We start from the raw sequence: 144179 nt of genomic DNA on the forward strand, positions 1-144179 counted from the left end.
TCATACTTTATTTGACATATGGAGATGAAATTTGAGGTGTACAGGTATTGCATGATAACATATTTTTCTTCTATCCACTCACAAGTTTAAATTTCAGAGAGCTATATTTTCTCTACATTCAGCAGAGAAGGTGATTGCATTATCAGGCAACCTTCCAACATCACCCCACTACTCTGACCTGGATAAACAAGTAAAATTCAGCTCAAAGCTTGCCTTCAGATCTCAGGTTCTCAGAGAATCTGGGCTCTTTCAGACTCATTAGTGCAATAACTGTAGAGTTGTCTAAACCACCACCACCTCCTTTTTGAAACAACCTAAGAATATCTATCTTAGTTAAGTACACTGGGCACTTTCATCAGAATAATCTCTTTCCCAGATTCAAAACAATTAAAACTACAGACTCCAAAGATTTCTTCTAATTTCTCTGACTTGAATGTATAGCACATATTTTTTGTATAATGGCCTTAGTTTATTAGAAATCGCTTTGTGTAATTATTTAACTCTATCTTTTATATATAACTAGTATTGCCAAATAATGTGCCTCTGGTACAAGAAACACATCATATAAACCATGTATAGCAATCATAGTCCTTAAGAGTCTGTCAGAATGTGTTCAATAAGCACTTGCTATGAAATGAAAGGATTTGAAAATCAGACTGATTCTTAAAGATTTGATGAGATGACAGTTTCATAAACTAAGTAAAAATATAAAGAGATGCAGTTTTAACTAAAGTGATTCTCTTTTGAGAAGACCCTAAATAACTGACATGTATCTTATATATTTTGAACTAAGTAAACTTTTGCCAAGTATAGTACCTTAATTTTTAAGATTTTTTGCCATATCATGAATAATTGTACCTGAGATAAGCCACATGGATTGTTCAAGCCTGACGACATTTTTTCACACAAAAAATAAAATTTTCAGTGCCCTTGCCAGGGTCAGGTAGAAATTAAAATATGTCTATAATTGATGAAAACTGTTATTTTTATATACGAAACAATGTGCTTTTTTAACTTTACTTAATTTTAACTGTCACTGCATAGGTTATGATATTTTTTATCTAAATTATAGATCAAGTGATTTTTTTGGCCACCCCATAGGAAAAACATAAGAGTCTAAACTATGTGAGTGTGAGCTGCAGAGACCCTAACCTAGTGTAAGACATTTTATATACTCACATTTTTCTTGGAATTTTCCCATAAAGGATATTTTGTGGGGTTCATCTATGTAATAGATAATGATCTTTAACATCTTCAGGACAAGCCAAAGTGTTTTTCCAAGGACGTGGACTTGGCACTTATCCAACTCTGTATTCACATATACTAGCACACAAACCTGCTGAGCCTTTTATTTACCCTGTAAACCTGACAGATGTGATCCCAGTGAGGTTCCACCATATTATACAGCTGAGTGGAACCCATATGTTATTGAAAAAAGAAAACAAAGAAAAGAAAATTAATTCAGTTGTCAGTGTAAATAATTGGGGTTATGTTGCTACCCTTCCTAGTCTGCCGGAAGTTAATCATTTTCTTAATTATTCATAAAAAGAGAGAATTGGCCTTAAATCCACCAATATATTTTTTGCATTATGTTTGCCCCTATGGCTCTTTACATTCCATTCAGATGGAGTGATGAAGCTACATATTGTTGTCTTAATTGTACAACCTGAAGAGTGTGCCAGATTTAGAGACAAATAATGGACAGACCTAGAATTCAAGCAAAAGTAGAGAAGTATTGAAATCTCTAACAATATGTTTGCTTCCCTTTGTCAGAAAACACGACTGGAAGGGAAGAAAATTCTGAGGATTGCATTTTTTTCAATTACATACCCACTGACTGAAAAAATGACAAAGTTTAGCTTGATTTGTCACCAAGTCTGCCTTTGTTCTGAGAATCTATACCAAAATGAGATAATATTTGTGACCTTGATTTATAAATTGTATAGGCTATTTTTATTTTATTAAGCACTATTTTTATTATGACCCGTAAAGCACTATTTTTATTATGACCTCTTCTTCCTCTTTGATGGATAAATGGTACTGCAACAAGAATAGATTCACTAGTAAACAACTTATAGGTAATTTATTTTGTAAAGTTTATTTGAATATGAGGAATTTTTATCCATAGCAAATCAGTCTACCATCTTCCACAAGTTTTATAAAAATAGAGTTGGAATTATAACACAGAATGCTATAAAAAAGTAGATAGGTTACAAATAGAAATGTAAATGAAGGGCTAAAATTTTGTAGTGGGAAAATGTCTACCTGGCTCTTTTAAATCTGACTTTTTTTTTCTTGACTGCATTGTTTGCCAAAGCATTTTTCCATGTTTCATTTGAAAAATGAAATATCATTCTTTAATATGTGGTAAGTGAAATTTCTAAGGAGGTGAAAGTTGCAGGATTGTGATTTATTTTAAGAGATAGTATTATAAAGCTTAAATCAAGTGTCATTAATATAGTTATTATTTCTAAACATCTAGTATAGCTATGTGTATTTGTGCACATATATTAGGAATAAACAATGTCAGTGTGTGTGTGTGTATATATATATAGATATATATATAAGCACTTATATATGCATATAAACTCATATATACATGCACACACACATATATATACATGAAAAGAAAGTGAAAGTGTAGTCGCTCAGTCGTATCTGAGCCCGTCAGGCTCCTCTGTCCATGGAATTCTCTAAGCAAGAATACTGGAGTGGATTGCCATTCCCTTCTCTAGAGCTCTTCCCAACCCAGGTATCGAACCCAGGTCTCCCACACTGCAGACATAATTCTTTATTGTCTGAGCCACCAGGGAAGCCAATATATATATACATACACATATATAATATGTGTGTATATCTCACACAACACAAATATTTATATATAGATATCTGTTAAACAAGCTTACAGTCAAGTGTTTAAAACTGTTTACTGAGTTGAATTGCTAGTTTAATAAAAGAATAAAAAATGTAACCAAACTATTGCAAAAGATTTATAATAATGATTTTAATAATATAGAATTCACCAAATAGAATTCAATCTTACAAAAGAGTTACCACTTGGCCCATTTTGAAAATAGAAACATTAACATTTTTCCAACAAGATACTATTTAATTGCACCCACCATATTAAAATTCAGGTGATCTGCTTCTTTGAGTTGTTGTAGCAACCTAACAAAGTTTCAATTGATTATGACCAAGCTAATTAATAAGATGAATTAAACATATCATCCTCAAATGTGGTCAGCTTAGAATCCATAAGTAGACATGGCCTCTATCTAGATATTAAGGATCAAATGACTGCATGCTTTCTACAAACAAGAATCAAAGAATTCCAGGTAGTGGAATGTGATATGCCATATAGTCCAGTTATCCATCAGTGCCTGAATTCTTGCTAATAAATTATTTTTATATGATTTTCTAGCATGTGAAAAAATAACCACTGTCTCTCAAGGAAACTGACTTCACTGTAAACACCATTTGATTTTAGGAACAGAAGTTTTAAATAGGCAAAGTTTATCTCTAAATTCTGTCCACCGGTCATCTTTGCATATCTTTAACAACATACATTAATAAAGATCATTTTTACATAAAATTAACTATTGTTTTTTCAGTATCAATGCACAATTGAATTTAATTAGGAGAGTTACTTACAGTTGATTGGACCAGATGTACTGTAAACTTGCTTGAACTTAGACCATTTAAAATCTCAAATTTCTCACATGACGACTGATCCATATTGTTTAGGGAAAAGCTGTTGACTGCACAGTGGCTAATGACTAAATAATAAAAAGTATCTTTCTCCTTTCTAGTGTTAAACGTGTGAAATGTACAAGCACAGTGCATACTAAATGAAAACAACTCTTTTGAATCTTAGAGTTGGGGTTTTGTTTTTGTTTTTTAATCCTTGGGATCCAGGGATGAGTCTGCAACTTTTTAATGAAAAAAATAAGGGCAGAATGCATTGACACAACTAGAATTTCTCTATCTCTGATCCTGACCGTGCTTGTCAGGAAATATGCCACTGTCCTTAGGATGAGTTCTCTTTCAAACAAACAGAATCCCAGAAGACCCATGCCTTAACTAGAACAGAGAACATCAGCTTAAAATAAAGTTGATACCTTGTATAAGTATACATGGACTTCCTTGTTGGCTCAGACACTAGAGTCTCCTGCAGTGCAGGAGACCCGGGTTTGATCCCTGGGTTGGGAAGATCCCCTGGAGAAGGAGATGGCTACTTACTCCAGTATTCTTGTCTGGAGAATTCCATGGTCAGAGGAACCTGGCAAGCTACAGTCCAGGGTTTGCGAACAGTCAGACATGACTGAGCAACTAACACTTTTATTTCATAGGTACACTAATACAAACACACACACATACCACATATCAACTAGGATGAGTATGAATCAAGATCCCTGTGGAATGCCAGTAAAACTTCCCTCTGTCCATGCATATATAGTACTTGATAACAACAACAAATATACATCCCAACCATGCCATAAATTGGCTTGGAATATACAACCTGCTTATGTTGCTTTTCTTGGCTTGTTCATCTACCTGGGAACAATATTTTTGGATTATTTACACATTTTTCTCCCTGAAACAGACCAAATAACCTATAAATTTTCCACTCTTGGAATGTTTGAAATAACTCACCAAGATCTATTTTGAATACTTTTTGAATATTAATTCTTTAAAACTTTTAAATTAAATCAAATTTATCAAAGATTATAAGGTTTTTAAAATTGTTCTGCCTCTACTGAGGTTAATAATGGCTTTTTAAAATATCCTCCCTTTTGGGAAAAAGTGTTCCTTTTTATTAGCAGGTGACTTTATAAAAATGTATTTCTTTTTATCTTTATTAAATAACATATATCTGAATTTATTGTAAAAGTCAAATGCAAAGCTTTTTCCTTTAATATAAAATATAGCTAATTGACTGTGATAATAATAGAATAATATTACTTCTCTAATCTCACTAAATGATTAATTTATAAATTCAAATTCTATGGTCATTTTTTCACTAACTTTTATATTAATCAATTACTTTTGTATCATTAATTAATTGGTTTTGTATTAATTAATTGATTTTGAAGTTATTAATTGATTTTGTTTTGCATGTTTTCTGCTGATAATCGTTATGTATGTTTCTCTGAGGTTCAAATTAAACAATAGTCTTCTAATCATGATTTCCAGCATCTTTTCATTCTTTGGGGACAACTGTGAATATGTCATTAGGAATGATTTTTAGTAATCCCCTAAGCATGCCACTGAAGTGCCATTTCAATTTTTCCTGTCACGTTTCCTTCCAAGTCAAATTTCCCAAACTGAGGAACTCTAGTCCTTTACAATCTCCCTTGAAAAACAATGCAAGGAAAACATATTTGGGAAATGCAACATACTTCATTTCCTTGTTGGACTGTTGTATTGCTGATCCTGTTTGTGATGCCAGTTGTCTCACTGTTCACACTGTTCTCACTGTTCGCTGAACCCAGGGTAGGCAAGGGTCGAGCTAAGAGGCTGGAAGAAGATGCAAGGAGCCTTAGGAACTGCAAACATGTTTATTCTCTCCTGGCTGGCACAGTGGCCAAAACACAACCTCTCTCCCAGCTGATGCAACAGCTATAGCAGCAGCCATAAGAAAACCATAACGTAGCCACAATATAACCTCATATAACATAACCTTGATGCCACCCCAATGTAGCCCCAATGCAGCAGCAGCCAGGACCTTTCAGGTGAAGCTGATATTTACAGAACAAAAGTAGCCGGTGGCCAAGTGAGTACCTCCCGGCGTGCATGCACAGGGCTATAAGTGATCTCAGCTGTTATATGACTGTGCATAGTCATTGTTCACAGATCATGGGGCAAGAAGGCATGAGAATGTGGGGTGAGAAAGCCTGACTGGCACCATCTAGTTAATTTTCCCACTAGGGTCATAATGAATATTTAAAGTGTTGTGACCTTCTGAGTTTAAACTATTCAAAATCACCCAGATTTTCCTAAATGTTTTTCATTTTTAATTTCCCCAACCCACTGATATTTTTCTTCTTAAAATTAAAATTACTGACTTTTGTGGTTCCTTGGAACATGTTTTGGGAATTCCTGATATTCATCATTGTTTTTAGATTTGCCATCAAAAGTAATTTACACTTAAATCAGTTTTTAAAATGCCTACAATGGGATAAACTATGCCTTAGGAGTCTATTAACTCTAACTTCCTATAAATCTACTCAAGAAGCAGTGAAAAATGGCATGAGTGTTGTAACGCATTATAATATTTATACCATGGACCTGGCGGCAACTTGGTAGCAGAATGAAATAGTCAGGACTATCAGCATGGACGGTTTGCACTACCATCAAGTAACTAGAAAACTAGGGACTATTGTTGAAGATCCAAAACTGGAAAAGAGAGTAATCAAAATATATATTTGGTAAACAAATGATAACTTCAGCTTATCATTTTGCATCAGAAGGGACAAATAGGACTGAGAAAGGTAAACAAGTGAACAATTTCCCAGGATGGATGTTACCTAGAGATTGGTGTATGGTTTGAGTTCAGTGGTTATGTTACCAAACTCAAGACCAGATGCTCATTGCTCAAAAATCAGTACACAAGAGCCAAACATTGGTCTAAAAAAGAAAAGTGGTGGGGGGCGGGGGGAGTTAATATAATCAGAAAAGATGGTAATCTGGGAAGGAGGCTGGCTTGTGTTCCAGAAACCAACTCACAGGTTTTTACTATTATAACTGACTAGAGAGATACACCAGTTGTAATTTACTTTAAAGCATTTACATTTTAACAGATTATTACATAAATTATTTTATATAATAACTAAGACAAATTAAATTTCATTTACGTTATCTTGTTTTCACAATCATAACATAAGGAAACTTGAGTAATACAATAGCCATATTGTTACTTATTTTCTATACACTATACCAAATAGAGACTACTCTGAATTTTATTTTTATTTTCCAGTTCCTCTACTCATATTTTAGCTCTTTGTAATTACAGGTAGATTAGGTTTTCATCTGTGATACATTCTAGATATATTTTCTCCATAATTATCTTTTGCTTTTTGTCTATATTTACTGTCTTCTTTTGTAACTGTGTGAAATTTTATCAAATTAATAATCTTTCACATTTTGTATCTGGATTTTGAATCCTAATTTTAAAAGGTTTTTCCATTACTAGGTTGTAGATTACTTAATTTTTCTAGTACTTGTATGTCTTCACTTCTTACATTAGATATCTTATTCATTGGAGTTTATTCTTATGTGAGGTATGAATCTAGTTTCATCTTCTTCCACATGGCTCTCTGACTACCTAATATTTCACATGTTAAAAATCCATATTTTCTCCATATTTCCCAGTAATTTGAAATGCTACTTTTATCATATATGAAGATGACACCACCATTATGGCAGAAAGTGAGGAGGAACTAAAGAGCTTCTTGATGAAGGTGAAAGAGGAGGATGAAAAGCTGACTTAAAATTCAACATTAAAAAAGCTAAGATCATGGCATCTGATCCCATAACTTCATAGCAAATAAATGGAGAAACAATGGAAATAGTAGCAGACTTTATTTTGGGGGGCTCCAAAATCACTGCAGATGGTGACTGCAGCAAGCCATGATGTTAAAAGACGCTTATTCCTTGGAAGAAAAGCTAAGACAAACCTAGAGAGCCTTGGAAGAAAAGCCATACCAAAACTAGAGAGTATATTAAAAAGCAGAGACATTACTTTGCCTACAAAGGTCCATAGAGTCAAAGCTAGGGTTTTTCCAGTAGTCATGTATGGAGTGAGATTTGGACCATAAAGAAGGCTGAGCATTGAAGAATTGATGCTTTTGAAATGTGGTGTTGGAGAGGACTCGAGAGTCCCTTGGACTGCAAGGAGATCAAACCAGTCAATCCTAAAGGAAATCAATCCTGAATATTCATTGGAGGGATTGATGCTAAGGCTGAATCGCCAATAATTTGGCCACCCGATGAGAAGAACTGACTCAATGGAAAAGACCCTGATGCTGGGAAAGATTGAAGGCAGGAGAAGGGGACGACAGACAGGAGAAGGGGATGACAGAGGATGAGATGGTTGGATGGCATCACCGACTTGATGGACATGAGTTTGAGCAAGTTCTGGGAGCTGGTGATGGAGAGGGAAGCCTGGCATGCTGCAGTCTATGGGGTCACAAAGGGGCAGACACGACTAAGCAATTGAATAACAACATATCTATTAATGCTTCAGTTCAGTTCAGTCGCTCAGTCGTGTCCTACTCTTTGTGACCCCATGAATTGCAGCACGCCAGGCCTCCCTGTCCATCATCAACTCCTGGAGTTCACTCAGACTCATGTCCATCAAGTCAGTGATGCCATCCAGGCAAATTTGGCCTTGGGATGCAGAATGAAGCAGGGCAAAGACTAATAGAGTTTTGCCAAGAAAATGCACTGGTCATAGCAAACACCCTCTTCCAACAACACAAGAGAAGACTCTATACATGGACATCACCAGATGGTCAACACCGAAATCAGATTGATTATATTCTTTGCAGCCAAAGATGGAGAAGCTCTATACAGTCAACAAAAACAAGACCAGGAGCTGACTGTGGCTCAGATCATGAACTCCTTATTACCAAATTCCGACTTAAATTGAAGAAAGTAGGGAAAACCGCTAGACTATTCAGCTGTGACCTAAATCAAATCCTTTATGATTATACAGTGGAAGTGAGAAATAGATTTAAGGGCCTAGATCTGATAGATAGAGTGCCTGATGATCTATGGAATGAGGTTCATAACACTGTACAGGAAACAGGGATCAAGACCATCCCCATGGAAAAGAAATGCAAAAAAGCAAAATGGCTGTCTGGGGAGGCCTTACAAATAGCTGTGAAAATAAGACAAGTGAAAAGCAAAGGAGAAAAGGAAAGATATAAGCATCTGAATGCAGAGTTCCAAAAAATAGCAAGAAGAGATAAGAAAGCCTTTCTCAGGGAGCAATGCAAAGAAGTAGAGGAAAAGAACAGAATGGGAAAGACTAGAGATCTCTTCAAGAAAATTAGAGATACCAAGGGAACATTTCATGTAAAGATGGGCTCGATAAAGGACAGAAATGGTATGAACCTAACAGAAGCAGAAGATATTAAGAAGAGGTGGCAGGAATACACAGAAGAACTGTACAAAAAAGATCTTCATGACCCAGATAATCATGATGGTGTGATCACTCACCTAGAGCCAGATAGCCTGGAATGTGAAGTCAAGTGGGCCTTAGAAAGCATCACTATGAACAAAGCTAGTGGAGGTGATGGAATTCCAGTAGAGCTATTTCAAATCCTGAAAGATGATGCTGTGAAAGTGTTTCACTCAATATGCCAGCAAATTTGGAAAACTCAGCAGTGGCCACAGGACTGGAAAAGGTCAGTTTTCATTCCAATCGCAAAGAAAGGCAATGCCAAAGAATGCTCAAACTACCGCACAATTGCACTCATCTCACATGCTAGTAAAGTAATGCTCAAAATTCTCTAAGCCAGGCTTCAGCAATTAAATCTTAGATTTACTTTTTTCTCAAATCAATATTAAACTTTTCTTACTAAGTAATTTTTTATATAATATTTATAATAATTTTTAATGTCTTACAATTTTTATAGTCTCAGACATAAAGGAAATTAATCAGTTATACATGTGCACACACATATATGTACATATATATGTATATTCCTACTCATTTTTAGATTCTTTTTCTATATATGCCATTAAGGAGTATTGACCAGCATTCCCTATGCTGTATAGTAGGTCCTTACTAGTTATCTATTTTATATTTAGTGTGTATATGTCAATCCCAATCCCCCAATTTATCCCTCTTCTCAATCCCCTGATAACCATAAATTTGTTTTCTATGTCTGTAACTCTATGCTTTGTAGACAAGTTCATTTGTATTTTTTTTGTAGATTCCACATATAAGTGTTATCATATGTTATATATGTTTCTCATTGACTTCTTTCAGTTTGAAAATCTCTAAGTCCATACGTATTGCTACATATAGCATTATTTTGTTCTTTTTTTATGGCTGAATAATAGCCTATATATGTATAGAATATATATATGAATATATATATATATCTCAAGCCTAAGCTTGCTAGATGGTGTTAGTGGTAAAGAATCTGCCTGCCAATGCAGGAGATGCAAGAGATGCAGGTTCGATCCCTGAGTTGAGAAGATTTCCTGAAGTAGAAAATGGCACCCCACTCCAGTATCCTTGCCTGGAAAATTCCATGGACAGAGAAACCTGACAGGCTACAGTCCATGGGGTCACAAATAATTGGACACAACTGAGTGACTGAGCACTTGTGTGTGTGTGTGTGTGTGTATATATATATATATATATATGATATATATATATCATATCTACTTTATCCATTCCTCTGATCATGGGAATTTAGGCTGCTTCTATGCCCTGGCTATCATAAACAGTGCTGCAATGAACATTGGGGTGCATGCATGTTTTTGAATTATGAGTTTTCCCAAATATATGCTTAGTGGGATTGCTGAATCATATGTAAATAGCTATATTTTAGTTTTTTAAGGAACTTCCATACTGTTCTCCATGGTGGCTGTACCCATTTGTATTCCCACCAACAGTGTAGGAGGTAAAACAAACAAGAATTTAAAGTGATTTTTCAAATGCTGCTATTACAAATTGAGCTTACTCTTACAATATTCTAACTAGATCTTATTCATATATAAAGATTATTGACTTTTGTCTGATTATTTTATATTCTGCCACATTATAAGAAATGCTATAGTTTGTGGTAATATTATCATGGATTCCCTAAGGCAAGGGTTAGTAAACATTTTCTGAAAGAGTCAGATAATAAATACTTTAAGCCTCCTTGGCTGTAACTTTCCTGTCACAACTATTTAACTCTATTGTTGTTGTACAAAAGCAGCTATAGGCAGTATGGAAATGAATGAACATGGTTGTGCTCCAATAAAACTTTATATACAAAAACTGCATCTTGCAAACCAGAACGTCAGGCTGTAAGCCATAATTTGCAATCCTGCCCTAGACTGCCAATAAAAGATGGCCATCTGGAAAAAAAAGTCTGTTTTTTGTCCAATGGCTACAAATCTGGGAGTTTTTGACTGGCTGAATTCATTATGTTTAATCTTCTGTCTCAGTTCAGTTCAGTCGCTCAGTCATGTCTGACTATTTGCGACCTCATGAACCACAGCATGCCAGGCCTCCCTGTCCATCACCAACTGCCAGAGTCTACCCAAACCCATGTCCATCTATTTGTCATGAAGTGATGGGACCGGATGCCATGATCTTAGTTTTCTAAGCTCTAAATCTTAATCTTAAATAAACTTAAAGTAATCTCAAGTAAATCTAATTTACTAGGTTAATAGACCCAAATTGAAAATTCATGATTATCTCTGTAGATGCTGAAAGGGTCTTTTATAAAATTTAATATATATCTCCAAGGAGGGGGGCAAAACCACTTAAAAAATTAGCACTGATGTATACTTACTTTTCATAGTGAAAAATAATGTGTGCCTCAATCCTAAAGCCAGTATTTTATTTATTGGAGGAGCACCAGAGGCATTCCTACTAGAGATACAAAAGGTAAAGATGTCCAGTATCTCCAATTGTATGGACATCTTTACCTTTTGTATCTCTAGTAGGAATGCCTCCGGTGCATTGGAGGTGTTATTCATGGCAAATAGATGGGGAAATAGTGGAAACAGTGGCTGACTTTTATTTTTGGGGGCTCCAAAATCACTGCAGATGGTGAATGCAGCCATGAAATTAAAAGATGCTTGCTCCTTGGAAGAAAAACTATGACCAACCTAGACATCATCTTAAAAAGCAGAGACATTACTTTGTCAACAAATGTCCGTCTGGTCAAGGCTATGGTTTTTCCAGTAGTCTTGTATGGATGTGAGAGTTGGACTATAAAGAAAGCTGAGTGCCAAAGAATTTATTCTTTTGAACTGTGGTGTTGGAGAAGACTCTTGAGAGTCCCTTGGACTGCAAGGAGATCCGACCAGTTCATCCTAAAGGAAATCAGTCCTGAATATTCATTGGAAGAACTGATGCTGAAACTGAAGCTCTAATACTTTGGCCACCTGATGCGAAGAACTGACTCACTGGAAAAGACACTGATTTGGGGAAAGCTTGAAGGCAAGCAGAGAAGGGGACAAAAGGGGATGAGATGGTTGGATGACATCACTGACTTGATGGCCATGTGTTTGAGAAGCTCTGAGAGTTGGTGATGGACAGGGAAGCCTGGCGTGCTGCAGTCCCTGCGGTTACAAAAAGTTGGACATGAGTGAATGACTGAACAACTGAACTGAACTGAACCTAGTAAATTATAATCAAAAGATTTATGAATGTTAAATTCACAATAAAGCCTTTTACCATGTGGATCACAACAAAATGTGGAAAATTCTTAAAGAGATGGGATTACCAGACCACTTTGCCTGCCTCCTGAGAAATCTGTATTTTGGTCAAAAGCCACAGTTAGAATCAGACATGAAATCATGGACTGGTTCAAAATTGGGAAAGAAATACATCAAGGCTGTATATTCTTACACTACTTATTTTACTTGTATGCAGAGTACATTATGTGAAATGCATGGCTGGATGAATCACAAGCTGGAATCAAATGCTGGGAGAAATATCAATAAACTTAGATGTGCAGATGACACCACCCTAACGGCAGAAAACAAACAGAACTAAAAAACTGTTGATGACAGTGAAAGAGAAGAGTGAAGAAGCTTGGCTTAAAACTCAACATTCAGAAACTAAGATTATGGCATCTGGTCCCATCGCTTCATGGTAAAAAGATCAGGAAAAACTGGAAATAGTGACAGACTTTATTTTCTTGGCTCCAAATCACTGTGGATGGTGACTGCAGCCATGTAATTAAAAGATGCTTCCTCCTTGGGAAGAAAGCTATGACATACCTAGACAGCACATTAAAAAGCAGAGACATCACTTTGCAGACAGAAGTCTATATAGCTGGAGCCACGGTTTTTCCAGTAGTTACGTACAGATATGAGCAACAAAGAATTGATGCTTTTGAACTGTGGTGTTGGAGAAGACTCTTAAGAGTCCCTTGGACTGCAAGGAGATCAAACCAATCAATCCTAAGTAGATCAACTCTGAACATGCATTGGAAGACTAATGCAGAATATGAAGCTCCAATGGTTCGGCTACCTGACGCAAAGTGCTGACTCAATGGAAAAGACTCTGATGCTGGGAAAGATTGAGGGCATGAGAAGGGGGCAACAGAGGATGAGACGGTTGGATGACATCACCAACTCAAAGGACATGAATCTGAGCAAACTCCAGGAAATAGTGAAAGACAGGAAAGTCTGGCATGCTGCAGTCCACGGGGTTGCAAAGGGTTGGACAGGACTGGGCAACTTAACAACAATGAATGTTAAACCAATTTTACATTCTTAGGATAAATCTTACCTAGCCATGATGCATTATATTTAATATATGAAAAGATATTTGCTAATATTTTATTTAGGAATTTTGCATAAATATGCTTGTGAAAATGGTTATTTTATGTCAGTGTGCAGACTCTTCCTAACCCTCTTTTTTTGGCATATGAATCAGAGCTGGCTCTGCTTATTTATTGCAATAGTTCTAAAAAATTCAACTTTGCATCATTATCTTTCTGTCAGTTATATATTAAGTATGGATTATGGTCAGTTGTGTTTACTATTGTTGATATGTATGATTTTTGAAAAGCATAGTTGGCTACTATTGTCCTATGGAAACATTGCTGCTGCTAAGTCGCTTCAGTCGTGTCCGGCTCTGTGCAACCCCATAGACGGCAGCCCACCAGGCTTCCCTGTCCCTGGGATTCTCCAGGCAAGAACACTGGAGTGGGTTGCCATTTCCTTCTCCAGTGCATGACAGTAAAAAGTGAAAGTGAAGTCGCTCAGTCGTGTCTGACTCTTAGTGACCCCATGGACTGAAGCCTACCAGGCTCCTCCATCCATGGATTTCCCAGGCAAGAGTACTGGAGTGGGGTGCCACTGCTTTCTCCGATGGAAAACTTACATTCTTTATTATTGTATATACAGTTATTTACACATATATACATTTTTTCTCTATTTTGTTCAGATATTTGTTTTGTCAAGGCATAAATTTTCAATGTGCACTAACATATCGAAAAATATTAACTGAGTCTAAGGAAATATGGTCATGAACAGTCTAAAGAAAATGTATTTAACATTGACAAGACCCTATATTCACCTTTGGCTGCTGAAAAAACTTTTGATGATTACATAAATCATATTTAACCATGATGTTAGAAATTGTCTAGTACAATATTAAGATGGTCAGGAAATATCTTCTGTTCTCACTTCACTTCTGAAGTTTTAGCTCAAATCCATTGGAAATTTTAATTTGAAGGAGTAATAATCTATAAACTAAAAACACGAATCTGAAATCATGAGACCTGGATTCTAGTAACCTCTCAGGGCTAGACAGCTAGCTGTGTAGCCTTCACAATCATGAACCTTAGCTTCATCAGTTTAGTTCAGTTGCTCAGTGGTGTCTGACTCTTTGTGACTCCATAGACTGCAGGACGCCAGGCTTCCCTGTCCATCACCAACTCCCGGAGTTTACTCAAATTCGTGTCCATTGAGTCGGTGAAGCCATCCAACCATTTCATACTCTGTCATCCCCTTCTCCTCCCACCTTGTCTTTCTCAGAATCAGGGTCTTTTCTAAGGAGTCAGTTCTTCTCATTAGGTGGCCAAAATATTGGAGTTTCAACTTCAACATCAGTCCTTCCAATGACTATTCAGGATTGATTTCCTTTAGGATGGACTGGTTGGATCTTCTGGCTATCCAAGGGACTCTCAAGAGTCTTCTCCATCACTACAGTTCAAAAGCATCAATTCTTCGGCACTCAGCTTTCTTTATAGTCCAACTCTCACATCCATACATGACCACTGGAAAAACCATAGCCTTGACTAGACGGACCTTAGTTGGCAAAGTAATGTCTCTGCTTTTGAATATGCTATCTAGGTTGGTCATAACTTTCCTTCTAAGGAGTAAGTGTCTTTTAATTTCATGGCTGCAGTCACCATCTGCAGTGATTTTGGAGCCCCAAAAAATAAAGTCTCACTTTTTCCAGTGTTTCCCCATCTATTTGTCATGAAGTGATGGGACCAGATGCCATGATCTTTGTTTTCTGAATGTTGAATTTTAAGCCAACTTTTTCACTCTCCTCTTTCTCTTTCATCAAGAAGCTCTTTAGTTCTTCTTTGCCTTCTGCCATAAGGGTGGTGTCATCTGCATATCTAAGGTTATTGAAATTTATGCCAGCAATCTTGATTCCAGTTTGTGCTTCATCCAGCCTAGCATTTCTTATGATGTAGTCTGCATATAACTTAAATAAGCAGGGTGACAATATACAGCCTTGATGCACTCCTTTCCCCATTTGGAAACAGTCTGTCGTTCCATATCCAGTTCTAACTGTTGCTTCCTGACCTGCATACAGATTTCTCAACAGGCAGGTCAAGTGACTTTATCAACATAAAGTTATTGGGTTAGAGTGGTTAGATGATGAAATCCAGCTCTAAAACTCTGAGTTTTTATCTTGCTTTTGGTAGTGTGTGTGCTGCAGTTACTAATTTGCATTGATTCTGGATAGGACATTCATAATCAAGTGACCTCAGATATTTTTGCTCTTGATGGAATGATTGGGTGCATATATGCTATGTTGCTTCAGTTGTATATGAAGTGACTTTGCCACACTATAGACTGTAGCCCGCCAGGCTCCTCTGTCCATTGGATTCTCCAGGTAAGAATACTGGAGTGGGTTGCCATTTCCTTCTCCAGGGGATCTTCCTGGCCCAGGAATCAAACCTGTACCTCTTATGTCTCCTGCATTGGCAGGAAGGTTCTTTACCACTGGGAAGCACCACATGGGAAGCCCCAGTAGAATGACTGACTTCAACAAATAGCCCTGAAGTCATTCAGCCAAGAATAGGCCACAGAACAGAATGCTCTGAGGTGAACCTGTGGACATGGATCATCACTTACAAGTTCTTGTTTACTGTCTTTTGCAATCATTCTCTCTATCTCAATCTCCTCAATCTCTATCTCAATCTCCTCCTCTCTACTTTCTGTTTCTCTCTCCTCTCTTTCCCCCATTTTATTTGTCTCCTTTCCTCCCCTACACGAAAGAAACACAAAGAAAGATTTAAAAAAAAAAACAAGAATAATTTTTCTCCTATGTAATTTAAACAGCCACTCAAAATATGGTGGGGCTACTACTCAGGATTATCAGTTATCTTGACCTTCCATTTGCTTCAATATCCAGTTTCCTATATTCATTTGCTTGTGTCCTCAGACCTTTGAAATCAAATTATTTTTATGTATCTGTTGTAAATTTTCTAGCCTATCTTCAAATCTTCATTTCTTAAATTCATAAATCAGATATTAAAATTAATAATCTTTAAGAATAATAAAAATATCAAAAGAAGTGACAGTTGATTTTTTACTTTAGTAACATTGAAAATGCAAGACCTATTTCAAGCAAAGATTCTTCCTACTTCTTTTCTATTAATATGACTTTCTCATTTCTTTTTTTAAAGACTATACACAAAAACCAGTATTTTTAGTCCATATAGAAATATTTATTTTTCTCAAAGTCTATATCTAGTTTCTCAGTCTAAGCTGCATCATGCTAAGTAGCTTGCGGTTGAAGTATGTTCAGGACTAAAATCTTAGTTTATAAACAGATAACTAAAATGATGATTAAGGTAAAATTATTCATTTTATATCAATTGCACAGTTAATATAACCAAAGCAAAGATCAAATGTTCCACTTCTCCATGAAATGAGAAATAGTCTATTTATTTTAAATTCAATTTTTCATAGAAGTTTTTGTTTTTGTGTGATATTGACATTCTAATTCAGAGTTAAAGTAGAAGTATTATTTTGGAATATTTAAGTACATATGTTTCCTTAAGAAAAAAAATATTGTTGAAACTAGGTTCCTGGCATGCCTTAACTGAAAAATTTAGATTCACATTCTTTGTCTTAAAACAGAGAAAGCAGGATGGTCAGAATAACTATGCTCCATTTTTAAACTATAAACTTGATTTAATCGGCATATCATTAAAAAAGTTTGGACATGACAACTAGGTGTCTGATGCAAAAAAGTAAACGTTATTTTTCTAGAGTAACAAAAAATAAGTATTTGGCAAAATAAATATTACTATATTACTAAAAATAAAATATAAGAGGCAAGGAAAGCAGTGGTCCAGACTAAAATTTAGAAAAAGAATTAGACTATTAGATAATTAAAATGAACTTTGAAAGTTGAATAGAAAATGAAATTAAGATGATAATTTTTGTTTATGAGAATAATTATGAAGCATCTGCCATCTCAACAACCAGAATACCTTTCTTAACTTCCTTACTTGAAGTAAGCTATAGTTTAGTCTAAATATATTTTTATTTATAATGAAAGATATACATTAAAAAATAAATATATCTATCCATAAAGGATAATTGTAAAGCTTTAGAATATAATCATTTAGATGTGTGTGTGTGCAAGGACAAAAAGCATGTTATCTTTAAGTATTATACATTACAAAGTAAAGTATATATGCATATGTAAGCTCCAGGGTTATAATTTGCATTTCATTATTATTCCAAAAATATATTTGCAGCTAAATGCATATTCTTTAAAATCATATGTATACATACATATAAATTATATCTTTTTTCTTGTATATTGTTTATATACACCCATACAATAGAAGACATTAAGAATATATATGTGTGTGTGTATTTACACACACACATATATAGCTTATGGCTCAAACTGTATATAATTTTAATGGCTTTTAATAAACAACTCTAGGTTCAACTCCAAATAGACTGTTATTTTAACCATTGATAAGGAGAATATTAGAGCTTCCACTTGATAACTTAGGCATTTTTTCTTAATCTTGACAATTTGATAGCCAAAATGTTAAAGTAGTACATCATTGTTTTATATCATATTCCACTGCCCACTGGATAAATTATTTTATTTTTTCATGTTTTGTCTCAACTATTTTTTGACTTTTAATCATGAAATATTTTCTAATTTTATCTTATTGTATTTTATTTTGGAATGTGTATATACACACACATATATATGTATACATACACAAATATAGTCTGTGTATATATGCTGTATATATATTTATGACATATGTGTAAGTATATATAAATATAAATTAAGAGTATTAATTGTTGTAATTCTTTGTCACTCTTGCTGTTTTGAGTGATGGTACTGTTGGTCATATATTAACATCTATCATGTTTTTTTATTATTATTGCTGTTACTGTGAGCCTTAGAAATTCCCCTGTACACAAACAAGATTTATTAAATTAAATGTGGCAAGTTTTTAATATTTTGTACATTTACTTTCACTTTATACTTTGATATTTTAGCATGTGGATTATTTCCTTTCTCATTTAATGAGCTAAGCAGTTAATTCAAACTCATTTTTATATCATTTATATTTTATGAAAAAGTATTTGCTTACCTGTATCTCTTTCTTCAACTTATATTTCATGTAATAAATCTGTCTATACATTCTGATAATACCACTCAGTTTTAAAAGTAAGTAACTATGATGCAATAATAATGCAATGCAAGTCTTCTTTAAGTATAACTTTGAGGTATTCTGAAATATACATTTAGACTTGCAGACAAATTTGAATGAATATATTAGGCCAAAAAATTATAATTTTTGTAGTTTAATAAAAGGATTTTCTTTTTCTTTTTTTTTCTTCTTCACCTTTCAGGAATGAGATAGTTTTAATTGTACAGATCCTACACATATAGTGCTAACATTACCAGGTATTTAATACTTTTCTTTGTCAATCTTTTTTTATATACTTCATTTTCTAAATGATTATCTTTAGTATCTAGGAAAATTATGTTTCTGTTCTTATTTTTGTAACCAGACATTTTTTACAAACATGCTTATTAAATCTATTGGCTTTTCAGATTTTCCTGTGGTTTTCCCAGGTAGTAAACTATATCAGCTTGAAATTAAAGATATGTCTCTATTTTTCCTTCATATTAACTCATATTATCTCACCTTTGGCTTTATTGCATGAGACAGAGCAAAGTACCATAAAAGTGCTTGATCATGGGAGTCATTACTTATTCTTAACCTGAAAGGGAACTCCTCAAAGCAGAGGTGTTTAACCTGAGTTCCATGGACTTTCAAGCTAATCCACATATCACCAGATATCATATAATAGTGTATGTATGTGCAAGCTTAAGGGTGTTTAATTATCACTAATGGTGAAGTCTCAAGTGTTTGGATTTAAATAGTTAAGACTATTGCTCATTATTAAATATAATATTGTTTTTTATTTGAGATAAGTATCCTATGTCACATTAAGAGAAATATATTGTAATTTTTTATTTCCTAATACTTTTTCTTCTTAATTTTCTTAGCTTTGCTTTGATTTTATATTCTGAATATTCACTTTTCTCAAATACCTTTAGGTTTAACCTTTTAATAAAATTTATTGAACACTTTTTAAGTTTAGAAATGGCTCTACTGGTTACATTGTATTATTCTGTTGGGCTTTCCCGGTGGCTCAGAAGTAGAGAATCCACCTGCCATTGCAGGTGATATGCATTCAATCCGTGGATCAGGGATATCCCATGGAGAAGGAAATTCCAACCCAGTCTAGTATTCTTGCCTGGGAAATCCCATGGACAGAGGAGCCTGGTGGGCTATAGTTCATGGAATCACAAAGAGTTCAGCACAACTTAGTGACTAAGCTACATCAACTCTTCATTTAGCTTTTTGGAAGGTGCCACTTTTGTTGCTAGCTTTTCCAAATAAATTGAAAGATTTCTGTCTTAGGGTCTGGTAAAGTTTATATACAAAATTATCATTTATTAGTTGAAAGTTCACATGTAATTTAAATTCCCAAAGACTCATGATATTTTCTAGACTTATTTTATTTTTTATTTTTTTTGGTCAAAGCTCCCTTCCTGTTTATCAGTCAGCTCAAATCCTCCATGTCTTTTGTTGTTATTGATTCAGTTAACAGTTATTAAGCACAGAGTGATAAGTAAGGGGAATACACATACTATTAAGATGCTGTTGCTGCATTTTAGTGTTTATAGTCTGATAGAGTAGGATCTTATCTTGCAAGTCAACACTGAATATCCTTTTACATTTGTTTACTTCTTTGTAAAAATAAGCATTTGAGAAAGTTTGGAAGTTGGAGTGACTTTTTTAAAAAATATAAATAAAATATGGGGATTGTGGAAAAGTTGTAGAATACAGAAACTTATATAGAGAGAAATCAAATAATCATCCTAATATTCGGAGAAACCACTAGTAACATTTTCATGTATTTATTTCCAGTTTTTTTAATCTGTGCTTATATTTTATGATCATACCACACATACATTGTGCATACTGCAATTCTGCTTACCATTATAGTGCAAGCATTTTTCTTTGCTATTAAAAATGTTTTTAAGGCATAGTAACTATGTGAAATTGCATCCTGTGTAAGCTCAGTAATTTTCTTGAAAGTGCCCTTGGATATTTAAGTTGCTTACATTTTTTCACTTTAACAAACATCTTTATTTACACATGTTTATCCACCTTTTATATTACTTCTTTAAAACAGATTATAAGCAATAGAATTACTGGGTTAAATGTTTCAGCATTTAAAAAGCTTTCAGTATAGGGAGTGGGGGCAGGAGGAGAAGGGGACGACCAAGGATGAGATGGCTGGATGGCATCACGGACTCGATGGACATGAGTCTGAGTGAACTCCGGGAGTTGGTGATGGACAGGGAGGCCTGGCGTGCTGCGATTCATGGGGTCGCAAAGAGTCAGACACGACTGAGCGACTGAACTGAACTGAACTGAACTGAACTGATACTTTCCCCCATGTTGGAGGGTTTTTTTTGTGGTGCTATTTTAATTGGATATGAGATTGTAATCTTACATTGCATACAATTTTACATTCTACTTCTTTGGCTTAACAGAAACATCATTATGTATGAATCAATTAATAGGCATATAGTAATCTTTAGATATAATCATAGTTTACTTAAACATTTGTCCATCATTGGAATTTAGTTTTATCCCAAATTCCAGCATTATACATATGTAATTTTGTATGAAAGTAGTTATCATAGTAATTATGATTTGGCTTTTGACAGTTGACTTAGGATTCCCTAACTTCTAACTTGCTCCTTGACTTGGGCAACTTACTCTTTCTTTAAGCTACTTTTTAATTCTCTTCATGGGATTGTTGTGCAAACTCAATGAAATAATATAACAGAGTATAGCCCAGTGCCTGTTATAAAACCAAGTGCTCAACATAAATAAGATTCAAAGGCATTTTTTTAAAGTCACACTTGACTTGCTTAGTCTAAATTAGGTACCAACAAAACATCTAAATTTTGATTACAGTAGGATCAATATAAAAGACTTTTTAGCTCAAACTCTAAATCTAAAGACTCACACTCAAGTTCTGAATCTCTAAAGAGATCTCTGAAGTGCTCAACTTTAGCTCTCCCAGCTCATTGACACTGAGATGCCTGGTGAAGTAATTTTCAGGGACTGGGACTGCTCCAAACTCCCCAATTCCTGAGGAAAGGATTCATGAGAAAAAGTGGGATGGGAGGAAGAGAGGAGTACAGTGAGACAGTTTTGACTTTTTTTGTTGCTAATAGGATCTTCTCTTGTCGACTTTTCACTACCCCAATCATCCATACTCTGTGAGTACCTTTTTGGTTGAGTTTATGTGTATCTGGCTCTCAAACTACAGCTTAGTTTGAGTACAAAAATTCTCTTTCAAATTTAACACCACCATTCCCCCCTTTTAGATAAATGTGTAGGGTTGCTACTAAAACAAGCCTTCCAGAGCTAGGTCTTCTTGTAATCTTGGGGTATAGGAGTGTGGTAGTAACCTGCCAGGAGAAAGTTCTCCTGGGCCTGAAGAAGAGCTTAAGAGCTGTAAAAGTGCTGAAGATGAAGGATAGCACTCCAATACCAATTAATGTATCTTTTGGTCAACAAAAAGTTATGCCCTAGACTTATTACCACATGGTGGAGACGCAACATAAAGAGGTCCCAGATTCTCATTTTGATACTCACAATCTAGGTTGAACATCATAGTACAAAATGCTTAGGCACAGAGTCGAAGCAGAGCATCAAGGGCTAAGTGTGACTGAGCACACACACACACATTTCATACTAGGAATTTATTTTTGAATCAAGTTCTAATTATTTTGGATAATGGTTACTGGGGAGAAAAATAATCTTATTTTTTTCCCTAAAAGTTAACACAAGTAGAATTTAAAATACACTCTTTACCAAGACTTAACTAAAACAATAACATTAATATAAATTCAGTATCTTTGGCTACATAAAAAGAAAGAAACATAAAGTAAAAGAGGAAGTAATAAAACATTTAAAAGAACAAAGCAAAATTTTACCTCAAAAAAGTTACATTCTGAGATAATAGTAATAATACCAGACATAAATTATCAAATTCATGTTCATCGAGTCAGTGATGCTATGTAACCATCTCATCCTCTGTTGCCCTCTTCTCCTTTTGCCTTCAATCTTTCCCAGAATCAAGGTCTTTTCCAATGAGTTGGATCTTCACATCAGGTGACCAAAGTATTAGAGCTTCAGCATCAGTCCTTCCAATGAATATTCAGGGTTGATTTACTTTGGGATTGACTGGTTTGATCTCCTTATTGTCCAAGGGACTCTCGAGACTTTTCTCCAGCACCATAATTTGAAGCCATCAATTCTTCACTTCTCTGTCTTCTTTATGGTCCAACTCGTACATACATATGAATAGTAAACTATCTGAAATGTTAAACTTTGGAAAATGTTCATTTGTGCTCTCACACTTGATTGCTAGTTAGGCTTTACTGAATTTTCGTTTCAAACTGATGCTTTTAAGGATGATTAAAATGTTCCTCTGGCTTCATAGACATTTGTGAAAAATCGAATCCCAATTGAGTTCTCAATTCACTTATTAGCAGGCTGTGGAATTGCTGTTGTATTAATTGTGGTCACGGGAAAAAATGAATTTGGTATTCTTGCTTGGAAAAGTCCATGGAGAGGAGCCTCACTGGCTACAGTTCATAGGGTCACAAAGAGTTGGACATAACTTAGCAACTGAGCACACACACACTAAGAATACTAAACAATATGCATTTATAAAGCGCTTCTCGTTTAGTTTATTAACAATCGTTCATAAAAGTAGAATAGTCATTAATTTCTGAAAACATACATTCAAGCAAAAAAAAAAACCTTAGAAATTAAAGGAATAAATGCTTTAAAATGTATAAACTCTTCCTTATTGAAATTGCACAAAATTAGGGATATTTTAACTAATGAAATATTTTTCAATCAAGTTTTTTCAGACTACTAACTTAAATGGATGGAAATAAATGAATTAAATCAAAAATTTTGCCAAAGAATCAGGGTAGACAGAATCTACTCAAAATAAAATTTACCTGTACTTTTAAAAAAAATGTTAAATGTTAAAGTTAAAATTCTCCAAGCCAGGCTTCAGCAATACGTGAACCGTGAACTTCCTGATGTTCAAGCTGGTTTTAGAAAAGGCAGAGGAACCAGAGATCAAATTGCCAACATCCACTGGATCATGGAAAAAGGAAGAGATTTCCAGGAGAATATCTATTTCTGCTTTATTGACTATGCCAAAGCCTTTGAATGTGTGGATCACAATAAACTGTGGAAAATTCTGCAGCAGATAGGAATACCAGACCACCTGACCTGCCTCTCGAGAAACCTGTATGCAGGTCAGGAAGCAATAGTTAGAAATGGACATGGAACAACAGACTGGTTCCAAATAGGAGGAGTACATCAAGGCTGTATATTGTCACCCTGCTTATTTACCTTATATGCAGAGTACATCATGAGAAATGCTGGACTGGAAGAAGCACAGCTGGAATCAAGATTGCCAGGAGAAATATCAATAACTTCATACATGCAGATGATACCATCCTTATGGCAGAAAGTGAAGAAGAACTAAAGAGCTTCTTGATGAGAGTGAAAGAGGAAAGTGAAAAAGTTGACTTAAACCTCAACATTCAGAAAACTAAGATCATGGTATCCAGTCCCATCACTTCATGGGAAATAGATGGGGAAACAGTGTCAGACTTTATTTTTCTGGGCTCCAAAATCACTGCAGATGTTGATTGCAGCCATGAAATTAAAAGACATTTACTTCTTGGAAGAGAAGTTATGACCATCCTGAAAGTGAAGTTGCTCAGTCGTGTCTGGCTCTTTGCGACCCCATGGACTGTAGCCTACCAGTCTCCTCTGTCCATGGGATTTTCCAGGCAATAGTACTGGAGTGGGTTGCCATTTCCTTCTCCAGGGGATCTTCCCAACCCAGGGATCAAACCTGGGTCTCCCACATTGTAGACAGACGCTTTACCATCTGAGCCATCAGGACCATCCTAGACAGCATATTAAAAAGGAAAGACATTACTTTGTCAACAAAGGTCCATCTAGTAAAGGCTATGGTTTTTCCAGTGATCATGTATGGATGTGAGAGTTGGACAGTGAAGAAAGCTCAGCGCCAAAGAATTGATGCTTTTGAACTGTGGTGTTGGAGAAGACTCCTGAGAGTCCCTTGGACTGCAAGGAGATCCAACCAGTCCATCCTAAAGGAGATCAGTCCTGGATGTTCATTGGAAGGACTGATGTTGAAGCTGCAACTCCAATACTTTGGCCACCTGATGCGAAGAGCTGACTCATTTGAAAAGACCCTGATGCTGGGAAAGATTGAGAGCAGGAGGAGAAGGGGACGACAGAGGATGAGCTGATTGGATGGCATCATGGACTCAACGGACATGGGTTTGGGTGGACTCTGGGAGTTTTTGATGGATGTGGAGGCCTGGCATGCTGCAGTTGATGGGGTCGCAAAGAGTCGGACACGACTGTGCGACTGAACTGAGCTGAAAAGTTGTAAGACCTTCTCTACTTTTCAAAGCCTCTGATACATTCTAGATGAAAATTCCAAAAATTATAAAATCATTTAAGTTTAAAATATAAGCATACCTTGAAGATATTGCAGATTAACATCTGGACCATGGTAATAAAACAAATACTTCAATAAAGCAAGTCAGAGTAACTTTTTTATTTCTCAATGCATATATTAATAAAAGTTACATTACACTATGGTCAGTTATCATGCAGGAATCCCTTAGAAGAAATGGAGTAGCCAACATGGTCAACAAAAGAGTCCTAAATGCAGTACTTGGATGCAATCTCAAAAACGACAGAATGATCTCTGTTTGTTTCCAAGGCAAACCATTCAATATCACAGTAATCCAAGTCTATGCCCCAACCATAACGTTGAAGAAGCTAAAGTTGAATGGTTCTATGAAGACCTACAAGACCTTTTAGAAATAAGACCCAAAAAAGATGTCCTTTTCATTATAGGGGACTGGAATGCAAAAGTAGGAAGTCAATAAACACATGGAGTAACAGGAAAATTTGGCCTTGGAGTACAAAATGAAGAAGGGCAAAGGTTAACAGAGTTTTGCCAAGAGAATGCACTGGTCATAGCAAACACCCTCTTCCAAAAACACAAGAGAAGACTCTACACATGGACATCACCAGATGGTCAAAACCAAAATCAGATTGATTATTCTTTATATCCAAAGATGGAGAAGCTCTATACAGTCAGCAAAAACAAGACCAGGAGCTGACTGTGGCTCAGATCATGAGCTCCTTATTGCCAAATTCAGACTTAAATTGAAGAAAGTAGGGAAAACCATTAGACTGTTCAGGTATGACCAAAATCAAATCCCTTATGATTATACAGTGGAAGTGAGAAATAGATTTAAGGGACTAGATCTGATAGGCAGAGTACCTGATGAACTATGGATGGAGGTTCATGACATTGTACAGGAGACAGGGATTAAGACCATCCTCATGGAAAAGAAATGAAATAAAGCAAAATGGCTGTCTGGGGATGCCTTACAAATAGCTGTGAAAAGAAGAAAGTCAAAATTACTCCTTGATCCATGAGCTGCAGAAGGGATATTGTGTTAGCAGTCATGGAAAAAACTTGATGTCATTGCTCATCTCCATCAGAACTCTAAAATAACCAACTGCATTGTCAATAAAATATAGCAACTTGAAAGAAAAAAAAATTGCAGGATATAATTCTCTGCTTTTGAATCCTGATTAACTTTCTGTAATGTGATTTTTGTTCAAGCTCTGGGATTAAGGTTCTTCTTGTTTTTTCTGTCTGCCCTCCAGTGGATGAGGCTAAGAGGTTTGTTTTTTGATGGGAGAGGTGGGGTAGGGAAAACTAGGTCTTGCTCTCATGAGCAGGGCCTTGCTCTCTAAAACTTTAATCCAATTATATGCTCCCTCCCTGTAGGTTGTTTGCCTGAGGCAACCCAGCCCTGGGGTTTACAGGCTTTCAGTTCAGTTCAGTTCAGTTCAATTCAGTCACTCAGTTGTGTATGACTCTTTGTGACCCCATGAATTGTAGCAAGCCAGTCCTCCCTGTCCATCACTAACTCCTGGAGTTCATTCAAACCCATGTCCATCGAGTCGGTGATGCCATCCAGCCATCTCATCCTCTGTCGTCCCCCTTCTCCTCATGCCCCCAATCCCTCCCAGCATCAGAGTCTTTTCCAATGAGCCAACTCTTCGCATGAGGTGGCCAAAATACTGGAGTTTCAGCTTTAGCATCAGTCCTTCCAATGAACACCCAAGACTGATCTCCTTCAGAATGGACTGGTTGGATCTCCCTGCAGTCCAAGGGACTCTCAAGAGTCTTCTCCAACATCACAGTTCAAAAGCATCAATTCTTCAGTGCTCAGCTTTCTTCACAGTCCAACTCTCAGATCCATACATGACCATTGGAAAAACCATAGACTTGACGGACCTTTGTTGGCAAAGTAATGTCTCTGCTTTTCAATATGCTATCTAGGTTGGTCATAACTTTTCTTCCAAGGAGTAAGTGTCTTTTAATTTCATGGCTGCAATCATCATCTGCAGTGATTTTGGAGCCCCAAAATATAAAGTCTGACACTGTTTCCACTGTTTCCCCATTTATTTCCCATGAAATAATGGGACCAGATGCCATGATCTTAGTTTTCTGAATGTTGAGCTTCAAGCCAACTTATAGGATTTATGGTAGGGTTAATGGCAACATCCAAGAGGTCTCCTCCCAGGGAGACCTTCCTGGACTGCTGCTGCCAGTGCCTCCATCCCTGTGGTGAGCCCCTGCTGATCCACACCTGCACAGCAGACCTTCCAACTCTAGGAGGTAATTTTGGTTCAGTCTCCTGTTGGGTCATTGCTCCTTTCCTCTGGGTCTTGATGAGCACAATTTTGTTTGTGCCCCCCAAGCTGGAGTCTCCATTTCCCCCAATTCTACAGAAGTACCGTAATCAAATCCTGCTTTCATTCAAGGTAAGATTCCCTGGAGATTTCCCATCCCTTTGTCAGATCCCCAAGATGGGAAGGCTGACAGGTTCAGAATCTTCACAACAGTGGGAGAACTTTTTGGTATTACTGTTCTCCAGTTTGTGGATCACACCCCTGGTGAGTGTGGGATTTGATTTTATCCCATACCCACTATCATAATTACACCCTTCCTACTGTCTCACTATAGCTCCTTCTTTTTCTTTGAACTTGAGGTGTTTTTTTTTTTATGGTTTCTGGTGTCCTCCTGTCAATAGTTGTTGAACAGTTAGTTGCAATTTTGATGTCCTCACAGGAGGAGATGAGCATGTTGTCCTTCGATTCTTCCATCTTAACCCAGAAATCAATCATGAGTATTCTTCATAGTATCTAAAATGGTGAATCCTTTCCAGAAGCTTTTCAATTTACTTTGCCCAGATCCATGAGATTAATCACTATCTATGGAAGCTATAGCCATATGAAAGATATTCTTAAATAATAAGACTTGAAAGTCAAAATTACTCCTTGATCCATGAGCTACAGAATGGATATAGCATTAGCAGGCATGGAAGAAACTTGATGTCATTGCTCATCTCCATCAGAACTCTAAAATAACCAAGTGCATTGTCAATAAAATATAGCATCTTGTAAGAAAAAAAAAATTTCTTTGAGCAGTAGGTCTTGACAATGGGTTTAAAATATTCAGTAAGCCATATTGTAAACAACTGTGCTACCGTGCAAGCTTTTTTGTTCCACTGATACAGCATGGCTAGAGTAGCTTTAGCAGAATTCTAAAGGGCCCTAGGATTTTCAGAATGGTAAATGAGTAATTGGCTTCAATTCAAAACCACCAGCAACCTTAGCCCCCTAACAAGAGACTGAGCCCTTCTTTGAAGCTTTGAAGTCAGACATTGACTTCCCTCTAGCTATGGAAGTCCTCTTCTTCCAATAGAAGTCTCATTTGCCAACAGGGAAATCTGTTGTTTATCTTAGCCACCTTCATCAATTATCTTAGCAAGGTTTTTTGGATGGATAACATGCTGCAACTCCTACATTAGCACTTGCCTCTTCACCTTGCAATTTTATGTTATGGAAACAGCTCCTTTTCTTAAACCTCATGAATCTACCTCTGTTAGCTTCAGATTTGTCTTCTTCAGCTTCTTTGTCTCTCTCAGCTTCCATAAAATTGAAAAGAGTGGAAACTTGCTCTGGATTACATTTTGGCTTAATGGAAGGTTGTGGCTAGTTTAGTCTCCTACCCCAACTCCTAAAATGTTCTCCATATCAGCAAAAACGCTGCTTTCCTTTCTTATCACTCATATGTTCACTAGAGTAGCACTTCTAAGTTTCTTTAAGAACTTTTCCTTTACATTCACAGCTTGGCTAACTGGCTCAACAGGCCTAGCTTTTGACCTATCTTGGCTTTCAACATGCCTTAGTCACTTAAGCTTAATCACCTCTAACTTCTGATTTAAAGAGAGAGACAAAAGACTTTCCTTTCACTTGAACACTAAGAAGCCATTGTGGGAATATTAGTTGGTGTATTTTCAAGATTTTTTTTTTTTAATCTCAGGGAATAGAGAAACCCAAGGAGAGTGAGAGAGAATGGCTGGTCAATGGAGCAATCAGAACACATTTATTGATTTTTTGCTGTCTTATATGAGTGTGATTTGTGGTACACTGAAACAATTGCAATAGAACCATCTAAGATCACTGATCACAGATGACCATAACAAATAAAATAATCATAACAAATTTGAAACATTACAAGAATCACAAAAATGTGACAACAACAAAATAAGCAAATGTTGTTGGAAAATTGGTGCCGATAGACTGACACAGAGTTACCACAAATCTTTAATTTATAAAAGATTGTGTGGTTGTGTACACAACAGATTTTTATTTATCTACTTTATACATTAACTCTGGCTGAATTATTTTTCAGCTTATAAACTAATAGAGGTTGAGTACAACCTCACAGCCTCTACAAAGTGAAAAAAAGTGAACTGCAATAAAATAAAGTATGCCTGTAGCTTCTTTGGGACTTCCCTGATGGCTCAGATGGTACAGTGTCTGTCTACAATGTGGGAGACCCAGGTTCAATCCCTGGGTTGGGGAGATCCCCTGGAGAAGGAAATGGCAATCCACTCCAGTACAAACTATAAAGGCTGTTTAAATTTGGAAAACTAGAGATGAGAAACCTTTATTTTAACCAATCTATTGACATAGTCCTCATTAAACCATCATCTCCTTCCTAATGCATGTCATATAAACTTATGTCCATTACTGTTTTATTTTTAGATTAAAATTATTATTGAGATATACTGACATATCATATTAATACTGATTTCAACTGTACAACATAATGATCTGACCTATGTGTATAATAAAAATAATTCAGCCAGAGTTAACGTATAAAGTAGATGAATAAAAGACCATACACTATTTTTAGAGTCACAATAAGAATTAATATACAAAAATGGACTGGATATATCAAATTTTCATGATATATTAGTTGTCTCTTTTTATTTATTTATTTTACATTACAATATTGTATTGGTTTTGCACATGTAGTTGTCTCTTTTGAAGGAGGAAGATAGAATGGCAGGAATGAAGAACAGGAAAGAGCATAAAAATGATGTTCAATTTTGTGTATAAGAATTTGTTAACAAAAATGTTCTGAGGCAAATATGAAATATGAGGCATTATATGTTACTTTTGAGCCCAGATGGTGCTAGTGGTAAAAAGGTAGATCTCCCTTGTGGAGGGCATGGCAGTCCATTCCACTATTCTTGCCTAGAGAATGCCATGGACAGAGGAGCATGAAGGGATACAGCTCATAGGGTTGCAAAGAGCTGGACACAACTAAAGTGACTTAACAAGTACACACACATATAGATACTAATTATATTATCTTTTGTACTTTTTAAAATATGTGTGTCTAAGGATAATGGATTCCTGGGTTGGGAAGATCCCCTGGAGAAGGAAATGGCAACCCACTCCAGTATTCTTGCCTAGAAAATCTCATGGACACAGGAGCCTGGCAGGTTACAGTCTATGGGGTCACAATACTCAAAAAAACTGAGCAACTAAGCACACACACAGCACAAGGATAATGGAAATTATAAATTTTTCTTATACTGTTATGCCTAATAGAGTTTTTAAATATAAATTTATTTATTTTAATTGGAAGTTAATTACAATATTGTATTGGTTTTGCCATACATTGACATGAATCCGCCACGGGTGTACATTTGTTCCCCATCCTGAACCGCCCTCCCTCTTCCCTCCCCATCCCATCCCTCTGGGTCATCCAATTCTGTTGTTCAGTTGCTAAGTCATGTCGGACTCTTTGCAACCCCATGGACTGTAGCACACTAGGTTTCCCTCTTCCTCACTGTTTCTGAGAGTTTGCTCAGAGTCATGTTTATTGAGTTGGTGATGCTATCTAACCACCTTTCAGTAAAAAAATAATAATAATTCATTTCAGTACATTCCCCAGGCCTTTAAACTAGCAAAAATTATCTAACAATTTTTAATCTTAATGCAATGATGCAATGTTTTTAGATAGTTTTATGTCTCTGGTAGTTAGAAGCCCAGCACTAACATCGAGTACTTCATTAGCTTTTACAAGTGTTTTTTTGAGTTGAAACATTTTAAAAGAACAACTTTTTAAAATAAGGTGTAGGTATGTCAAAAATCAATCCAAATCATACTCATTTCTCAAAAGAATACCTCCCTTTTGTTCTAAAATCTTTACATATACTATGTTCTTCACTGTTTGTATATATAATTCTTATCTCTAAGGAAAACACCAATTAGACTTGATAGAGAGTAGATTCCTTGGGGACTACTAGAGAAAAGCTCATTAAATTTAATTATGGTGAAGATGGCAACAAGTTAAAAGGTGGGGATTTTGTTTGTTTGCTTTTTTTTTTTAACTCTAAACAGTATTCCCAGTTAGTAAACTCTCTTACTCAAAATGTTTTCCCATGTTAGCACTACTCTAAAGAAATATACATTTTAAACCACACACTATGACAAAATCCATTCAAGATGGCAGAGTAGACGGACATGTGCTCATCTTCTCCTGTGAGAACTTCAAAACTACAACTTGCTGCTGAACAACCATCTACTGGAAAATGTCGAATCCCACCAGAAAAACAGACCCCACATCCAAGGGCAAAGGAGAATCCCCAGCAAGACAGGGCAAGGAGGGGCAAAATCGCGTTTAGAATCAAACTCCTTACCTTCCAGAGATGCTCAAAGGGCTCAAACAAACCTTATGTGCACCAGGACCCAGAGACCCCACAAAGACTGAGCCAGAACTGTGTTTGAGTGTCTCCTGCAAAGTTATGGTCAGCAATGGCCTGCCACAGGGGTAGGGGCTCTGGGTACAGCAGACTGGAGTATGGCATAAGCCCTCTTGGAAGAGGTCACCATTAACTCCATCACAGAGCCACCAGAAATTACACAAGACTGGGGAAACAGACTCTTGGAGGGCACAAACAGAAACTTGTGAGAAGTTAAGTGGGCCTTAGGAAGCATCACTACAAACAAAGCTAGTGGAAGTGATGGAATTCCAGTTGAGCTACTTCAAATCCTAAAAAATGATGCTGTGAAAGTGCTGCACTCAATATGCCAGAAAATTTGGAAAACTCAGCAGTGGCCACAGGAATGGAAAAGGTCAGTTTTAATTCCAGTACCTAAGAAAGACAATGCCAAAGAATGCTCAAAGTATCTCACAATTGCACTTATCTCACACACTAGCAAAGTGATGCTCAAAATTCTCCAAGCCAGGCTTCAACAGTATGTGAACTGTAAACTTCCAGATGTTCAAGTTGGATTTAGAAAATGCAGAGGAACCCAAGATCAATTTGCCACCGTTGCTGGATCATTGAAAAAAGCAAGAATTCCAGAAAAACATCTACTTCTGCTTTATTGACTATGCCAAAGCCTTTGACTGTGTGGATCACAACAAACTGTGGAAAATTCTTCAAGAGATGGGAATACCAGTCCCCTGACCTGCCTCCCGAGAAATCTTTATGCAGCTCAGGAAGCAATAGTTGGAACTGGACACGGAGCAAGAGATTGATTCCAAATCGGGAAAGGAGTATGTCAAGGCTGTATATTATTACCCTTCTTATTTAACTTATATGCAGAGTATATCATGAGAAATGCTGGACTGCATGGAGCACAAGCTGGAATCAAGGCTGCCAGGAGAAATACTAATAACCTGATACACAGATGACACTGCCCTTATGGCAGAAAGTGAAGAAGAACTAAAAAGCCTTTTGATAAAAATGAAAGAGGAGAGTGAAGAAGTTGGCTTAAAACTCGATGTTCAGAAAACTAACATCATGGCATCCGGTCCCATCACTTCATGGGAAATAGATGGGGAAACACTGGAAACAGTGACAGACTTTTGGGGGGCTTCAAAATCACTGCAGATGGTGACTGCAGCCATGAAATTAAAAGATGCTTACTCCTTGGAAGGAAAGTTATGACAAACTTAGCATATTAAAAAGCAGAGACATTACTTTGTCAACAAAGGTCTATCTCATAAAAGCTACGGTTTTTCCAATAGTCATGTATGGATGTGAGAGTAGATCTATAAAGAAAGCTGAGCACTGAAGAATTGATGCTTTTGAACTGTGGTGTTGGAGAAGACTCCTGAGAGTCCCTTGGACTGCAAGGAGATCCAACCAGTCCATCCTAAAGGAGATCAGTCCTGAATTGGAAGGACTGGTGTTGAAGCTGAAATTCCAATACTTTGGCCACCTGATGCAAAGTGCTGACTCATTTGAAAAGACCTTGATGCTGGGAAGGATTGAAGGCAGGAGGAAGAGGGGACGACAAAGAATGAGATGGTTGGATGGCATCACTGACTCAATGGACATGTGTTTGTGTAAACTCTGGGAGCTGGTGATGGACAGTGAAGCCTGGCGTGCTGCTTTCCATGGGGTTGCAGAGTCGGACATGACTAAGCGAGAACTGAGAGCATCTAAAATTTATACTATAGTCTACTGTTAATGAGTAACTAGTTTAGCAATCTACATAGTTTTACCACATCATCTAGTTAAGGATATCTCAACGAATTGAATGTATTGAATTAATAATTTTCTGTTTCTGCCATAATTATCTCTGCCCCCTGGTATTATTTCCACGTACTGAAATGGCAAGAAGTGTGACTTTCTTCTAACTAGTAGAATACAGCAGTTGATGGGCTATTACACATGGTTGTAACTATTGCTTTGGTAACTAAAAGCCTGCTACTGTTTCATGAGCTGTACTATGAAGAGATCTGGGTTGTAAGGAAATGAATGCTACCTCTGACATCCAGCAAGGAATTCAGTCTATATTCACACAGTGTACAAGGATTTAACCCATTCAGTAGTTATGTATGTAAGCTCTCAAGAAAACTCTTCCCTAGTCAAATCTACGGATCAATCCTCAACACCTTGATTGAAGCCTTGTGAGAGACTCTGAAGCAGAGGACCCAACCAAGCTATTTCTGACCAACAGAAATGGGGAGTCAGAAAATGTTTGCCTTCAGCTGCTAATTTTGAGATAATCTGTTAAGCAACACTAGATAACTAATACAATTTACTTTTGAGCAAAATAGCAAGGTACTGATCCAATGTTTAAAGGCGATAAGTATTGTCTACAATCAAGAGAAAATAGCTGCAATATACAAACATTTAAGTTTTTTCTCTACTTTGGAGTAGGTTAAAAACAGACTCACAAAACTCCATTAAAATTACCATAAACAGTTACATAATTGTGAATCAATAAAAGTAATAAAAATGCAATTATTAATATAAGTAAACTACAGTTACCTTCCAGAATGTCTTTGCACACAACAAATTGTTCTCTGAATGTCACTCTACTTGCTTATAGATCCCCTTATTGAAGTGCTCAGTGTCACCTCCAGGAAGCCACCTCTGATCTCCAGGGTCCATGTATGGTCTTGGTTTCATTTGCCCTCTCTGAGAACTTACTGTTCACTTACACAGCACTTAAAATATTCTACTGATAGTATCTTGTCCCTCTAATATGCACTTCTAAGTGAGTGAAACTTCCTGAAGGCATGTATAATATCTTTTACCTATCTAATATATATAAACATTTATGACAGACAAGATGCTCAAAAATCTGTTTTTGAAGATTATGTTGCTGATGTTGCCAATAGAAATAATTTATGTCTCTTCTATTTCATAGCGTAGTGAAAGTCGCTTAGTCGTGCGACTCTGCAACCCCAAGGACTGTAGTCCATGGAATTCTCTAGGCCAGAATACTGGTTGTGAGTAGCCGTTCCCTTCTCCCAGGGATCTTCCCAACCCAGGGATCAAACCCTGGTCTCCCACATTACAAGTGGATTCTTTACCAGCTGAGCCACAAGAAGGAAAAAATTCAAGTAACAAAAGTTTTCAAGACATAAGGAAACCCATGTGCATCATAGTAGAAAATTAGATAATTTGTTTAGTATTTTCAGACCTAGACACTCCTAGACACTGGTACCTTTCCCATCATCTAGCCAGTCACCTATGTGTATGCAGTGTAGTTGTAAAACCAGCTCTGAAAAAAAAAAAATAGCTAGTTTCTCTGAGCAATTATTGATTTTTCCTCTGACATTAGTCTAACACTTTACCCCATCTTTAAATTCTATGATAGCTTTGTGTAAGACACAAAGCTGGCATGTGTGAGACAAACATGTACTACTGGGTGGCATTTTACTATGTGACCTTATTTTTAATTATCAGGTATATGCTGTTTGAAGTCGCATATATTAATAGGTGAAGCATGGAAAACAAGTTGATAGATTGATATCTTAGTCCTGATACTAATGTATTTAAACACAAGTGAACTCATAAACAGTGTACAGAATAAATTTAAGTATTGATTACTTCCTTTGAAGGTCACTCCCCTCTAATCACTTGAATCTCTTGCAAATTTACAAGGTTAATTTTTCCTAATTTAATAGCAAATCATGCTTGTTATAAACAAAATTTAATTAAAAAAATTAAAATCTAGAAAAAGTTATAAATACAAGCCAAAAATCTACCTCCCACAGAGAATCATTGTTAGTATGCTGGAGTACTTTACAGAAAATTCAAATCATGCTGTAGAGGAAAATGTTTATTTCTTTGGACATTGGCAAATAATTTTTCTTCTGTATGGAACATTCTTCCAAACATTCTTTGTCTGCTGAAATTCTGTTTATCCTTATTGTTTCATCCTAGACAACCCTTGAGGAAGTCCTGACAAGTCAAATTTGACTTTGACCCAACAAACTTTGCTCACCAAATTTTTATTCTGTTCTTTTAGTACCTTTTTCTTTTATCTCAATATGTACACACACAATATCACATTTAAATTGTTTGAGTCATTGTTTAACTCTATAGCTAGGTAATAATCCTCATGAGGGTAAGAACAATGCTTTATATACAATTGTACTCCCCAAATAGGTGTATATCAAAATAGTAATAAACATTACATAAATGAATAGCTGGACAAATAAATGGCCAGACTTAATACATAAATTCTGAGTATATTTGATAATGATCAAATATTGAGAACAATATTTTGAATAGCTATGTAATATTCTATCATGGGCCAATATCTACTGAGAAATTCTTTTTCGTTATTGACCATTGATGTCATTTTAATGTTATGATATTTTAGATAGCAATTCAGTGGTTGATTTTGTAATGTAATCTTAATCTCTGTTTCTGATGATTTCTATATTCCTATAGAATATATTCCTACAAGTAGAATGTATTTAACCTCTTGATACTACTGCCAGATTATTTTTTTAACAAGATTAATGACTAGTAATGTTAACAGTAGGTATGACCCCATGGACTATAGCCCCCCAGGTTCCTCTGTCCATGGAATTCTACAAACAAGTATACTAGAGTGGGTAGCCATTCTCTTCTCCAGAGTATCTTCCTAACCCAGGGACTGAACCCTGGTCTCCTGCATTGCAGGCAGATTCTCTACCACCAGAAAAGACCTTATTTCTTACTATTCAATTATTTTATAGATGACAGCCTTGGGTCTCATTTATAGTTATATGATGAAGGTTAAATATTATGTTTATAGATTTGTCATTTATCTGTTATAATAATTTATATCTATTCATTATAATTATTTCTATTTTACATTTATAGATTGTTTGCCAATATCCTTGTTTCATTACTGAAGTGGCATTTTCTTTGTGGAGTTTTTTTCATGTCTATATATTCTGCTACACAATGTTGGAAACTAGAAGCTTCTGCATGACCCAAGTAGCATACAGGCTAAAATAAACATAAGTTCATAGTTCATTTCATCACATCCTCAATGGAAACTATTTTTCCAAATGCAGTAATACTTTTTGAGACAGTGTATGGTGAGAGTATGGGCTTCCCAACTAGCACTGAAGGTAAAAACCCTGCCTGCCAATGCAAGAAACATAAGAGAAACAGTTTCAATCCCAGAATCTGGAAGATCCCCTGGAGAGGGCATGGCAATCCACTCCAGTATTCTTGCCTGGAGAATCCCATGGAAGGAGGAGACTGACGGGCTAGAGTCCATAGTGTTGCAAAGAATAATGCATAGCTGGAGTGACTTAGCAAGAATGCACACACACCGTGGGAGCATAGGCAATTACTGTCGGCAAAATCTTACTTTCCCTGAATTGTGTCGTACGCATGTGTGCTAAGTTGCTTCAGTTGTGTCCGTTGTGTCCCAGTGACAGCACGCCAGGTTTTCCTGTCGATCACCGAATCCCAGGGCTCACTCAAACTCAAGTCCATCGAGTCGGTGATGCCACCCAGCCATCTCAGCCTCTGTCATCCCCTTCTCCTCCCACCTTCAATCTTTCCCAGCATCAGGATCTTTTCAAATGAGTCAGTTCTTCGCATCAGGTGGCCAAAGAATTGGAGTTTCAGCTTCAGCACCAGTACTTCCAATGAATATTCAGGACTGATTTCCCGTAGGATTGACTGGTTGGATCTCCTTGAGGTCCGAGGGTTTTTCAAGAGTTTTCTCCAACACCACAGTTCAAAAGCATCAGTTCTTCGGCACTCAGCTTTCTTTACGGTCCAACTCTCACAACTGTACATGATTATTGGAAAAACCATAGCTTTGACTAGACAGACCTTTGTTGGCAAAGTAATATGCTCTATTAACCACTATATAAGGTTAGTCAAATCCTCAACTCCACTAATGCTCAGTTTCATCATCTATACTATTAAGATATTGGACTAGATATCTCTTTCTTGCTAATATTTTATTACTGTGCATCTCATGCAATAATTTTAACTCTTAAGGCAAATTTGACAGAAGGGCTTTTTAAACGCTTAAGTGGAAGTTTACTTTTTTCTACATTTGTTACGCTACATTGTTGAAACAATCTTCGTACATTGTTGAAACAATCTTCCTTCTCTCCAGTATAGAATGTGCTCAGTCGCTTCAGTCATGTCTGACTCTTTGCAACCTATGGACTGTAGCCCGCTGGGATCCTCTGTCCATGGGATTCTCCAGGCAAGAATACCTAAGTGGATTGCCATGCCCTCCTCCAGGGGATCTTCCTGACCCAGGAATTGAATCCATATCCCTGGCATCTCCTGCATTGCAGGCAGATTCTTTACCCACTGAGCCACCTGGGAATCCCTGTATAGAATATGCCATTTTAAAATATGAGTAACCAAGCTGATGTTGTGTTGATTTTTTTTTTCAAAGATTTTGTAATCTACATTGTACTGTGCTGTAACCTAATTGTGTAGGCTGTAAGGTGTAGAATTCTGTACACATAATCAGGAGCTGTGTCCCTGGATTCATTCAGAGAACAGAGATTAGTACAAAGTTAAGATGATTAAGTTGTGTATTATTAGGGATCAGCTGAGTAACAACATTTCCATGAAGTTTGACATGTGCACAAATGGAGAAAAACAAAAGATCTAAAAAGATAGAAAAGGAGTTGACCAGTATTCTATTTAGCACTAGAAACAAAGATACTGGACAAAGTTGACTCACTACTGTATACCTGTACTTGCTATCTAACCATTCCTAATATATATTTTTTTTCCCAAAGAAAATATTTTACACTAAAAATTTCAGTTTTTCTTTCAGGAAATATTAGGGATGGAGCTTAAGGTGTTCTGACTATACTCATGCAACCGTTATTCAACAATGTACTGTCCTGCAGAAATCGGTGAGAGATGCCAGAGAGGGTTACAATATCACTTATTGTAAGATACAGCACACAACCCCTTTGAAAAGAGCTTATCAGGCTACTCAGCAGCTTTGCTGACCCAAATGTAAACTATGTATTCTTCCTGGAGAAGGCAGTAAAAGGCATTGGTATGCAAAAATGCTGAGCAAACAGTGAACACTGGAGGACTTCAGTAAGATACAATGTCATATGTCATTCTGGTAAGAAATAAAAAGGATAGTAGCTACTGGTGAGCTTTAAAGATCCCAGGATACTTCTCCCAGGATGGAACTGTTTAATCTATGTGCTCTGGCAATATTCCAGTTTGGGTAATTATCTTCTGTCTCCCTAAATCTTTTTTCTTTTTTTCATTTACATTGAAAATCTCCCACTTTCTGTCCCAAATAGATTAGACAATCATTCACTTCTAAAGGGATTTTATAAGAAAGCAAATGTAAATTTATCTGTAAAATGCCAAATAATGTGCACACTTAAAATACTACTGCCTTTATCATTGCTATTATTAATTTATAGGTTGTTATCTGCTAGAATATTTTGTTGTCCTTGGGTATTATTTTAGTTTGTAGCTTTCTTTCAGATTATCTTATAATCATATAATAAAAACTTCAATTATATTTCCTAGGTTAAATAAATTCATTTTGCCTTTCATTATATTGTATTTTGATTTTAATAGCAAAGTTTACTTATATCACACATAATAACCATGTTTTTAAGCATATCTTTAGTTGGAAGACATTTTTTTTAAGTTCCCCTCAAAGATCTGAATCTTTTTTTAAAAAAATCAATCATCTAGCCTTTTTCATCTCCCATTCATTCTTCAAATCAGAAGAAATCAGTCTCAGAAAAAGCCAAACCATACCCTGTGACATTTCAGAGCTTTGCTAGTCTGCATTTATAAGGTTAGGAAAAGCCTAATATAAAAAATAATACATGAAACTGGGGGCTATCCTGTTATACAATTGGAAAGGCAAAGAGAAGGCTCAGTCTCTTCACCTTGCTAGCTAAATGTGCCTTTGTAACCTTAAAGTTTTATTACTGTTAAAAATACAAAAACCCAGAGGGGTCAAATAAAACTGTAAATAATTGCACATATGTAGGATTAAGTAAATTCCTTATCTTTTCCTGAAAGCAATTTTGATAGGGTGGCCAGGGAAACTATAATGAAAATTGGGATACTTGGGAGTAGGATGAGACAAAGGATGATTTAGTGGGGGCAAAAGAAAAAAAAAAAAAAAAAGATCAAAGATCTACTTCATCCTCTTTCAACTGGGTCTGACTCAGTTTAATTTTTTATGCTTCTTTTTATTTAAGTGACTGAGCTCCCTGCTATATAATGCCTATTGCAAATTCACTGGATATTTTTTATTATGTTCCTAATGATATTTCTGCATAGAATAAGACAATATAAAAATACCTTGAACTTTCTTAAGTTGAGTGAGGGCTATACCAGGTTTTTTTATTCTGCTAAAGACTTTCTCTAACATAATCTTAAAATAGCCCTTTGAAATTGCTGACAGATCCGTGGGAGTTTAATGCATGTATTTGAGAGGAAAAATTAACCATGTACAGTGTACAAAAAACATTCTGATTGAAAGGTGCTATATAAATGAGAGATATTTCTTCATATTCTGTTCACACCAGAAAACATTTTTTGAAAACTGACCGTGGTATGTCTATAGATAGAAGATACTGAAATTTTAATAAATGTGATTCAGATTCATGTAGGACTACGGACTGGATCTTAAATCTGATTCCTCCTTGAGCTATTAAATTAATCAATCAAATAATATATAATGATATCAGAAAAAAATTTAGCTTTGTTCTGAGATTTTTTAGGTGAGACTCTGCTTCTTAAAACTTACTGTAGATTGACTGAGTTCAGCTGAAAAAAATACCTAATTCCATCAGATGGCTTTTCCCTGACTTAGACTGTAATACTCACATTGAAGTGAAGTCACTCAGTCGTGTCCGACTCTTTGCGACCCCATGGACTGTAGCCTCCCAGGATTCTCCGTACATGGGATTTTCCAGGCAAGAGTACTGGAGTGGGTTGCCATTTCCTTCTCCAGGGGATCTTCCCAACCCATGGATCAAACCCTGGTCTACAGCACTGCAGGCAGACGTGTTACCCTCTGAGCCACCAGGGAAGCTGATACTCACGTTAGCTCAATGTAAAACAGAACATCTACATAAACCATGAAATAGCCCCACACCTGAAACTGATTCAGTAGGATGGATTTTTTGTTCTTGTTAACTTGGCAGTAAGATTTAATGCTGTTCATGGGGTTCTCAAGGCAAGAATACTGAAGTAGTTTGCCATTCCCTTCTCCAGTGGACCACTTCAGTATTCTTGCCTTGAGAACCCCGTGAACACCATGAAAAAGCAAAAAGATACAACACTGAAAGATGAATTCTCCAGGTCGGTAGGTGCCCAATATGCTATTGAAGATCAGTGGAGAAATAACTCCAGAAAGAATGAAAAGAGGGAGTAAAAGCAAAAACAACACCCAGTTGTGGATGTGACTGGTGATGGAAGTAAGTCTGATGCTATAAAGAGCAATATTGCATAGGAATCTGGAATGTTGGATCCATGAATCAAGGTAAATTGGAAGTGGTCAAACAAGTGATGGCAAGAGTGAACAGTGACATTTTAGGAATCTGTGAACTTAAATGGACTGGAATGGATGAATTTAATTCAGATGATCGTTATATCTACTACTGTGGGCAAGAATTCCTTAGAATAAATGGAGTAGCCATCATAGTCAACAAAAGAGTCTGAAATGCAATACTTGGATGCAATCTCAAAAATGACAGAATCATTTCTGCTCATTTCTGAGGCAAACCATTCAATATCACAGTAATCCAAGTCTATGCCCCAACCAGTAATGCTGAAGAAGCTGAAGTTGAATAGTTCTATGAAGACCTACAAGACTTTCTAGAACTAACACCCCAAAAAAGATGTCCTTTTCATTATAGGGGACTGGAATGCAAAGGTAGGAAGTCAATAGATATATGGAGTAACAGGTAAATTTGGCCTTGGAGTACAAAATGAAGCAGGATTAAAGGTTAACAGAGTTTTGCCAAGAGAATGCACTGGTCATAGCAAATATCCTCTTCCAACAAAACAAGAGAAGACTTTATGCATGGGCATCACAAGATGATCAATACCAAAATCAGATTGATTATATTCTTTGCAGCCAAAGACGGGGAAGCTCTATACAGTCAGCAAAAACAAGACCTGGAGCATACCGTGGCTCAGATCATGAACTCCTTATTGCCCAATTCAGACTTAAATTGAAGAAAGTAGGGAAAACCACTAGACCATTCAGGTATGACCTAAATCAAATCACTTATGATTATACAGTGAAAGTGACAAGTAGATTCAAGGGATTAGATCTGATAGACAGAGTACCTGAAGAAATATGGATGGAGGTTCATGGCCTTGTATAGGAGGTAGTGATCAAGACCATCCATCCCAAGAAAAAGAAGTGAGAAAGGCAAAATGGTTGTCTAAGGAGGCCTTACAAATAGCTGTGAAAAGAAGAGAAGCAAAAGGCAAAGAAGAAAAGGAAAGATATACACGTTTGAATGCAGAGTTCCAAAGAGTAGAAGGAGAGATAAGAAAGCCTTCCTCAGTGATCAATGCAAAGAAGTAGAGGAAAACAATTGAATGGGAAAGCCTAGAGATCTCTTCAAGAAAATTAGAGATACCAAGGGAACATTTCATGCAAAGAAGGGTTCAATAAAGGACAGAAATGTTAAAGACCTTAACAGAAGCAGAAGATATTAAGAAAAGGTGGCAAAAATACATGGAAGAACTATACAAAAAAGATCTTCATGAGCCAGATAATCATAATGCTGTGATCACTCACCTAGAGCCAGACATCCTGGAATGTGAAGTCAAGTGGGCCTTAGGAAACATCACTTTGAACAAAGCTAGTGGAGGTGATAGAATCCATGCTGAGCTATTTTAAATCCTAAAAGATGATGCTGTGAAAGTTCTGCACTCAATATGCCAGCAAATCTAGCAAACTCAGCAGTGGCCACTGGACTAGAAAAGAACATATTTCATTCTGATCCCAAAGAAAGACAATGTCAAAGAATGCTCAACCTACCACACAATTGCACTCATCTCACATGCTAGCAAAGTGATGCTCAGAATTCTCCAAGCCAGGCTTCAACAGTACGTGAAACATGAACTTTCAGATGTTCAAGCTGGTTTTAGAAAAGGCAGAGGAACCAGAGATCAAATTGCCAACATTGTTGGATCATTGAAAAAGCAAGAGACTTCCAGAAAAGCATCTACTTCTGCTTTATTGACTATGCCAAAGATTTGACTGTGTGGATCACAATAAACTGTGGACAATTCTTCAAGAGAGAGGAATACCAGACCCCCTGACCTGCCCCCCAAGAAATCTGTATGCAGGTTAGGAAGCAACAGTTAGAACTGGACATGGAACAATAGACTGGTTCCAAATCGTGAAAGGAATACACCAAGGCTGTATATTGTCACCCTTCTTATTTAACTTATATGCAGATACAATGCAAAATGCTGGACTGGATGAAGCCCCTAGCTGGAATCAAGATTGCCAGGAGAAATATCCATAACCTCAGATTGGCAGAAAGTCAAAAAGAACTAAAGAACATCTTGATGAAAGTGAAAGAGTAGAGTGAAAAGGTTGGCTTAAAGCTCAACATTCAGAAAACTAAGATCATGGTATTTGGTCCCATCACTTCATGGCAAATAGATGGAGAAACAATGAAAACAGTGACAGACTTTATTTGAGGGGGCTCCAAAATCATTGCAGATTGTGACTCCAGCCATGAAATTAAAAGATGTTTCTCCTTGGAAGAAAAGTTATGACCAGCCTAGACAGCTTATTAAAAAGCAGAGACATTACTTTGCCATCAAAGTCTGTCTAGTCAAGGCTATGGTTTTTCCAATGGTCATGTATGGATGTGAGAGTTGGACTATAAAGAAAGCTGAGCACCAAAGAATTCATGCTTTTGAACTGTGGTGTTGGAGAAGACTATTAAGAGTCCCTTGGACAACAAAGAGTCCAACCAGTCCATCCTAAGGAAAATCAGTCCTGAATATTCATTAGAAGGACTGATACAGAAGCTGAAACTCCAACACTTTGGCCACCTGATGTGAAGAACTGACTCATTTGAAAAGACCCTGATGCTGGAAAAGATTGAACGCAGGAGGAGCAAGGGATGACAAAGGATGAGACAGTTGGATGGCATCACCAACTCAATGGACATGAGTTGGAGTAAACTCTGGGAGTTGGTGATGGATAGGAAGGCCTGGCATGCTGCAGTCCATGGGGTGACAAAGAGTCAGATACAACTGAGCGATTGAACTGAACTGAACTGAACTGAAGAATTAATAAGAGGTTCTCATGAAGCTAATCTCTATAAAATTCCTAGGGCTATAAGCAAATAAAACTTCAATCCTATGTATCTTGGGACTTTGATGGTATTTCTATTACAAATTAGAATGAGAAGAAACATATATATGTGTGTGTGTGTGTGTGTGTGTGTGTGTGTACATGGGTGTGTTTTAGAAGGTACATGTCTTATAGAAAATATATTCTATTCCAGACAACATATGTCCCATAGTGCCACATTTTATTAATCAATAAGAGCAATCTATTTCAAAAGGTTAAAAAATGTTAAAGCCAGTGATTACATATTGAAGTGGTGTTATAACAGAGGGAATATGAGCAGTGATGGAAGTACATTGTGCTTTTAGGATCTCTGTAGCAGCAGTTGCACACTAAGATATTGGCAGATACCTCCTCAACTGAAAAAAAAAAAAATCTCTAAAGGTTTTATAATAGTAGCTAACTTCTAACATTCATGTAAGGAAACAAATGAAAATTTAAACACTTGTCAACCACACCAAAGATACCCAGAGGAAATCAACAGTAAAAGTGTTTCTAGCATTTTGACTACACTCCAGGCATCTTTGGGCTTCCTCTGTGGCTCAGCTGGTAAAGGACCCACCTGCAATTCGAGAGGACTGAGTTTGCTCCCTGGGTTGGGAAGATCCCTTGGAAAAGGGAAATGCTACCCTCTCCAGTATTCTGGCCTGGAGAAGTCCATGGATTGTATAGTCCATGGGGTTGCAAAGAATCGGACACGACTGAGTGACTTTCACTTCACTCAGTTCAGTCAGTCAGTTCTGTCGCTCAGTCATGTCCAACTCTTTGCCACCCATGAAGCGCAGCACGCCAGGCCTCCCTGTCCATCACCAACTCCTGGAGTTCACTCAGACTCACTTCCATCGAGTCAGTGATGCCATCCAGCCATCTCATCCTGGGTCGTCCCCTTCTCCTCCTGCCCCCAATCCCTCCCAGCATCAAAGTCTTTTCCAATGAATCAACTCTTCACATGAGGTGGCCAAAGTACTGGAGTTTCAGCTTTAGCATCATTCCTTCCAAAGAAATCCCAGGGCTGATCTCCTTCAGAATGGACTGGTTGGATCTCCTTTCAGTCCAAGGGACTCTCAAGAGTCTTCTCCAACATCACAGTTCAAAAGCATCAATTCTTCGGTGCTCAGCTTTCTTTGTAGTCCAACTCTCACATCCATACATGACCACTGGAAAAACCATAGCCTTGACTAGATGGACCTTTGTTGCCAAAGTAATGTCTCTGCTTTTGAATATGCTATCTAGGTTGGTCATAACTTTTCTTCCAAGGAGGAAGTGTCTTTTAATTTCATGGCTGCAGTCACCATCTGCAGTGATTTTGGAGCTAGGCATCTTTAAATCATTTTATACTTGAACTTACTTGTATCCAATTTGGTTTGCAAACATGATCTGAAGGTTTTCATATTTGTATTCATTGGCAGCATTTGTTGTAAAACCTCAAAGAAACTTGTCCAACAAGAATCACATTGCATCCTAATGTTTCTTGTTCGGTTTAGTCCATCATTCCCACTTGTTCATTGACGGGCACATGCGAGGAGACAGGAGTTACCTAAAGTGATGTGACACAACGTGACACACCAATCCAGGATTGTCGGAAAAAGGATGCAGTTCAGAGTCTTCAAAGTTTTGCCTTTTGGTAGAGAAAGGTTTTTAATTTCTCTTAGGAGGGAAAAAAAAAAAAGAGAGATGAAGGGCCAATCCAAAATTGAAAGAGGAAAAAATACAGTATTGATCCAATGTTGCTTGCTGAGTCATAAGGAAATTGAAATTGCTCTAAGGAAAGAAAGGTAACCAACAGAGCTGATGAAAACCCTGAGGAAAATGCTCAAAATGAGACCACTGCATCATAATCATTGCATGTTGGCAAGCTTGTCAAGGCTTCAAAGAGAAGGATGGTGGGAACTGAGACTGGTCCTCAGTTGAAGTGCATACAGATAGATTTAAACTAACTTCTGAAACGTTCAGTGGTCCTCAAAAGGATTTAATTCCCTAAATTTGGACAAATCTTGTACGGAGGTAGGTAATAAGGATTCTTCTTTGGCAAGAGCACTATATTGCTCTGGAAGGAATAGCATCAAGTTCCTCTATTTTGTTTGCATTCAAGGATGGGTTACAGAATAGTACCAAGATTCCTCCCCACCTGCTCATGTCACTCCCGCTGCTAAGTGAAGTCTTAGGTGGAGTTTTATTATCACCCTAAGAGTAATACATGCCTTTTTCAAAACAATTTGAATGATTCAAGCGTGGGAATTTTGATATACACAACATTTGTCATAATGTAAAATAGCATTCTAGACCCTAACCTTAATCTTCAGGGATCTAAAGATAAATTTCATTTAGTTTCTTACTCTCTATTCAGTAATATACAATGTGATTGTGCGATTGTCCCAATACATTTTTCTTTTATATACTAAACAGGGTAATCACATGATAAACTGTTTCTCTCTCTTTCTCCTTTAAATGAATAGTCTTTGCCCTTTATTTAGTCAACATTTATGTCCTAAATATGTGTGTTTCTGCTTGATTTATTTTTTAAACTAAGGTTTTATCTCAGCAATCTCCTTGAATCTAAAACATCATTTAACTCTTGACTTTTAGCATTTATGAGAGGGAGCTCAAGATCATGTGATCTCAGATGCTTAATGAGAAATTGGGCAAAAAGCCTAGAGAAACTGACCTCTTCAAATTAGCAATAAAAGTTTTGTGAAACAATAATAACTTCTCTATAAAGTAACAAAGGTGAATGAAAACTGGGTACAAAAATGTAAAATTATATTTTGGAAAAAAATTTAATTTTATAAACTGCATTCAAAATGACCATAGAGATAGCTGGAACATGCCCATCCCCTAGATCCCATGGTGGTGTTGGCATCAATACTACATTGGTCTTTAACTCTTTTTTTTTTTTTTTTTTTTACCAATGAGCATCCAGAAGTAGCTCCTGAAAAGGGGACTTTGGGGATTAATCAGTCAATAAATATTTATTGACTTCTTCCCCTATGGTGGGTAAACCATGAATGTTAAGATGAACATGATCCTTGCCCCAGTGGTGCATATAGTCCAAAGGAAAAGAAAGAGTTTGAAAACACAGGCTAAATAACCTCTGAAAACAGGATGTGTGCAAAGTGCTAACACAATGATTGCTTGTGCTGTGGGAGACTGGGGTGGGGCAACCTAACCTCACCAGGAACAAGGACAGAGAATGATGTCAGAGCCCTAGTAACAATTCTCTCCTGCAAGAAGATGAACAGCATAAATAAGTAACGATCAAGATTTAGATGGGATTATAAGCACTGTCAGACACTGAAATCCCTTTTTAAAAATCACCAACAAATGGTTTTTAAATTTGTGCATAAAAAATTCAGGAGGAGGAAATTTGTACCCCCTGGGTATTTCATTCTGTCTTATGCCAGCTTGGTTATACATTGAGAGGAAATTTTGACTCCATATTCTGCCTTTTGATCTGAATTCTACCACTTAAAAAATAAGGGGAATTTTTGTTCCACATGACTATGTCAAAATACTGCAAGAAGACTATCATATTTTCCTCAAGACTTTTATTCTCTCAAGCAAAATTCCGTCGATGGTATATTACCCATTTACATAGTAACCCTTATCATCATCCTTAAAATTGGATATAATTTGTTTGGTTTCCCTTGCTAAAATGTGGTGAGAAAGTTTAAGTTGGTCTTCCCTGGTGGCTCAGTGGTGAAGAATACATCTGCCAATGCAGGAGACATGGGTTCTATCCCTGGGTTAAGAAGATCCCTTGTAGCACAAAATGACAACCCACTCTAGTATTCTTGTTTGGGAAATCCCATGGACAGAGCAGCCTGGCAGGCTACAATCCATGGGGTCACCAAAGATCTGAATATAACTTAAAGACTAAACAACAAAAAATAAAATTTTAGGCTAAGTTTTCTAAATCTTTTTAAGTATTGCAGATTATTTTTTAAATCAGAATCCAGTATTTAACATTTATTCTTACTAAATTTCATCTTAGTTAAATGTTGCATGATATTCCAAATAGCTAAGAACTTTTAGGTCTCATTCAGTCACCCAGTGTTTTTCAGATGCCTGAGTGTTAATGACTTGTGAAATATGATTATCTTATCTTTTATAATATCAGAAAACTGTGAAAAATTAGCTTGTTAATATGTAAGGAAAATGCCTTTATATTCCTCTATATTTTCTATCAATTTCTGGGCAGAGTTTTAGTTATTTGTGTACAAGTAGCATCTATTTATAATTGTTATTTGAAAAACTGTGGACTTGACCTTAGGCAATGAAAAGGGGAATCAAAGATATACAAATATGAGATACATTTACCTTTGAAGAACAGTGAACATGAAGCAAATTTAGTGCCAGGCAATTTAGGATTCATACACTATATCTGCTATACTAACTAGGTGATCTAGTTCAGTTCAGTTCAGTGCCTCAGTAATGTCCGACTCTTTGTGACCCCATGGACTGCAGCACACTGGGCTTCCCTGTCCACCAGCAACTCCCAGAGCTTGCTCAGATTCACGTCCATTGAGTCAGTGATGCCATCCAACCATCTCATCTTCTGCCGTCCCTTTTCCTCCTGCCTTCAATCTTTCCCAGGGTCAGAGTCTTTTCAAATAAGTCAGCTCTTTGCATCGGGTGGCCAAAGTATTGGAGTTTCAGCTTCAGCATCAGTTCTTCCAGTGAATATTCAGGACTTATTTCCTTTAGGATTGACTGATTGGATCTCCTTGCAGTCCAAGGGACTCTCAAAAGTCTTCTCCAACACCACAGTTCAAAAGCCTCAATTTTTCAGTGCTCAGCTTTCTTTATAGTCCAACTCTCACATCCATACATGACTACTGGAAAAACCAGAGCTTTGGCTATATAGACTTTTGTCAGTAAAATAATGCCTCTAAATAAGTCTGTCACGGTTTCCATTGTTTCCCCATCTATTTGCCATGAAGTGATGGGATCTGATACCATGTTCTTCATTTTTTGAATGTTGAGTTTTAAGCCAGCTTTTTCACTTTCCTCTTTCACTTTCATCAGGAGGCTTTTTAATTCCTCTTCACTTTCTGCCATAAGGGTGGTGTCATCTGCATATCTGCGGCTATTGATATTTCTCCTGGCAATCTTGATTCCAGCTTGTGCTTCATCCAGCCCAGTGTTTCTCATGATGTATTCTGCATATAAGTTAAATAAGCAGGGTGACAATATACAGCCTTGACATATTCCTTTCCCAATTTGGAACCAGTCCATTGTTCCATGTCCAGTTCTAATTGTTGTTCTTGACCTGCATACAGATTTCTCAGGAGGCAGGTAAGGTGGTCTGTAATTTCCATCTCGTGAAGAATTTTCCAGTTTGTTCTGATCCACACAGTCAAAGGCTTTGGCATAGTCAATAAAGTAGAAGTAGACATTTTTCTGGAACGCTCTTGCTTTTTCCATGATCCAGCAGATGTTAGCAATTCAATCTCTGGTTCCTCTGCCTTTTCTAAAACCAGCTTGAACATCTGGAAGTTCACAGTTCATGTATTGCTGAAGCCTGGCTTGGAGAATTTTGAGCATTACTTTACTAGCATGGGATATGAGTGCAATTGAGCAGTAGCTTGGACATTCTTTGACATTGCCTTTCTTTGGGATTGGAATGAAAACTCACCTTTTCCATTCTTGTGGCCACTGGTGAGTTTTCCAAATTTGCTGACATATTCATGCAGTACTTTCACAGCATCATCTTTTAGGATTTGAAATACCTCAGCTGGAGTTCCATCACCCCCACTAGCTTCTTCATAGTGATGCTTCCTAAAGCCCACTTGACTTCACACTCCAGGATGTCTGGCTCTAGGTGAATGATAACACCATTGTGATTATCTGGATCATGAAGATCTTTTTGTATATTTTTCTATATATTCTTGCCACCTCGGACATCACAAACCTCTACATCTTGATTTTCTGACATGGAAACACACACACATATACACATGCACTCTTAATTTTATCTATCTTACCAGTTCAGTGTGTGAACTGAATTATTACATGCATTACATGACTTTAGGCAGCTGTATTTTCTCTCTTCCCAGAAGTTTATAATAACCTCAAGAAGACCAACAAGTTTTCAAATAATAAACTAATTTGAATGAACATGGTCGGTAAGTGGGAGGTAGGAGTGTCCAGAGGGGTTATATTTAAATCACCAAGTACTTCCAATTTTGAAATCAAGTGTGGTGGTGTATGACTTAAATTGTTCCCTAGCAAAGGTAGATAACTAGGGGTTGGGGGCAGAAAAAGAGTTTGGATGTAGAATCTGCTTTAGATTATACAAAAGAATATATTAATATACAGATGGTGCCATCATTAATCAACCATCAGTTTTCTGTAAACATAAGAATTCTTCTCAGCAAGGTGTCTTCATTTATTAAAGTTGCATTTTCTCTTTTCATTTCAATTCTCTCTTTTTTTTCCAATTCTTTGATTGCTGAGAAGATTTTATTTCTGCTGGCAATAATGCAGAAAGACACAGAAAGTTTAATCTTGAAACTGAACTCTCAGAGGCATGGTTGCTCTAGTCCTGAAGAGAACTAAGCCATCCTGAACTTGAAGAGTCCAGGTTTAGGTATAAGAAATTATATGTGCTATAGTCACGATGGTGGAGATTCTTATATGTGTTGTCAAATGGCTCAGGTGGGACAGTAGGTGGCACGGGCTTTTTGGTGGACTTTTTGCTTCTTGGGATTCAGTTGCAATCCATTTTCATTTTTTCCTGTTTCTGCAGAAAGAGAAACTGTAGAAACAGTTTCCTCAAAACATTCCTGCTTCTAGAAGCACAGCCTTCAGCGCCCCAGCTCGTCCTTGCAGCAGGAGAAAGAAGTCCACCATGGCCGTGATTCAGGGCTGGGCCAATTCTCCTTTATAGTCAACAAATATATGTGAATAAGAGTCTCATTTTCAGTTCTTTCTTTGTTAAAGCATGAGTCAATAAAATTCAGTTTGATAGACAAACTGCATTTATAGAGCATTCCCCAGTATTATCATTGCTCTATTTTTGATACATATATATATGTATATATTATATACACATATATATTTTATATACATATATAAATATATATATTGATAATATATACATATAAATAGAGAGAGGAATATGTATTATATATATATAAAATATATTACACATATGTGTGTATATATATAAGATACATGCATATATAATATTTCCCTCCCTCTCCTCAGAATACAATCTTCTTTTCTTTTGGTCAGCAGTACATGCTGCTAGTGTCTATTGTGTCTGATCCAGAACAATGACCTTCAGTTTAATCTTTTCAGGACAATAGCATTTCTCAGCATTTGTTTCTCACCTGAGAAGTGGCAGCTGGCTTTATCACCCTTTCCAAGCACTTCTCTGAATAAAGAACAAAGTTCACAGCAATTTTAGGTAGAAGCAACAAATAACAAGTGATTGCTAGATCTCAAAAAGCATTTTCTAAGCACTGCTGTGAATTGCCATTTAATCTGAGCTTCCTCACTTCCCAAGGACAAACTCTCAACCTGTCAGAGACTGTGTTCCAAGAGTACAAACAACCAGTACTACCAGACCTTACCAGCCACTTAAGCAGAGGACTACATGTCACCAAACATTTCCTGCTAACTTAATTTGTATGAATTGATATTTTAAGTTCCCAAATCCCTGGGATATTGAATAGTTCAAGTTTTTGGAATACCAAGACTGGTACAATCCCCAAGAAAATTTCTTCACACATGTGTCTTAGAAGCCAGTTTGCAGATCTTCTCTGGCAAGAAAAGAACTGCGTTGTGGGGCTTCTTTAAACACAACATACAGAAGAGTAACTGTTACTGAATTTATATTTAAAACATAGCTATTTACACTTTCCATAGCAATTTTCTGTATTATCAGCTTAATTGTACTTCATTAAAAAACTTAAAGCAGGAATACCTAAAAGATATTATATTTAAACTTACTGAGGAGATGAAGGATATGGGTTGAGTGCAAGGGTATTGGAATCAGAAACAGCCTGAATCTCAGCTTTGTCATTTGTTCTTTCTTAAAGCTATTTATTCTGGCTTCCTCCAGTTCTACAGTTATAAAATAGAAACTTATTCATAGAGTTATTTTGAGTAGTGTATGCTGCTGCTGCTAAGTCGCTTCAGTCGTGTCCGACTCTGTGCGACCCCATAGACGGCAGCCCATCAGGCTCCCCCATCCCTGGGATTCTCCAGGCAAGAACACTGGAGTGGGTTGCCATTTCCTTCTCCAAAGCATGAAAGTGAAAAGTGAAAGTGAAGTCGCTCAGCCGTGTCTGACTCTTAGCAACGCCATGGACTGCAGGCTTCCAGGCTCCTCCGTCCATGAGATTTTCCAAGCAAGAGTACTGGAGTAGGGTGCTATTGAGTAGTGTATAATACCTGGTAAATACACAGAATACTGCCCACTATGTATTAGGTGCTCAATAAAAGTTAAATGGTGTTTATATTAACAATATTGCTTAGTAATGGAAAAATGAGACACAAAGTTCAAATGATGTACAAAATTACCGAAAGACATGATTAGTGACAAAGTGGGATTTAGAGGTCATTCTCTTTCAACTCCTGTGTAACTATCCTCAGTACTTCCCTGATATATTACAGTGTAGGATTAAATACAAAATAAATAGAATAAAAAGTCCCATGGAAATACAGGATATGGACAATTGTATATGCCAGGTTTTCTGCCCCAGAAAACCAATAATTCTAAACTTTTGCCTGGAGTTTTTGAATTCCCAGAAACCATCCACTAGATTCAAATATTTGATATAAATGTATTCATATGAATATATGAATTAATATTACATATTTCTGTGTATACTATATTGATAACTTTGTAAATAAATGTGCTTTAAACAAAAAGGGTAATGTAAACAGATACTGGAGCAATAAGAGAAACATACTTATGAAGACTGTTCGCTGTACATTTTTCTTTTGTTTTAATGATTATTTTAAGAATGAAAGACATGCTTGTTTATTTTTCAAAATTTGGGAGGGGAAAGAGCAAAGCAAGAAAGCAAAGAAGAGAAATCATGCAATGACCAGTTCTAAATATGCTGTATCACTGCATAAACTTTATTTCAGTCATATGTATATTTAATATTTTGATTATAGACATAAATATTTAGAAAAACAGTATGAAAGTTTAAAACACATTCAGTCTACAGGGACATTTTCACAAATAGTTTAATATGTATTTTTCTTAGTAAATATTTAGGTCATTTCTTATTTTTCTATTTAAAGGGCACTTGTACACAAATGACTCAAAAACAATATGAATCTTTTAATGGAAATTCCTAGAAATCAAATTTCTGAGATAAATTCAAGGCATACTATTAATGTTTTTGCTACATCTGGCTTTATATTTTTTACTAATAAATGTTCTTATTTCAATATTTACATTTACATATATATCTCTTAACCTGAACTTCAATTATTTTTGATATCATATCCAATTATATTGTTATAATATTTTTTCTTAATTTTTTTCTTAATTTGTTTTTTTGATTATCAGAGTAATTGAATTATTACCAGAGTAGCCAATTGTAGTTCTTCTATGAATTGGTTATTTCAATTTCCCACTGTAAAAAAATCCTGAAGAGTCTTTATTTAAATCTACTGTTTATTCTCAGCCTTCAACGGCAGCATCATTTGTGCTTTCTCTTGAAGCTCCACATCCCAGGTGGGAGCCCTGTTATCAAGCTCCCTTAACCCACACAGTACCCAAATGTGCCAATAGCAGGATGATTGCTCTTCTTCCAAGTTAACAGATTCACTTTCTAGACTGTCTTGCTGTTCACACTGTCCACACTGTTCGCTGAACCCAGGGTAACAAGGTGTGAGCTAAGAGACTGGAAGAAGACACAAGGAGCTGTAGGAATGGCAGAAACGTTTATTTTCTCTTGGCTGGCATGGCAGCCATAACAGCCTCTCTCCTGGCTGATGCAACAGCTATAGCAGCAGCCGTAACATAACCATACCATAGCCATAACATAACCTCATTTAACACAACCATGGTGCCACTCCAGTGTAGCCCTGATGCAGCAGCAGCCAGTGCTTTCATGGTGAAGCTCATACAGACGTACCACACAAAGTAGCCTGTGACCAAGCGAGTGCCTTGCGACGCACACGTGCAGTGTATAAGTGACCTCAGCTGTTACATAACCATGCGAAGTCATTGTAGAATATCGGGCGAAAGGGCGTGGGAGAGCCTGACCACACCATCTTGGCTAATTTGCTCTTTCCCTACACTCTACCCCTTCAGGGCTGCTTGCCTCACAGTCTGTACACAGTTCATCTTCCAGTATAGTTCCTCTCACCTGGAACTCATGTTATAGTCCTAGCCCTCATGGAGCTTAAAGAGCCTCCCACTGCATGTGGAGTGCTTTTATCTTCCATGGCCAACTCCAGTCCACCATCGACCTTGTGAGATTACAGGAAAGCAACCACAGGGGCAACTCCATCCCTGCAGGGTTTTTTATTAAGGACCCACAAAACCCCTCACAAGCTCCAGGCCCACGCCTTCAACGAGGGTTGTTTTTTTTGTTTGTTTGTTTGTTTGCACCATTCACAACCCAACCACATGATTCCAAAAGCTTTCACACTATTATAAATCTGCAAGATAATCAGAGGTCAGCCAGACATCATAGAACACAGCCTTTACAGTACACTGTTCTACTAAGTTTACATCACAGGTCACAATCTTTACAGTGCAATCTATATCATAGGACACAACCTTTGCAGTACACTGTTCTGAATCTAGGACACAGCTAAATCTTTGCAGTCTAAATCTACATCATTTGGCCACAATAACCATCAGTGTATGCACTAGGACCTTGAAACTTTGGCTTGCCACAAACAAGGTTGCATTCGGCATAAGTATCAACCAGGGCCATTGCTCTCTGTACATTACCTAGTAACAAGTAAATTGCAAGTTCTAGATGGGGCCTCTGGTCCCTGCTTGGGCTCTTCAGAAGGACACCTTGGTCTGAGTCCTATTCAAAGTGGAAAAGGACATCATTGAAAGGAACATCCTCGGGAATCATGTAGTTTTCTAACTGAACGACCTGTATCTCTTGCTGTGGGTGCTTCCCAAACTTGGTAAAACTGCTTCTCCAGTCTCAGTTACCTCCACAGCTCTAGGAGCAGAGCATCAGGCTATCAATTTTATTTTGGTCAACTCCCACTGCCAGCAAATCAGCCCACATTTCCATTGTCACTAAGATGAAGTCTTTACCAGCTCAGGCCCCCTTCAGGGTCTTCACGCTTCTAATTCCCTTTGCCTGCCCTCATCCCTCTATTTCTCCCAAGCTAGCCACCATTGAGGCCACTTCATAGATGGGGCACCCCATATAGGGTGCAAGAATAGTAGTCAGGGATCCAAAAGTGGTAGATGGGGCACTGTTCAAAATGGCATCTTGAATGCCACCAGTAAAATGCTCATCATATGAGCCTCGAGTATTTGGGTTAAATATTGACTGCTTCATGCCCAGTTCTCTCATCACTTGGGTCAACTGGGCATACATATGCCATTTACTCACAGTATCCAGGAGCTTTCCTGCGTTCGACCAGATGGTGTGGATGGCAGCATTAATCCATTCCATGAGGGCGTGTGTTTGGTTAGGCACCCATTGCATGAGTTGCCTAGCATTTTGCAACCTTTGTCTCAATGAGGGTGAAGTTATAGATGCCAACTGTTCTATTTCATCCCAATACATATGTCCACCCCTGTGTCCCAAAGTTGTAAGAACCATGCTCTCAAGGGTTCCCCATGCTTTTTCTGAAATTGAGTACCCAAGTCAACCAACTCTGCCGGAGTATATGGTCAATATGTTGTGAACTCACATGGAAGGCCCCTTGAGGATTCCCACCACCCGGCCCTATGCTTCACTTTCTGCTGTACAATGGGCCTCGCTGCCAAGAGGGAACCTGTAGTCTCATAACGTTCATCATCACCGTCACTTACTACCTCGCTGTCAGAGATTTGGGTTCTTCAGGGCCACAGGGTTCTTACTCTAAAACCAATATACATTGCTCTAGTTCTTCCAAGTCTCTCTGCACATTGCATATTGGCAAAGCATCGCAGAGAGCACTATCCATATTCGCCTTCAGGGCAATCAGGAAAACTCCACCCCATGGTGACAGTGGCAGTCTGTGCCATCATGACAAACGGGAACTCACCACCTGTGACGCCCTTCCAGTGCTATTCAGTGAACCATCTTCCACTTCCCAGTCTTTCACCAGAGCCCATGCTGAGAGGATTGCAGCCACATGGTACCACACGCTATATGGTGGCCACTGGCTTCCTCCATCCAGTGGAGTCTCAGGCTCTTCTACTTGCTGGGTATCCTGCTGACTATGCCAATCGTATCCACATTAAATATTTTCAGAGTTTTTGCTTGCACTTTGACATACTGATGTTACTATTTGCTGGTTTTAATTTTAATGTTGATTTAAAATGATTTGAGTGTGTGTGTGTGTGGTTTTATTAAACAATGTGGAAGCAAAGGAAGAGACTCATATGAATGAAATTTATTTTCTCTACCAATAATCTACTTCCAGATGTGTTTTATAATTTTTTTCTAATTTTCAAAGAAACTTTATAAAATATTTTATATGATTTTACTGTTTTTCAAGTAAGATACAATTTCAGAATATATGTTTTCTTTCATAAAAAATGGAAAATTTTTAAAATTTTAATAGTTTTAGTTCTAACCATCATTTAAGGAAAACAATGTGGTTTTTTTGTAGAATATTTTAAGTTCTAATATAAAGTTGATTTCACAAAGCATGAATTAACATTTAAGGGCTGTCAAAGAGTATGAAGTCAGGCATTCATAAATATCAATCTATGTCTTCGATATAGATCAGTAATTTTCTTCGGCTATTTCAGCAATGATGGTCTATGACCTAACAACTAGTGACCTAAAAGTCCCCCCTGACCTGTTACATTTTTCTTTCTCTACCTCACCTACTCCTGGTGACTCCTCAATCAGGCCTCCCAGGCTTCTGAACATAAACCTTTGCTCTAACAATTCTCTCTGCCTGGAATACTTTTCTCCCAGATATCTACTTGGCTAAGTCTTTCTTCTCCTTCAAATCTTTGGCCAAAGGCTACTGTCTTAATCCATGTTATTTAAGATATCTAATTTCTTACTGCAATTTATCTCTTCTGGCCACTAAACTCTATATATCTTTACTCAGATCTATTTCTTTTTAAAATAATACTTATCAACTTCTAAAATGTTATATAATTTGATTATGTATTATCTTTCATTGTTATTGAAATAATAAAGAAAATTACTTGACTATCTTTCCCTTTCTTCTAGAATCTCACTTCCATGAGGGCAGTGATATTCTCTCTGTTTTGCACACAGATGTGTTCTAAATGCCTTGAATAATTTTTGACATGTGATAGGTGTTCAATAAATATTTTTAAAATAAGTAGAAGTACTTTAAAGTAAGCAGTCTAGAGCAGGCTTAGTAGTTCAATTTTAATCATTAGGTACCCATTTAATCATTAGGTAGTGGTGTGGTACATATTTAGTGATTGGTAACTTCAATTCAGCAATAATAGGAATGTTTATAACACTAAAATTGGTAAACAATACAAATCATTAATTATTTTATTCTCAAAAAGTGGATTATGAACCTCTCTGGACCCAAGTTTTTCGTTCCTCTGTTTCTACCATGCTTATTGGTTTGGATTTGGATTATTGCACTTGCTACTTCATGACTGGAAGAAGATTGCCACGTCAGCTGTATTACCACTCATTTCAAGATCTATGTGTTTGTTAAGGGAAAGCAAAACCAAATTCTCAGCATGGCTCACCCTTTTATCAGACAGCCAAAGCTCTTGCAGAAGCTCCCTTAAAGATTAGTGCTAACCTGTTGCTTCTGTCGTGTCTGATTCTTTATAACCCAGTGGATTGTAACCTGCCAGGCTCCTCTGTCCATGGGATTCCCCAAGCAAGAATACTGGAGGAGGTTGGCATTTCCTTCTTTGGGACATCTTTCCAACCCAGGAATTGAACCCATATCCCTCATGCCTGCTGCATTGGCGGGCAGGTTCTTTACCACTAGTGCCACCTGTGGTGGTCTGATTATTTGTTAAAGGATCATCTTTTAGTTGCATGGGAGACTGTGACAGTGAATGTCTAGCAATGGGAAGTAGTCTACTTCTTTTGCCTTAGAGCAATCATAACTCATCTACTGGAAATGTAATTGTATCCCTGAACAAAATCAAGAACTAGTTGCTAGAAAAGAAGTGGAATATGAAGGCTTTAAGATTGACAACTCAGCATGGTTATTTAAGGCAGACTGTGATTTTCTTAAGCATTGAATACTTTAATGGATAGGAAAATGAGAAACTGCAATATTGAGGAGAGGCAGATACATATGAATATTCAATAATGTCTATAACTAGGCGATAAATGCAACTAAACTTTGTGTCATTGAGAAAATATATTCTCTTAGATGCCACATATGGCAGGTCAGCCTCATGTAGGATTAACTGTAATACTGCCATTGTACTTGTCCTTGCAAAACAGCAATCAATTTTTTATTTTTTGTTTTCTTTGCCCTCTGGAAAATGACTTCCTCTATGACTTAATAAATTTTTGATGTACTGTGTACCTGATATCCACTGTGGAAAAGAGTTTGAGTACTACTTTCAATATCTTTTTTCTTTAGGATTAACTTTTTTTTTCTGTGTACAAATATTTGCCACTTAACCTATTTTAAGTAGTATCAAAGGAGGTCACTTTTAAGTATATGTCCCGGGTAGCATTTCTTAGACAAATTATCCACAATTGAACAGTGCTCCCACTCAAAGACAGCTTTAACAGCCAAAGGGCAAAGACAAGTATTTGGCTTGTCCTAGAAAAAAATCAGCAAGAAAATTGAGTTCTATTTAGATGCTGACAGGTGCTTTCAACAATTGGATGTTGAAATAAAGGTAGACTTATATTTAAAAAAAAATGATCTTGGAGAACTGAGAGCCTATCTTGATTCAATCAGTTCTGTTGATTATATTTCTTGAACATCTCTTGAATCAATTTTTTACTTCTCCTTTTTCACTACAGTTATATTAGTGACAACAGTTCCTCCCCACGCATTCCCCATGCTATACCCAGGTTTATCTCTCCAACACCAAATTTTTCACATCAAAGCTCTGCCAAACACAAAACAAAACTGAAAAATCTTCCTCATCTCCTAAGATAAAGCCCAGATTTTTCCACAAAATATAAAGCTTTCAACAAACAGGCACCAAGTTTTGAGTTCTGTGTTATCTCTTTTTATTCAATTTGTTCTAATACACAGAGTCCCATCCTTTTCTGAGAATATACCATTTTTGTGCTTGCATACATCTTTTCTTCTAATAAAGTCCTCTCTTAACTGAAAGTTCAATTTCTTATCATTTCCAGTCTCTTCACTGATGCTTTCTCAAACCTAAAATACACTTCACAAAACTAATTTCCACATCTATTTTTATAATAGTTAAGGCCTGTTTTAGTCACAAATTGTATTGGAGTGTTTGAGTGTCTTGCTCTATAAATTTCTAAAATATTATCAATACTTTATCTTATTTGCCTGTTTCATAGCAAAGAAAGTTAAAATTTTATTGAATGAATGGCTGTATTAAATAATAATTACTGAAAATATTCTGTGTGGCCATAAAAATATGCATTTTTCAAAAAACAGCTTGTAAGCAAACATAAATTTAATAAATAATAATATGTGAGAACAGAAAATTGCATCCAAAAGTGATACAGACAAAATTCCCTAAAAATATTCAGAAAGAGAGTTGATGGGATCTGATGTAATTATTACTGAGAGTTCCTAATGAGGATTGAGACATCATTTAAATCTTAATGTAAGTTTTGCATAGTCTAGGACAGAATGACAAAAAACAATCCAAAAAAACATCAATGATTATGAGGAAGGAATGAAACAAAGATTATGGTAGGAATCTAGGTGAAATGGTGTCTCCAGTCTGTGCTGAATGGTAGTAAGAGGCATGATTTAATAGAAAAAAAATATTATAAAAAGCTTCTAACTTTGGAAGAAGGTCAGAGTTGGAATCCAAGCTCTGCTTACTCATTTGTAACCTTCAATAAAGCTGTTCTGATGATAACATTCAATAATGAAGGTAATGTGTAAGAAATAGTAAGTGTTCAAAATTATTAGTTAAAATGGGACTAGCATTAGAAGAAATGAGGTTTCCTTGGGACTTTAATCTACATGCAGTATGATTCAACCTTAAGCGATACTGCCTTATATTAAAACGCCACAGTCATGAAAGTTGTACTTTCCTTACTCCCTTTGCTTGTAGAAACCTAGAGACTATTTCTTATGTGATTAGCAAATGGGATTAAAATTTATAATTTTTATTGTAATCAGAATTATAACTTAATTCAGAATTTTTAAAAAAAATATGCTCAGGAGAAAGGCTCTTAGGAAAACACACAGCATCAAATTAACAAATAAACAAACAAATTAACTAAGCATGCAAGTTTCCATAGAAGAGTACACTCCTGGACTTTGAATGAAACAAGATGATTAACTTCAAGCCTGTCAAATTGTTAAGAAAACTGAAATCTGCAGAGATTAAGCAACTGCCTAAATCTACAGTTAGTCTTGCAGGATTTTTTTAGAAGATAATTTCACAATCTCCATGATCTCTAACTCAGTATTTCCTTCTGACTGGTTCTAGGTAGGCATCTGTCAGCACAATAAATTAGGTCATGCATCTTTATCTATAGATCTTTTAGGTAAATCACTAGTCCTCAATGAAAACCCATTTTTAAGGTATAAAAAGATGCCCAGAAAAAACCCCAAATTACATTTGCAGCAAAACCCCTGTACTTCAGTACATTAGCTACAGATCCAATAAATGTAAAGTGGTTGTTAAGCTTTTCAGCTTGAATGGCATCATTTTTTTATTACACTTGGAAGAAAAATGTGGTGGCACCCACCCAAAATCATAAAACCAGGGCATCTAACAAAAGATGTTGTGAGCCTTGAGCTCCATTATAATTTCAGATTTGGTGTGCTTCCCACTCTGTAAATCACCTGAAATTTACAGCTGCACCTGCAAACTCAAGCGTGAATCTGAACTCTTAGATAAATAGAATTGCTCACAGTGTTCCCTGAATGTGCACTGTTAGCAAAACTGGGCCCTCGGCCCAAGAAGGGCTCTAGATTTAGCAAAACTGGCTGCTTCTATTTAGTCAAAATCAACTGGAACTTTGGAATTAAATATATTTAGAGATAGTCTCAGTGTTTCAGATGGCTTAAGAGTCTATGATAAGTTATGTGGGAAAATAGATATTCCTTTCCATTGGTCATAAATGATCCATTTCCCAACATTCTATACTAGTTTCCATTTCCCCTTTCATTAATGTTGCTATTCAGTCACTCAGTTATGTCTGATATTTTGCAACCCTGTGGACTGAAGCAGTCCAGGTTGCCCTGTCCTTCATCACCACCCAGAGCTTGCTCAAACTCCTGTCCATCAAGTCAGTGATGCCATCCACCTGACTCATCCTCTCTCATCCCCTACCCTCATAGCTTCAATTTTTCCCAAATCAGGGTCTTTTCTAGTGAATTGGCTCTTTGCATTAGGTGGCCAAAGTATTAGAGCTACAGCTTCACCATCAGTTCTTCCAGTGAATATTCAGGACTGATTTCCTTTAGGATTGACTGGTTGGATCTCATTGCTATCCAAGGGACTCTCAAGATTCTTCTCCAGTACAATTCAAAAGCATCAATTTTTTGGCCCTCAGCTTTTTTTATAGTCCAACTCTCACATTCATACATGACTACTGGAAAACCATTGCCAGTAAAGCAATGTCTCTGCTTTTTAATACACTGTCTAGGTTGGTTATAACTTTTCTTCCAAGAAGCAGGCATCTTTTAATTTCATGGCTCCAGTCACCATCTGCAGTGATTTTGGAGCCCAAGCAAGTAAAGTCTGTCACTATTTCCATTGTTTCCCCAGCTATTTGCCATGAAGTGATAGGACCAGATGCCATGATCTCATTTTTGAATGTTGAGTTTCAAACCACTTTTTTCCACTCTCCTCTTTTAGTTTCATCAAGACTCTCTTTAACTCCTCTTCGCATTCTGCCATAAGGACGGTGTTATTTGTATATCTGAGGTTATTGATATTTCTGTCAGCAACCTTAATTCCAGCTTGTGCTTCATCTAGCCTAGCATTTCACATGATGGACTCTGCATATAAGTTAAATAAGCAGGTGACAATATGCAGCCTTGGCATTTTCCTTTGCCAATTTGGAACCAGTTTGTTGTTCCATGTCTGGTTCTAACTGTTGCTTCTTAACCTGCACGCAGGTTTCTCAGGAGGCAGGTAAGGTGGTCTAGTCTTGAAGAATTTTCCAGTCTGTTGTGATCCACACAGTCAAGGCTTTAATGTAGTCAATGAAGAAGTAGAAGTTTTTCTGGAATTCTCTTGCTTTTTCTATGATCGAGCGGATATCGGCAATTTGATCTCTGGTTCCTCTGCCTTTTCTAAATCCAGCTTTAGCATCTAGAAGTTCTCGGTTCACATATTGCTGAAGCCTAGCTTGGAGAATTTCTGGCATTACTTTCCTAGCACGTGAGATGAGTGCAACTGTGCAGTAGTTTGAACATCCTTTGGAGTTGCCTTTCTGAGGGATTGGAATGAAAACTGACCTTTTTCTGTCCTGTGGCTACTGCCGAATTTTCCAAATTTGCTGGCATATTGAGTGCAACATTTTCACAGCATCATTTTTTAGGACTTGAAATAGCTCAGCTAGAATTCCATCACCTCCACTACCTTTTTTCAAAGTGACACTTCCTAAGTCCCACTAGACTTCGAACTGCAGGATGTCTGGCTCTAAGTGAGTGATCACACAATCATGGTTCTCTGGGTTATTAAATCTTTTAATATAGTTCTTCTGTGTATTCTTGCCACCTTTTCTTAATATCTTCTACTTCTATCAGGTCAATATCATTTCTGTCCTATATTGTGCCTATCTTTGCATGAAATGTTCCCTTGGTGACTCTAATTTTCTTGAAGAGATCTCTAGTCTTTCTCATTCTACTGTTTTCCTCTATTTCTTTGCATTGACCACTGAGGAAGGCTTTCTTATCTCTTCTTGCTATTTTCTGGAACTCTGCATTCAGATGGGTATATGTTTCCTTTTCTCCCCCTGCCTTTAGCATCTCTTCTTTTCTCAGCTATGTGTAAGGCCTCATCAGACAAACATTTTGCCTTTTTGCATTTCTTTTTCTTTGGGATGGTCTTGGTCACTGACTCCTGTACTACGTCATGAACCTCTGTCCATAGTTATTCTGGCACTCTGTCTATCAGATCTAATCCCTTGAATCTATTTCTCACTTCCACTGTATAATCATAAGGGTTTGATTTAAGTCAGACCTGAATGGTCTAGTGGTTTTCCCTAGTTTCTTCAATTTCAGTCTGAATTTGGCAATAAGGAGTTCATTATCTCAGCCACAGTCAGCTCCTGGTCTTGTTTTTGCTGATTGTATAGACCTTATCCATCTTTGGCTGCAAAGGATATAATCAATCTGATTTTGCTATTGACCATCTGGTGATGTCCATGTGTAGAGTCTTCTTTTGTGTTGTCAGAAGAGAGAATCTGCTATGACCAGTGCATTCATTGGCAAAATCTGTTAGCCATTGTCCTGCTTCATTTTGTACTCCAATGTCAAATTTGCCTATTACTCCATGTATCTCTTGACTTCCTACTTTTGCATTCCAGTGCCCTATGATGAAAAGGACATCTTTTTGTATGTGTTAGTTCTAGAAGGGTTTATGTCTTCATAGAACTGTTCAACTACATCTTCTTCAGCATTATTGTTTGGGGCATAGGCTTGGATAACTGTGATATTGAACCGTTTGCCTTGGAAACAAACAGAGATCATGCTGTCATTTTTGAGACTGCACCCAAGAACTGCATTTCAGACACTTCTGTTGACCCTGAGGGCTACTCCATTTCTTCAAAGGGATTCTTGCCCACATACTAGATGCAATGGTCAGCTATTTCTCCACTGATCTCCAGTAGCATATTGGGCACCTACCAACCTGGAGAGTTCATGTTTCAGTGTCATATCTTTTTGCCTTTTCATTGTTCATGAGGTTCTCAAGACAAGAATACTGAAGTGTTTTGCCATTCCCTTCTCCAGTGAACCACATTTTGACAGAGTTCTCCATCATCACTTGTCTGTTTTGGGTGCCCACACATGGGCATGGCTCATAGTTTCATTGAGTTAGACAAGGTTGTGGTCCATCTGATCAGTTTGATTAGTTTCTGTGATTGTGGTTTTCATTCTGTCTTCCGGGAGGAAGCTATCTAGGGCTCAAATGTTAAGGAGGTTCTCATCAGGGCAGTACAAGTGTTGGTTCAGCCCCCTAACATGAATGCAATCTTAAATTTTGCCCCCTAAGTGCCTTACGCATATCACTCCAATCACTGCAATCACCCATTTTTGGAATTACTTCACTGCCTTATCAACTGTCTTCCAAATTTTCAGTGCCTCCCTAAGATGGCTAGCTTCTGAGGTGTCCTTCTGCACTAGAGCACTGATTCCTAATTGTATTTAGAAGCCTCTCTCTCCTATTTCTTTATCAATGCCCCAGTTCTTTCTGCACTGTTGATGTGGAGAATGCTGTCACATAGACAACTTTATAAATAGCTTTTCCATTTTTTAGATAAAAAGACTAAAAGAAATTGATGTAAGCTCCCCAGGTAGTGCTTGAATATTGTAGAAAAATGCCTGGATACTAAGGAATGCATTTTTTAGTGTCCCCAGTGCTCACTTCCACTTTGGTGTTATCACCTAGTGTGACCAAATCTCACTGTCCATCTACAGCCTCCAGTTGAGGCCTCTCTGCTAGGAAGGGATTCTTCCTCACACGTGTACAGGGAGCTACCACTCACATTGCTGTCCACACCAGACCCTGTGTTTTCTAGTTTGTCACATACACTCTAAATTTCATATTAATTGTTGTTTTTCAATAATGTTACATGCATTGGTTTTATCACGTTGGAGTATTTTAGTTTTTTTATGGTCTGTTTTTTTCACATTCAAACTTTTATTTTATAAATCATGAATCTTTAATTCTCTCACCTCAAAACAGTGTATAATCAGGTAATTGAAGTTATAGATTTGGGGGCTGGGATTCTCAGTTGCACCACTAAAATGAATTCACATTTGCAGTCCCTCTATATCTCTGCTTAATATAAGTCCTGCCAGCATCTCTTCCCCGCCCCTTCACTACTGCCTTTTAATTGGTAACCAAAGAATGTCATTGCAATTTCTCAAAATGAAGGTAACATATTATTTTTAAAAATGACTAAGCAACCTCTAGGCTGAAGTCCAACTACACAGTGTGTATGGGTTTGGTAGCATTATACCAGATTTTCTTATTAAAATCTGTATGCAGCAGTGACCCATTACTAAGATGTTCAGTGATTTTAGAAATGAGGTTAAGAGGCATTATCACCAAATAATCTCTTTTTTCTAAAACAATTTAACCCTCCTTGTCAATAGCAATGATGGTAACAAGTCTTTTAGCATGGGACTCACCAATTCTAAACCACATTATTAGAAGTGATACGTCATTTGTTTGTTTCTTTGCTTATTTGTGATATTTCAGTTAAAAACTAAATTATATAGCAGTAGACAAAGAAATTATTTAATTCAACTCTTACTGACATAAAGATGAGAACAAAAGGCAAGGAAAGATTATTCAGTTTCCCCCAAAACAGAGAAGATGATTCTTTCTCAAATAAATGTTAATAAAGAAATTGTACCTAGTAGTTGAGAATTATGTTTTCTTTGGCAGACAAAACTAAAGACTTGAGCCTGGGACATAGAATATCAGAGAGCTCTGAGAGACTGGTCCAAAGAGGGAATGGAGGAGCCAGGATATATGAGTTTCTGCAGCAAATTCCAGATAGTCAGTCAGTATCTTCAAAAGATTACTGTTAATTAAAGAAAACCAAATATTGCAAGTTAACAAAAAAAAAAAGAAATTGCTTTTTAAAATTAATTAATTTATTTTAATTGGAGGCTAATTACTTTACAATATTGTAGTGGTTTTTGCCATACATTGACATGAATCAGCCATGGGTGTACATGTGTCCCCCATCCTGAACCTCCTTCTGTGAGTGTTTTAAAGTGTGGGTTTTGGTGATGGGAATATTTAGTATTGATATTGTTTTAATTTTCATAATGGAGAGTTTTGAACATGCACATAAATAGCTTTGTATGAAAAATTCTCATATACCTACCACTTGAATTCAGCACCATCAACATTGGTCAGTCTTGGCCCAGACTTACCCTTATTCAACCTTCCTTCTTCAGATGATTTTGAATGTATCTGAGAAATTATATCACTTCATCTGTTAATATTTCAGTATGCAATTTCAAAACTGACAACCCATTGTTGTTCAGTCGCCCAGTTGTGTCTGATTCTTTATGACCCCAAAGATTGCAGCGTGCCAGGCCTCTTTCTGTGTTGTATCTTTTCGTCTTTTTCTATGGTTCACGAGGTTCTCATGGCAGGTATATGGGGATAGTTTTGCTATTCCCTCCTCCAGCGGATCACATCTTGTCAGAACTCTCCACTACCACATGTGCATCTTGGGTGCCCCTACATAACATGGCTCATAGCTTCATTGAGTTACACAAGCCCTTTCACCATGACAAGACAGTGATGTGTGAGGGCAAGAACTCATTAACTGTACCATAATATTAGTATTAGATGTAAAATTTTAAATAATTTGTTATTATCATCAAATATCTAGTCAACATGGATATTTCCAGTTACCCTTTACTAAAAACTTCAATTTAGGCCTTCTTTTCCTCTTACTGCTGTATGGCTTCATTCTTCTTATCTGTAAAAAGGAGTTAAAAGCCTCACCTGAAAGAGGCCTTGAGAATTAAATGAAATGAAGTAAATATATATATATATTTAAAGATATTTCACAATGCAATTTTAGATTTGCAGCATATATACTAAATCTAAGTCATCGGAAAGTCATCAAGGGCAAATTTAAAAATAAAATTGAGAATGGAAAAGCTATAAATCACACTCTAACCTTCTTCAGGTTCTTCTTTTACGTTCTTTCTTCCTCCTCCATCCAAAGCCATTGCTCTCACTCCTTCTTCACTCATATTTACCTATTCGTGCCCCTCAAAATGATGACAATTACCTCTTTGTCACTTGGAAATGAAAATGAGCAAAACTGCACTATGATACTGAAGTTAATGATGCATAAATTAAAAAAAAAAAAACAAGAGTGGCAATGTATAAATTTTCTCACTTATTTTAGAGAATCACTTTGAACCTATGGGGCCATTTTTAAGCAGAGAAAATTTCTCTCTCCATTTGAATTCATAGAAGTGACAGCTAACTCTAACTATATATTTATAAAAAGTAGCTAATCTCCTATAATAAGGATATATTTCACAACTTACCCTAATCGTTTTTCACTCATTGAAAAATAGAGTGCCAATTTCCTCCCTGTTTTACTTTGTCACAGAATTTTCCTTATTTTAATATTATTTCAAATGAAATATGGGAAACAGAAGTTTGAATTGTTGAAACTCAATTCAAGATACATTTTTAATGATAAAAATACCCAGTTTTTAATAATGTATATTCAGGTTTTGCCTCCTATGAGCATATTTTTTCACAGTTTCACTAACATCTTTCTAAATTTTTGCCTATTTGATATGTAAAAGTAATATCTTTTGTTTTAAGTTATGCACCTTTGGTTATTAGTACAGTTGAATATTTGATATTTTATTGGCTATTTCATTGGTTTCTTATTATATTTATACACTTTTTAATTTTTGTATTGAATCATTTGTCTTTTTTTATATTGAATTTTTTATCATATGTACACAGTAGAGGTTTCATTTCCCTTTTCTACAGGTTCCAAACTGGCTCTGAACTTTCTATAATTTTGACTGACATTGTGTATCTTGAATACTAATAATCACTGGAGTTGCATGGTATTTAAATGTTGAAGATTTCAAAGTACTCACTGGAATAAATTCTCATCACACCTCAGTATTACAAAGGTCTTTTAAAGACAATAAATTGAAAGTGACGTTTTCCTGGATTCACAGAGAGATGGCAAACTTACAACCAGAAACAAGAATCCATATATCATTACCAACTCTCTCTTCTTTTCTTTTTCTTTTTTAAATCTGTTACCACAAGAAATAGAAAACTATATCTAGGCAAGGCATCTGTGGAAAGCCAATCAATTGGTTTTTGTTTTGTTTTATTTTGTTGTTGTTGTTGTTTTGTTTTATGATCCTGTCTTCTGTATGTGAGGAGCAGCAGATAAAATTTTGATATTCACCAGAACCTCTGTATGACCTTGTCAGGTGATGCTGAACATTCCTCCAAGAAGTAAACCTAAGCACTTGCTGGATGAGTAAGTGATACAGTCTCTCAGCTGTATCCAACTCTTTGTGACCCCATGGACTATAGCCTGCCAGGATCCTCTGTCCGTGGAATTCTCCAGGCAAGAATACTGGAGTGGGTTGACATTTCCTTCTCTGGGGGATCTTCCTGATCCAGCGATGGGTCTCCTGAATTCTAGGCAGATTCTTTACCATCTGAGCCACCAGGGAAGTCTACTATTGAGAGACATTTCTAAGTATAAACACAGGTCAACTTAAAAAATATCAGCAGACACATGCTTGACTTCAGATTATAATCTATAGACAATATATTAGACTATGTATTGAATCCATAAACCTTTTCCAAAGGAATACCTGAGACAGGTGTAGCAATAAAGTTATAAAGGACAATCATCAATCAGATGAAATAATTTAGATGAAACTTGTCTCAAAGAGATGGTGACTGAGCAAGTGGTAAGGAAGGAAATACAATGTGCTTAACTTTATATGAAAAATAATGTTCAGCTCCATGTTGCTGAATATAGTTCTGTTTTTGTCACATATTCTCTACTTCAAATTATTTGCTGGATAACCAGACATGTTCCGAGAGATACAAGAGGAGGAAAGGAAAGCTCTTTTACTGGCAAGGAAAGGCTGGATTTGTGGAAGATATCTTCTACCTTTGCTCAAATAATTTTAGAGTTATTTTTGCAATTTCCCTCAAAATTTGTTTTGTGCCCACTGTATTTTATTTAAACAATGACCTTGAAAAATAAGAATAATGATAACTTGAGTATTATGCATTTCACTAATATTAATTTAAAATAAAAAATGGCTGTTACATTTTGTCTTTGTCCTACAACCCTCCTCACTAAGAAGTTCATTAAAAGGAGCAACAATTTTTTGTCATTATTAATAATAGTCAATAGAACATCATTATCAGAACTTAAAAAGTAAAGTTAAAGGAGGGCCTTTAAGGAATAGAAGCAATATTTGGTCTTTCTTATTTATTATCATGTCCTCAGGGACAGATTTGGTGCCTGGCATATAATGTTAGTTAGTCGTATCTGACTCTTTGTGATCCCATGGACTGTAGCCCACCAGGCTCCTCTGTACATGGAATTTTCCAGGCAAGAATACTGTAGTCGCTTGCTGCTTCCTTCAGACACTCAATAATTCTTACTAAGTAAATAAAAGAAAAATTCAGAATTCCAGAATCATTTGATTAAGCAAGAATTTCTTAGTGTGACTCTGCCATTGAGTTTACTCATACCTGTGGATCAAAGACTCCTTTGGGCAGTTTTACAAGATTAAGCAGTTAAAAATATAAACTTTTACTTAAAAATTGCCTAAATTAATCAAATATGTTTATAAGCATAATAAATAATTATTTGATAAAGAAATTAGTTATATGATACATGCAAATCCACTTTCTACTACTAATAATAATGGAAACACTCTATTCCATTATGTGGGAAATATTGTGTTAGAATACTATTTTTCTGACAGTTTTCCAGAACAACCATCTCCAGCAAACATGCATGATTAGTTGAAAATGACAGAATCAAAACAATCTATCAGAATGGCTTATTATGCAATTGAGGCTTACTATGTTAGAAAATATAATTAATTATAAGGAAAATGGATATTTATAAATTGTCAAGTAAATCTACATTAAATATAGTTCACTGCTTTTTTATTATTATTTTAAGATTACCATTTGAGGATTTAGAGAGAGCAAAATGTTTTTAGTTATAAAAAGGTTAATTAAGGATTTTTTTCTTTCTTCTATGAGTCTTACATTATCTGAGACCTGGCTGGGACAATTAATACAATTTTGTATTTGTGCTTTGAGAACTTTCCTTTCAGAAATTTTCAGTAGAGGATAAAATATCTCAATCTCTCTACTTCATTGACTCTCCATCTGTTGTCAGCAATTATTTGAGAGAGTGCTCCTTATTTTCCTCACACTGTGTCTTAATTTCTTTTTATCTTTTAACAGTTTCATAATTAACTCTATATTATGGTAAATATCCTTGGGGAAAATACTACAAAGATATTTAGTGTAGAGTATTTACATTACAGAGGACTTGAGGTGATCTGGCTCCCATAATGGGTATATAAATCCCCTTTAATTTATTTTATTGAGGAATAGATGTTACACATTTTGTTGTTAGTATTGTTCTTGGTAAAAACAAAATAATTATGTAAACTAAAACAAATTGGATGGATGGGTTTCTTTTCAGAACAAAAAGTAGGTATCCTGAAATAATTGAAAGATAAATCCAGTATAAATTGCTGAAATTTTCCAACATCAAATCAAAAGTGATATGTGGTTTATTTAGCCCTTTAAGTCCATCAATGAGCTCTTGTTAACCAGTCCATATTATTGTAAATTCAAAAATACCATTTTATTAAAATACTACCTATTATTTAAAATGAATTGTCATGCATTTCTGGATGTTTTTGGAGGTGTGATTCACAGAAGAAACTATAACATTTCAGAATGTGGTAAGTGTTAATAGCAGTTTCAAATAGAATGAGAAGCAAAGTGCCACTCTCTACTTCAACAGAGGTTAGGTGAGGGAATGGGAAATGGATTCTAAAACTAATTTACAAAGGCATTTGAGGTAACAAAATTAGAAGTAGTTTCCACAAGTTGAAATTCTTTTATGCTGAATAGTATGAAAGAATAGTGGGATAGTGCCTGAAATTGTTACATTGTTTATTTCTACTCAATAAGTTATTCTTCTTCATTTAGGGGTATACATTAAACATTGCAGAAAGCCTTCTTATACAAAATAACTACAATCTTAGAAGTAGAAAAACAACTACTATAAACACTGTACAAAAAAAAATAAGTTAAACATATGCTTCTGGATAGCTCAACCAAAATAATTTCTTATTCTAAGTCACTTCAGTCATGTCTGACTCTGTGCAACCCCATAGACCGCAGCCCACTAGGCTCCTCTGTCCCTGGGATTCTCCAGGCAAGAATACTGGAGTGGGTTGCCATTTCCTTCTCCAATGCATGAAAGTGAAAAGTGAAAGTGAAGTTGCTCAGTCATGCCCAACTCTTAGCAACCCCATGGACTGCAGCCTACCAGGCTCCTCCGTCCATTGGATTTTCCAGGCAAGAGTACTGGAGTGGTCTGCCATATAGTAATAAATGATAAATGCAACTAAGAATCTCATATATTAATTAGTTGAAGATTATGACACTTTTGAGGCTATAAATTTGAGCAATACTAAAAATGACTTGAATATTCCCAGATTTTTGCTTCTACCTTCATTCTTGACTTCAAGGGTGATAGATGATCCCATTTTAAGATTTCACCTGCTATATACAACATGGAGAAAATCCTCTGATTTTGTGTATCATATATTATTTTTATTTACTCTAGCAATATAACTAAATATTAAAGTGTTCTTGGAATAGAAGAGAAAGACACACTAAAACAACTTCTATAGGACCAATCTTAACAACTCGTGGTCAAACATACTTTTAGCATCTGGTTACATTTTGCTCTCTACATCCTTAGACTTTGGGAAGCAAGTTCTTTGCTAAATTGAGAAAGATCTTGGATTTTGGCCACATGTGGATTTGAATCTCAGCTGTGCTACTTACCAGTTGTGTAACATGGAGAAAGTATTTATCTCCAAAATTTATTTCCGTACGAGAATAAGCTTGGTAGATCTTATCATATGTGGTTATTATTAAAATTAAGTGACATTCATGTAAAGCATTTATCACAAGCTCTGGTGTATATAAATTTTTTGTTAACTGCTAATTATCAATAGTATCATCACTGTGTCTTTACAAACTAAGATGGAACAAAAGGACATGATAAGAGAGATCTTTTGGAAAGATGTGAGGAAGAAAATGAAAATAAGAAAGAAAACAGGAAGACATGGATAATACTCTGGAGTAGGTGCTTGCAAATGTTGAAATGAGCATTATCAAAGTCATTAACTAAACCATCAAGAGGGAGGCTAACATTTATTGAGCAATTGCAATATACCAAGAGTCTTCAAAACACTGAAATTGAGGCTCAGAAAAGTTATGCAGTTGTACCAAAGTCATATTTCTAAAAAATTATTCACAAGGAAGAATTAATATACAGTATTTTGATCCCATTAAGCTAAGTTAAATCATTATTAGTCTCTTACATCCTGCTTATGATGTTGCTATGGGGATAATTACTCTTGAGGAAACATGTACGTGACACCAGAGTTAGACTATAAGTATCCTGACATCATTAGTTACCCCCAGATAATCTGATTTACTAATGAACTGAATAGTAAATCTGCTGGTCACCAAATTCCATCATGGAGGTGAAGGATTTCCTCCAGATCATAAAGCAATGAAAAGACATCAGCTAATTGTCCTACAATTCAACTCAGTTCTGACCCTATCTATCCAGAGATAATGACAGATTCAATAGGTTAAGGCTCAGTCCTGCAACATTAACTCCCCTCTCCACTTCAGAGCCCAGTCACAATTCCAGGTTATCACTTGACTTACCTACTCTAGATTGGAAGTTCCAATGACCCTCACTCTGAGCTTCCCTTGGATGCAATCTCAAAAATGACAGAATGATCTCTGTTCGTCTCCAAGGCAAACCATTCAATATCACAGTTATCCAAGTCTATGCCCCAACCAGTAACGCTGAAGAAGCTGAAGTTGAACGGTTTTATGAAGACCTACAAGACCTTTTAGAACTAACACCCAAAAAAGATGTCCTTTTCATGATAGGGGACTGGAATGCAAAAGTAGGAAGTCAAGAGACACCTGGAGTAACAGGCAAATTTGGCCTTGGAATGCGGAATGAAGCAGGGCAAAGACTAATAGAGTTTTGCCAAGAAAATGCACTGGTCATAGCAAACACCCTCTTCCAACAACACAAGAGAAGACACTACATAAGGACATCATCAGATGGTCAACACCAAAATTATATTGATTATATTCTTTGTAGCCAAAGATGGAGAAGCTCTATACAGTCAGCAAAAACAAGACCAGGAGCTGACTGTGGCTCAGATCATGAACTCCTTATTGCCAAATTCAGACTGAAATTGAAGAAAGTAGGGAAAACCACTAGACCATTCAGGTATGACCTAAATAAAATCCCTTATGACTATACAGTGGAAGTGAGAAATAGATTTAAGGGCCTAGATCTGATAGACAGAGTGCCTGATGAACTATGGACAGAGGTTTGTGACATTGTACAGGACACAGGGATCAAGACCATCACCAAGAAAAAGAACTGTAAAAAAGCAAAATGGCTGTCTGAGGAGGCCTTACAAATAGCTGTGAAAAGAAGAGAAATGAAAGCAAAAGAGAAAAAGAAAGATATAAGCATCTGAATGCAGAGTTTCAAAGAATAGCAAGGAGAAATAAGAAAGCCTTCCTTGGCAATCAATGCAAAGAAATAGAGGAAAACAACAGAATGGGAAAGACTAGAGATCTCTTCAAGAAAATTAGAGATACCAAGGGAACATTTGATGCAAAGATGCTCTCAGTAAGGACAGAATTGATAGGGACCTAACAGAAACAGAGGATATTAAGAAGAGGTGGCAAGAACACACAGAAGAACTGTACAATAAAGATCTTTATGACCCAGATAATCACGATGGTGTGATCACTCACACTCACCTAGAGTCAGACATCCTGGAATGTGACTTCAAGTGGGCCTTAGAAAGCATCACTACAAACAAAGCTAGTGGAGGTGATGGAATTCCAGTTGAGCTATTTAAATCCTAAAAGATGATGCTGTGAAAGTGCTGCACTCAGTATGCCAGCAAATTTGGAAAACTCAGCAATGGCCACAGGACTGGAAAAGGTCAGCTTTCATTTCAATCCCAAAAAAGGCAATGCCAAAGTATGTTCATACTACCGCACAATTGCACTCATCTCACATGTTAGTAAGTAATGCTCAAAATTCTCCATGCCAGGCTTCAGCAATACATGAACCGTGAACTTCCAGATGTTCAAGCTGGTTTTAGAAAAGGAACCAGAGATCAAATTACCAACATCCACTGGATCATCGAAAAAGCAAGAGAGTTCCAGAAGAACATCTATTTCTGCTTTATTGACTATGCCAAAGTCTTTGATTGTGTGGATCACAATAAACTGTGGAAAATTCTGAAGGAGATGGGAATATCAGACCACCTGACCTGCCTCTTGAGAAACCTGTATGCAGGTCAGGAAGCAACAGTTAGAACTGGACATGGAACAACAGCCTGGTTCCAAATAGGAAAAGGAGTACATCAAGGCTATATATTGTCACCCTGCTTTTTTAACTTATATGTAGAGTATATCATGAGAAACGCTTGGGCTGGATGAAGCACAAGCTGGAATCAAGATTGCCAGGGAAAATATCAATAACCTCAGATAATGCAGTTGACACCACCGCTATGGCAGAAAGTGAAGAAGAACTAAAGGGCCTTTTGATGAAAGTGAAAGAAGAGGGTGAAAAAGTTGACTTAAATCTCAACATTCAGAAAGCTAAGATCATGGCATCCAGTCCCATCACTTCATAGCAAAAAATGGGGAAACAATGGAAACAGTGAGAGACTTTAATTTGGGAACTCCAAAATCACTGCAGATGGTGACTGCAGCCATGAAATTAAAAGATGCTTGCTCCTTGGAAGAAAAACTATGACCAACCTAGACAGCATATTAAAAAGCAGAGGTATTGCTTTACCAACAAAGGTCCATCTTGTCAAGGCTATGGTTTTTCGAGTAGTCATGTATGGATGCTAGAGTTGAACTATACATAAAGCTGAGTGCCAAAGAATTGGTGCTTTTAAACTGTGGTCTTGGAAAAGACTCTTGAGAGTTCTTTGGACTGCAAGGAGATCCATCCAGTCCATCCTAACGGAAATCAGTCCTGAATATTTATTGGAAGGACTGATGCTGAAGCTGAAACTCCAATATTTTGGTTACCTGATGTGAAGAACTGATTCATTGGAAAAGACCCTGATGCTGGGAAAGATTGAAAGCGGGAGGAAAAGGGGACGACAGAGGATGAGATGGTTGGGTGGTATCACTGACTCGATAGATCTGATTTTGTGTAGGCTCCGATTGTTGGTGATGGACAAGGAAGCCTGGCATGCTGCAGTCCATAGGGTCACAAAAAGTCAGACATGACTGAGTGACTGAACTGAACTGAAATGAAAAATCCTTTAATTAATTGGTCATAGTCTAATGGTGACATTGGTCTTCTTTGAAATCACTCATGTTGACCGAAATAAAAATGCTTAATGTAAGAGCTGTGAGTTTCAGTTTTATTTGAAGACTTATTCAGGACTATAGGTCCAGGAGAGAGCCTCTCATAGCGCTGAAAAACTGCTTCACAGAGGTAGGAGAAGATCCTGGATATATATCTTTATATTCATGCTAAAGCTGAAGCTCCAGTACTTTGGCCACCTCATGCGAAGAGTTGACTCATTGGAAAAGACTCTGATGCTGGGAGGGATTGGGGGCAGGAGAAGGGGATGACAGAGGATGAGATGTCTGGATGGCATCACTGACTTGCTGGACATGAGTCTGAGTGAACTCCGGGAGTTGGTGATGGACAAGGAGGCCTGGCATGCTGTGATTCATGGGGTCGCAGAGAGTTGGACATGACTGAGCGACTAACTGAACTGATGTGTATATATATATATATATATATATCTTTCAACTATGTTTTAGCATGCTACTAACCATACATCCTGTTATTCATGTGGATCAGACATCTCAGTTAATGAATTTAGTGTTTATGTACCAAAAGATGCAAGAATCTGGTGTTACTGAAATCTTCTGTTTTAACTATCTAGGGGCCCATGTATCCAAAACACAGGATGTTTCATCCTAAATTCCTTTGAGGGTGTATTATGGTCAGCAACTTGATCCATATATTATTGGGATGATATCCAGCAACATTCTTTATTTACACTCATTTGACATGTATTCAACTATTGCTGTGTAACACTGTGCATAGTGTTTCTTCTATTCTTCTTGAATTTTATATAAAATTGTCTTTCCAAAGAGATCTATACATTTTATATATGCATCATCTATACAAGTATAATATGAGCCAACAAATTAAATATTTTGATGTTTCCACAAATCCTAGCTCAGAGTTGAAAAGCAATCTTTGATTAGGAATTTGAATGATTGACCATGGAGAAAGCATACCCAGGCCAAGTGGCGTATTCTCTAAAATACATGATGAATATGATTATGGTGAAATGATACATTGCTCAGAATAAAAGTAAGCAGAATGGAAATGGGTGAAGAGGCTGTTAATTCTACTCTGATCTTAAAACTACCTTGTACAGCTATTAAAGAAGTCTGCTCTTTGAGGCCATGAGCAAAAGAATCAATCACTTACAACTTTACGTACATCCACAGAACCTGGAATTATCTTACATGACTGCAGTTCTCTTATCTCTTGAATGTGAACCAAGAGCCTTAAGTACACCAACAAGTCTTGATTCACTATTCTAATTCTAGGAATATGTTCAAAGAGAAAACTAACCAAATTTTAAGGACAAATACTCTTATTGAAGAATTAGGGTGACTTATATTTGGAAATTGCTCTAGTCCAAAAATAAGAGCTTGTTCAACTATATCATGGTTATCTCATCAATGTTTATTACAAACACTGTAAAGACTTACATATATGAAGGATATTTAATGCCACTGAGGAAATGAGAAGATAGAAAATGCAAAAATTATCTTTGTTACTCATAATTAAATAAAACAATATATATTTAAAATATAGACATGTCAAATATTATCCTTTTATTTTCTCTAAGAAGAAATTATTTTTAATTTTTTTAATTTAAAAGTGTCTCTATTCTTAAAAATTTTAATGCTGAGCATGCTGAACATTTTATAGTCACAATAACCTTAAAGGCTAACACAATTAAAACATTATTATGTTTTTACTAACAACATCACATAATTTATTATGCTTATTGATAACATATATTGACTAATATAAGGTTATAAGTGGATATTCTAATACATAGTTAACTGAACTGAGAAAGTCAATGATCAACCTTATTCTACTAGTTTTTATAGTGATTAGACTAACTTATACTTAACAGGTGCATTGTACATAAGGACAGCAAAGTGTGTTTTAGTTTTTTTTTTTTAATTTACTTTATCCAAAGCTGAGACAAAATATGTTGGGAATAGCTAAGTTTATGGATTCAACTACTCTGACCCACTTAGAACATCCATACAAAGTTGGAGGACAAGTGGCATATTTACAATTCAAATTTGCTGTATGGATGTGGATGAGTAAGTCGCAATGAATTCTTTTAAAGGAAAATAAGAGCTTTAAAATAAAACTCTTCACACTTTATGATCACTGTCTTGCAGAGTTCATTTACTTTTATGGTTTCAACCATTATTTCTATGTCATACAACCCCCAAATCTGTATTTTCAACTATGCTCACTCACCCAAGTTCCAAATCAATACTTCATACACAGTTCCACTTAGATGTCTAACAGTCACTGCAGACTCACAAAAACACACAATAATTGTTCCAACTTAAAATCAGGTTCTATTTTATAACTTTCCAATATTGCTAATAGCATCAAAATGTGTCTAGTGTACTACACCATCTCTCTTATCTCAGCATTAACAACTTGATGTTTAAATTCCTCTGGGCACTTCAGCTCCTGAGTTAGATAAATCAGCATGTTCTCTTGACATTTTTACTAATCTTCTGTAACTTTCTATTGCAATACCTTGAACTTTAATCAGACCTTCATCACATCACACCTAGATACTTGCAGTCGTCTTTGTCTTAAGCATCTTTAAGTGCATTAGAAGAGTTATCAGTTAAGTTGCTCAGCTGTGTACGACTCTTTGGAGCTTCAGGATCAGTTTTTCCAATGAATATTCAGGACTGATCAGTTAAGTTGCTCAGCTGTGTACGACTCTTTGCGACCCATGGACTACAGCACACCAGGTTTCCTTGTCCGAAACCAGTGCCCAGAGCTTGTTCAAACTCATGTCTATTGGGTCAGTGAGGCCATCCAAACATCTCATCCTCTGTCATCCCCTTATCCACCTGCCTTCAAACTTTCCCAGCGTCAGGGCCTTTTCAAAGGAGTCAGTTCTTCACATCAGGTGGCCAAAGTATTGCAGCTTCGGGATCAGTCTTTCCACTGAATATTCAGGACTGATTTCCCTTAGGATTGACTGGTTTTATCTCCTTGCAGTCCGAAGCACTGCAAGAGTCTTCTCCAACACCACAGTTCAAAAGCATCAATTCTTCAGTGCTCAACTTTCTTTATGATCCAACTCTCACATGCATACATGACTACTTCAAAAAATATAGCTTTGACTATACAGACATTTGTCAAAAAAGTTATGTCTCTGCTTTTTAATATGCTGTCTAGGTTGGTCATATTTTTTCTTCCAAGGAGCAAGTGTCTTTTAATTTCATGGCTGCAGTCACCATCTGCAGTGATTTTGGAGCCCCCAAAAATAAAGTCTCTCACTGTTTCCACTGTCTCCCCATCTATTTCCCATGAAGTGATGGCACTGGATTCCATGATCTTTTTTTTCTGAATGTTGAGCTTTAAGCCAACTTTTTCACTTTCCTCTTTCATTTTTATCAAGAGACTCTTTAGTTCGTCTTTGCCTTCTGCCATAGGGTGGTGTCATCTGCACATCTGTTACTGATACTACTCTTAGAAATTTGGATTCCAGCTGTACTTTATTGGATCATAAAGAAAGATAGGACACTGAAAGATGCATATTCAAAAGCAGAGACATGACTTTGTCAACAAAGGTCCATCTAGTCAAGGCTATGGTTTTTCCAGTAGTCAAGTATGGCTGTGAGAGTTGGACTATAAAGAAAGCTGAGCATTGAAGAATTGGTGCTTTTGAACTGTGGTGTTGGAGGACTCTTGAGAGTCCCTTGGACTGCAAGGAGATCCAATCAGTCCATCCTAAAGGAGATCAGTCCTGGGTGTTCATTGGAAGGACTGATGTTGAAGCTGAAACCAATAATGTGGCCACCTCATGTGAAGAGCTGACTCAATGGAAGAGACCCTGATACTGGGATAGACTGAGGGCAGGAGGAGAAGGGGACAACAGGGGATAAGATGGTTGAATGGCATCACCGACTCAAAGGACATGGGTTTGGGTGGACTCCAGGAGTTGATGATGGGCAGGGAGGCCCTGTGTGCTGTAGTTCATGGGTCACAAAGAGTCAGATATGACTGAGTGACTGAATTTAACTGTACTTTATCCAGCCCAGCATTTCACCTAATGTACTCTGCATATAAGTTAAATAAGCAGGGTGACAATATACAGCCTTGACATTCTCCTTTCCCAATTTGGAACCAGTCTGTTGTTCCATGTCTGGTACTAACTGTTGTTTCCTGACCTGCACACAGATTTCTCAGGAGGCAGGTCAGGTGGTCTGGTATACCCATCTCTTGAAGAATTTTCCAGTTTGTTGTGATCCATAGAGTCAAAGGCTTTGACATAGTCAATAAAGCAGAAGTAGATGTTTTTCTGGAATTCTCTTGCTTTTCCTATGATCCAAGTGATGTTGACAATTTTATCTCTGGTTCCTCTGCCTTCCAACTTGAGCATCTGTAAGTTCTAGGTTCATGTACTCTTGGAGAATACACTAGCTTGGAGAATTTTCAGCATTACTTTGCTAGTGTGTGAAGTGAATGCAATTGGTCAATAGTTTGAGCATTCTTTGGCATTGCCTTTCTTTGAGATTGGAATTAAAACTGATCTTTTCCAGTCCTGTGGCCACTGCTGAGTTTTCCAAACTTTCTGTCAGCTAGTTTTTAATAAATCTCACCTTCTCATTCATGAGTTGAGGTTAATTTAAAATGGCAAGACTTAGTAATTAGATTGTTGTTATTTAAATTCTGTCTGTTAATATCAAAATATACTCATTCTAGAACATTTTTGTTATAATAAATTGAATATACATTGAGAAAATTCAAGCATTATAGAAAACGTAAAGATATTAATTCACATTTTAATAGATTTTCATCCAGCAACTAAGCATTTCTTAGTCTTCTTTACCATAATAAGCAGAGTATATAAAAGAATCACTTCCAAAACTCACTAAAATGATGTACTAGAAAACAGACCATAGGAGAGACTGTATTCTATCATAAGATTGGCAATCCAGGTGATTTCAGGGAAACCGTGTGTGTGTGTGTGAATGTGTGTGTGAAGTTTAATCAACTTGAATACAGTTGATTCAAGTTGTGTAAAGTACCTGCTTCACATTCAACATATTTTATGTTCAATACAGATGCAAAGAAGCCTAAGATAAACTTCCAAATGGTTTACAATTAAATTGATGATAGGAAACTCAGACATGCTAAACAAAAGCAATACAATAAAGCAGAACACAGACATCTCTAAGTATCAAAACCTAATTTGTGTCTGCCAGTGTGTTGGAGAGCAAATTTTCAGACAGTGGGAACCTATATTACATTATTTTAAATTAAAGGAAAAGAATGGGTTCCAAGTGTATCCAAACCCCCAAACGTCTTCCTGGAAATCACTAAACTGTTTTTAACCACTAATATAACAATCCACAGAGGATATGTGCAAAATAGAATGTTTTTAATGTTACCAATTCTAATATTGCTTAATATTTAAAGAAGCCAAAATGATACATCTACATGTAAAATATGAAGATATGATACTGTGTCAGCTATAGACTGGATTTAATTTCTGCACTGCAACATTTACCAACATACAAATTCTAAAAAAAGAAGAAACATAGTAAAGATACTAAAGCTAATATCTGAATTGTACCCACATTGACAGTGTCCACAGGTGCTTGATATTTTCAATATTAAGGCCCATTAAAGGCTAAATTCTCAGCAAAGATGGGGAAATGGTTAGTAACAATAAAATATCATGAGAGGAGTTGAACAAAAAAACCTAGCATTCTAACATCCTTTCAGACATCAAAATTTTCACTGATATGAACGTATTTGTTGGAGCACATTCATTGGATCATGAATTTGAGGTAAACCATTTGGCAATCAGGTATGACCTAAATCAAATTCAGAGTGCCTGAAGAAATATGGATGGAGGTTCATAGAAATGTATAGGAGGTGGTAGCCAAAACCATCACCAAGAAAAAGAAAAGCACGAAGGTAAAGTGGTTGTCTGGGGAGGACTTACAAATAGCTGAGAAAAGAAGAACAATGAAATGCAAAGAAGAAAGGGAAAGATATACCCAACTGAATGCAGAGTCCCAGAGAATAGTGAGGGGAGATAAGAAAGTCTTCTTAAGTGAACAATGCGAAGAAATAGACGAAAACAATAGAAGGGGAAAGTCTAGCGATCTCTTCAAGAAAATTAGAGATACTAGGGGAACATTTCAAGCAAAGATGGGCACAATAAAGTACAGAAATGACAAGGACCTAACAGAAGCAGAAGAGATTAAGAACAGGTGACAAGAATATACTGAACTATACCAAAAAAAAAAAAAAAGTCTTAATGACCCAGATAACCATGATAGTGTGGTCAGTTATCTACAGCCAGACATTCTGGAATGTGAAGTCAAGTGGGACCCAGGAAACATTACTATGAAAAAGCTAGTGGAGGTGATGGAATTCCAGCTGAGCTATTTCAAATCGTAAAAGATGATGCTGTTAAAGTGCTACACTCCATATGTCAGCAAATTAGAAAATCTCAGCAGTGATCACAAGACTGGAAAAAAATCAGCTTTCACTCCAATCTCCAAAAACAAGGCAATGCCAAAGAATGTTCAAACTACTGTACTGCTGCTGCTGCTGCTGCTGCTGCTGCTGCTAAGTCGCTTCAGTCGTGTCCGATTCTGTGTGACCCCATAGACAGCTCCCCCGTCCCTGGGATTCTCCAGGCAAGAACACTGGAGTGGGTTGCCATTTCCTTCTCCAATGCATGAAAGTGAAAGTGAAGTTGCTCAGTGTCAGACTCTTAAACTACGGTACAACTACGCTCATTTCACATGCTAACAAGTGAAGTCACTCAGTCGTGTCCAGCTCCTTGGGACCCCATGGACTCTAGCCTACCAGGCTTCTCTGTCCATGAGATTTTCAAGGCAAGAGTACTGGAGTGGGTTGCCAGTTCCTTCTCCAGGGGATCTTTCCGACCCAGGGATAGAACCCAGGTCTCCCATATTGTGGGCAGATGCTTTACCCTCTGCACCACCAAGGAAGCCCTCATTTCACATGCTAACAAAGTAAAGCTCAAATCTTTAAGACAGGCTTCGGCCATATGTGAACTGAGACCTTCTAAATGTGAAAGATGAATTGAGAAAAGGCAGAGAGGAATCAGACATCAAATTTATACATCCATTGGGTCATAGAAAAGACAAGAGAATTCAAGAAAAAAAAATCTGCTTCATTGACTATACCAGCCTTTGACTGTGTGGATCACAATAAACTGTGGAAAACTCTTAAAAGAGATGGGAATATCAGACCACTTTATCTGCCTCCTGAGAAACTTGTATGCTGGTAAAGAAGTGACAATTAGACTGGACATGGGACAATGGAGAGTTTCCAAATTGGGAAAGGAGTACATAAAGGCTAAATATTGTCACCCTGCTTTTTTAACTTATATGCAGTGTACACTATGCAAAATGCCAGGATGGTTAATCACAAGCTGGAATTAAGATTGCCGGGAGAAACATCAACAACCTCCAATAAGCAGATGATACAGCTTCAATGGCAGAAAGCAAAGAGGAACTAAAGAGCCTCTTGACAAGGCTGGAAGAGGGGAGTGAAAAAGCTGGCTTAAAACTCAACATTCAAAACACTAATAAGATCATGACATCTGGTCCCATCACTTCATGGCAAAAAGATGGGGAAGAAGTGGAAATAGTGACAGATTTTATTTTCTTGGGCTGTAAAATCACTGTGGGTGGTGACTGCAGTCACAAAACATAAAGACACTTGGTCCTTGGGGAAAAAAAGCTATGACAAACAAAGCATATTAAAAAGTAGAAACATCACTTTGCTGACAAAGGTCCATACACTCAAAGCTATGGTTTTTTTCCAGTAGTCATGTACAGAGGTGAGAGGTGGACCACAACAAGGTTGAGCACCAAAGAATTGATGCTTTTGAACTGTGGTGCTGGAGAAGACTCTTGAGAGTCCCTTAGGACTGCAAGGAGATCCAACCAGTCCATCCTAAGGGAAATCAGTCCTGAATATCCATTGGAAGTACTGATACTAAAGCTGAAGCTCTAATGCTTTGGCAACCTGATGCAAAGATTCAACTCATTGAAAAAGACCCTGATGCTGGGAAAGACTGAGGGTAGTAGAAGCAGAGCATGACATGGTTGAATGCATCATCAACTCAATGAACAAGAGTTTGAACCAACTCCAAGAGGTAATGAAAGAGAGGGAAGCCTTGCCTGTTGCAGTCCATGTGGTTGCAGAGTTGGACACAGCTTAGTAACTGAACAACAGTATAGCAAAAATGGATAATTGAATGATCAGATATCAAGGAATACACCTTCTTAGTAGCTAATAAATTGTATGTTTGGGATTATATATGCTATAGAAGAAATTAAATAGTAGAGCAAAGCTATTAGGCTAGCAAGTTTAAATTTTCTTTCCAATGTTAATTTGTCCTTTCTTTTCTTTTTTTTTTTGCAGACAATAAAAAAAAAATCCCTGAAGGTGAAATGTAAAGGATAAAAATTGAGTAGATACAGCTGAATTAAACATAAGATAGCATAAGTTTATAGGAATGTGAATACTTTGATGATAGTAAGAACAATGTTCCATGCGGACACTGGGCATGAATGAATTTGGGGCCTCTAAGATTCTCCCATGAAAGAATAGTAGCCCTGGTAATCAAATTACTGTTACTTCTGCCATGTAAAATTATGAGATTTGTTTCTATTCTGGGCAGTTTTTATTATACGTTGATGAGTTTAAAACTGCTCAGAGTCCTGCAATATATGCATCTGGTAGTCTAAGTTTAGCTAATTAGATGGACAATTAATCTTTAGTTATCTTCAAGGATGCTGTGGATTCCCGCCAAAGAAAGGGAGTAAACTGAACGGTCATTCATGTTTCTTCATTCTCCATGATTTTATTACTCAAAAAATAAATCAACTCAAATCATATAAGTGAAAGCTATGAAGTCTACAATCTTGATGAATTAAAATGTAAGGCAGAGGTCCAGTACTCTAAGGGAGTCAAGAATAAGATGCTGCTAGAACACATTGTTTTTACTTTTCTTGGGCACATTGATAAAATCAACAATCCAAAAAAAATAGAAGAGGAAATCAGATTCATTGAAACATATACCTTGTTCTCTATATTTTGTATAACAAATTGAACTTAGTAACTAATTTATGTGATAGTGTACTAAACAGTAAATACAATTTGTATGTGATTACAAGGAGCAAGGAGAGTCTGCAACCAATCAAAAAGCAATCACAAGACAGTCTATAATGAAGGATCAGATTGTAGTGCAGATTCTATGAACTCAGATGTCATAAGTGGGAACTTCTCCATGAAATAAAATGACCAATTAAGTTAGCTGATGGTAGAATTAAACTGAACACTCTAGGCAGGAACAACCCCAACATTTGTGGGTTGAAGAAACAGTACAGTTGGACACAACTAGTTTGCATCCTGCTTCTCTTCTTATTTGTAGGTTTCCCTGCATTCAAGGAGACTTCCTTGGTGGCTCAGATGGTAAAGCATCTGTCTACAATGCGGGAGACCCGGGTTCGATCCCTGGGTTGGAAAGATCCTTTGGAGAAGGAAATGGCAACCCACTCCAGTACTATTGCCTGGAAAATCGCATGGACAGAGGAGCCTGGTAGGCTGCAGTCCATGGGGTCTCAAAAAGTCGGACACAACTGAGCGACTTCACATTCACATTCTGCATTCAAGGAGCATCATACACATGATATGGACACCCTCAACCCATAACTATTTCAGTCCCAGCCATCAGTTGCTCCTTGGCTGTTTATTAAGCCTGTGTGCCTGATCTCCAGTGGAAATGAGATTTGGGGTTATTTGAGCAGAGAATTCAAGATATGTGTTCTGAGGTTTGGACCTTTGAAGGACAGCACAGGCTTCAGCTGGGCTCATTTCCTTAGTTCCACAGACGCCAATCACATGGGAAAGTCATAATTGGAATAAAAACAGAGGTAGGCTCTTCAAAACAGAAGATCTGGGACAAAATATAGTAATAAATTACAGAAGAAGCATCTCAAGGCCTGCTGCTACTGCTGCTGCTGCTGCTGCTGCTGCTAAGTTGCTTCAGTTGTGTTCGACTCTATGCGACCCCATAGACGGCAGCCCACCAGGCTCCCCCGTCCCTGGGATATCATTCTCTCCCCATCTTAGCCAATCCAGCAGTTTATCAATTAACTTCATGTTCATGATATGTTCCAAATCAGAATGTTTCCTTGTTTCCCACTACTCCCTACTCACTACTCTACATACCTAGTGCTGTCAGAATTGTCCAATCAGCTATTATCTCTAGTTTGGATTGCTGCAGTAACTTCTTAACTGTCCTCTTTACTTCAACACTTAGCCCCTTAATCCAATTCCATATCCAGCATCTGGAATGTCTTATAAAAATGTAAAGTAGATCATTTTTTCCTCCTTAATCTTCTCTGCTTCTCTCCATTCTCTCTTTTATCACATTTAGTACTAAATATAAATGTTTTATCATCTAAAATACTCTAAAAATATCAAATTCTCTCTGACTCCTGCCTAACTCTTATAAGAACACTTGTGATCACATTGGGTCCACTCGTATAATTCAGGATAATCTCATGATTCTCCATTTAATCACAGCACAAGTTCTGGGGGCTAGGACATGAACATATTCAAGGGGCCATTACTAACCTTACAACAAATCACTACCTTCCTCTCTGAGAAGGGGATTTCCCCACTCAATTTTGCACTGCTTTATGTTGCTCAACACATACTAGCTACTCTCTTTTGTTTATATTCTGGTCATGATCATTTTCCATTGTGTCTTTACACTTTTCAATTTTCAATTACTCTTTGTTACTTCTCATCATTCAGGCCTCAGATAAAATGCCCTTCTTGGGGAAACTTCCTTGACTGTCTAAAGCTTCATAGACATCTTAAAAAGCCATTGTTTCTAGTCATTCTCCACTCTATTACTTTATTTTCTTTACTGTATAAGACATACCATTCTGAAAGTATCTGAGGTGTTTATTTTTAAACTTTACTTTTTCTCTGCCTTTCTAGAGATCTGGGACTCTTTTATCTAGCTCACATCACTAAGGCTTTAATTCCTGGAAAAGTTTCCTTTAAACAATGTAAATGTTTAGCAAATATGTCTAAATAAATACATTAATAAAAAGTAATGTAAAATGGAGTCATTGGTTATGTTTAAAATGTCATTTCATGTCTACCAGGTATATTCTGTGAAATCTGTCTTGATCCATTTGATCACACTGTTTCCATATTTGGAAACCACTCCATCATTCTCCATAACTGTTCAGATCCTACCCAAACTTGATGTAAATTCAATCCCAAACACCTATCCTTTCAGTAAAAACTTCTGTGACCAATCACATTTATCTGCCTCTGAAATGCCAGGAAACAATGCTAAAATATTCCTTTGGTATTTTATCATTAACTTTTATTAACTGGAATCATTATTAACTGTTAATCCACTTAGCAAGTATTGTAAAACTAATATGGACAGATAATAATTAATAACTAATTAATTAAGATTAATTAATCCAACTAAGATTGCATGCACGAGGAGAAGGGGAATGGCAGAGAAAGGGATGATTGGATGGCATCACCCACTTGATAGACATGAATTTGAGTAAGATCCAGGAGTTGGTGATGGACAGGGAAGCCTGCTGTGCAGCAGTCCATGGGGTTGAAAACAGTCAGACACGACTGAGCAACTGAACTGACTTAACTGAATTTCCTCATTATATTCTAAATTCCCCTAGGGAAGGGATTCTGTTCTGTTACTGACTGTCTACTTTAGCATTAGTGATACATGCATAAGCAATACTTAAAGTAATTTGATGGTTAATATAATGAAGTAAGTGTATTGGTACCACTCAGAATAAGAACTTATTAAATGGTTTGAATTTATTGAACATGAAAACACTCCAAAGAGAACATGAAAATACTATATTTGTAAGAATGTATGAGCATCAGTTGAAGGAAAACAGCTTTTATTCCCTGAAGTAAACGTGTCATTGTTGATTTTATTTCAAAAAAGATAAAATTATAACTAAAATGCAGATATAAAGTATACACATTTTAAATTTTTTACACTCATTAATTTATGAGAAAACCATGCAACTATTATAACTGGTCAAAAGGATGCAAAAGACAGACATAATTATAGATAAGAATATTGAAAGATTATGTAAATAGAAGCAAAAACTGAAAAGGAATATTGGGAAGAGTCAACTGAATCTGCACCAGAGAAGGCAGAATTTGCATGTCTATGAAAATAATTATTTTTACACTCTTATACAAGACCTTCTAGAACTAATGCCAAAAAAAAAAAAAAAAAGACGTTCTTTTCATCATAACCGACGAATGCAAAAATATGAAGTCAAGAGATACCTGGAGTAACAGGTATATTTGGCCTTGGAGAACAAGATGAACCAAGGCAAAGATTAGCAAAGTTAGCAAACACCCTCTTCCAACAACACAAGAGAAGACTCTACACATGGACATCACCAGATGGTCAACACCAAAATCAGATTGATTATGTTCTTTGCAGCCAAAGATGGAGAAGCTCTACACAGTCAGCAAAAACAAGACTGGGAGCTGACTGTGGCTCAGATCATGGATGCCTTATTGCCAAATTCAGACTTAAATTGAAGGAAGTGGGTAAAACCACTAGACCATTAGGGTAGGACCTAATTCAAATCCCTTATGATTATACAGTGGAAGTGACAAATAGATTCAAAGGATTAGATCTGATAGAGAGAGTGCTTGAAGAACTATGGACAGAGGTTCATGACATTATACAGGAGGCAGTGATCAAGACCATCCATCCCCAAGAAAAAGAAATGCAAAAGGCAAAATGGTTGTCTGAGGAGGACTTACAAACAGCTGTGAATAGAAGAGAAGCTAATGGCAAAGCAGAAAAGGAAAGATATACCCATTTGAATGCAGAGTTCCAAAGAATAACTAGGAGAGATAAGAAAGTCTTCCTCAGTGTTCAATGCAAAGAAATAGAGGAAAACAATAGAACGGGAAAGACTAGAAATCTCTTCAAAAAAATTAGAGATACCAAGGGAACATTTCATGCAAATATGAGCACAATAAAGGACATAAATGGTACAGACCTAACAGAAGTAGAAGATACTATACAAAAAAGATCTTCATGAGTCAGATAATCACGATAGTGTGATCACTCACCTAGACTTCCTGGAATGTGAAGTCAAGCAGGCCTTAGGAAGCATCACTGCAAACAAAGCTAGTGGGAGTGATGGAATTCCAGCTGAACTGATTCAAATCATAAAAGATGACCCTGTGAAAGTGCTGCATAAATATGGCAGCAAATTTGGAAAACTCAGCAGTGGCCACAGGACTGGAAAAGTTTCAGTTTTCATTCCAATCCCAAAGAAAGGCAATGACAAAGAATGTTCAAAGTACCTCACAATTGCACTTATCTCACACACTAGCAAAGTAATACTCAAAATTCTCTAAGCCAGGCTTCAACCGTATGTGAACCATGAAATTCCAGATGTTCAAACTGGATTCAGAAAAGGCAGAGGAACTAGAGATCAAATTGCCAACATCCGTTGGATCATAGAAAAAGCAAGAGAATTCCAGAAAAATGTCTATTTCTGCTTTATTGATTATGCCAAACCTTTGACTGTGCATTTCACAACTGTGGAAAATTCTTAAAGATATAAGAATACCAGACCACCTGACCTGACTCCTGAGAAGTCTGTATGCAGGTCAAGAAGCAACAGTTAGAACCAGACGTGGAACAACGGACACTTTCCAAATTGGGGAAGGAGTCCATCAAGGCTGTATATCACCACCCTGCTTATTAAAATTATATGCAGAGTGTATCATGCAAAATATCAGGCTGGATGAAGCACAAGCTGGAGTCAAGATTGTCGGGAGAAATATCAAAAACCTCAGATATGCAGATGACATCACCCCTATGGTAGAAAAGAGAAGAAGAACTAAAAGGCCCCTGATGAAAGTGAAAGAAGAGAGTGAAAAAGTTGGCTTAGAACTCAACATTCAAAAAACTAAGTTCATGGATTCTTGTCCCATCACTTCATGGCAAACTGATGGGGAAAAAATAAAAACAGTGACAGACTTTATTTTGGGGGGCTCCAAAATCACTGCAGATGGTAACTGCAGCCATGAAATTAAAAGATGTTTGCTCCTTGCAAGAAATGCTATGACCAACCTAGACAGCAGAGACATTACTTTGCTAACAAACATCCATCTAGTCAAAGCTATGGTTTCCCCATAGTTACATATAAATGTTAAACTTGTACCATAAAAATAGCTGAGTGCTGAAGAACTGATGCTTTTGAACGGTGATGTTGGAGAAGACTCGAACTGCAAAGAGATAAAACCAGTCAATCCTAAAGGAAATCAGTCCTGAATAATCATTGGAAGGACTGATGCTGAAGCTGACACTCCAATACTTTGGCCACCTGATGTGAAGAACTGACTCATTGGGAAAAACCCTGATGCTGGGAAAGATTGAAGGTGGGAGGAGACGGGGATGACACAGGATGAGATGGTTGGATAGCATCACTGATGCGATGGACATGAGTTTGAGTAAGCTCCAGGAGTTGGTGATGGACAGGGAAGCCTGGATTGCTGCAGTCCACGGGGCCACAAAGAGTTGAACACGACAGAGACTTGAGTTGAACTGATATGAACCTTCGTTGACAAATATTTCTGCTTTTTAATATGCTGTATAGGTTTGTCATAGCTTTTCTTCCTAGGAGCAGGCATCTTTTATTTTCATGGCTGCAGTCACCATCTGCACTGATTTTGGAGCCCCCTCCAAAATAAAGTCTGTGACTGTTTCCATTGTTTCCCCATTTATTTGCCATGAAATGATGGGACCAGATGCCATGATCTTAGTTTTCTGAATATTTTGTCTTAAGCCAACTTTTTCACTCTCCTCTTTCACTTTCCTCAAGAGGTTCTTTAGTTCTTCTTCACTTTTTGCCATAAGCATGGTGCCATCTGCATATCTGAAGTTATTGATATTTCTCCTGGAAATCTTGATCCAGTCTGGCATTTTGCATGATGCACTCTGTGTATAAGTTAAATAAGCATGGTGGCAATATAGCCTTGACATATTCCTTTCCCGATTTAGAACTAGTCTGTTTTTTCATGTCCAGTTCTAACTGTTGCTTCTTGACTTGCATACAGATTTCTCAGGAGGCCAGTAAGGTGGTCTGGTATTCCTATCTCTTTAAGAATTTTCCATAGTTTGTCATGACCACACAGACAAAAGCTTTGGCATAGTCAATAAAGCAGAAGTATATATTGCTATATAAATTTTTCCCAAGATGGATCACAATAAACTCTGGAAAATTCAGAAAGAGATGGGAATACCAGCCACCTATCCTGCCTCTTGAGAAATCTGTATGCAGACCAGGAAGCAACAGCTAGAACTGGACATGGAACAACAGACTGGTTCCAAATAGGAAAAGGAGTACGTCAAGGCTGTATATTGTCACCCTGCTTATTTAACTTATATGCAGAGTACATCATGAGAAATGCTGGACTGGAAGAAACACAAGCTGGAATCAAGATTGCAGGGAGAAATATCAATAACCTCAGATATGCAGATGACACCACCCTTATGGCAGAAAGTGAAGAGGAACCAAAAAGCCTCTTGATGAAAGTAAAAGTGGAGAATGAAAAAGTTGACTTAAAGCTTAGCATTCAGAAAACGAAGATCATGGCATCCGGTCCCATCACTTCATGGGAAATAGATGGCGAAACAGTAGAAGCAGTGTCAGACTTTATTTTTGGGGGCTCCAAAATCACTACAGATGGTGACTGCAGCCATGAAATTAAAAGACACTTACTCCTTGGAAGAAAAGTTATGACCAATGTAGATAGCATATTCAAAAGCAGAGACATTACTTTGCCGACTAAGGTTCGTCTAGTCAAGGCTATGGTTTTTCCAGTAGTCATGTATGGATGTGAGAGTTGGACTGTGAAGAAGGCTGAGTGCCAAAGAATTGATGCTTTTGAACTGTGGTGTTGGAGAAGACTCTTGAGAGTCCCTTGGACTGCAAGGAGATCCAACCAGTTCATTCTGAAGGAGATCAACCCTGGGATTTCTTTGGAAGGAATGATGCTAAAGCTGAAACTCCAATACTTTGGCCACCTCATGAGAAGAGTTGACTCATTGGAAAAGACTCTGATGCTGGGAGGGATTGGGGGCAGGAGGAGAAGGGGACGACAGAGGATGAGATGGCCGGATGGCATCACTGACTTGATGGGCGCGAGTCTGAGTGAACTCCGGGAGTTGGTGATGGACAGGGAGGCCTGGCGTGCTGCAATTCATGGGGTCGCAGAGTCAGACACGACTGAGCAACTGAACTGAACTGAGACAGTAAATATGCATTATCTCAAAATTTCTGTTTGTCAGGAATTTAGTAACATATAAACTGGATGCTTACAACTGATGGTTTCTTACATGGTTGCAGTCAGAGTACCGTGAGGGATGGCAAATAACCCAAGGTGTATTTGATGACACAGGATTCATTTCCAAGATGGCTTATTCACATGGCTGAATTCTTCACTTTGAGAGCCTTTCCAAGACTACTTTAATATTCTTATATCAGGGCAGCTACCTTCTCCTACAGCTAGCAATCTGAGAGAACGTGAATAATCCAAATGCAGCATTGATTTTTATGACTCAGTCTTCAAAGTCACACACTGTCATTACTACCTTGTTCTACTAGTTAAGTGAGTTATTAAGTCCAGCCAACTTAAAAGGACAGGAACTAGGCTTCACTTCTTGAAGAGAGCAATATAAGAGAATCTGTGAATGTATTTTAAAATTACCACATTTGCTGTGAGAAGCTTTTTTCCTAATTGAAGTTTTTAGCCAATTTAGTTAAAAATATGTTCATATTCATTCTGGTTTGTTTCTTTGTTCTCTTCTACCTGGGTATAATTTCCCCAGTCTTTTGCTATATGGACAAGATATGTTTTCTTTTAATTTCCTCTTGTGATTTGTATGTAGTGTAACCTGTTTTTAATTATTCTATGCTGGTTTTCTTTATTACCTGATTGTTTCATTTTGTAATATTTGTATCAAGACATGATTTTTTCACTCTTTTCAATATAAAATAACAAACAATATATTTTGTTCCATTTCTACTTTTCTTGTTTCCTTATTATTGTTTTTCTAAAGAATTTTTTCTGAATATATGATGTTTGTTTGAATCTGGACTATCTATCAAAATTTTACTGAATATTTTATGGGCCAAATTTGGTTTTATATTTTCACTCATTTAATTGTAAGAGCTTATTAAGTTTCACTGTTTTCCAAAATCAAAATAATGTATTTGACATTTCCTTAAAAAAATTATTAGACTGTTCCAGTACACACTAGGCAATGTACTCCATAGATGGGCAGTAAGTTAATTCACCAGTACATTTTTTGCTCTCGTTTGGTAAATTTTTTGTATTTTCTTTATACTCTCCTTTCTTAATGTGGCAATGAAGCTATTTCAGGGAAAAACCCCACCTCTCCACTTCCCCTACTGTGATAGGTATTTGCTAGATATACTAGCACTTTATCTCTTTAGTGTACCTCTTTTCAAACTAATTAAAACCTAGAAGACTAAGTCAAAGGAAACGATCCATGCCAGGTGCTGCAAAATTATGTCAATTTGTGTTATTTGTTTTTATATCACTGTATTCCTGATTTTCCATTGCAATGGATTTGGTCTCAGATCTTTTTTTAGTCTGGTTATATAAGCTTTATACCTAAAAAAATACTTTGCATTTCAGAAATTATGAAGGCTAAACAAACAAACAAAAGCAGCAGTTACATTAGAACTCAGGGCAGAATGTCTATCCTCAATTGTACATAACACCCAGGGATGCACTCCATCTTTCTTCCATTTTAATTTAATTCTGAAGATGGGACAAGAAATATGAATTATCCTACTCACTTTTTATGATTTTTCTCAAGTTGTTAAACCTTAGTTTCAAGATGTATTTAAACAAAGCAAAAGGGATGATTCCATCCCTTTTAAATGTGTGTTTCCATAAATGTTTAGCCTTATTTTGTTACACAATTGTATGACACGTTATGTTGTAGGAGTAACTCATTTTTTCTTACCCTATCGCAGACTGATCAGAATCAGTCTCCATTTATTTCTTATGTTCATTGACACCTCTTATTTATTTTCTATATTCATGGTGTTGATGGGATATAGTGCTGTGCTCAGTACGCTGATGTATCCCATGATTTTACACAAAACATATATCTAGTCACCTCACTTTTAGTTCAAAAATGAATATCAGCACATTAGGTGATGTCCTACCAGTTTGTCCTTATTTTCAGTGTCCAGAGTATGAATATAATGGAGAATTAAGATATTACAACTGCTTCCAGCTCCTTTTTTTGCCTCAGTGATTTTTTACTTTATGAGTGCAATAGTAGCATTCAGAATTTTAAATAATATTAAATTATAAATGCACATTACCAGTATTGCCAGCTTGATACTTAAGCTTACTTTTTCTATTATTTTTAACAGAGAGTTTCAGTATCTTAATATTTTTGATAATTGACTGTATTATAAGCAGTTCTCTATAAGCAAAAAAATACTAAAGATAATCACATACAGTTGAATAGGTTAATCTTAAAGATTAACATAGCTAAAACATAGTCCATCATTTTTAAGACAAATTTCTTGCAATGATTCTGCCTCCCAGTAACTAAAGCTAAAAATGAAGCAATAATTATTCTAGATTTCTGTTTTGCTTTTACTCCCACTCCCATTGGAGCCTGGAGCAATCTTTTAATTCTCCATTCTCCAGTTCCACTAAATTAGCTATAGCTCTGGCCCTAATCTGGCTTTCAGTCTTGTCTTTTCTAATTTGATGCAACAGGAAATTAGAGAGTCTAGAGAGAGAATGTTAAACAAGAAGAAAGTGAGTCCCAAACTGGAGACTTGAGGAATGCCAACTTTGAGAAGCCAGGTAGGAAGGCTGACTACTCAACAGTTCAAAAAAGAGGTCATGAAAGATAAAAATTTTAATGGATACAATGTGTATCAATTAAATTTATAACAATTAAAAAGCAGTTCCATTGTTGTAGCATGAACAAAAGCCTGATTTAAGTAGAATTATAATAGTATAAATAGAGTAAAATGGGTAAGGGCTTCCCTGGAGGCTCAGACAGTAAAAATATCTGCCCAAAATGCAGGAGACCCAGGGTTCGATCTCTGGGTCGGGAAGATACCCTGGAGAAAGGAATGGCTAGAGAACTGTGAGACATGTACTTGGAAAGGCAAGAGATTCAGAATTTTTTCCTGTAGTTGCCACCATTGCTAAGATGAGCATTATTAAAACATAACAGCATGCCAAGGAGATACAGAAGTTGAACATTCAGATCACAGAGAGGGTATACTGATGGTTTGGAACTTCTGAAAAAGCAAAAAGCTGATAGGTTGACCTTTCACAGAAGGCTACTAAAATTGGAAAAAGGAAAGAAGGATGATGGTTCCACATGAAAGTTGAATTTAAATGGGATAGCTGGAATGTGAACAAGTTCCATTATCTATTTTCTCAGTTGAAGGTTTAACGGCAGTGGTAGGCTAAGAATAACAATCTAGAATGTGAATCACAGTTTTGAGAGTGGAAAAATTATGAAAGTATCACTGTCGGATGGCAAAGCTTTGATTTTGAATTTTACCCATGATTTTCTTGAAATAGCAATATTTTTAATGTTATGAAATGATATCCATCAATGTTTAAGTACTTCATCTATTAACAAAATATTAAAATACAATTTGCTTGTTGCTTTGCTCTCCAGGCCCAATTAGTCAGTCTTTATTTTAACTGTAAAGTGCTTCATTGTTAGTTTCCATGGCTTAGATTTATTGTTAATTTCCATTCTTAGTTTCCATGGCTCTGTTTTGCTACATTGATGGTGACACTTGATTTGCTATTTATGCCTGTTAATTTAGGAAGCATACATACTACTTTTATAACCTTGAAAAAATAACTAACTTCTCTGAGGTTCAGCTTTCTCATTTGCATAGTAAAAAAAACTATTAATATCCACTTGAGGTGGTTTTTTTGAATGAAGATTAAATTATGTAATATACATATGGTATGTGATGGCAATAAATATGGGATATTATTATCATTGTTGTTGCTGTTTAGTTGCTAAGTGGTATCCTACTCTTTGTGACCCCATGGACTGTAGCCTGCCAGACTTCTCTGCCCATGGGATTCCCCAGGCAAAAATACTAGAGTGGGTTGACATTTCTTTCTCCAGGGGATCTTCCACACCTAGGTGTCAAACCTGGGTCTTCTGCATTGCAGGCAAATTCTTTACCGTCTGAGCCACCAGGGAGGTCTAGCTTTATTTTAGTCTATGATGAGAGACTAATAATCTTATTTTAGTAAGTTTTGATAAAATAATATGAGGTTATAAACACAGAATGTTATTACATTTTTCGTATTTCAAACACTGTTTTGTTATTTGGTTTGTTTCATAACCATGTCAACAATTACTTAGGACAACATTATTTTTACTGGTTTCACTAATATTTAATGTACATGACTTCTCATCTTTTAATTGTGAATAGTGTATAATTTTTTTTCACTTTTGTCTTTTATTTAGGATTAACCAGTGTTTTAAAAAATGTATTCTCAGGAAACATATGTGTACAGTAATATGTCTCGGTACAGGGTTATCAGCATAAGTGGGTGTTGCGATATAAGAGTGAACTTTCATGTTCAAGCTCATCCCCTTAATTACCTTAAATATTAATTGGATTGGGCACATTTGGAATGCATCAGTATTTTATTTGCAAAGAAATGAGAAATGGAAGACTGGTTACCATTTTTCTTTCACTTTACAATATACTTTACATCTTAGCATTTGTTCATTCTGGCTGAGAAATAAGAAAGACATTTTAGTTCAGACTTCATGTTCAACAATTCAATGAGTCATGACTGTGAGGAGATCTAGTTTTCACATATTTTTTCTAAATTTTTAAAGTATAAATTTAATATTATAAGAGATTATGTCCTAGTAAGTAAACTCTACCATATTTTTCACTCACTAAAGTAACACAACAAATCAATAAAACATTGTGTTTTAACAAAAGTTTAAAAAAATAAGTTAAAATATTAATTTACTTTTTGTCTTATTAGTTTTAAAATTGAAAAACATCTCTAAAGATCATGAAATATGTCACAAGCTTAAATACATATTACAGAGGATAACATACTGTAGCTTTTATTTTTTCCTTTCCTTGACCAAAGGCTGCAATCCACCATGTCCATGATTCTATTGCTATCTGTATCCTTAACTTTTTTAAGAACTTGCTCTGGATTTTTATCTATTCAGAGTTTAAGACAGCATAAAACCCTGTAGTGTTAGTCCAATCTGATTACATTTTAAGAATGAGGACAGGCTCTATTATAAATACCCACAGCTCTTTTTCCTTGGAGAGGTAAACCAATCCTTTTCACATAAAAGGTATAAAAACTAGTATATTTGGAACAAGATGATTCATTAATACAAACATGTTAAAAATGTGTTTTATTCAACGATTATTTAAGCATACAGTTGTATTTTAACCACTTTGCATTTTAAAATGACACTAAAGGAGGTTTTCCAGGGAAGTTGCTGAGAACTTGAGTAGATATGTTATGGGCATAGTCTTACTCTCTGGCTACAATTCTAACGGCTGCCCAGAGCTTCAGAATAGAATAATAACATGTGATCTCATCAACATACTAGCTGTGCAACCTTGGATCTGTTCTTGGATCTGTGCAACCGAACTCATTCCATTCCCAACACTGTAATTGGGTCAATGTTAGTTAATTGCTCCTTCTTATACATCCTGACCCTAACTCCACTATGCACAGCCTCAACCTTCATGTCTTTTACTTCTATAATAATCATATCAACTTTAGCATATTAATATAACCTCCAACTCAGCAACAACCTAAACTGAACTTCCAATCTGATAGCTTATTAGCCATGAAATATAATTGCCCACTATACATCAGAATGAATCATCAAGCTATTGAGACTGCTTGCTCATTTATGCTAAACTCAACCATGCCTACTCCTGGCATCACAATTGCTTCAGCCTGTTCCTTCCTTCTCAAAATCTCTTCCTTTATCCCTGTCATTCTCAAGTGAATACTAATAGTGGGGGAGGCTGCATATGTCGGGGCAAAGGTGTTTCAGAATGCACTTTATGCTCAATTTTGCTGTGAAACTATAACATCTCTAACAATATTTTTTAATGTCCAAGTAAAATAAAAATAAACAAAGCATGTGAGAAGAAAAATATTTATTGAGTATACACCTATAATACTTTCTAATATCATGTTCTATTGTGAGTACTAGGGATACAGTGGTAAATATGCATGTGTGTGTGAGAATATGAAGAGGTGTTTTAACACCATGCAACTAAAATGATGTCTATAGTCAGTTTTCTAGGTTTCATTTGTGAGATGAAGGGAATTCCCATTTTTACTTCCGTATCCCATTCCACACTCCATCACAGTCTCTAATTAAGGTCCAAAATTGTACTGTTCACCTGAAATAAGCATTTTCTTCCCTATAGAATTCTTAAATAAAATAAACATACACAAATCCCACTGGTAAAAGTGAAATCCTATGGAAACATAATACTAAACTTCTCTAATCTCACTGAATCTGGATTATGTATGTATCTGCTTCACCTGCTAGGCTGTGTTACACTCCATGATGCCTATGTTTAGCATAAAATTACTACTCCATAAATGTCTGCCAAGTGCAATTGCATTAAGTGATAAGTCAAAGCATTAGGTGATTTATTGTGTGCTCTGTTATTTGGTGTATGAGATGCTTTTCTCTATGACAAGTAGGGTCAAATTGGCAGCCAGAAATCACTAAGTGACCTAGGGTGAAAAAGTTTCTGCTAAAATGGGAGAAAAATGAAGAAGGAAAGAACTGGGAAGAGTTGTTTTCAAGGACACATATGACTCACTTTATAATTCTGACTGTCATCAACTCACACTGTAAAAATCACTCGGTGTTAAGCATTACTTCATGTGTCTCTTGGTCATCTGTACGTCTTCTTTGGAGAAAGTCTTGGAAATCATTTTGCTGTACACCTGAAACTAACACAATGTTGTCAATCAACTCTGCTCCAATATAAACAAAACTTTAAAAAAACAAACAAAAACACTCTGTGATGTCAACATCAGAGGTTCCCTACCTCTCCCTTAGAGACAGTATACATTATTGTTCTTCAGTCACTCAGTTCAGTTCAGTTCAATCACTCAGTCGTGTCCAACTCTTTGCGACCCCATGAATCACAGCATGCCAGGCTCCCTGTCCATCACCATCTCCTGGAGCTCACTCAGACTCACGTCCATCGAGTCCATGATGCCATCCAGCCATCTCATCCTCTGTCATCCCCTTCTCCTCCTGCCCCCAATCCCTCCCAGCATCAGAGTCTTTTCCAATTAGTCAACTCTTCGCATGACGTGGCCAAAGTACTGGAGTTTCAGCTTTAGCATCATTCCTTCCAAAGACATCCCAGGGTTGATCTCCTTCAGAATGGACTGGTTGGATCTCCTTGCAGTCCAAGGGACTCTCAAGAGTCTTCTCCAACACCACACTTCAAAAGCATCAATTCTTCGGTGCTCAGCCTTCTTCACAGTCCAACTCTCACATCCATACATGACCACAGGAAAAACCATAGCCTTGACTAGATGGACCTTAGTCAGCAAAGTAATGTCTCTGCTTTTGAATACACTATCTAGGTTTGTCATAACTTTTCTTCCAAGGAGTAAGCGTCTTTTAATTTCATGGCTGCAGTCACCACCTGCAGTGATTTTGGAGCCCCCAAAAATAAAGTCTGACACTGTTTCCACTGTTTCCCCATCTATTTCTCATGAAGTGATGGGACCGGATGCCATGATCTTCGTTTTCTGAATGTTGAGCTTTAAGCCAACTTTTTCACTCTCCTCTTTCACCCTCATTAAGAGGCTTTTTAGTTCCTCTTCACTTTCTGCCATAAGGGTGGTGTCATCTGCATATCTGAGGTTATTGATATTTCTCCTGGCAATCTTGATTCCAGCTTGTGTTTCTTCCAGTCCAGCATTTCTCATGATGTACTCTGCATATAAGTTAAATAAGCAGGGTGACAATATACAGCCTTGACGTACTCCTTTTTCTATTTGGAACCAGTCTGTTGTTCCATGTCCAGTTCTAATTGTTGCTTCCTGACCTGCGTACATATTGCTCAAGAGGCAGGTCAGGTGGTCTGGTATTCCCATCTCCTTCAGAATTTTCCACAGTTTCTTGTAATCCACACAGTCAAAGCCTTTGGCATAGTCAATAAAGCAGAAGTAGATGTTTTTCTGGAACTCTCTTGCTTTTTCCATGATCCAGCGGATGTTGGCAATTTGATCTCTGGTTCCTCTGCCTTTTCTAAAACCAGCTTGAACATCAGGGAGTTCACGGTGAGATGAATGCAATTGTGTGGTAGTTTGAGCATTCTTTGGCATTGCCTTTCTTTGGAATTGAAAGGAAAACTGACATTTTCCAGTCCTGTGGCCAGTGCTGAGTTTTCCAAATTTGCTGGCATATTGAGTGCAGCACTTTCACAGTATCATCTTTCAGGATTTGAAACAGCTCAACTGGAATTCCATCATCTTCACTAGCTTTGTTCGTAGTGACGCTTTCTAAGGCCCACTTGAGTTCACTTTCCAAGATGTCTGGCTGTAGATTAGTGATCACATCATCATGATTATCAGTCGCTCAGTCATGTCCAACTCTTTGCAACCCCATGGACTGCAGCACACCAGGCTTCCCTGTCCTTCACCATCTCCCAGAGCTTGCTCATGTTCATTGAGTTGGTGATGCCATGCAACCATCTCATCCTGTGTCATACCCTTCTTCTCCTGCCTTCAATCTTTCCAAGCATCAGAGTCTTTTCCAATGAGTCAGATCTTCACATCAGGTATTGGAGCTTTAACGTCAGCATCAGTCCTTCCAGTGAATATTCAGGATTGATTTCCTTTAAGATTGACTGATTTGATCTCCTTACAGTCCAAGGAACTCTCAAGAGTCTTCTCCAATACCACAATTCAAAAGCATCAATTGATCAGTGCCCAGCTATCTTTATGGTCCAATTCTAACATCCATAATGACTATTGAAAAAGCCATAGTTTTGACTACATAGACCTTTGTTGGCAAAGTAATGTTTCTGCTTTTTAGTATGCAATCCAGGTTGGTCATAGCTTTTCTTCCAAGGAGCAAACATCTTTTAATTACATGGCTGCAGTCACCATCTGCAGTGATTTTGGAGCCCAATAAAATAAAATCTGTCACTGTTTCCATTGTTTCCCCATTTATTTGCCATGAAGTGATGGGACTAGAACCATGAACTTCATTTTTTGAATGCTGTTTTAAGGCAGATTTTCACTCTCTTCTTTCACTTTCATCAAGGGGCTGTTTAGTTCCTCTTCCTTTCTGCCATAAAGGATGATGACATCTGCAATCTGAAGTTACTGAAACTTCTCCCAGCAATGTTGATTCCAGATTGTGCTTCATCCAGTCAGGCATTACACATGATGTACTCTGCTTATAAGTTAAATAAGCAAGGTGATAATATATGCCCTTGACGTACTCCTTTCCCAATTTGGAACCAGTCCATTATTCCACGTCCAATTCTAACCGTTGGTTCTTGACCTGCATACAGATTTCTCAGGAGGCAGGTAAGGTGATCTGGTCTTTAAGAATTTTCCACAGTTTGTTGTGATCCATACAGTCAAAGACTTTAGCATAGTCAATAAAGCAGAAGTAGATTTTTTTTTTAATTATCTTGCTTTCTCTATGATCCAGTGGATGTTGGCAATTTGATCTCTGGTTCCTCTGCCTTTTTTAAATCCAGTTTGAACATCAGGAAGTTCTCTGTTCATGTACTGTTGAAGCATAGCTTATTAAATTTTCAGAATTACTTTGCTAGATTGTGAGATTAGTGCAATTATGTGGTAGTTTGAACATTCTTAGGCATTGCCTTTCTTTGGGATTGGAATGAAAACTGATTTTTTCCAGTCCTTTGGCCACTGCTGAGTTTTCCAAATTTGCTGGCATATTGAGTGCAGCACTCTCACAGGGTCATCTTTTAGGATTTGAAACATCTCAGCTGGAATTCCATCACCTCCACTAGCTTTGTTCTCAGGGATGCTTCCTAAGGCCTAATTGATCTTGTATTACAGGATGTCTGGCTCTAGGTGAGTGATCACACATCGTGATTATCTGGGGCATGAAAATTTTTTGGTATAGTTTTTCTGTGTATTCTTGCCACCTCTTCTTAATATCTTCTGCTTTTGTTAGGTCCATAGCTAGTAAGTCCTGTGCCCATCTTTGCATGAAATATTCCCTTGGTATCTCTAATTTTCTTGAAGAGATCGCTAGTCTTTCCCATTCTATTGTTTTTCTCTATTTCTTTGTATTGATAACTTTGGAAGGCCTTCTTATCTCTCCTTGATCTACTTTGGAACTCAACATTCAAATGGATTTATATATATTCCTTTTCTCCTTTCCCTTTTTCTTCTCTTTTCTCAGCTATATGTAAGGCCTCCTTGACAACAATTTTGTACTTGGTTGTCAAAATGTACATGCTTTCTTGTACTTCTTGTTCTTGGGGATGATTTTGATCACTGCCTCATGTTCAGTGTTATAAATCTCCTTCCATAGTTCTTCAGGCATTCTGTCTATCAAATCTAAACCCTTGAATCTATGTGTCACTTCCACTATATAATCATAAGGGATTTGATTTATATCCTACCTGAATGGTTTAGTGATTTCCCCTACTTTCCCCTTTTAGTCTCAATTTTGAAATAAGGAGTTCATGATCTGAGCCACAGTCAGCTCTCAGTCTTCTTTTTGCTGACCATATAGAGAATTTCCATCTTCAGCTGCAAAGAATAGAATCAATTTGATTTTGGTATTGACCATCTTGTGATGCCCATGTGTAGAGTCTTCTCTTGTTTTGTTGGAAGAGAGTGTTTGCTACGACTGGTGTATTCTCTTGGCAAAACTCTGTTAGCCTTTGCCCTGCTTCATTTTGTACTCCAAGCCAAATTTGCCTGTTACTCCAGGTATCTCCTGACTTCCTACTTTTGCATTTTGGTCCTCTATGATGAAAAGAACATCCGGTTTTGGTGTTAGTTCTAGAAGATCTTGTTGGTCTTCATAGAACTGTTTAACATCAGCTTCTTCAGCATTAATAGTTGGGGCATAAATTTGGATTACTCTGATATTGAATGGGTTTGCCTTGGAAATGAATGGAGATCATTCTATCGTTTTTGAGATTGTACCCAAGTACTGCCTTTCAGACTCTTTTCTTGACTATGAGGGCTACCCCATTTCTTCTAAGAGATTATTGCCCACAGTAGTAGATGTAACAGTCATCTGAATTTATATTTGCCCATTCCTGTCCATTTTAGTTCACTGATTCCTAAAGTGTCAATGTTCACTCTTGCCATCTCCTATCTGACCACTTCCAGTTTACCTTGATTCATGGATATAACATTCCAGGTTCCTATGCAACATTGTTCTATAACATCGGACTTTACTTCCATCACCAGTCACATCCACAAGTGGGTATTGCTTTTGCTTTGGCTCAGCCTCTTCATTCTTTCCTGAGCTGTTTCTCCACTGATCTCCATTGACCTGGGGAGTTCATCTTTCAGTGTCATATCTTTTTGCCTTTTCATACTCTTCATGGACTTCTCAAGGCAAAAATACTGAAGTGGTTTGCCATTCCCTTCTCCAGTGAACCATGTTTTGTCATAACTCTCCACCATCACCCATCCACTCTGTAGCCTTACAGGGCATGGCTCATAGTTTCATTGAGTTAGACAAGGCTTGATCCATGTGGTCAGTTTGGCTAGTTTTCTGTGACTGTGGTTTTTATTCTGTTTGCCCTCTTATGGATAAGGATAAGAGGTTTGTGGAAGCTTCCTGATGGGAGGGACTGTCTTTGAGGAAATCTGGATCTTGCTCTGATAGGGAGGACCATGCTCAAGGCCAATTTTCTCTTAATGGGTGGGGCCTGAAGCCAAACTGTAGTAGGGGTAAATGGAGGTAGTGAGGGCCTCCTAAAAAAGACTTTTGTCAGCACACCCAGGGGCTCCCAGGACTGCTGTATTTGGTGCCCCTGACTTTGGGGTAGACCACTGTTGACTCATACATCTGCCAGAGACTCCTGGACTCTCAGAGGCATGTCTGTCTCGGTCTCATCTGAGGTCACTGCTTCTTTCACCTGGGTACCAGCAAAGAGATCCTTTCCCTTCTCTCTCTGTGGCCAGGCCTGCATATTTTAGGTTGTTGATATCTCTCTTAACAATATTAATTCCAGCTTGTGCTTTATCTATCCCTGTATTTCCCATGATGTACTCTGCATGCAAGTTAAATAAGCAAGGTGACAGTGTACAGCCTTGACATACTCCTTTCCCAATTTTGAAACAGTCTGTTGTTTCATGTCCAGTTCTGTCACTTCTTGACCCATGTACAGGTTTTGAAAGAGGCATTATAAATTATAGAGAGTGCTTATTTCTCATTTTTCTTTATTTTACTTGGTAAATATACTATTTTTTTTCATCAAAGGATCTGTGGATGGGACCCAGAATTTTTAAATATTCCCATAATTGGTGAGAGAATATTCTTTCTCAATATTCTCATTATTTGTGAAGAAGTGAAGTGAAGTGAAAGTGAAGTCACTCAGTCGTGTCGGACTCTTTATGACCCTATGGACTGTAACCTATGAGGATCCTCCGTCCATGAGATTTTCCAGGCAAGAATGCTGGAGTGGATTGCCATTTTGTTCTCCAGGGGATCTTCCCAACCCAGGAATCGAGCCTGGTTTTCCCGCAATGCAGGCAGACGCATTACCATCTGAGCCACCAGGGATGAAATAATTGGGTAGTAGAGGTGATTCAAACTTAAATTGAAGAAAGTAGGGAAAACTGCTAGACCATTCAGGTACAACCTAAATCAACTCCCTTATGATTATATACTGGAAGTGAGAAATAGATTTAAGGGCCTAGATCTGATAGATAGAGTGTCTGATGAACTATGGAGGTTCATTATTGTACAGGAGACAGGGATCAAGATAATCCCCATGTAAAAGAAATGCAAAAAATCAAAATGGCTGTCTGGGGAGGCCTTACAAATAGCTGTGAAAAGAAGAGAAGTGAAAAGCAAAGGAGAAAAGGAAAGATATAAGCATCTGAATGCAGAGTTCCAAAGAATAGCAAGAAGAGATAAGAAAGCCTTCTTCAGCGATCAATGCAAAGAAATAGAGGAAAAGGACAGAATGGGAAAGACTAGCGATCTCTTCAAGAAAATTAGAGACATGAAGGGAACATTTCATGCAAAGATGGGCTCGATAAAGGACAGAAATGGTATGGACCTAACTGAAGTAGAAGATATTAAAAAGAGGTGGCAAGAATACACTGAAGAGCTGTACAAAAAAGATCTTCATGACAAGGATAGTCACGATGGTGTGATCACTCACCTAGAGCCAGACATCCTGGAATGTGAAGTCAAGTGGGCCTTAGAAAGCATCGCTATGAACAAAGCTAGTGGAGGTGATGGCATTCCAGTTGAGCTGTTTCAAATCCTGAAAGATGATGCTGTGAAAGTGCTGCACTCAGTATGCCAGCAAATTTGGAAAACTCAGCAGTGGCCACAGGGCTGGAAAATGTCAGTTTTCATTCCAATCCCAAAGAAAGGCAATGCCAAATAATGCTCAAACTACCACACAATTGCACTCATCTCACATGCTAGATGGTGATTGCAGCCATGAAATTAAAAGACGCTTACTCCTTAGAAGAAAAGTTATGACCAACCTAGATAGTATATTCAAAAGCAGAGACATTACTTTGCTAACTAAGGTCCGTCTAGTCAAGGCTATGGTTTTTCCCGTGGTCATGTATGGATGTGAGAGTTGGACTGTGAGGAAGGCTGAGCACCGAAGAATTGATGCTTTTGAAGTGTGGTGTTGGAGAAGACTCTTGAGAGTCCCTTGGATTGCAAGGAGATCCAACCAGTCCATTCTGAAGGAGATCAACCCTGGGATGTCTTTGGAAGGAATGATGCTAAAGCTGAAACTCCAGTACTTTGGCCACCTCATGCAAAGAGTTGACTCATCGGAAAAGACTTTGATGCTGGGAGGGATTAAGGGCAGGAGGAGAAGGGGACGACAGAGGATGAGATGGCTGGATGGCATCACTGACTCTATGGACGTGAGTCTGAGTGAGCTCTGGGAGTTGGTGATGGACAGTGAGGCCTGGCGTGCTGCGATTCATGAGGTCACAAAGAGTTGGACAGGACCGAGGGACTGAACTGAACTGAACTGAACTGAACTGAACTGAACTGAGAGATGTGTTAGCTCCTTTTTATCATCGCTTGGAGTACACTTTAATACCAGTAGGAGTTGATGTAAAGAATAAGCAGAAATTGAGACACATTCTTTTCAACAAAATCTCTGCTTGACCTTTATCCAGAGGGATGATATATTTACATTTCTTTGGATATTTAAGCCTTTTCACTATTTTATGATTATTGTATTATTGCAAAATATATACCCATGTCAAAGTGATACTAAGAGCCAACTGGAGAGCTCCCAATGATCAAAGCTGGAACAACTTGAACAACAAAATAAGCATCATAGTTTGTAAAGCAAAACATAAAATAAATATTCATAAGTCATACCAATATTAATGAGTGACTAAGTAAAGAGAAGAGAAGGAATAGAAAAATGTCACACACAGAATTCCAAATAATTGAAGTTGATATTCCTTCTCAAGAATAAAGATCACAACTCCCTATTCCTGAAGTGTTCCTGGGCATAGTGATTTCTTCCACAAAACACGGAATGGAAAAAGGGTGAGAGTCAGGAGTAAGTTTATGGTGTATAAATAAAAAGACCCTACCTGAAACTGGTAATACAAATTAACATCACCAATGATGTCATGTTGACAGTATTTCCCCTTGATAAATTTTAGGAAAATGATACTTTCTCCTCTGTGATCTTCCTTCCCAAATGCCATAATTCTGATATAACTATGAGAAAAACATCAGAAAGATCCCAGTTTAGGGCATGCTACAAACTACCTGACCAGTATTTCTCGAAACTGTCAAGGTCATTAAAAATAAGGAAAGCTTGAGACATTGTTACAGCCCAGAGGAGACAAGGAAGACGAAAAGACTAAGTATATTGCAGGGTCCTGGAACAAGAAAAAGACATTAGGAAAAAATTAAGGAAATCTTAATGGATTTTAGTGACTATTAGCATGCAAATTAACTGTGACAATGTAATACCAGTGTTTCACTACTGTAAGATATTAAGAATAGCACAAACAGGGTGTACAGAATATAAGAACCCTCTATACTATCATTTTTGGCAAAAAAATCTTCTGGTTTTGTTTTGTTTGTTTGTTTGTTTTTGGTAAATCGAAAACTAATCTTTCAAAAAGTTTATTTAAAAAAATAACACTCCCTCTCTCCTCCTTATCTGCCCCATGCTACTGCTGCAGAAGTAATAAAATTTAAAGCTTGTCAACCAACCCTATCTAATCTGAAATTCAAAAAGGAAGAAATGTACCAAAAACTGACTTGAATTACTTTATTTTTGCTGCATTTTTGTTTTTGAATGCAATTCTTCGGGGATTGTTTATTCTATTACTCTCATAAATGAATAGCTTACATCCAAAACACATGAATTACATATTTTAATGGAAATAATATGAGTAGTTATAAAGAACAAAGTATTAATAGTTATTTTCATGCTTTATGTTTTATGGATTTCATGTTTTGAAACAGAACCAGGGCTTTCATATTCCCTTGACATGAGTGAAAGTCAAGAAAGCCCAAGATTGATGAAAGACATCTGATGAAACAGCTAATGAGAGATAGTCCTTGTCTGACAGAAGTAAGATTATACCATTCATGATTTAAGTAAAGAAAAATAGTTCCTATAAACAATTCTGAAGTGAGGCGATTTCATGTGCACACCTTTCCAGATGAAATATGTACACATATTTGTCCTGAAATGGATCTGAGTATGTTTTTTAGCAAAACATATGCAAATTTTTTCTAAATCTGACCTTGGAAAAAACCTATTTTATATTTTTTAATTTAAATTTATTTATTTTAATTGGAGGCTAATTACTTTACAATGTTGTATTGGTTTGCCATACATCAACATGAATCCGCCACGGGCGATAGGTCGCAGCAACCGTGCTGGCCAAACGCCTCATCACCTGAGCTGCTCAGACCTGGGAAGGGCACAAAACGCAGGCCCAGTGAGCCTGCGCCTATGAGGACTATCCGAGTGCCTGAACCTGAGCGTCTTAGACCTGGGAGGTGCATGCAGCCCAGGCCTGTCCTCGAACGGTTCCTGGCGGAGCAACCTAGAGCCTGAGCAGTGTGGGCAGAGAGGGCACATGAACCATGAGCGGGGGCAGCCCAGTATTGCTGAGACACTACAAGCACAGTTCAGTTCAGTCGCTCAGTCGTGTCCGACTCTTTGCGACCCCATTAATTGCAGCATGCCAGGCCTCCCTGTCCATCACCAGCTCCCATAGCTCATTCAGACTCACGTCCATCGAGTCCGGGATGCCATCCAGCCATCTCATCCTCTGTCATCCCCTTCTCCTCCTGCCCTCAATCCCTCCCAGTATCAGAGTCTTTTCCAATGAGTCAACTCTTCGCATGAGGTGGCCAAAGTACTGGAGTTTCAGCTTTAGCATCATTCCTTCAGAATGGACTGGTTGGATCTCCTTGCAGTCCAAGGGACTCTCAAGCATCTTCTCCAACACCACAGTTCAAAAGCATCAATTCTTTGGCACTCAGCCTTCTTCACAGTCCAACTCTCATACATGACCACAGGAAAAACCATAGCCTTGACTAGATGGACCTTAGTCGGCAAAGAATTAGCTCTGCTTTTGAATATACTATCTAGGTTTGTCATAACTTTTCTTCCAAGGAGTAAGCGTCTTTTAATTTCATGGCTGCAGTCAACATCTGCAGTGATTTTGGAGCCAAAAAAATGAATTCTGATACTGTTTCTACTGTTTCCCCATCTATTTCGCATGAAGTGATGGGACAGGATCCCATGATATTCATTTTCCGAATGCTGAGCTTTAAGCCAACTTTTTCACTCTCCTCTTTCACTTTCATCAAGAGGCTTTTTAGCTCCTCTTCACTTTCTGCCATAAGGATGGTGTCACCTGCATATCTGAGGTTATTAATGACCTAAATCAAATCCCTTATGATTACACAGTGGAAGTGACAAATATATTTAAGGGATTAGATCTGATAGATAGAGTGTCTGATGAACTATGGAATGAGGTTTGTGACATTGTATAGGAAACAGGGATCAAGACCATCCCCATGGAAAAGAAATGCAAAAAAGCAAAATGGCTGTCTGAGGAGGCCTTACAAATAGCTATGAAAAGAAGAGAGGTGAAAAGCAAAGGAGAAAAGGAAAGATATAAGCATCTGAATGCAGAGTTCCAAAAAATAGCAAGAAGAGATAAGAAAGCCTTCTTCAGCGATCAATGCAAAGTAATAGAGGAAAAGAACAGAATGGGAAAGACTAGAGATCTCTTCAAGAAAAATAGAGATACCAAGGGAACATTTCATGAAAAGATGGGCTCGATAAAGGACAGAAATGGTATGGACCAAACAGAGCAGAAGATATTAAGAAAAGGTGGCAAGTATACACAGAACAGCTGTACAAAAAAGATCTTCACGACCCGGATAATCATGATGATGTGATCACTAATCTTGAGCCAGACATCTTGGAAGTCAAGTGGGTCTTAGAAAGCATCACTATGAACAAAGCTAGTGGAGGTGATGGAATTCCAGTGGAGCTGTTTCAAATCCTGAAAGATGATGCTGTGAAAGTGCTGCACTCAATATGCCAGCAAATTTGGAATACTCAGCAGTGGCCACAGGACTGGAAAATGTCAGTTTCATTCCAATCCCAAAGAAAGGCAATGCAAAAGAATGCTCAAACTACCGTACAATTGCACTAATCTCACATGCTAGTAACGTAATGCTCAAAATTCTCCAAGCCAGGCTTCAGCAATACATGAATTGTGAACTCCCTGATGTTCAAGCTGGTTTTAGATGAGGCAGAGGAACCAGAGATCATATTGCCAACATCCACTGGATCATGGAAAAAGCAAGAGAGTTCCAGAAAAAACATCTATTTCTGTTTATTGATTATGCCCAAGCCTTTGACTGTGTGGATCACAATAAACTGTGGAAAATTCTAAAAGAGATGGGAATACCAGACCACCTAACCTGCTTCTTGAGAAATCTGTATGCAGGTCAGGAAGCAACAGTTAGAACTGGATATGGAACAACAGACTGGTTCCAAATAGGAAAAGGAGTACGCCAAGGCTGTATATTGTCACCCTGCTTATTTCACTTATATGCAGAGTACATCATGAGAAACGCTGGACTGAAAGAAACTGCAAGCACATGCCAGTGTTATTTGTTTGCACTGTCCATCCCTCCCCACAGCACAACTGAACAGTTCAGTTCCGTTCAGTTACTCAGTTGTGTCCGACTCTTTGCGACCCCATGAATCGCAGCACACCAGGCCTCCCTGTCCATCACCAACTCCTGGAGTTCAATCAAACTCACGTCCATCAAGTCCGTGATGCCATCCAGCCATGTCATCCTCTGTCGTCCCCTTTTCCTCCTGCCCCCAATCCCCCCCGGCATTTCTTCAACTCTCACATTCATACATGACTACTGCAAAAACCATAGCCTTGACTAGATGGACCTTTGTTGGCAAAGCAATGTCTCTGCTTTTCAATAGGCTATCTAGGTTGGTCATAACTTTTCCTCCAAGGAGTAAGCGTCTTTTAATTTCATGACTGCAGTCACCATCTGCAGTGATTTTTGAGCCCATAAAAATAAAGTCTGACACTGTTTCCACTGTTTCCCCATCTATTTCCCATGAAGTGATGGGACCAGGTGCCATGATCTTCGTTTTCTGAACGTTGAGCCTTAAGCTAACTTTTTCACTCTCCTCTTTCACCTTCATCAAGAGGCTTTTTAGTTCCTCTTCACTTTCTGCCATAAGGGTGGTGTCTTCTGCATTCTGAAGTTATTGATATTTCTCCCAGCAATCTTGATTCCAGCTTGTGCTTCTTCCAGTCCAGCGTTTCTCATGATGTACTCTGCATATAAGTTAAATAAGCAGGTTGACAATATACAGCCTGATGTGCTCCTTTTCCTATTTGGAACCAGTCTGTTGTTCCATGTCCAGTTCTAACTGTTGCTTCCTGACCTGCACATAGGTTTCACAAGAGGCAGGTCAGGTGGTCTGGTATTCCCATCTCTTTTAGAATTTTCCACAGTTTATTGTGATCCACACAGTTAAAGCCTTTGGCATAGTCAATAAAGCAGAAATAGATGTTTTCCTGGAACTCTCTTGCTTTTTTGATGATCCAGCAGACGTTGGCAGTTTGATCTCTGGTCCCTCCGCCTTATCTAAAACCAGCTTGAACATCAGGGAGTTCACGATTCATGTATTACTGAAGCCTTGCTTGGAGAATTTTGAGCATTACTTTACTAGTGTGTTCAGTTCCGTTCAGTACAATCGCTCAGTCACGTCCGACTCTTTGCGACACTATGAATCACAGCACGCCAGGCCTCCCTGTCCATCACCAACTCCCAGAGTTCACTCAGATTCACATTCATCAAGTCTGTGATGCCATCCAGCCATCTCATCCTCTGTCTTCCCCTTCTCCTCCTGCCCCCAATCCCTCCCAGCATCAGAGTCTTTTCCAATGAGTCAACTCTTTGCATGAGGTGGCCAAAGTACTGGAGTTTCAGCTTTAGCATCATTCCTTCCAAAGAAATCCCAGGGCTGATATCCTTCAGAACAGACTGGTTGATATCCTTGAAGTCCAAGGGACTCTCAAGAGTCTTCTCCAACAACACAGTTCAAAAGCATCAATTCTTCGGTGCTCAGCCTTCTTCACAGTCCAAGTCTCACAACCATACATGATGAGTGCAATTGTGCGGTAATTTGAGCATTCTTTGGCATTGCCCTTCTTTGTGATTGGAATGCAAACTGACCTTTTCCCATCTTGTGGCCACTGCTGAGTTTTCCAAATTTGCTGGCATATTGAGTGCAGCACTTTCACAGCATCATCTTTCAGAATTTGAAAGAGATCAACTGGAATTCCAACACCTCCACTAGCTTTGTTCATAGTGATGCTTTCTAAGGCCCACTTGACTTCACATTCCAGGATGTCTGGCTCTAGGTGAGTGATCACACAATCATGATTATCTGGGTCGTGAAGATCTTTTTTGTACAGTTCTTCAGTGTATTCTTGCCACCTCTTCTTAATACCTTCTGCTTCTGTTAGGTCCATACCATTTCTGTCCTTTATCGAGCCCATCTTTTCATGAAATGTTCCCTTCATGTCTCTAATTTTCTTGAAGAGATCTCTAGTCTTTCCCATTCTGTTGTTGTCCTCTATTTCTTTGCATTGGTCGCTGAAGAAGGCTTTCTTATCTCTTCTTGCTATTCTTTGGAACTCTGCATTCAGATGCTTATATCTTTCCTTTTCTCCTTTGCTTTTCGCTTCTCTTCTTTCCACAGCTATTTGTAAGGCCTCCTCAGACAACCATTTTGCTTTTTTGCATTTCTTTTCCATGGGGATGGTCTTGATCCCTGTCTCCTGTACAATGTCATGAACCTCCATCCATAGTTCATCAGGCACTCTATCAGATCTAATCCCTTAAATCTATTTCTCACTTCCACTGTATAATCATAAGGGATTTGATTTAGGTCATAGCTGAATGGTCTAGCGGTTTTCCCTACTTTCTTCATTTTAAGTCTGAATTTGGCAATAAGGAGTTCATGATCTGAGCCACAGTCAGCTCCTGGTCTTTTTTTCGTTGACTGTATAGAGCTTCTCCATCTTTGGCTGCAAAGGGTATAATCAATTGGTTTCAGTGTTAACCATCTGGTGATGTCCATGTGTAGAGTCTTCTCTTGTGTTGCTGGAAGAGGATGTTTGCTATGACCAGTGCATTATCTTGGCTCTATTAGCCTTTGCCCTGCTTCCTTCCATATTCCAAGGCCAAATTTGCCTGTTACTCCAGGTGTTTCTTGACTTCCTACTTTTGCATTCCAGTCCCCTATCATGAAAAGGACATCTTTTTGGGGTGTTAGTTCTAAAAGGTCTTGTAGGTCTTCATAGAACCCTTCAACTTCAGCTTCTTCAGCATTACTGGTTGGGGCATAGACTTGGATTACTGTGGTATTGAATGGTTTGCCTTGGAAACAAACAGATCTTTCTGTTGTTTTTTAGATTGCATCCAAGTACTACATTTTGGACTCTTGTTGACCATGATGGCTACTCCATTTCTTCTAAGGGATTCCTGACTGCAGTAGTAGATATAGTGGTCATCTGAGTTAAATTCACCCATTCCAGTCCATTTTAGTTCGCTGATTCCTAGAAGGTCAACGTTCACTCTTGCCATCTCCTATTTGACCCCTTCCAACTTGCCTTGATTCATGGACCTAACATTTCAGGTTCTGATGCAATATTGCTCTTTACAGCATCGGACCTTGCTTCTATCACCAGTCACATCCCAGCTGGGTATTGTTTTTGCTTTGGCTCCATCCCTTCATTCTTTCTGGAGTTATTTCTCCACTGATCTTTAGTAGCATATTGGGCACCTACTGACCTGGGGAGTTCCTCTTTCAGTATCCTATTATTTTGCCTTTTCATACTGTTCATGGGGTTCTCAAGGCAAGAATACTGAAGTGGTTTGCCATTCCCTACTCCAGTGGCGCACATTCTGTCAGCACAACTAAACAAGTGAGCCTAAAAAGTGTCCACCACCACCCCCTTGTGTCAGGGCGGAAATCAGACACTGAAGAGACCAGCAAACACAAGAAGCTAAAACAGAGGGAACTGCCTTGGAAGTGACAGGTGCAATAGATTAAAACCTTGTTGTTAGTACTGACTACATAGGAAGGGGCCTATAGATCTTAAGAAATATAAGCTGGACCAAGGAACTATCTGAAAATGAACTGACCCCACACTGCCCACAACAACACCAGAGTAAGTCCTAGATATAGTTTTACTATTTTTATGATCATTCTTTTCTTTTAATTTTCTTAATTGTTAAGTCCTCTAGTACTCCTTTAATTTTCATTTTTATAACCTACTATTACTTTGCACACAAAAAAGACCCTATTTTTTTTTTAAAAAAAAAACCTATTTTAATGGAGAAATGCCATAAAGCATTTCAGATTAAATATTTATCCCATCTTCAGCTTAGGCACAAAAAGGCTGCCTTATTGAAAAACATTTTCTTCATGTCTCCTTCACAGGAAAGCACTGGGGCTGGAGGCAACCCAACTAAAATTGAAAGACAATAATCACTCTGAGTTAAGTATCTCTTGGTGGTACAGGCTCTAATTAATCTTGTGCGGAGCCTATTAGAGCTCATTTCAATCCTAACAAGTATCCCCAGTCAATTTAAACCACAGTTTAGCAAGCTGCCTCTCTTTTTTCCAAAACTCTCTTAAGACAGGAGAATTTACTACCAGGCCAGGCATTTGTTAACCACTGTCCCTTTTCACAGAGCATTTCATTGGTTGGCAGCCAGAAAAACACTCAATGAAGTTTTCATTCTGTCGGTATTTCTATAGTACCAAGCATACACATAATATAATTAAATGTCAAAGAAGTTTATGAGGTGTTTAAGTGACTAGAATGGATCCTAGATCTGAAAATTGGATTAGATATATGAGATGGGAGGACATATACATTGTTTCATTCCTTCTTCCAGACCTCAAAGACTTCCACTAACTGTGTTTATTATTCAGTTACACTATAAATTTTTTCTTAGTATTTTATGAAGTTCAAATAACTCCATTTATCAAAAGGAGTATAAGTTATTTTAATGTTTTATTGCTATAGAAAAAAAGCTCAGTGTTTGAAATTTAATTCTTATGAAACATATCTAGTAGTATAATGGGAGTCAGGAAAATGGGAGATTAACTTGAGAAAAGTAAAGGAGTAAACATTATACAATAAAAACAAAAAAGATGATCAATGAAGAAAAACATACAGTTGGTGCGTGGGGGTGTGGGGGTGTGATTTTTCCTATTCTGTTGTTGTTTTTCAGTCACTCAGTTGTGTCTGACTCTTTGCTACCTCATGGATTGCAGCATGCCAGGCTCCCCTGTGCTTCACCATCTCTGGGAGTTCACTCAAACTCATGTCCATTGAAAATTATGCCATCCAACCATCTCATCCTCTCACCCCCTTCTCCTCTTGTCCTCAGTCTTTCCCAGCATAGCCTTACTTCCAAGGAGCAAGTATGCTTTAAATTTGTGAGTGCAGTCACTGACCATAGTAACTTTGGAGCCCAAGAACATACGTCTCTCACTGTTTCAACATTTTCCCCCATCTATTTGCCATGAAGTGATGGGACCTCTTGAGAAATCTATTTGCAGGTCAAGAAGCAACAGTTAGAACTGGACAGGGAACAACAGACTGGTTCCAAATCAGGAAAGGAGTACGTCAAGGCTGCATATTATCACCCTGCTTAGTTAACTTACATGCAGAGTACATCATCAGAAATGTTGGGCTGGATGAAGCACAAGCTGGAATCAAGATTGCCGGGAGAAATATCAATAACCTCAGAGATGCAGATGACACCACCCTTATGGCAGAAAGGGAAGAACTAAAGAGCCTCTTGATGAAAGTGAAAGAAGAGAGTGAAAAACTTGGCTTAAAACTCAACATTCAGAAAACGGAGATCATGGCATGCAGTCCCATAACTTCATGGCAAATAGATGGGGAAACACTGGAAACAGTGACCGAATTTTATTTGGGGGGCCCCAAAATCACTGCAGATGGTGACTGCAGCCATGAAATTAAAAGATGCTTACTCTTTGAAGAAAAGTTATGACCAACCTAGACAGCATATTAAAAAGCAGAGACATTACTTTGTCAACAAACGCCCATCTAGTCAAAGCTATGATTTTTCCAGTAGTCATGTATGGATGTGAGAGTTGGACCATAAAGGAAGCTGAGCACTGAAGAATTGATGCTTTTGAACTGTGGTGTTCGAGATGACTCTTGAGAGTCCCTTGGACTGTAAGGAGATCCAACCAGTCCATCCTAAGAGAAATCAGTCCTGAAAATTCACTGGAAGGACTGATGTTGAAGCTGAAACTCCAATACTTTAGCCATCTGATGTGAAGAACTGATTCATTTGAAAAGACCCTGATGCTGGGAAAGATTGAAGGCAGGAGGAGAAGGGGACAACAGAGGATGAGATAGTTGGATGGCATCACCGATTTGATGGACGGGAGTTTGAATAAGCTCCGGGAGTTGGTGATAGACAGGAAAGCTTGGCATGCAGCAGCCCATGGGGTGGCAAAGAGTCAGACACAACTGAGTGACTGAACTGAACTGAACTGAACTGATGGGACCAGATGCCATGATCTTAGTTTTTTGAATGCCTAATTTTAAGCCAGCCTTTTCACTCTCCTCTTTCACTTTCATCAAGAGGCTCTTTAGTTCCTCTTCACTTTCTGCCATTAAAGTGGTATTATCTGCATATTTGAGATTATTGATATATCTCCCGCCAATCTTGATTCCAGCTTGAGCTTCATCAAACCTGACATTTTGCATGATGTACTCTGCATACAAGTTAAATAAGCAGAGTGACAATATACAGCCTTGATGTACTCCTTTCCCAATATGGAAGCTCTGCAAATTCCTACCTTTCAAATCAAATGAAGACTCACTTTTAACCATTGAAATTTGGATTCTAATTCTCTGCCATCTTGGTGTTTAGGATCAGTAAGATGAAAATGTAAGGTCTTTGCTCAACAGCTAATTAATCTTGAGGCCCTTCCAAATGTGCAAGGCACAGTTACACATGAAGTCGGTTCTGTTGGTGTTCAGTTTTCTCATGTTGATTCTTACAGAAACCCATTCATCTACTAGATAAACACATTGCAGAAACAAAGGCAGACAACTCTAGCTCAAATGATAGCCAGAAAGGTTTTCTCTTCAGATGGAAAGCCTGAAGTAAACACAATGTAGGAGAGATGATTGTGTGGCTGCTCCCTTTGGCTCTCACAGGTAAGCCACTTGTGGTCTTTTTTCAAGTTGTCAGTGTCCATTTGCTTTTTTGGATGCCCAAGTGGTGCCAACCATGTTGTTCTGTCCTTGTTTAATGTTTGTTCTTCAAAATGTCTATTCATCCTCTTTAGGCCTTCAAGATTCTGCAAGGTGCTTTGTGAAATCTATGAAATTAGGTAAAATGCGTAGTTTTAAGGAGTTACAGAGTACTAATATTTATTTTTTATTAATATAGATTTGTGAATATTCAAGAAAACTTGAAGATGCCTACAAGGTGTCGGGAAGTGTGTATTCAAGGATGTCGATAATAGCTCTAGGATCAAAGTCATAAAAGAAAGAAATGCCTCTATCTGTGGAACTGTCAAAGTCTGTGGCTGGCACATTAAGGAAAGGATGGAGATAAGGTGGGAGTGGTGTGGTTGGAGGACTTTGTGATAGTAAGAAGCACTTTTAATTTCCATATCTCTTTCAAATGAGTCATGTCCAAATATCTCCTGATTTATTTTCAGTGATATAGTTACTAACATTTTAACCAATGATTACAATATTACCACATAAAATAACATGAAGTATTCATAAATTCTAAGATGAAGTTTGTAATATTGAATAATAACTAGAACTAAACCTCTGGGATTTTAGTGCCTGGAGAAAATGCATTCATGCCTAATCAGCATGCTTTTGTAATATGGTATATTCATTCATCTCAAGGCACAGTTTTCATTAAGACGCTAATAATCTTACTGAAGCAGGGACAAGTATTTTAGTGATAATAATGAGAAACTCAGGCAAGTTGTTGCAACAAGCTAAAAACTAGCCTTTTATGTTTGAAATATAATATCTATAGATTCTAAGACTTTTTAGAGAAATAACACATTTAGAATTTTTTTTAAGTTACTAACCTACACTGATAGCTCACTATGTAGCAGGCTGTTTACATAAATGATCTCAAAACAGTTTCAATAGTAATACCTAAAATTTGTGAAAATAATACCTTGACTCACAAGTAAGTGGAAAATATAAGAGAAATAGTGTCCATTGATTATAAGAATATTAGGTATTCTCATTCCCTGTTAGTGGAAGCTTAAATTAGAACAATCTGTTATTAAGAAACATTCTGCAAAATATTTACACGTTTTAAATGATGCAATTCACTTCTTAGGGTTTACTATTAAATTATAATTAAGGATTAAAATCATTGTCTGTAAGAGAAAATAAAAATTGTGCAGTTAAAGGAAACTGGTTTAATCTATTTATAAGTGACTGTTGTGTGTCAGTTACTTTGAAAGTGGTGAGTATATAGCAATGAACAAAAATGACAATGTCCCTATCTTTATACAGCTTGCATTCTAATGAAGAATATAGAAAATAAGTAAAACAAGTACATAAATATACAACATATCAGCTGGTAATAAATGCTCTGAAGAAATATTAAAGCAAAATGTAGAACAGCAAGTCACAGGTGATATTTTTTACAGGTAGATATCTGAGGTAAGAACATTTGAATAGGACTTAATGGGGTGAGAAAAGGAGCCACGAGGGTCTGGGGAAAGGTCTTAAGGCCAGAGTAAAGGCTCTCAGAAGCAAGTATAGCATGTTCAAGGGTCCTTAAGAAAGCAACTGTAGCTGCAGCCGAGTGAGAGAGGATAAAAAGATAAAGATTGATCAAAGAGAAGCCACAGACAAGTCATACAGGTTCTTGCAGGCCAAGGCATGTATTAAGACCTCCTCGTGGCTGACCATAAAAAATGTGCCTGCAAATGGAGGGTGCAGCTTCAATCCCTGGGTCGGGACGATACCCTGGAGATGGGAATAATTACCCGCTCCAGTATTCTTGCCTGGAAAATTTCATGGACAGAGGAGTCTGGCAAGCTTCAGACTTTGGGGTCGCAGAGAGTCGGACACCACTGAGCAAGTAACGCTTCACTTTCACTGCCAGTGTGAGGAAGAGCATTGGTGGATTCTGAGTAGAGGAGTATATAGTCTGACATATTTAACCAATTGTAGGCGTGGCAAGGGCTTCCCTGGTGGCTCAGGCGGTAAAGCGTCTGCATGCGATGCGGGAGACCCGGGTTCGATCTCTGGGTCAGGAAAATCCCCTGGAGAAGGAAACGGCAACCCACTCCAGTACTCTTGCCTGGGAAATTCCATGGATGGCAGAGCCTGGTAGGCTACAGTCCAGAGGGTCGCAAAGAGTCGGACACGACTGAACTTCATCTTGGTTCTGGGTTAGGTGTGGCAAAGCAGAAGAAGAGAGGCTCCTCTTGTCAACTACAAAATTAAAAAAAAAAAAAAAAAGACTGTCTAAGGAGAAGGAAATGGCAACCCACTCCAGTGTTCTTGCCTGGAGAATCCCAGGGACGGGGTAGCCTGGTGGGCTGCTGTCTATGGGGTCACACAGAGTCGGACACGAGTGAAGTGACTTAGCATAGCATAGCAAGGAGTTAGCAATGGAGGTTGGGAAGTTTGTAGATTATGGAAATTTTTGAGGTAGTTATTAGGATGACTGGATGTGGGTTGTGAATTAAAGAGTAATAGACCAGTCCATGGTTATTGTTGTTCAGTCGCTAGGTTGTGTCTGACAGTTTGCCACTCATTGTGGTTTGACTGCCTCTGCCAGGCTCCTCCATCCTTCATTATCTCCCAGAGTTTGCTCAAATTCATGTCCATTGACTTGATGATGCTATTTAAACATCTCATCCTCTGTTGTCCCCTTATCCTCTTCCCCTGAATCTTTCCCAGCACAATATTTCCAATGTGTCAGCTGTTCACATCAGGTGGCCAAGATACTGGAGTTTCATCTTTAGCACTAGTCCTTCTAATGAATATTCAGGGTTGATTTCCTTTAGGATTGATTGCTTTGATCTCCATGAATATTCAGGGTTGATTTCCTTTAGGATTGATTGGTTTGAACTCTTTGCTGTCCAAGGGACTCTCAGGAGTGTTCTCCAACACCTCAATTCGAAAGCATCAGTTCTTCAGTGCTCAGCCTTCTTTATGATCCACATTTTACATACATACATGACTACCAGAAAAACTGCAGCTTTCATTCCCATACAGTCCTTTGCCTGCAAAGTGATGTCTCTGCTTTTTAATACACTATCTAGGTTTGTTATAGCTTTTCTTCCAAGGGGCAAGTGTCTTTTACTTTCATGGCTACAGTCATCATCTGCAGTGATTTTGGAGTTCAAGAAAATAAAATCTGTCACTATTTCCACCTTTTCTCCTTCTATGTGTAATGAAAAGATGGGATCAGATGCCATGATCTTAGTTTTTTGGATGTTGAGTTTTAAGCCAGTTTTTTTTAATTTATTTATTTTTAATTGAATGATAATTGCTTTACAGCATTGTGTTGGTTTCTACCAAACATCAACATGTATCCACCATAGGTTAACCCATGTCCCCTCCCACTTGAACATCCATGCCATCTCCCTCCCTATTCCACCCGTTTAGGTTGCTACCAAGCCAAGGTTTGAGTTCCCTGAGTCATACAGCAAATTCCCATTGGCTATCTATTTTTTAAAATAATGTATGTCTCAATGTTACTCTTTCCATACCTCCCACCATCTCTCCCTCTCAACCATTTCCATAAGTATGTTTTCAATGTCTGTGTCTCCATTCAGTTCAGTTCAGTTCAGTCGCTCAGTCGTGTCCGACTCTTTGCAACCCCATGAATTGCAGCACGCCAGGCCTCCCTGTCCATCACCAACTCCTGGAGTTCACTCAGACACACGTCCATAGAGTCAGTGATGCCATCAAGCCATCTCATTTTCTGTCATCCCCTTCTCCTCCTGCCTCCAATCCCTCCCAGCATCAGAGTCTTTTCCAATGAGTCAACTCTTCGCATGAGGTGGACAAAGTACCGGAGTTTCAGCTTCAGCATCATTCCCTCCAAAGAAATCCCAGGACTGATCTCCTTTAGGATGGACTGGTTGGATCTCCTTGCAGTCCAAGGGACTCTCAAGAGTTTTCTCCAACACCACAGTTCAAAAGCATCAGTTCTTCGGTGCTCAGCTTTCTTTCCAAGTCTCATATCCATACATGACCACAGGAAAAACCATAGCCTTGACTAGACAGACCTTTGTTGGCAAAGTAATGTCTCTGCTTTTCAATATGCAATCTAGGTTGGTCATAACTTTTCTTCCAAGGAGTAAGTGTCTTTTAATTTCATCGCTGCAGTCACCATCTGCAGTGATTTTGGAGCCCAAAAAAAAGAAAGTCTGACACTGTTTCCACTGTTTCCCCATCTATTTCCCATGAAGTGATGGGACCAGATGCCATGATCTTTGTTTTCTAAATGTTGAGCCTTAAGCCAAATTTTTCACTCTCCTCTTTCACTTTCATCAAGAGGCTTTTTAGTTCCTCTTCACTTTCTGCCATAAGGGTGGTGTCATCTGCATATCTGAGGTTACTGATATTTCTCCCAGCAATCTTGATTCCAGCTTGTGTTTCTTCCAGTCCAGCGTTTCTCCTGATGTACTCTGTATATAAGTTAAATAAGCAGGGTGACAATATACAACCTTGACGTACTCCTTTCCCTATTTGGAACCAGTCTGTTGTTCCATGTCCAGTTCTAACTGCTGCTTCCTGACCTGCATATAGGTTTCTCAAGAGGCAGGTCAGGTGGTCTGGTATTCCCATCTCTTTCAGAATTTTCCACAGTTTATTGTGATCCACACAGTCAAAGGCTTTGGCATAGTCAATAAAGCAGAAATAGATGTTTTTCTGGAACTCTCTTGCTTTTTCCATGATCCAGCAGATGTTGACAATCTGATCTCTGGCTCCTCTGCCTTTTCTAAAACCAGCTTGAACATCAGGGAGTTCACGGTTCACGTATTGCTGAAGCCTGGCATGGAGAGTTTTGAGCATTACTTTACTAGTGTGTGAGATGAGTGCAATTGTGTGGTAGTTTGAGCTTTCTTTGGCATTCCCTTTCTTTGTGATTGGAATGAAAACTGACCTTTTCCAGTCCTGTGGCCACTGCTGAGTTTTCCAAATTTACTGGCATATTGAGTGCAGCACTTTCACAGCATCATCTTTCAGGATTTGAAAGAGCTCAACTGGAATTCCATCACCTCCACTAGCTTCTCCTACTCCTCACAAATAGGCTCATCAGTACCATCTCTATAGATTTCATATATATGCATTAGTATACATTTTTTTTCTCTTCCTGACTTATTTCACTTTGTATAATAGCCTCTAGTTTCATCCACCTCATTAAGACCAACTCAAATGCCTTCCTTTTTATGGCTGAACAGTATTCCATTGTATATATGTATCACAGCTTCTTTATCCAGTCATCTGTTGATGGACATCTAGGTTGCTTCCATGTCCTAGCTAGTTTAAATAGAGCTTCAATGAACATTGAGGGTACATGTGTCTTTTTCAATTTTGGCTTCCTCAGGGTATATGCCTAGGAATGGATTTGCTCGGTCATATGGTGGTTTTATTTCTCGTTTTTCAAGGAATCTTCATGCTGTTCTCCATAATGATTCTATCAGTTTACATTCCCACCAACAGTGCAAGAGGGTTCCCTTTTCTCCACAACCTCTCCAGCATTTATTGTTTGTAGATTTTTTGATGATGGCCATTCTGTCCAGTGTGAGGTGATAACTCATTGTAGTTTTGATTTGTATTTCTCTAATAATGAGTGATATTGAACATATTTTTGTGTTTATTAGCCATCTGTTTGCTTTCTCTGGAGAAATGTCTGTTTAGGTCTTTTGCCCACTTTTTGACTGGGCTGTGTTTCTGGTATTGATTTGTATGAGCTGTTTGTGTATTTCTAAAATTAATCCTTTGTCAGTTTCATTTGCTACTATTTTTTTCCCATTCTGAGGGTTGTCTTTTCACCTTGCTTTAGTTTCCTTTGCTGTGCACAAGCTTTTAAGTTTAATTAGGTCCCACTTGTTTATGTTTGTTTCTATTCCCATTACTCTAGGAGGTGGGTCATAGAGGATCTTGTGATTTATGTCATAGAGTGTTTGGCATACATTGTCCTTTAAAAGTTTTATAGTTTCTGGTCTTTAATCCATTTCAAGTTTATCTCTGTAGATGGTGTTAGGAAGTGTTCTAATTCATTCTTTTACATGTAACTGTCCAGTTTTCCAGCAACACTTATAAAAGAGATTATCTTTGTCCCATTTATATATTCTTGCCTCCTTTGTCAAAAAGAAGATATCCATAGGTGCATGGGTTTATCTCTGGGTTTTCTATCTTGTTCCATCAGTCTACATTTCTGTTTTTGTGCCAGTACTAAAAGGGCTTCCCTGATAGCTCAGTTGGTAAAGAATCCACCTTGCAATGCAGGAGACCCCGGTTCAATTCCTGGGTCAGGAAGATCCCCTGGAGAAGGGAAAGGGTACACACTCCAGTATTCTGACCTAGAGAGTTCCATGGACTGTATAGTCCATGGGGTCACAAAGAGTTGGACACAATTGAGTGACTTTCACTTTCACCATACTGTCTTGAGGGCTATAGCTGTGTAGTATTGTCCGTTTCCTCATTCTCCTCTTTCATCCTCATTAAGGGGCTCTTTAGTTCCTCTTCATTTTCTGCCCATAGAGTGATATCATTTGCATATCTGAAGCTCCCGATATTTCTCCTAAGAATCTTGATTCCAGCTTCTGACTCATACAGCTGGCATTTCACATGACATACTAGGGCTTCTCTGGTGGCTCAGATGTTAAAGAATATGCCCTCAATTGTAGCGGACCCTGGTTCAGTCCCTGGGTCAGGGCAATCCCCTGGAGAAGGGAATGGCAACACTCTCCAGTATTATTGCCTGGAGAATCCACGGGCAGAGGAGCCTGTTGGGGTCACAAAGAGTTGGACGTAGCTGAGTGACTAACACTTTCACTTTTTGACTCTGCATACAAGTTAAATAAGCAGGGTGACAATATACACCCTTGTCATACCCCTTTCCCAGTTTTGAACCACACTGCTATTCCATGTCAAGTTCTAATTGTTGCTTCTTGACCAGAATAGGTTTCTCAGGAGACAAATAAAGTATCCTGTTACTTCCATCTATTTAAGAATTTTCCACAATTTGCACACAGTCAAGGGTTCTGTATAGCAATGAAGCAGAAGTAGATGCTTTTCTAGAATTCAATTGCTTTCTCCATGATCCAACAAATGTTGGCAATTTGATCTCTATTTCCTCTGCTTGGGAAAGGTATGAAGTTGGCATAACTGATGGGGGAGGTGCTGGGAAAGGAAGGTGGTTGTAGGGGAGCAACAATGAACTACAGATATTAATGTTCATACTTTAGAAGAATATGTAACAAATTTGGAAGCTTAATGCTATAGTATGTAAATGGTATAAAACAATATGTACAATAGGATTATACTTGTATGTGTATAGAAAAATTACTAGTGATGAAAAGATGTTAACATTGTCTTTCACTGGTTAGTGTGATTATAGCTGATTCATTTTCTTCACCATTTCATTCTCCATTTTCCAATTTTTTTTTACTATAAACATGTGTATTGAATCAGGGGAAAAATCATTTCAAATAGCTTTGAGATCATGGAGAAATATAACTGGGATAAGATACGGCTGAGAAAGCCCAGCTGTTTGAAAATCACTTGAAACATTTAACAAACACAAAACACAGCTGGTCTAGAAGACAGAGATATTATGTAATTTGAATTCTTTACTGTCTCAGCTAAAATAAGAAAGAAATTGGAGAAAACATTCTTTAAAATAAGATTGCCATCTATTTTCTGAGTTGAACTTTAAAATTCCAGCAAAAAATTCTGTGCAATCCATCACATTTTTTAGTTTCTTGACTAAATATGTTACAGGGACAATCACTGGCCATGCAACATTCCACATCATTGATGCACATGATAGTAGATTCCAGAATCATTCAGTATCAATTCTGGCAATTTGGTACTGGCCTTCAAAAGACTACTTTCTAATTTTCAGGAAAATGAAAAAGCATAACAAAATAATGTCAAAAGTAGTTTTCCAAGTTTTAAAACAGCATAAAGTATATTTATGCATCAAGAAATAACAAAAAAGGCAACTCCTGACTGAACCTCATGTGATTCTTTTCTTTATAAGTTTATGTATTGTTTCTTTCAAAAACAATGTACATATATCAGGGGCTTCCCTCATAGCTCAGTTGGTAAAGAATCCACCTGCAATACAGGAGACCACAATTCGATTCCTGGGTCGGGAAGATCCGCTGGAGAAGGGATAGTCTACCCACTCCAGTTCTTGGGCTTCCCTTGTGGCTCAGTTTATGTATTCTTTCTTCCAAAAGAAATGCACATATATCAATTATGTAGATAGAAAATATTGACAGAAATCAATGAATGTGCATTAGAGATAATTGATAATTTATAAAAGTAAAGTTAGAATAAAATGCAAGAATAAGTAGAAACTATTTTTTAAATGGAAAACCAAGTCTATGACATACAGAAAAAAATCACCATAATCAAGATTTTAGATTCCCATACAGAAAGCAAGTTTTTAGGATAAAACATACCTTATATCTAAATGCTCCAATAGGGGGAAGGGTCAAGGAGACATGAACAAATATGAAGCATAACAATGGGAGAATGATTTCCCTGAAACCTAGAGAAAATGGCAGAAGCCATTCATCACATAACAGGACCCTGAACCCTACTTACCTAAAAAGTTGAGCGTGAATGCTAACTCATATTTCCATGTACTGTGTGAAACTCAGAAAGTTATTTGATATTGATAAGGCTTTGAACTCTTCACCGGCAAAGGAGAAATTTCTTCTTCTAAGAGTATTATAGAATAAATGAAGACTTTTAATTTCCATTAAGATGGAATAACAGACAGGTTTTACCATCCAACTCAGAACAAATAAAAATCCGGACAAAATATATAAAACAAGGGTTCTTGAGACACTACACATCAGGCAATGGCAAGATGGTGATTCCTAAGATATGGAGACAAATAGGGTAAAACCTATGACTGCTCTGGCTTACTGCCTTGAATGAGTTTCCAGGTCACAGTGAAAGGAGGGAGGACCCAGGCAAAGCCCAAGTGACTCTGTAAATTGAAGAGCAGAGCTGAGAGTCTGTAGTTACTGGCACCTACAGTAAAAAGTACTAAAAAGTGGAAAATTGTATAAATAGGGAATTCCAAAGGTCTGTAGAGCATCCCCATGAAGAATTCAGCAGAAAAGTGACCATTCACAGCATCAACATTGGCTACTCACGAGACAGTTTTTCTTCCCTGGAAAACTGTGTTCTCTAATAGCTACTAGAAGATTTAGCAAAACTTACCTTGTGCCATCACACATACACACACACACACACACACACACACACACACACACACACACGCATCTTTCCTAGTATACTATAATTTACAAAGGAATGGAGATATGTCTTACTATTTTTTGAGCAGCCATGGTTCCTCTGTTTTGTACAGAGTATATGCCAAATAAATGCTTCCTGGAGTTGAACAGTAATATTCTATTAATATACCATTTGGCAGAATTTCTATATGTTCCCGGTCTCTAGTGTTTAGTATTTAATTTAATGTATGCAGTGACTTCCTTCTTGCACAGAAAGGTGTCATTATTACAGTTATTTGTTTCTTTCTGAGATGATACTAATGATACAAACTAATACAGCATATCAAATATTGTATCAAAAACAAACCTGATCTTATTTTCTTACTCTGCAGGTCCTCTGTCTTATAATTAGTAAAAAAAAAAACCCTTTTATTAAATATGGACAGTTGTATTTTAAGTATTCTGCCTAGGTCCAGTTTTGTATGCTTAGATAAACAAAAAATGACTTTCTTTCTGAAAAAAAAAAAACACTATAATGGATTTTTGTGTTAAAATTAAAACACACACAATAAAATTTATGACCCAGATCTGATACAGAAACATGAGTAGATGATAGGCTAAGCTAATTAAAGATTTTTTGTTTGGTTGTTATTTTTTGCTTCCCCAAACATTCACTGACATTTGAAAGTTGATTTCTTATTGGAAACTAGCTTATTACAATGTTTTGACTTGATTTCCTATGACAAATTTTATTTGCAAAATAAATAAATACAACCCCGAATTGCCTTTCTATTGTGTATCCATAGAATGTGTAGCTCTGCATAGTTGATTCTGTCACCAATTTGCATTATGACATTTCTCCTTATGACAACATAATAGGCAATGGAATTGTGTATTTAGCTGATCCTCACAGCTTAAGAAAGTTTTGTATACAATCCAGAAGTATCCACTGTGTCCTATTGTGTTTTCATATATGTCTGGTAGAATTGGATTTATTGTTGTAGGAATATTTATGCTAAAATAGAGGCCCTATGTTCATGAGCCTTTTGTCTTCCTATGTGATATTCTCATTAACTTCTTTTTTAATTTATTTAATTGGAGGCTAATTACAATATTGTCATGAGTGTACATGTGTCCCCCATCCTGAACCCACCTCCCACGTCCCTCCTCATCCCATCCCTCTGGGTCATCCCAGTGCACCAGCCCCAAGCACCCTGTCTCATACATCAAATGTGAACTGGCGATCTGTTTCACATATGATAATATTCATGTTTCAATGCTATTCTCTCAGATAATCCCACCCTCGCCTTCTCCCACAGAGTCCAATAGACTGTTCTATACATCTTTGTCTCTATTGCTGTCTTGCATATAGGTTTATCGTTACCATCTTTCTAAATTCCATATATATGTGTTAGTATACTGTGTTGGTGTTTTCCTTTCTGGCTTATTTCACTCTGTATAATAGGCTCCACTTTCAACCACCTCATTAGAACGGATTCAAATGTATTCTTTTTAATGGCTGAGTAATATTCCATTGTGTATGTGTACCACAGCTTTCTTATCCATTCATCTGCCAAAGGACATCTAGGTTGCTTCCATGTCCTGGCTCTTAGAAACAGTGCTGTGATGAACACTAGAGTACACGTGTCTCTTTCAATTCTGGTTTCCTCAGTGTGTATGCCCAGCAGTGGGATGCTGGGTCGTATGACAGTTCTATTTCCAGTTTTTTAAGGAATCTCCACAATGTTCTCCATAGTGGCTATAATAGTTTGCATTCCCACCAACAATGTAAGAGGGTTTCCTTTTCTCCACACCCTCTCCAGCATTTATTGCTTGCAGGCTTTTGGATCGCAGCCATTCTGACTGGTGTGAAATGGTACCTCATTGTGGTTTTGATTTGCATTTCTCTGATAATGAGTGATGTTGAGCATCTTTTCATGTGTTTGTTAACCATCCATATGTCTTCTTTGGAGAAATGTCTGTTTAGTTCTTTGGCCCATTTTTTTTATTGGGTCTTTTATTTCTCTGGAATTGAGCTGCAGGAGTTGCTTGTATATTTTTGAGATTAATTCTTTGTCAGTGGCTTCATTTGCTATTATTTTCTCCCATACTGAAGGCTGTCTTTTCACCTTGCTTATAGTTTCCTTCATTGTGCAAAAGCTTTTAAGTTTAATTAGGTCCCATTTGTTTATTTTTGCTTTTATTTCCAATACTCTGGGAGGTGGGTCATGGAGGATTCTGCTGTGATTTATGTGGGAGAGTGTTTTGCCTATGTTCTCCTCTAGGAGTTTCATAGTTTCTGGTCTTATGTTTAGATCTTTAATCCATTTTGAGCTTATTTTTGTGTATGGTGTTAGAAAGTGTTCTAGTTTCATTCTTTTACGAGTTGTTGACCAGTTTTCCCAGCACCATTCGTTAAAGAGATTGTCTTTTCTCCATTGTATATTCTTGCCTCCTTTGTCAAAGATAAGGTGTCCATATGTGTGTGGATTTATCTCTGGGCTTTCTATTTTGTTCCATTGATCTATATTTCTTTATTTGTGACATTACCATACTGTCTTGATGACTGCAGCTTTGTAGTAGAGCCTGAAGTCAGGGAGGTTGATTCCTCCAGTTCCATTCTTCTTTCTAAAGATTGCTTTGGCTATCTGAGGTTTTTTCCTATGTCCATAAAATTGTGAAATTATTTGTTCTAGTTCTCTGAAAAATACCATTGGTAGCTTGATAGGGATTGCATTGAATCTATAGATTGCTTTGGATAGTATACTCATTTTCACTATATTGACTCTTCTGAACCATGAACACGGTATATTTTTCCATCTATTTGTGTCCTCTTTGATTTCTTATCAGTGTTTTATAGTTTTCTATATATAGGTCTTTTGTTTCTTTAGGTAGATATATTCCCAAGTATTTTATTCTTTTCGTTGCAATTGTGAATGGAATTCTTTCCTTAATTTCTCTTTCTGTTTTCTCATTGTTAGTTTATAAGAATGCAAGGGATTTCTGTGTGTTAATTTCATATCCTGCAACTTTACTATATTCATTGATTAGCTCTAGTAATTTTCTGGTGAAGTGTTTAGGGTTTTCTATGTAGAGGATCATCTCATCTTCACACAGTGAGATTTTTACTTCTTTTCCAATCTGGATTCCTTTTATTTCTTTTTCTGCTCTGATTCTTGTCACCAAAACTTTCAAAACTATGTTGAATAGTAGTGGTGAGAGTGGACACTTGTCTTGTTCCTGACTTTAGGGGAAATGCTTTCAATTTTTCACCATTGAGGATAATGTTTGCTGTGGGTTTGTCATATATAGCTTTTATTATGTTGAGGTATGTTCCTTCTACTCCTGCTTTCTGGAGGGTTTTTATCATAAATGGATGTTGAATTTTATCAAAGGCTTTCTCTGCATCTATTCAGATAATCGTATGGTTTTTATCTTTCAATTTGTTAATGTGGTGTACTACATTGATTGATTTGTGGATATTAAAGAATCCCTGCATCTCTGGGTTAAAGCCCACTTGATCATGATGTATGATCTTTTTAATATGTTGTTGGATTCTGCTTGCTAGAATTTTGTTAAGGATTTTTGCATCTATGTTCATCAGAGATATTGGCCTGCAGTTTTCTTTTTTTGTGTGGCATTTTTATCTGGTTTTGGTATTAGGGTGATGGTGGCCTCATAGAATGAGGTTGGAAATTTACCTTCCTCTGCAATGTTCTGGAAGAGTTTGAGTAGGATAGGTGTTTGCTCTTCTCTAAATTTTTGGTAGAATTCAGCTGTGAAGCCATCTGGACCTGGGCTTTTGTTTGCTGGAAGAGTTCTGATTACAGTTTCAATTTCTGTGCTTGTGATGGGTCTGTTAAGATTTTCTATTTCTTCCTGGTTCAGTTTTGGAAAGTTGTACTTTTCTAAGAATTTTTCCATTTCTTCCAAGTTGTCCATTTTATTGGCATATAGTTATTGATAGTAGTCTCTTATGATCCTTTGTATTTCTATGTTGTCTGTTGTGATTTCTCCATTTTCGTTTCCAATTTTGTTGATTTTATTCTTCTCCCTTTGTTTCTTGATGAGTCTGGCTAATGGTTTGTCAATTTTATTTATCTTCTCAAAGAACCAGCTTTTGGCTTTGTTGATTTTGGCTATAGTCTCTTTTGTTTCTTTTGCATTTATTTCTGCCCTCATTTTTAAGATTTCTTTCCTTCTACTAACCCTGGGGTTCTTCCTTTCTTCCTTTTCTAGTTGCTTTAGGTGTAGAGTTAGGTTATTTATTTGACTTTTTCCTTGTTTCTTGAGGTAAGCCTGTATTGCTATGAACCTTCCCCTTAGCACTGCTTTTACAGTGTCCCATAGGTTTTGGGTTGTTTTGTTTTCATTTTCATTCATTTTTATGCATATTTTGGTTTCTTTTTTGATTTCTTCTGTGATTTGTTGGTTATTCAGAGGCGTGTTGTTTAGCCTCTATATGCTGGGATTTTTAATAGTTTTTTTCTTATAATTGACATCTAATCTTACTGCATTGTGGTCAGAAAAGATGTTTGGAATGATTTCAATTTTTTTTAATTTACCAAGGCTAGATTTATGGTCCAGGATGTGATCTATCCTGGAGAAGGTTCCATGTGCACTTGAGAAAAAGGTGAAATTCATTGTTGTAGGGTGAAATGTCCTATAGACATCAATTAGGTCTAACTGGTCCATTGTATCATTTAAAGTTTGTGTTTCCTTATTAATTTTCTGTTTAATTAATCTATCCATAGATGTGAGTGGATAGTCACAATAGTCTCCCACTATTATTGTGTTATTGTTAATTTCCCCTTTCATAGTTGCTAGCATTTGTCTTACTAATTACACCTGTGTTGGGTGCATATATATTTATAATTGTTATATCTTCTTCTTGGATTGATTTTTTTTATCATTATGTAGTGTCCTTCTTTGTCTCTTTTCACAGCCTTTATTTTAAAGTCTATTTTATCTGATATGAGTATTGCTACTCCTGCTCTCTTTTAGTCTCTATTTGCATGAAATATCTTTTTCCAGCCCTTCACTTTCAGTCTGTATGTGCCCCTTGTTTTGAGGTGGGTCTCTTGTAGACAACATATATAGGGGTCTTGTTTTTGTATCCATTCAGCCAGTCTTTGTTTTTTGGTTGGTGCGTTCAAACCATTTACATTTAAGATAGTTATTGATAAATATGATCCCATTGCCATTTACTTTGTTGTTTTGAGTTCGAGTTTATACATCCTTTCTGTGTTTCCTGTCTAAAGAATATCCTTTAACATTTGTTGAAGAGCTGGTTTGGTGGTGCTAAATTCTCTCAGCTTTTGCTTGTCTGTAAAGCTTTTGATTTGTCCTTCATATTTGAATGAGATCCTGCTGAATACAGTAATCTAGGTTGTAGGTTTTTCTCTTTCATCACTTTAAGTATGTCTTGCTATTCCCTTCTGGCCTGAAGAGTTTCTATCAAAAGATCAGCTGTTATCCTTATGGGAATCCCCTTGTGTGTTATTTGTTGTTTTTCCCTTGCTGCTTTTAATATTTGTTGTGTTTGATCTTTGTTAATTTGATTAATATATGTCTTGGGGTGTTTTGCCTTGGGTTTATCTTGTTTGGGACTCTCTGGGTTTCTTGGACTTGGGTGACTATTTCCTTCCCCATTTTAGGGACGTTTTCAACTATTATCTCCTCAAGTATTTTCTCATGGCCTTTCTTTTTGTCTTCTTCTTCTGGGACGCCTGTGATTCGAATGTTGGGGTGTTTAACATTGTCCCAGAGGTCTCTGAGGTTGTCCTCATTTCCTTTCATTATTTTTTTCTTTTGTCCTCTCTGCTTCATTTATTTCTACCATTCTATCTTCTACCTCACTTATCCTATCTTCCGCTTCCATTATTCTACTGTTGGTTCCCTCCAGAGTGTTTTTAATCTCATTTATTGCATTATTCATTATTGATTGACTCCTTTTTATTTCTTAGGTCCTTGTTAAACATTTCTTGCATATTCTCAGTCCTTGTCTCCAGGCTATTTATCTGTAACTCCATTTTGTTTTCAAGATTTTGGATCATTTTTACTATCATTGTTCTGAATTCTTTTTCAGATAGGCTCCTTATCTCCTCTTCTTTTGTTTGGTTTGGTGGGCTTTTATCATGTTCTTTTACCTGCTGAACATTTCTCTGCCTTTTCATCTTGTTTAGATTGCTGTGTTTGGGGTGGCCTTTCTGTATTCTGGCAGTTTGTGGTTCCTCTTTATTGTGGAGGTTCCTCCCTGTGAATGGGGTCAGACGAGTGGCTTGTCAAGGTTTCCTGGTTAGGAAAACTTGCATCAGTGTTCTGGTGGGTGGAGCTGGATTTCTTCTCACTGGAGTGCAATGAAGTGTCCAGCAGTGAGTTTTAAGATGTCTACAAGTTTGGTATGACTTTGGGCAGCCTGTATATTGAAGCTCAGGGCTACATTCCTGCGTTCCTGGAGAATTTGTGTGGTATGTCTTGCTCTGGAACTTGTTGGTGGTACTTGGTTTCAGTGTAGGGATGGAGGCTTTTGGATGAGCTCCTATCGATTAATGTTCCCTGGAGTCAGGAGTTCTCTGGCGTTCTTGAGTTTTGGACTTAAGCCTCCTGCCTCTAGTTTTCAGTCTTATTCTTACAGTAGCCTCAAGACTTAGCCATCCATACAGCACCGATGATAAAACATCTAGGTTAATGGTGAAAAGATTCTCCAAAATGAGGAACACCCAGAGAGGTTCACAGAGTTACATGAAGAAGAGAAGAGGGAGGAGGGAATATAGAGGTGACCAGGAGAGGAAGAGGAGGAATCAAAAGGGAGGAGAGCAATCTAGCCAGTAATCAATTCCCTATGTGCTCTCCACAGTCTGGAACCCTCAGAGAGGTTCACGGAGTTATATAGAGAAGAGAAGAGGGATAAAGGAGATAGAGGTGACCAGGAGGAGAAAAGGGGGAATCAAAAGGAGAGAGACAGATCTAGCCAGTAATCAGTTCCCTAAATGTTCTCCACGGCCCAGAACACACAGAGATTCACAGAGTTGGATAAAGAAGAGAAGGGAGAGGGAGGAGACAGAGGTGACCTCCTTTCAAAGACAATGGGCTGCCTTTCTGGGTGCCTGATGTCCTCTGACAATGTTCAGAAGTTGTTTTGTGGAATTTGCTCAGTATTTAAACGTTCTTTTGATGAATTTGTTGGGGAGAAAGTGGTCTCCCAATCCTATTCCTCCATCATCTGGGAACTCTCCCTCTCATTTACTTCCTTTATAAATTTGTTGATAAATTATTTAATAATCAGCTGTGAATCTTATATCCAATTTTGTAACCAAAAGGCCTTCTCTTGATTTTTCAAAACTACTAAAGAGCATGAGCAGACTTGGACAAGGAGTTTTGTTTTCCCAAATAGATAATGCTTCCTAACACTGACTATAGAAATGTTGAAATGATCATCATAGAATTTTAGAAGGTGTTCAGTGAAGCTTTTTCCACATATCTTAATTGTAACAGGATTTTACATGATCTTTCCCTTGATCACTTGCAGGTCTAATGGGCAGTGTTTCTATTATTCTTCGATTTCAATTTTGACTTGAGAAAAAGCAGCCCTGCATTATATCAAGTGAACATGGGAGATGCAAGGGAATATTGATCCTGGGTCCTCTGAGGCCATCAGAGTAACAGCCAACAAATCATACCCCTGGTAAATTGTCTTTGACATTGTTATGTCAAACTGGATTACCAACCAGTTCAGAAAAGAACTGTGGATTGTGTTATTATTTCATATTTATAGTGAGATATAGAAACATGCCCTGCCATTGTAGCATCACAATATTTATCAATTATGATCCTTTCAGGGATCCAATCAGAAAGTGTTATTTCCTATATCTGGTTTCTAAGAAGAAAAGCACATTAAGTCTAACATTGAACTGTAGCTATGGCAATAAAATTATACCACTAAGAAGATACTGACACCTCATCTATTAGATTTCCCTGAGGGGGGGTTTCCAATTAATTAATAGTCTGATATATTTTTTCCCAAATTCAAAAGACCTAATTATGTTCACAAAAGGTGGTAATAGAAATATTTTATTAAAGCTAATGCTTATTGGGTGCTCCTTCTTGCCAGGCTTGACATGTATTTTATTATTTAAACTCCATAGCACTCTATGAAATAGCTTACATTTTCCTTATTTTAAAGATAAAGGAATGGATGCCAATGCAAGATCATACATCTGAAAAGATGTGAAGGTGAGATTTGAACCCCGGCAGGAGGAGGAATGATAACTCCTAAATGTGTTTCTTTCTTTGTTAAGGGGTGGGGAGGAAGCCTCAAGAATAGAAGCAAATCCAAAAAGGCCTTGCATCACTATTCTTGCAGAGTACATACCATACAATGACTGCCAAAGCGAGGCCAATGACTACCGTATCATTAGTTTGGACTTTATTTCCTTTTCCAGTTTTATTTAAATATAATTGATCTATAACATTGCATAGATTTAGAGAATACACACAATTTGATATAGGTATATATTGTTAAAAGACTACTACAATAAGTCTAAAATCCATTACCACACATAGTTACATTTTTTTCCTGTGATAATAACTTTAAATACCTACTCTCTTTGCAACCTTCAAATATACAATACAGTATTTTTAACTATAGTCATCATACTGTACATTAAACCCTCAGGACTTATTTATCTTATTACTGGAATTTTGTACCTTTAGATCAACTTCACCCTTACCCTGACAAGTTTTATCTCTTTCCTATATTTTCTTTAATTTTTTATTCCATATATAAATGAAATCATGCAGTATTTTCTTTCTATTTGATTTATTTCACTTAGTATAATGCCTTCAACATCTACCCATCTTGTCACAAAAGGAAGAATCTTTCTTTTTTTCTTGCTGAGTAGTATTCTACTGTATATGTGTATATACAATATTTACTTTATCCATTCATCCACTGATAGACACATAGGTTGCTTCCAAGTCTTGGCTACTGATAATAGTGGTACAATGAAAATGAGGGTATAGATATTTCTTTGGCATAATGATAATCTTTATTGGATGTCATACCTAAAGCACAAACAACAAAAGAAAAAATTAACAAGTGGGCATACATACAATTGAAAGCTTCTGTAAAGCAAAGTAAATGTTCAACAAAATTAAAAAACAACCTAAGGAGTGGGAAAAAATATTTATAAATCATGTATTTCATAATATACAAAATATATAAGGAATTCATACAGCTCAATAGCAAAAAAAAACAAATAATTAGGTTTTAAAATGGGCAAAAGGCATTACTAGACATTTCTCCAAAGAAGATGTTCAGGTTGTCAATAGGTATATGAAAAGGTGTTCAACATTCCTTAGGAATTGGGAAAATGCAAATCAAAACCAAAATAAGATCAGATCTCATATTTGTTAGATTGTCTGTTGTTGCAAAGACAAGAAAAACATGTGCTTTTGAGAATGTGGGAAAAAGGGAACCCTGTGCACTGTTGGTGGGAATTTAAGTTGATGCAAGAAAATAAAATGGACAATAGTATGGAGGTTCCTCAAAAAATTTAAAAAAGAACTACCATATAATTCAGCAATTCCTATTCTAGTTGTATAACTGAAGGAAATGAAATCACTATCAGTTTGACTTTAACTCCTAGCCACAGAACAGGAGTCTAGTGAATTATTCTCACCATTGTGGATTTCCTCCACTGAGTGTGGAATAACTGCTTTTGTACTTCTAAAGGTAAGTCAGAGTCTCTGATGCTAGGAAAGTTCTCCTGATAAGATGAAGGAAGTCTAAGAGCATGAAGAATCAATCGAAAGGATACACCCACCTCATCACAGCAAAGATATCCTAGGTCATTTGTTTCAGACCACTCATCCTGTGAACTTGTCCTTTATCCTGGTAACTTCAAGACGGAATCAATCTATCTATAAGTGAAATATTGAAAAAGCTAGAGCTAAAAAAAAAAAAAAAGAATTCGGGCTTATTCTAAAGCAAATGAGTCCAAGTCATCCCTCAACCAAGAAACATGGAAAAAGAGAGAATGGAAAAAGATCATGCCCTTGTGCTCCATTACTTTGAAACTTTTATCCATAGGCTTGAGAACCTAGAATTTGGCTATTCCAGATCAACGCTTTCTTCATGACCATAAAGGAGGTGTTGTTATAAACTCCTCCTGAAATTCAAGTTCTCACCAAACTAAGAAAAATTCTAAAAATAATAAAGTAAAATTATATAAAGTTAGAATGTCACTAACTTCTAGTAGTACATCAAGGCTCTATATTGTTACTGTGCTTATTTAAATTCTATGTAGGGCATATCATGAGAAATGCCAGGCTGGATGAATCACAAGCTGGAATAAAGATTCCTGGGAGAAATATCAACAACCTCAGATATGCAGATGATACCACTCTAATGGCAGAAAGTGAAGAGGAACTAAAGAGCCTCATGATGATGGTGAAAAAGGAGAATGAAAAAGCGGACTAAAAACTCAATATTCAAAAAAATGAAGATCCCCAATTCTTCCCTGCTGTTTATGTTCTCTTTCATCACCACCTTTGCTAGCACATACAGTATCTTAGTGTGAATAAAATGAGTGAGCATCTCCTCTAAATAATTGCAGCAACTCCAGGAGGGTGCTCCCCCTGGGGAAGAAAGTGTGGGTGGAGTGTGGGCTGGAATTGAGCTCCCTCATTTGTTTGGCTGGGCAATTTCTGAAGGGCACAGCCTGACAAATCCTAGGTGGTATTTCTGCAAGTTGTTAAATTAGTCAATACACCAGGCATGCAGCATCTAACAATGGCCCAAGCTGAATTTGAGGAAAAAACTGGCATTTGGGGTCCTATACAGGAAAGTAAACAAGAAAGCTATAGGCTTATGCTACATAGTTTTCTTTGATAAATATTACCTTTATTGAAATTAGTATGGCTATATAGGATTTGTTAAGATTTTCCTTGATCTTTATATGTTTTCTGTAATCTTGTGTCATTTTTTTAAAACAAAAATGCATTTCTTTTAGAAGGCAAAAAAGTAAGCTAAGTATAACAGTATTGGGATAAACTATTATAATATGAAATTCTTTATTGCCTCCAGGTATCATAGACTGAGGGTAGGATAATACAGAAGGATACCTAATTCATTCCTCTGCAATCTCTGTCCCACCCATATTTCTAGCAATTAAAGAAGTTAGAAATTAGGGACAAAGCGCTAGCACCTGATTCTAATCTCAAATTCTATTCTTTCCCCTAATGTGTCCTCAGCCCTGAACCCTGTGATCCCAAAGCATCTCCAGAGTATAAGTATCCATTTTACTGAGAAGCAATTTATAGCAGAAAAAGCAGAAAATGCAGAACCAGAAAATCAAAAATATGCATATATTTGCTGTTTAACTTGGAATAAGAAAATTTATGTCTCTAAGACTCAGCTTTCTCGTCTTCAAAATGTGAAAATTAGAACTTCCTTTTCAATAGCAGTTAGGGAAGTAAAGTAAATACTGTATAGAGAAAATACTTTGAGATCATAAACTCCATATACATAAGAGCATTTATCAGTATTATCACAAATCTTAGCATAAAAACTTCTCTATGTTTGAGTCCTCAACTATAAAACTGTTAATATTCTCTTCCTCAAAGGAATTCACAGGATTTGTTTTCTAAGTTTACTATGATACAATAGACATAACACATGGAACAGAGACACTCTGCTTCAAATTTGTATTATTACTTTTTTTTTCTTATGTGATGTCTACCTTACATGATTTCCTTCTTATATAAAAAATAAATAAATAAAACCTTGCTCAGTCATGTCCGACTCTTTGCGACCCGATGGACTGTAGCCTACCAGGCTCCTCCATCCATAGGATTTTCCAAGCAAGAATACTGGATTGGATTGCCATTTCCTTATCCAGGAGATCTTCCTAACCCAGGGACTGAACCCGGGCCTCCCACATTGTAGGCAGACTTTTTACCATCTGAGCCACCAGAGAAGTCTCTTCCTTCTTATATGCTTACCCTTAAAAAAGATTGGCCTCAAATTTTTAGCTAAATTTAGCCTTGCTTTATAAGCTTCATTGTACTTATTTTTTAATTATCTCTTTTATTTTTCCTTTCTGTGATTAATCTCAGCAACTATGAAATCTACACAGTTTAGAGAACACTTTGTATTCTTGCTGATCTCCTAATACTAGTAAATGTGACCTTGTGTTCAAGCTCATTTTAGTTCTAAGGAACCAGAGATCAAATGCCAAAATCCACTGGCTCATTGCAAAAGCAAGAGAGTTCCAGAAAACCATCTACTTCTGCTTTATTGACTCTGTCAAAGCCTTTGACTATGTGGATCACAACAAACTGGGTAAAATTCTTAAAGAGATGGGAATACCAGGCCACCTGACCTGCCTCTTGAGAAATCTGTATGCAGGTCAAGAAGTAACAGTTAGAACTGGACATGGAACAACAGACTGGTTCCAAATCAGGAAAGGAGTACGTCAAGGCTGTATATTGTCACCCTGCTTATTTAACTTATATGCAGAGTACATCATATATGCATCATTTCTCAAATGCCAGGCTAAATGAAGCACAAGCTGGAATCAAGATTGCCGGGAGAAATAGCAATAACCTCAGATATGCAGATGACACCACCCTTATGGCAGAAAGTGAAGAAGAAGAGTGAAATGAAATGATGAACGTGAAACGGAAGAGTGAAAAAGTTGGCTTAAAACTCAACATTCAGGAAACTGAGATCATGGCATGTGGCCCCATCACTTCATGGCATGTAGATGGGGAAACAGTTGAAACAGTAACAGACTTTATTTTAGGGGGCTCCAGAATCACAGCAGATGGTGACTGCAGCCATGAAATTTAAAGACGCTTGCTCCTTGGAAGAAAAGCTATGACCAAACTAGACAGTTTATTAGAAAACAGAGACATTACTTTACAAACAAAGGCCCATCTAGTCAAAGCTATGGTTTTCCAGTAGTCATGTATGGATGTGAGAGTTGGACTATAAAGAAAGCTGAGTGCCAAAGAATTGATGCTTTTGAACTGTGGTATTGGAGAAGACTCTTGAGAGTCCCTTGGACTGCAAGGAGATCCAACCAGTCAATCCTAAGGGAAATCAATCATGAATATTCATTGGAAGAACTGCTGTGAAGCTGAAATTCCAATCCCTTGGCCACCTGATGTGAAGAACTGACTCATTGGAAAAGACCCTGATGCTGGGAAAGATTGAAGGCAGGAGGATAAGGGCACAACAGAGGATAAGATGGTTGGATGGCATCACCGATGCGAAGGACATGATTTTGAGTAGGCTCCAGAAGTTGGTGATAAACAGGGAAGCCTGGCGTGCTGCAGTCCATGGGATCACAAAGAGTTGGACACAACTGAGGGACTGAACTGAACTGAAGTAAAGGAGACTTTATACACTCATTGCCTGTGTCCTGGATTCTGTGTTTAATGTTGCAAAGTTTGATTATAGTTATTTATCAAGGATAGCTAGGGACAATAACATGATTGGCTAAGTTCATTTCTAATCTGATTCTCAACCTTTGCCCCACCCAAAACCCATATTTCTCTAGACCCCAAGGCAGAGTCACTTGCTGTTCTATACACATTTCTATAGTAACTTTCACTTACCTCAGTTACATTTCTTAACCCACTGGACTGCAACTGTCCATTCTGACTTTCACTATACTCTGACCTTCAGTTTTAATCATAACTATGTCCAGCATGTAGAATCAAGAACACTGGTTCACAAAAATAATAGCAAAACTGCAATGTTTATTCATCTCTCCTTATGTCAGACAAGGGTCCAATTGTTTTTCCACATATTGCTCTGCAAAAATCAATTTTTAAATGATAAAATTATGAACCTCATACAGACAAAATAAACATGTGTTAAACGTATTATTTAACTCATAATGAAGATTTCAGTCATCTGTTACAAACTGTTCAAAGAGGTTAAACAAGCACAAATTTATGTAAAGAACTGATGAAATGAATTACAAAGACAAATTAGCTTTTTCCATGGAGAAAAAGCAATCAAACCTCCCTCTCAAAGAATATCTTAATTGTCTATATATAAGAACTATTTTCCAGAGCTGTAAATGATCTATGGGATCAGGATCAGGTAACCTGGAAAAATATACTGTGGAAAATGCATAATTTCCACCCAAACACATTTTTCCCTGTAATTCTTTTAACTTTCACAAAATAGGCAATCTTTGTTAAATTTAACCAAAGCACTAAATTTTCCTATTCACCCCATAGAAGAGTCCTTTTATTTTCCTTTTGTATGTTTTTAATCCCACTCTCTATTATCAGCTCAACACTTAAACATTAAACATTTTGCTCTGAACTCAATAGACAATGGGCTTTCAACATGTTAATCTTGAATTCTGGAAGTATAGACATTGGGGAGAATATGCAGAGAGTCTGCTTATGTCAATACAGGAAAGAAAGAGACAAAGATCAGCAATGGCTGAAAATTTGCTAATAATGGCAAGTTACACCTTATTCAGTTCGGTAGCTCAGTCTTGTCCTCTCTTTGCAACCCCATGAATCGCGTTTCTCATGATGTGCTCTGAATATAAGTTAAATAAACAGGGTGACAATATACAGCCTTGATGTACTCCTTTTCCTATTTGGAATCAGTCTATTGTTCCATTTCCAGTTCTAACTGTTGCTTCCTAACCTGCTATAGGTTTCTCAAGAGGCAGGTCAGGTGGTCTGGTAGTCCCATCTCTTTCAAAATTTTCCACAATTTATTGTGATCCACACAGTCAAAGGCTTTGGCGTAGTCGATAAAGCAGAAATAGATATTTTCCTGGAACTCTCTTGCATTTTTGATGATCCAGTGGATGTTGGCAATTTGATCTCTGGTTCCTCTGCCTTTTCTAAAACCAGCTTAAACATCTGGAAGTTCACGGTTCACGTATTGCTGAAGCCTGGCTTGGAGAATTTTGAGCATTACTTTACTAGTGTGTGAGGTAAGGTAAGTCGCTCAGTCGTGTCTGACTCTTTGCGACCCCATGGATTGTAGCCTACCAGGCTCCTCCCTCCATGGGATTCTCCAGGCAAGAGTACTGGAGTGGGTTGCCATTTCCTTCTCCAGGGGATCTTCCCGACCCAGGGATCAAACCCAGGTCTCCCACATTCCAGGCAGACGCTTTGACCTCTGAGCCACCAGGGACCTCTCACCACTAGTGTGTGAGATGAGTGCAATTGTGTGGTAGTTTGTGCATTCTTTGGCATTGCCTGTCTGCGATTGGAATGAAAACTGACCTTTTCCAGTCCTGTGTCCACTGCTGAGTTTTCCAAATTTGCTGGCATATTGAGTGAAGCACTTTCACAGCACCATCTTTCAGGACTTGAAATAGCTCAACTGGAATTCCATCACCTCAACAAGCTTTGTTCATAGTGATGCTTTCTAAGGCCCACTTGACTTCACATTCCAGGATGTCTGGCTCTAGGTGAGTGATCACACCATCGTGATTATCTGGGTTGTGAAGCTCTTTATTGTACAGTTCTTCTGTGTATTCTTGCCACCTCTTCTTAATATCTCCTGCTTCTGTTAGGAGCATGCCATTTCTGTCCTTTATCGAGCCCATCTTTGCATGAAATGTTCCCTTGATATCTCTAATTTTCTTGAAGAGATCTCTAGTCTTTCCCATTCTGTTCTTTTCCTCTATTTCTTTGCATTGATCGCTGAGGAAGGCTTTCTTTATCTCTCCTTGCTATTCTTTGGAACTCTGCATTCAGATGCTTATATCTTTCCTTTTCTCCTTTGCTTTTCACTTCTCTTATTTTCATAGCTATTTGTAAGGCCTCCCCAGACAGCCATTTTGCTTTCTTGCTTTTCTTCTCCATGAGGATGGTCTTGATCCCTGTTTCCTGTACAATGTCATAAACCTCCATCCATAGTTCATCAGGCACTCTATCTATCAGATCTAATCCCATAAATCTATTTCTCACTTCCACTGTATAATCATAAGGGATTTTATTTAGGTCATAGCTGAATGGTCTAGTGGTTTTCCCTACTTTCTTCAATTTAAGTCTGAATTTGGCAAAAAAAAGAGTTCATGATCTGAGCCACAGTCAGCTCCCGGTCTTGTTTTTGCTGACTGTATAGAGCTTCTCCATCTTTGGCTACAAAGAATATAATCAATCTGATTTCAGTGTTGACCATCTGGTGATGTTCAACTGTAGAGTCTTCTCTTGTGTTGTTGGAAGAGGGTGTTTGCTATGACCAGTGCATTTTCTTGGCAAAACTCTATTAGCCTTTGCCCTGCTTCCTTCCATATTCCAAGGCCAAATTTGCCTGTTACTCCAGGTGTTTCTTGACTTCCTACTTTTGCATTCTGGTCCCCTATAATGAAAAGGACATCTTTTTTGGGTGTTAGTTCTAAAAGGTTTTGTAGGTCTTCATAGAACTGCTCAACTTTAGCTTCTTCAGTGTTACTGTTTGGGGCATAGGCTTGGATTACAGTGATATTGAGTATATTTTATTAGTGCAAACCAAATCTCATTATACCAGTTGTGCACTCTTTGTCTCTGGAATAATCTTTCTCCAACCAACCATCATGTTTCCCAAATCATTTTCATTTTCCTTATCAATTATCTCTTTTCATAGGACACCTCACAGATCACTGCTTCTGTTATAGCATGGATACTGCCCTTCTTTTCCCTTGCCACATGTTGTCCTTCCCCAGCTTTGGATAATAAGGTGGGAATTTCCCAGAACACTCATATACTTTCCCTTCAATATGCCTTTGTCCCCCGAAGTCACCTGGCCATGGAAGGAAATAGAATTAACAGTCAGATTTGCTCCCCAACAAGTTTTCACTACGTTCAGCCAATCAAGATATCAGGAACTTGCTGACTAAAATGGCTTCACTTTGATGCTATCAGAATGAAGAGGGGAAAAAAAAACAGCACAGGAAGCAATATGAAAATCCTGTTTCCTCTGTATTTTTTAAGCAAGCTATTTTTAGTTTGTCAGCCAAGAAAATTATGTATTCTTTTTCAGAAATCTTATAGCCTGTTGACACAAGATACAGAAATTTAAAAGGGGCCACTTAGAGCAGGAATCAAAGTGGTAGAAACTGTCTGAATGCATCTCCACCTCCCCTAGATATTTTTAAAACTAAATTACCTCTCTGTTCTTAGGTCTCTTGTTATTTTGCTCCTGTGTAAGATAACATGGAGAAAGGTAGAGGAAAATTGAATCAGACAACTCCCTCGAGGATTGAAAGAGCTACATGACAAACTTCAAAGTTTTCATTAAATTTAATAATTAATTTTTATTTTTAGAATGTTATAACAATGAAACATATGATAGAATTGAAAATATTATACAAATACTGCTAAACAAGTGTTAGAAATGTTGGGGAACCAGACAATCAACTTATGCATTTATAATTTATATTTTCTTGATTTTTTCCCACATGTTATAAATATTCACTATCAATGCCATTTTCAAATTTATGATCTAAGAAAAATTAATCACTTGAAAAAGGTTGTTTTAAATGTAGCTTATTTTTAATGGTTCAAATTTCATTTGGAAGATAAGATAGAACTTTCTTTATTGCTCTATGAATAGGAAAAATTTTGTACTTCATTTCAAATCAATTGTGGCAGGTTTCCCAGATGAAGTTGAATTTGAGGTGAGGGTTGAAGATACAACTTGCCAAGAAACTCATATAACTTATGTTTTCTGGACTCACAAACTATTAAAAAGATAGGAAAGTCTAGATATCTTTCAGCTAAAGTACATATTGTTCAGAAATCAGTCAAGTGCACTGTCATTAATTAACTTTTGTTGAAGATATTTCAACTCATGGTTCATTTTGCTTCTGATTGACCAACAAGTAATAATTTTTCTTCCTCATCCA

Source organism: Oryx dammah, unplaced genomic scaffold, assembly GCF_014754425.2.
Source record: "Oryx dammah isolate SB20612 unplaced genomic scaffold, SCBI_Odam_1.1 HiC_scaffold_11203, whole genome shotgun sequence".
NCBI classification, from domain to species: Eukaryota; Metazoa; Chordata; class Mammalia; order Artiodactyla; family Bovidae; genus Oryx; species Oryx dammah.